The 123,783-nt window shown below is 38.5% G+C and overlaps 5 protein-coding genes, 1 long non-coding RNA gene and 1 pseudogene across 7 annotated transcripts in view; 3 read left to right on the forward strand and 4 right to left on the reverse strand.

The window, feature by feature from the left end:
• The first annotated feature begins 22,790 nt into the window (after window positions 1-22,790).
• On the forward strand, window positions 22,791-81,518 carry LOC125245529 (annotated as a pseudogene).
• LOC125245998 lies at window positions 67,932-69,746 on the reverse strand. Its single transcript, XR_007179670.1, has 3 exons — window positions 69,042-69,746; window positions 68,642-68,809; window positions 67,932-68,424 (listed from the first exon to the last, which is right to left on the reverse strand). It is a non-coding gene; the product is annotated as an uncharacterized LOC125245998 (long non-coding RNA).
• A 7,005-nt stretch (window positions 81,519-88,523) lies between the features above and the next one.
• Window positions 88,524-90,687, reverse strand: LOC125245779 (gastrula zinc finger protein XlCGF7.1-like). The gene has a single exon (XM_048156526.1). It carries the CDS (start codon window positions 90,002-90,004, stop codon window positions 89,177-89,179), a length of 828 nt encoding a protein of 275 aa, XP_048012483.1. The 5' UTR covers window positions 90,005-90,687; the 3' UTR covers window positions 88,524-89,176.
• A 3,488-nt stretch (window positions 90,688-94,175) lies between these two features.
• LOC125245667 (gastrula zinc finger protein xLCGF3.1-like) lies at window positions 94,176-98,035 on the forward strand. 2 transcript variants are annotated; one of them, XM_048156369.1, is made up of 3 exons: window positions 94,176-95,031; window positions 96,370-96,999; window positions 97,048-98,035. In XM_048156369.1, exons 1-3 carry the CDS (start codon window positions 94,974-94,976, stop codon window positions 97,533-97,535), a joined length of 1,176 nt encoding a protein of 391 aa, XP_048012326.1. In that variant the 5' UTR covers window positions 94,176-94,973; the 3' UTR covers window positions 97,536-98,035. The 2 variants fall into 2 exon arrangements, with proteins under 2 accessions (XP_048012326.1, XP_048012333.1); XM_048156376.1 differs by lacking the exon at window positions 94,176-95,031 and having other exon boundaries at window positions 95,514-96,754; window positions 96,839-98,035.
• Window positions 98,036-102,694: 4,659 nt separating this feature from the next.
• LOC125245755 (gastrula zinc finger protein XlCGF7.1-like) lies at window positions 102,695-105,540 on the forward strand (the record flags this gene model as incomplete). The annotated part of the gene is made up of 2 exons (XM_048156482.1): window positions 102,695-103,169; window positions 104,723-105,540. Coding segments are annotated over exons 1-2 (876 nt in total), but the record flags the coding sequence as incomplete, so codon positions are not given.
• Window positions 105,541-110,629: 5,089 nt separating this feature from the next.
• LOC125245854 (E3 SUMO-protein ligase ZBED1-like) lies at window positions 110,630-112,987 on the reverse strand. Its single transcript, XM_048156657.1, has 3 exons — window positions 112,334-112,987; window positions 111,984-112,166; window positions 110,630-111,766 (listed from the first exon to the last, which is right to left on the reverse strand). The coding sequence occupies exons 1-2, from the start codon at window positions 112,932-112,934 to the stop codon at window positions 112,120-112,122; spliced, it is 648 nt and encodes a 215-aa protein (XP_048012614.1). The 5' UTR covers window positions 112,935-112,987; the 3' UTR covers window positions 110,630-111,766; window positions 111,984-112,119.
• A 5,455-nt stretch (window positions 112,988-118,442) lies between these two features.
• The window catches only part of LOC125266423 (GTPase IMAP family member 9-like), a 6,385-nt gene continuing 1,044 nt past the window's right edge, over window positions 118,443-123,783 (reverse strand). Inside the window, exon 2 of the mRNA XM_048187081.1 lies at window positions 118,443-119,125. Coding sequence (XP_048043038.1) covers window positions 118,443-119,125 — 683 coding nt within the window. The remainder of the gene's footprint in view (window positions 119,126-123,783) is intronic.

A 123,783-nucleotide genomic window follows, 5' to 3' on the forward strand; every position in this document is an offset into this window, starting at 1 on the left:
TCATCCTCCTCTGACAGTCCAATTACCTCAACCACCTTCTGTGCTCTCTCAGAGACCTGCAAAGTGAAATGAGGAATTCTTTACATTTATGGAAGTAAACATGATCTCTTCAAAAGACTTAAATTATGTGTTTGTTTTTGCAAAAACACAAAAATAACTTTATTCAACAAATTTTTTTTCCACTTGCCTGTCAGTCTTTTACACAGTTACCGCAGTGCTGTTTCAGTGTTTACATCCAAACGCCGGCTCGTTATTGGCTGGCTCCAGCCTCAGAATCACACATATCCTCATGCTAATCACGTGACCAGGAGTCGGCCAATACTGAGCCACCGTTTGCGATGAAAATAGCATAGCAGAATGACAGGGGAGACGTATTTGTTGAATAAAGTTGTTTTTTTGTTTGTGCACAAAAGTTTTCTTGTCACTACATATCATTAAGGTTGAATCACAGCAGTCATACTGAGTATTTTAAAGATTTTAAAGTTTTTACTACTTTTCTTTACATTGAATGTGCTCATTTCGTTTCTTTCAATACAGGAATACAGGATAAAAAAAATCTCTCCGATTTCATCCAAATTATCTTAATTTGTGATACATTGCGGAGCAAAGAGCACACTGACAATGCAGCGACAGACAAGACAGAACAGGTTACTTTTGATATGAAACAAAGTCTCTAATTTAAAATTTTGTCATTTTAAAAGCTATTTAAAAATAAATTCCATTTTGTGACTCTTTAATCTGTCTTGACAGATTGCTGTAGCACCTTTATTTAAAGGCAGAGTAGGTAAAAAAAATGTATAAAAAACTTTTTTTCAAAATTTGTTTAAACTTTATTTATATATCAATACATAATTAAAATGTAAGTACTCTGAAAAAGAAAGTATAAAAATCGAGTGTCTGTAGACCTCTCACGACTGTTTTAAAGACAGCTCATTATTTCCATTCACTCCACCCCCTCCCTTCTGGGCTCCTTCCAAAGCCACGCCCCCAAAACGCATGAACGCGCGACTCCGACCACTGAGCTGGAAGACGCATTATTTACCTGAGACGAGCGGAGAGGAAGGAGCACAGTGCATGTAGTGACATCATGTCAGAATCACATGTAATAAAAATAACTTTATAATTATGAAGATAAACAAACAAGATGTATTTTAGTACTCACTATCAAGCTAGCATATTGATATTGGTAAAGTTTAAAATATATATTTTTTGATTCGCTAACGAGCTAGTTATCTATAAGGCAAAGCTAAAAACAGGTTGCATGATACACGTTTTTCCATTACCATCATTTACACTGTGATGAAGATGAATTTCGTGTAAGATTCATAACATATACGTTGTTCTACAGATCAACAGAGTAACATACACTCAAATATCAACTCACAACTGCATTGCAGACACAAAATAATAACACACACATACAACAAAGTGTGTACGACACACACAGATACAAGATAAAGACATCAGTAAACATAGGTAGAGAATATAAAAACAAAACAAAGGCAGGTAAACAAAACGTGCAGGTAAACTTACAGGTGAACATGGTAAAATAGTTAGAGGGTAAAATTATGCACAATTCAACACTATAGCTATCATTATTTATCGTCTCTACTACGGCTCGCTAAGTAATGTTATGTTAGCTATATTACGCAGCTACGTGTGCTAATGACACATGCTTCATGAAAAAATAAACAAAAAAATATGTATGATCAAAATACAAAAAGAAAGATTTACCTGTCCAGCAGAAATAAAGCCATCAAGGAGTCACTTTTCAGCCCCTTGAGTTCCCTCAGTTCTCGCCATCGCTGGAAAGCCACGCCGATATTAACTCGCGTTTTATTTCTTTGTTTATCCAAAGACTTTTTGTTCATTGCCTTTTCTTGTACTGTTACTGTCTTCCTTTTTTGCCTGGTTTGCCTTCACTAACTGCATAGGCCGGTACTGTGAATTTAGCTTGCTGTTTCTCTGCCATTGTTTTGGTATTCCTAGGATCCATGCCTCTTGGATTCCCCAAATCAAACGTGCGCGCGCAAGTGGGCAGGTCATGTGTGGCAAAAGGGTGGTTGCCATGGTTGCGAGAGAGTGACAGCCACCTAAGCCAATCCTATGTTTCGTCCCGGATGGAAATAATGAGCTGTGTTTAATACAGATTAAACGGTCTAGAGTCACTCGATTTTTATACTCTTTTTATCAGAGTTCTTACATTTTAATTATGCATGTATATATATAGAAAGTTTAAACAAATTTGGAACAAAATTTCTTACCTACCCTGCCTTTAAGCAGCTTGTGAACTGATCATCTCTTCTGTTATTTTATTAAAGGATTAGTTCACCCAAAAATAAAAATTGTTACTGTTATTAAGTGCGTGCTGAACTGTATGTGGAGAACGGTACAGTTGAATTTTTTTATCCCAGAACCATTACACCCCTAGTAACTAATAGACTCTCTGATATCTCTCTCATAATACAATGAGCTTCAATGGAGAAATTCAATCCTTTGTTACTAGCTCTAAAGTGATGTTTTAGAATTAGTGACGGAGGCTTGTTCATAACTATAGAACACCATTTCGAGATTTGTATCCTTGGCGGAAGTAAGTAGTTCTGCACAAACTCCGTTGTTTCTTGTTTATTTGCACACTTGTGTCACCGAACTGTTGTATAAACTCAATATCACACTCGTAGCCATGCGATATGGCTGCAATTCAGCCGTAGACACAAGGCTGCAAGATATCTCACAGCTACGAGTGTGATATTGTGAGAGAATCAAAAAGGTTTATGATCAATGTTTATGTGAATAAATGATGAAAGAATTTTAATTTTTGGATGAACTATCCCTTTCAGGTATCTTAAAGGGTTAGTTCACCCAAAAATGAAAATTCTGTTCTTTTATTACTCACCCTCATGTCATTCTCCTCTATCTTTAATAACAATACAAGCTAATTTATAGTACATTATAAATATATACCTTAACTCTGGTGTGAGATTTAGAGTTCATTTTACTCCTCCCGTTTGGCCAGACATTAGATTTGAGGTGTGTAATTTTGACCTCGTCACCCATCTTCAAGTCTGCAAGGGCTTCATCCCGCCACAATGTCACATCAATTCATTTTGGGCCACATCACAGCTGAAAATCAAGGATGGGGACTTGTCCTTCCTTAACAGACATCATTCGCACCACTTGTAACTGCAAAGAGTGTGAGAGGGAGACAGAGAGAGATTTTGATTTTATTTATTTATTTATTTATTTATTTTATTTATTTATTTATTTATTAGGCCAGGCATAATCATCATGTTGCAGTACACCTTACATAAAAAAATGAATATGCTTTACTGCATTTATATTAGATAGATAGATAGATAGATAGAGTCAGATTAGATAGATACAGACAGACAGATAGTCAGATTTGATAGACAAATAGGTAGACAGTCAGATTAGACAGACACAGACAGACAGAGTCAGATTAGATAGACAGATAGATAGACAGACAGATCAGACAGACAGATAGAGGCAGAATAGATAGATAGATAGATAGATAGACAGACAGGCAGGTAGATAGAGTCAGATTAGATAGATAGATAGATAGATAGATAGATAGATAGATAGATAGATAGATAGATAGATAAACACAGCACAATCACATCCTATTCACATATGATTGGTAATTTACCAATAAGGTTAAAAAAATAAATTAATAAAAAAAAATCATTCTAAAGTATGACATTTTTACTCACTCGCTCAACATATCCACTGAGGGATATGTATCCACCCTTGGTGAACAAGTCACTGTCCTCGCCACTCATCAAATGTGACGATGGGCCAAGAGCCTCCAGTGCCCTTGCACGCACCTCCTCAGTCAGAGAGAGAGGAGCGCTTTTAAATTTCCCAGATGTGGGGACCAATAAAAATACACTCTTGCCCATACTTAAAGGACAGCGTGAAATTTTTTAGCACATATGTCACACCTTCCTCAAAGTCAGGTTCTGTGCCATTTTTGGGAGCTAGGTAAACTGTTGTTATCAGTGCACTAGTGGTTGTTGTCTTGGATGTGTCTATCTTAAACCTATATCAGTAAGATTTCAGTACAATAAACATTCAGATTTTAGTTTTTCTAAGAAAATGTTTGTTTGTTTATTTATCCATGTCTTTTTAGATAACTGGTATCAATCTCAGACAAAATAATTTGCCAGATCTATGGAAACCCTACTTAGAGATTGTTCCACATTATTAAGCAAGTCACAGTTCTCATGCAATATGGAGAGGAAGAAAGATCTTTCTGAAGATGAAACTCATGAAATGGTCCAATGTTGTGCAAAAGGCATGAAAACAACTAATATTGTGTGAAACTGAATGGAGATTATTGAATTATAAGATTTGTGAGTGATTAAGAGCACAGCAGATCTCGGTCAGATAAAGGCTTATTAATGAAAGTTTCTGTCAAAAAAATTAATTGTATTAAAAGGGCAGCTATAAAAAAGCCAGTGTTGAGCAGCAAACAGGTATTTGAAGCTGCTGGTATCTCTGGAGTCTCAAGAAGCTCTGCATGCAGGCTGGCAGTTGTGTGTAAAGATGCATTTTAGACACCGCTAACCAAACCTCACAAAGCATTTAGATCTGCGCATGCGCATTAGCTTGATCCAGCATAAAAATACAGGTTTCTTTGTCATGATTCGAGCGTTTGGAAAAAAAAAAATTATGAGACAGTTGTTGTCAGATTTCATTGGTGATTTCAAATATGAAATTTAATCGAAAGCTTGGCAAACAGCTTTGGAGCTGCATGATGCCCAGGATGCCCAAGAGGCGTTTCAAAGATGGCTGCCGAGTGAAATGACTTGTCTTAAAGGGTCTTTGCTACTGTTCACATAAAACATCCGAGCCAGTGGAAGACCCCGCGTGCAGCGGCAGCTCACAATTATCTTCACCCACTGACACCGTCGCCGATCTGCGTGCTTTACACATTGAAGAAGGTGAGATAGCAGCTGCAGCAAGTTATTATTCTTATAACGGGTTAAGCCCTATTCGGATGGTAATTGTTTCTCATGAAAATGTAAGGTGTTTTCAACATTCACAGGGACGAGCAGATTGATTTTATTAGACTTCAGATGCAAAAGCCTCTAAGTTTTTTATCAAGCTTGTATGTTTAGGTTCAGTAATTTCACTTTAATGGCAATTAATAGGTAATTTCATTGCCCTTAAAGTGAAATAACTGAACATAGGCAGCCAGCGCAGTTTCTCAAGAGGAGCTGCACGAGCTCTGATGACGACACAGCTGTTTCACGATTGGCCGGATTCACCGCATGACAACGATCACGTGTGTTTCGTGTTTATTGTCACGCCTTCAGCTCCACTAATGCTCAAAAATCTGTGTTTTTATAACAGTTAAAGCTCTTTTCATGTAGTCGCAATGTTACATTGTGTCATGTTTATCAAAATAAAACTGATTAAAAAAAGTAGACTCTCTCCCTTTTTGTATTTCTTTATACCTTTATCCTTTCATTATTTCTCCTTTAAAAAATGTCATCCAGAAAATTTAAGGAACGGCTGGAAGCAGCAAAAACCCTGGCAGATGAGTTGGAAAGCCCAAAAGTAAGGTTTTTTATACATTATTTCTCTAAGAAAATGGCTCTGCACATGTCTCCCTCAAATATATCATTTAGTTTTTACTTTTAGACAAAAAAGAAAACAAAACAAAAAGGACCTAAAGTCTCCAATGTTTCCTGGAGGAAGAGAGACCAGCATGGTAACATCCTACCACATCGTGTTAGGATTATGAAGAATCGATCTGGTCAGTAAAATATACAGTCATGCTGTTGTTCACAGCAAAGTGTTCAAAGTGTTTATGCTTCTGGTCAGAAGTAATGTTTTCTGTATAATTACATTTTGTGTTTGCAGTGAAACCCTCTGGCACTAAAGTTTCTGAAGTTGAGGAGGTGAATGAAATTCAACAAGAGGACCAAAAAATCAACAACAATTTAGTCAAGTGTCAAAAGTACGCAATGACCATTTCCGTAATGCCCATGAAGTGATAAAGCCATATAAAAAATTGCAGTAACACTTTATAATAAGGTTCATTAGTTAAACATTATTTAATGTATTAACTAACATGAACTAACCATGAGCAATACATTTATTACCGTATTTACTAATCTTTTGTTAATGTTAGTTAATGAAAATACGGTTGTTCATTGTTTGTTCATGTTAGTTCACAGTGCATTAAGTAATGTTAACAAGATTTTAATAATGTATTAGTAAATATTAAAATTAACATTGACAAAGATTAATAAATGCTGCAGTTCCTTATTAGTTCATGATAATGTAGTTAACTAACGGACCTTACTGCAAAGTGTTACCAAAATTGCAAATTTGCTTTATTAAATGCATCATTGCTTTTTTCCTCACTATTATTATTATCATCTTCATTATTATTAGTATTTTTTTTATTATTAATTTAGATCAACATCTTCAGAGACTAAAAGACCTGGTAAATTCGGTCACTGTCTCGGCATCAGTGGAAGAAGACATGTCTGCGTGGACAAAAAGACAGGCCATCGCTGGAAAAAAATTCAAGGCTGTGATGCCAGAAATTTTAAATTGCATGTTGACTGCAGACAGTAAAGCTAGATCCCAGTGCTAGATGCCATGACCCTCTAAAGGAAAACCAAGCATAGCTATTGGTTGGATATAAATTCACCTGGAAATACATCACAATACTGGAGAAAAGTCGTTTGCAACTTCCACTTCACGCGGACTTTAAATATCTTTGTAGTTAAATCTATACATGCAGAGTTTTCTACTACCTTCAAAGAAAATAGTCATTTTAATGGCCAATGGTTAATGATAAAACAAATTAAAAAACAAAACTAAATACTTACTCTACCAAAGAGAAGTGTTTTCTAATCAAGCATTTTAACAAATGCTTTAAAAGTCATCCCTGGTGATGCCATTTTCATCTCTTGAAATGAGACAAGCACATCTGCTGTGAACAGTGTACTTGCCAGTAACCACTCCTCTGAAGTTCTGACAAAGACGCAGGCCTCTCATGAATGTCTACATGAAGTTTGCTACAGCTTATAAATCAAGAACAAAGCATTTATAGCTGTATTTATAAACCGCTTACTAAATTCTATTAATGCTTTATAAATGATTAAGTATTTACTAATGCTTAACTAATGATTCATAGCGTGTTACCAACACGCTTAAATTAAAGGTCAACCATTATATTGGTTTTACTGAATACTTGGAATGAAAAGGTACGGTCAAGTACTGTTGCCTACTAGGGGTGTAATGGACCTCAGTTAAAAAAATCAAACTGTACCGTTCTCCATGGTTCAGCACGCACTTGTACCAAGGTTCATCTCAAATCTGATGATGCATATCTATAAAATGGTTTGTTGAAAATCACAACATGTAAACCAGGCAGACAGAGTTAGACTAATGTATGTTTCTTCAATTTCAAGTGATCACAGGAACCACAAGACAAACATTTCCTGGTGGAAACACTCATGTGTTTTGTCTGACTACTTTCAAATCCCCATAAATGCATCACAATACTAGGTGGAAACAGGGCAATGGAACACATACTATGATACCAACAGCACAAGTCTCTAAATCTTTAACAAGCTACATATCAATAGATAAATAAATTACATCAAGATCTAACATTGTGTTTTGTTAAGGTAAAAGGCATACTGATTTTATATATATGAGAGTGATAGGAATATTTAGAGTTTGTTGTTTTACAATCTAGAAAATACCTTGTCATCCCTGTGTCTTACAGCAGTTATCTCCTCTGCTGGTTCTTCTGGACCATGAACTGGATGCTGTGGGAGTGGAGTGTGTCCTGCACAAGAGGTCTGTGGTTCCTTTTGTGTTATATCAGATAAAGTAATACTTTTATTTTTGTTGCCAAAAGTTACTTTTGAAAGTGTCCAATTCTTTCCAAAAACGTTAAAAACATGCATATAAAATTAATAGCCAAACAGTTTGGAAATGCTCACTTTTGGGTATTATGATGGTTTGCTCCTCTGCTGGTTTTTGTGGACCATGAGTGTCCAATTCTTTCTAAGAACCATCTGTTAAATTAACAATGGCTAAACAGTCTGAAAACACTCACTTCTTTTGTTTTGGAAGAGCTCTTCTTGGAGATGTAGGTTTAACCGCCTTAGTTGCTGCAGTTCAGCCTTCATATCCCTTTTCTCTTTTAAACAACATTTCTATTTTGTAATTGTCGGGTTTTGAGAATTAAAACTCCATTAATTTTCCTAGGTGTAACACGTTGGCTGTGTGTGTCTGTGACACCGACCAAAGAGCTGTACAACAATTAGAGGAGCAGTGTACATAAAATATGCAAGAAACAGATAAAAGACAAAGAACAAAAAGCAGAGAAATATACACACTATACACACACACACATACATACTGTTATGATCACCGTCTGTTCCTGTCAGTTCCCGGACTACATTACCCATAATCCTCCCTGCCTATCACCTGCACTCACTCCACCAATCACTATCACCAATCACCACACCCAGCTGCAGTACATTAACAGGACTATAAAGGACTCATACACACACCACCTCACCGCGAAGTCTTGATTCCTAGTGACAATTCCGAGCGTACCTTGTATCCTGTCTGCCTGTGTTTGATCTTGCCTGTTCCTGTGTATTGACCCGTTGCTGCCTGTCCTGACCCTTGCTGTTATACTGTTCTGTGAATGATATCCGCCTGCCTCGATCTACTGCCTGTGCCCTGACTACGATTCTGCCTAACCCTCTGCTGAACCTGTTTGCTCCTGATTGACCCTGCCTGTATGACCACGCTTACTTTAATAAAATGCTGCATTTGGATCTCTGCCTCAGTCCCCCTTCGTTACAGAAGACTTCGCCACAACAACGATCCAGCAGCTTTCCCGGAAAACGTTTACACGGTATGGACATCACTCAGTTGTTATTATGGAGTTCGCAGGGCACGCGATCGTTAGAGGAATATGTGCAGGAATATTTGGATATTGCTCACCTCTCTGATCTACCGGACTGTGCTTTGATTGACTTCTTCTGTGATGGCGTCAACCAACCTCTCCAGGATAAACTAAGACGAGAGGGACCGCGTTCATCACTCAGCAGCTTTTTGGACTTTGCTTTGTTGTCGGTTGGTTCTCTGCTTACTGTGGGGGTCGTTGAGGAATGTGACACCATGGTAGATCACGTAATGGCCGCCGCGCCAGGTAACACGCACAAGATGGCGGCTATCATCACAACAGCAACAGTTCATGTCGCCGCTGATCGCCCAGAGCAACGTCACGCCTTCGTTGATCGCCCAGAGCAATGTCACGTCGCCGCTGATCGCCCAGAGCAACGTCATGCCTTCGCAGATCGCCCAGAGCAACGACACGCCTTCGCTGATCACCCAGAGCAATGTCACGTCGCCACTGATCGCCCAGAGCAACGTCACGCCTTCGTTGATCGCCCAGAGCAAAGTCACGTCGACGCTGAATCACGTCACATCTCTGGATCTGTCTGGGAGTGGAGAGGGTTGCGTTCCAGTGTGGCTGATTCACCGCTGATGTCGGCGCGAGCGGCTGGAATTCCCAAGCATCAGCCGGCCACTTCGCACTCAAGCCCGCCGGCCGCCTCGCTCTCAAGCCCGCCGGCTGCCTCGCTCTCAAGCCCGCCGGCCGCCTCGCTCTCAAGCCCGCCGGCCGCCTCGCTCTCAAGCCCGCCGGCCGCTTCGCACTCAAGTCCGCCGGCCGCTTCGCACTCAAGTTCGTCGGACGCTTTGCACGCAAGTGCATCTGTTTCAACGCTCTCAAGTGCGCCTGTTTCAACGCTCTCAAGTGCGTCTGTTTCAACGCTCTCAAGTGCGTCTGTTTCAACGCTCTCAAGTGCGCCTGTTTCAACGCTCTCAAGTGCGCCTGTTTCAACGCTCTCAAGTGCGTCTGTTTCAACGCTCTCAAGTGCGCCTGTTTCAACGCTCTCAAATTTGTCGGTTGATATGGACTCAAGTGCCCTGGACGCGATGGACAAGATGGCCGCCCCTGTAGTGTCAGTGAACAAAGGGGCCGTTCCTGCCGTTGAGTCCGCTCCAGCCAGTGAGTCCGTTCCGGAAACCGCTCCAGTTAGTGAGTCTGCCCCAGAGTCCGCTCCAGCCAGTGAGCCAACTCCAGAGCCCGCTCCAGCCAGTGAGTCCACTCCAGAACCCGCTCCAGCCAGTGAGTCCACTCCAGTTCTGCATGCTCTCCCTATCAGTCCGGTGATGGCCAAAAGGGCTGTACTCATGTTTTATGTTTTGTCGTTCTTGCGAGCCTGGAGGATGCACTCAGAGCAGCCCGAGCCCGCTGCCGTCCCAGAGCAGCCCGAGCCCGCTGCCGTCCCGGAGCAGCCCGAGCCCGCTGCCGTCCCGGAGCAGCCCGAGCCCGCTGCCGTCCCGGAGCAGCCCGAGCCCGCTGCCGTCCCGGAGCAGCCCGAGCCCGCTGCCGTCCCGGAGCAGCCCGCTCTGCCTGATACGGCCATAGAGCAGCCTTGGTCGGCCTTGCCACCACCGCCTGGACCATTTGCTCTACCGCTGCCACTCAGGCCATCTGCCCTGCTGGCGCCACCCGAGCTCCTTGCCCATGAACCCGCCAATGCCTCCCTTGATTTCCCCAAGAACTTTTTGGGGGGGGCAGTATACCTAGGGGTGGGGAGCTTGGGGGTGGGGAGCTTGGGGGTGGGGACCCTGCCCAGCCACTGCTGCCACTGCTGTCACTGATGTCATTCATGGACTGTAGGCCACTAGGGCCATGCATGGACCCTGACCCGCCGTGGCTGCCCGAGCCGCCTGACCCGCCGTGGCTGCCCGAGCCGCCTGACCCGCCGTGGCTGCCCGAGCCGCCTGACCCGCCGTGGCTGCCCGAGCCGCCTGACCCGCCGTGGCTGCCCGAGCCGCCTGACCCGCCGTGGCTGCCCGAGCCGCCTGACCCGCCGTGGCTGCCCGAGCCGCCTGACCCGCCGTGGCTGCCCGTGGCTCCTGACCCTCCGTGGCTGCCCGTGGCACCTGACCCTCCGTGGCTGCCCGCGTTCCTGGACCTGCATTGGGGGCCCTGTTCCTGTCTGCATGCAGGTCCCCAATGCACCCACCCCCCCTCCCTAGCTGTTCCTTTTACGCCGCGAGGACGCGCCTTCCGGGAGGGGGGCGTTATGTTATGATCACCGTCTGTTCCTGTCAGTTCCCGGACTACATTACCCATAATCCTCCCTGCCTATCACCTGCACTCACTCCACCAATCACTATCACCAATCACCACACCCAGCTGCAGTACATTAACAGGACTATAAAGGACTCATACACACACCACCTCACCGCGAAGTCTTGATTCCTAGTGACAATTCCGAGCGTACCTTGTATCCTGTCTGCCTGTGTTTGATCTTGCCTGTTCCTGTGTATTGACCCGTTGCTGCCTGTCCTGACCCTTGCTGTTATACTGTTCTGTGAATGATATCCGCCTGCCTCGATCTACTGCCTGTGCCCTGACTACGATTCTGCCTAACCCTCTGCTGTACCTGTTTGCTCCTGATTGACCCTGCCTGTATGACCACGCTTACTTTAATAAAATGCTGCATTTGGATCTCTGCCTCAGTCCCCCTTCGTTACACATACATACATACATATATATATATATATACACATACAAATATACATGCATATACTCAGATACCTACATATTACATGCGAAATGCAAGAGAGAAAAGATGAGTTTTAAAGCATGATTTAAACTCAGATAAACTGGAAGCCATTCTAATAGAGTTTGGAAGATTGTTCCAGAGTGTGGGGCAGCCACTTCAAAAGCTCGATTACCCCTTGTCTTTAGATGGGTTCAAAGGATCTTTAGGAGTAATTTTCCCTCCAATCTTAGTCCTCTCACTGGAGTGTAAGGGTGAAGTAGGTTAGTCAGATAGGAGGGAGCTAGATTATTCAAAGATTTAAAAACAAGTAGTAGGATTTTATACTCAATTCTGTAATGGGTAGGTAACCGATGTAGAGATCTCAGGAGGGGCGTAATGTGATCGAATCTTTTATGCCTCTTCAGAAATTCTCTTTACTAGATAATTCAACAGGCAAACACACAGGAAGGCAGGAACAGAACACATGTGGACACTGTTACTGGGAGATTGAGAGGAGTGGTGAATATGGCCCAGTTTCACAGACAAAGCTTAAGCCAGGATCAGGCCTTAGTTCACAGTTAAGGCATTTAAGTAGCTTTTATAAACTTTCACTAGAAAAACACATTGCTGGTGTGCATCTTGAGACAAAACAATAACACTGGCATATTTTAAGATATGTCAATCCAAGTTGCTTTCAGTTAAAACAGCTCAAACATGCATTTTAGTCTAAGACTATCTTAAGTCTTGTCTGTGAAACCGGGGGTATGTGTTTATATCAGTATCATATAAGAGCATTAGCAGGAAGGGATGGGGTGAAGAGTGTGTGTTTGGATATAATGATCAGTCCTGGAGTTTGAGATGCTCTCCTGACAGATACTCATTCAGACACAGTAACATATACACTCATCTCCCTGTAAAGTCCATCATCAGTAGAACAGTGAATGAGGATGATCACTATAGAGTAGGAGTGTATGTGGATCACAGTGCAGGAACTCTGTCCTTCTACAGCGTCTCTGGAGACACAATGATCCTCATCCACACAGTCCAGACCACATTCACTCAACCACTCTATCCTGGGTTTAGTGTTATAATTACTGGATCATCAGCGAAACTGTGTTGATGTTAAATAAGATCAGACTGATTCTACCAATAATGCTTTGAGCTGATGATGGTCAGTGACAGTGATAGAGTCTCTTTATTACATTAATACTGTCTCTGAAATATTATGTCCGAATAAATGTGTGTAATAAGTGTGTGTGTGATAAATCATCACATAGACAGATCTGTGTGTGTGAGTCATGATAAGTGAAGGTGTGTATCTGTTCTTTTCTCACCCTCTACTTGTGCTGATGGAAATCAGTTTGTATTGCAGTTTCACATCAATCTCTATTACTGTCAAAATCACCTTTCAGCTGAAAAGTGCCTTTCACAAACGTGAGTCATGAAGAACATGTCATTGTCATAATTCATGTGATTTTTCTCTGTTGTTTGTGCTCAAATAATTAAACACACTGAGATCAGATTGTAACTGATGATGAATATGTGAAATGTCTGAATGCTGTATGAATCATCAGCTGCATGTGAATATAATCCATTCCTTCAGGAGAGTTTCTGACATTTAATAACAATTCTGTAACGGAAAGAGTCCACTAGAGGCGAGCGTAGTTTAGAACCCAAGTCAGGGTTGCCAACTCTCACGCATCTGGCGTGACACTCACGCTTTCAGCATCAATCTCACGCTCTCACGCACACGCAAGAAATGTCACGCCAAAATCCATTTTTCTCCCCTTTCAATCAGTTAATTTTCTGTTGATGACTAGACCACAGGGTATTAATGACAGGAGAGGAGTTTAAGGCCCACAGCTGTTACATCTCCCTACAACGTTCTCACTGCAGTATTCTCTGATCGTTGATTGGCTGAAAACCTTGCACCTGATATGTCAGTTGCGTGTGAGAAGTTCAGAAAGATTTCGGAGCATAGGTTCGGAGTCGGAGTCGGCACGTGTGAAAGTTTGGAAGACAATCAAGGTAAGCAAATAATAAAATGGTGAGCCTTGTCACTACAGACGTATTGCCTAATCAGTCTGTGTGCCGAGACTAAGTTACAGACTTCAACTATAGTTGCAAATGTTGTCTGACGTGCGTTATGATGTGGGCTAGCTAAATTGCTCAAGAAAATCTCATGTAGGGTCCGAAATTAACACCCGCCAAGCGCCAAATGCGGGTAGATTTTCCGTTTGGCGAGTAAATCTCATAAGGCTATCCGCCACACTGGCGGGTTAATGTTCATACCAAAATATGAACTTTTCAGCGCGCACGAGCAGAGAGAGAGAGAGCGAGCCCCGGCCGCGCGCGCGCACTCAATACAGAGCGGCCAAAGCGTCAAGCTTCCCCGTACTTTTTGACAAGCGTCTTTGACAAAGCGGCCAGAGCTTCTTTGCAGCTCAAGTCGGCGGCGGTGTGTACGTACAGTTAACGCTCTATTTGTTGAGGGCGCTGAGGAAAAAGGATATGTGAAGCTCCTGCCACTGGAAGAAGCGGTCGCCGCCCATTTGTGGCCGCGCACCCATCAAGGCCGCGCAGAACGTCTTCAGCACTCCCGGATCGTGCACACTCCGCCGCTGGCCAGGCTGCTTCTGCTTTACACACCATGGCCATTATTTTCTCGAGAAAAGGAGTTTTCTCATAGCGTTTGCAACGCAGTACTCGTTCCCTTATCTCTCAGGGAACCGAGGTTACGTAAATAACCGAGTACGTTATATACGTTTTGTTATATAACAACCGATATGACAACTTTAGCACATTTATCAGCTATACATTCATTCAGTGTTTTCCATTAATGACCCTCTGCTGCCGCCACCGTTTCATAATGAACTGAAAATTTAAAACATACTTCGTTTGCCAACTAACTAAAATCGAAACTGTGATATGGCTTTGTGTCTTTATAAAACAGCAAAAGACAGTGATTAAGTATATATACACTGCGTTCCAAATTATTATGCAATTGACAAATCAGTAAGATTTCGGTACAATAAACATTCAGATTTGAGTTTTTCTAAGAAAATGTTTGTTCGTTTATTTTTCCATGTCTTTTTAGATAACTGGTATCAATCTCAGACAAAATAATTTGCCAGATCTATGGAAACCCTACTTAGAGGTTGTTCCACATTATTAAGCAAGTCACAGTTCTCATGCAATATGGGGAGGAAGAAAGATCTTTCTGAAGATGAAAAGCATGAAATGGTGCAGTGTTGTGCAAAAGGCATGAAAACAACTAATATTGTGTGAAACTGAATGGAGATTATCGAATTATCATAAGATTTGTGAGTGATTAAGAGCACAGTAGAACTCGGTCAGATAAAGGCTTATTGAGGAAAGTTCCTGTCAAAAAAATTTATTGTATTAAAAGGGCAGCTATAAAAAAAGCCAGTGTTGAGCAGCAAACAGGTATTTGAAGCTGCTGGTGTCTCTGGAGTCTCAAGAAGCTCTCCATGCAGGCTGGCAGTTGTGCGTAAAGATGCATTTTAGACACCGCTAACCAAACCTCACAAAGAGAAACATTTACAGTGGGTGTAGAAATACATTTTCAAACAGTTTTATTGCTGTGGTGTTTTTTTGCAGCATGGGATAGTGCATAGTGCATTGTATTTCAGAAGGCACTATCTTCCTTTTATACCATAGCTGAAAATGGCCAGTTATGAACTCCACATATCTTGCAAAAGTCATTTAAATACCCTCCATCTCACTTCCCAATATTCCAGCCCAAATCATCACCCACCAGCTCCTTGCTGACGTCGCAGTCTTGTGGCCATTCACCAGCCATCCAGAAATCCATCCATTTAGACCATCTATTGTAGTACAGCATTAGTCAGTGAATAAAACTATTTAAAAATGAGTCTTCATGTATTTCTAAACCCACTGTAAATCTTTCTCTTTGTGAGGTTTGGTTAGCGGTGTCTAAAATGCATCTTTACGCACAACTGCCAGCCTGCATGGAGAGCTTCTTGAGACTCCAGAGACACCAGCAGCTTCAAATACCTGTTTGCTGCTCAACACTGGCTTTTTTATAGCTGCCCTTTTAATACAATTAGTTTTTTTGACAGGAACTTTCCTCAATAAGCCTTTATCTGACCGAGTTCTGCTGTGCTCTAAATCACGCACAAATCTTATGATAATTCGATAATCTCCATTTAGTTTCACACAATATTAGTTGTTTTCATGCCTTTTGCACAACATTGCACCATTTCATGCTTTTCATGTTCAGAAAGATCTTTCTTCCTCCCCATATTGCATGAGAACTGTGACTTGCTTAATAATGTGGAACAATCTCTAAGTAGGGTTTCCATAGATCTGGCAAATTATTTTGTCTGAGATTGATACCAGTTATCTAAAAAGACATGGATAAATAAACAAACAAACATTTTCTTAGAAAAACTCAAATCTGAATGTTTATTGTACAGAAATCTTACGGATTTGTCTCTTGCATAATAATTTGGAACGCAGTGTACAGTCTCTCTGTGCTGCATGTTTTAAAGAGAAGTGAGCGCATTTGCGCACGCGATCAGCTGGTGATCTGGTGATCAAAATAAAAGCTCAAGGATATATCTTTTAAAAAGAAATGAGTACAAAAGTATTGTAAAAAAAAAAATGTTTGAACCCTTTTTAATGTCCAGGTACAAGTCAATGCTGTTTCTTTGTTCAATTTGCACACTGTACATGGGTTGAAGCTCTTAATTTTGAGTGCACCAGATTGATGCATTTAACCTTAAAATGTACAAAATTTTCTACCGGGGGGGGCATGCCCCCGGACCCCCCTAGCGGAGGTACATCCAACAAAGTTTTACAAATTACAGTGTCCAATAATGTACATTTTCTGAACAAGAATACGACAACAAAAGCTCCTTTCATGTCAGTAAAGCTATTAATAGAAAATTGAAATGTCTTTGGACAAATATAGATTTGGGCTAAGCCCCGAATGTTTACAATGTCTGGCTCCACCCCTGTCAGGTAACAAAACTGACAAAAAATAAAATAAATTATTTCACCCCAGTGATACTAAGTAAACATGGACTGACATTGATTTTTAAAATTAGGGTTACCAAACATTTTCTCCGCGCACACGCGCAAACTGAATTTTTACAAAGTCTCACTCCAGCCAAAGTCCCAAAGTTGGCAACCCTGCCAAGTGCAGCTTTAATAATGAAAATATTCCATAACAAAAACATAGCATGAACATGAATGTAAACAAAGACTTGACTTGACTTGACTTGACTTGACTTGAACTATAAACACTAACACTCACCAAACAGCAGGTTACATAAAACAAAGCTAGACAAGATAACAATGGAACATGAGGGCTATAAATACAAGAACTGAATGAACACATGACTAGGACAACCAATGGGGAAGTGACACAAGGAACAAGAAAACCAATGAAAGTACAGGACTGAAAACCACATGACCATAAACACCCAATTGGAACATGACACATGGACTAAGGTAGAACAAGAGGATCAAGGGAAGCATGACACAACAAGCAATACAAATCAAACTACAAAATAAAAGACATGAAATCATAAATGTGAAAACAAAACCAAAACACCCGTGACAAATACCTTAATTACTAAAAATACATGATCTGATTGTCACAGTTATGTTTTGTTATTCAGAGACTTTTTCATGAGTTTCCTTTGTTCGGTTTTTCCTCTTCACCATTTCTCCAGATTCCTCCTAATTCTTGTTTTCCTGAACCTCACAGACATTATTGCTCCTGAGTAAATGATTCAGTCATTCACAAGGTTAAAATCAATGCTTCTAATCTCCTTATACTCTAAGCCATCAGCTTAATTAATGCAACATTTCCTGAATGAATTTCTAAAAAAGCTCTTTATTTTAAGATGCTAATGAATATTGCCTCTAAGTCACTACCAGTGTTAATGAGTAAAATATAAATGAAATACTGAAACTCTGGCAGACAGTTTTAGCTTTGCTGTTGTTTTGAACCTCCAAATATGCATTTATCACCTCGTCAAACAATGAAGAAAGTTAGTTTTGAAGATTTTCCCTGATCATTGAAGAAATTAATGCACGGCTCAGAATAACTGTACATCATGTGTGTAAGATTCATAATACTGTAAAGCAATTATTCCATCATGAATAAATCTTTCGATGAGTAAAACTATCTGTGTCTATAGTATCATAGACTACACTATATTATAATATTATTTTCAAATTAATTTGTAAATTATCATCATTTTAAATTATTGTCCCTGGATAAGTAGAGTACTCTTAAAATAAAATAGCCGGGACAGATTTTAAGTACCAATTCCGCTTAAAAAGACGTCAAGCAATCTAATCCTGTTTACATGAAATAAGATGCTCACGAGCAGGTTTGAGTTTACAGACCTGTTGCTATGACAGCAAGTGCAGGATGAGCATCGAAAACGAACAATCCAAGATCAGGCCAAATCTACATCAATCAAATCCAAGTCATTTGATCATTATTAAAATGTCCAGCTCTACAGAAATAGAGAATATACAGAAGTATAATCTTACAGATAATATTACAGAATCCATTCATTCCAGCATAATATCATTCAGGGATATATTCCTTTGTAATTGATCGTTAAATAATTTAATTAAGGTTTGCACATGCTAGTTTCCATGGCAGAGCTCAACATAAATATTCATGACTACTATAGATTGCTAAGTTTCAAATAATTATTAAACAGCAGCACAAACTATGTGAAATCAGCAGCCCTTCTCGCCGCACTCAGTGTCTGAATTCAAGTGGACTTACTGTAGAGCAAGAGTTAGGGTTATGACAGTTCCCTTCAATTCACTTTAATTCATTTTTCGTTTGAATTCAATTTCCTTCAGCACTCGCTTGTAAAACCTCACTTCTTTCCGTCATTTTTTCAAACGAAACGAAACCAACTGTGTTTGTGTGAAAGACTGTTGCTTACTTTCCTAATTTCATTGATGATAAAAATATTAAACTGTGATATACTAACCATGAGATACTGCATCATGGGTTATATGATGTTTTATATTATTGAAGCACCTGTAAACTTACCAGAGTTTTCTACTTCAAGTCAAACATTTTTTTTTCATAGCTTTTGTTATGAAAAATAGCAACCTACACATAAAGAAACAATAGCTACAACATGCCACAGATGTACTATAAATCTATAGTGAAAATGTAATATAAATCTATAGTGAACTATTCTGATCAAATTGTATTAAAAGATTTTGGCAGTTTAATTCTGCAGTGAGCAGTCAGAGATGAATTTGTCAAGGAGCTAAAAACTCCTTGACAAATGTTTATTTAGTCCATGACTTTTTTTTTTCTCTTCCAGCCAGACAGCCAGAGGAAGTAGTCAAACGGTACAAAGAAGTGCTGAAGACTTTCAAAAAGGTTAGGCCATTGCAGATCCTGGTTTTTACCAGGAGATTAAAAAAAACATCTAACAAGGAACTGCTCTTTGAATCTGCAAAAGTGTGCAATTCACTGACGTCTATTTCAACAAAGCAAAAATTGAAGAAATGAAAGAAAACGAATGAGCTTCTACCCTTGCAGCATAGCTTTAATTAAGGCTTGGCTGAAGCTGCATCTCTGAAGTAAGTTTGCTTGTTTAAAGATAAACCATTGCTTGTTTGTTTAAAGGTCTCCAATTCCACTCTTCTGTTTGAAATACTCATTCTGAACAAAAACATCTAATGTGAGTGTTGTCTTATTACTATTGTTGTGTTCTTATCACTGTTTGTGAATAAAAGTATAGTGTCTTTTTTATTTTTTGTACGAAAAATAATTTGCATTTGCTTGTTAGTTTAATAAATCTTTGTAATTATAAATGAAATTGCAAATAATACTATGTTATTTGTTTAACCAGCATAAAAAAAATTTCTTCAAAAAAAGGCTTTTCTGTATTTGTGTTCTTATTTTGTGATTCATACACGCCTAAACAAATTTCCTTTATTACTTACTGGCAGTTTAGCCCTAATTATTGTCTTATTCTGGTCAATAAACTTGAATATCACTTAATAAGTCCCATTATTAATGAGGATTTAACTTTCACTGTAGGAGGTCCAATTGCCTTTATTAGTACTCTATTGGTGGCAGTTGTCCTTTAAGGGGTTGTTCATTGCGATTTCACTTTTTTAACTTTATAGAGTTAATTAAACTGATTTGTGCAGTTAAAATGCTAAATCACACATGAGTTTACAACTGTAACCTGTTGATCATCAGTCATCATTTAATCATTCAATGACTCTGATTTGGGCTTTCTGCATGACATACTGATATATATGTTGTAGCGTCAGTGAAGTGTTATCATTCAGCAGAAGATTTTGAGGGAGTTTTACGTAAACAGCGTATGAGAACGACACCGAAGAGAAGATATTGTTGAATAAAGTCATTATTTTTGTTTTGTTTTTGCACATAAAAATAGGGTGACCACCTGGCTATTGATCTGTTGCAGGACAATAGATGTGATTTTGCGGGACACGTTTGAGACAGATATATTTACTACTATTATGCTATGTGAATATTAATGTACATCCATTGGCAAACTGGTTATAATTCATTGGCCGATTAACTTTTTCTGCCGGTGGGTGCCCAGTGCCCACAATATAATGTTGTGCTTCTGGAAACATTAAATCCTGGAGAGAAGACAATTCTAGATTGACGAGTGCACATGCAGGAGGACAAACTTTGAGCACGCACATGTGACATCGGAGCGAGAGAGCGTGCGTTCAGTTTTGTGCACCTGTGAGAGGAGAGATTCTTGCTTGCTAATTTGATGCGCTCCTCTCTCGTTACAATAATGCGCTAGATAATGTGATAAAGTTATGTCTGAAAGTTGCAATACATTTTTTTATTGGCTAAAATGAATGGAGAATATCTCGTGTTTTTTCATAGGTGCTCGACCACTTCCGTGGATGGCACTCAAGCATCCACGGGATCGGCACATATTCGTTGGAAATATTTGCCATCAGGATGAATGATTACATGCTTTAATTTGGGCATCTTTGAGCAGCTGTTGTGGTTTTTTTTTCTAGAATGTGAGATGAAATTCTTGATGGTGCAGCTGTGCTTACCGACTTTGCTGAGGCCCGCACTTAGCTTATTCCTTTGCGCTGTCCACTCAGTTGTCATCAGTGGGAAAACCTCTCTCTGCGATAGCGTTGGTTATTTTAATAGCTAGAATACGATGATTTTTAAATGCCAGTCACAGTTTTTATGTTTCTTACTGTGGTATTGTAACTTCTGGGATGAAAATAATAATAATACAGACATAACTGAAATGCAAGACACTACTTACATCTTGCAGGATACAGGACAAAGCTCCCAATTTCGGGATTGTCCCGCATTGTTCACCCTACAAAAAAAGTATTCTTGTCTCTTCATAACATTAAAGGGGACCTATTATGCCCCATTTTACAAGATGTAAAATAAGTCTCTGATGTCCCCAGAGTGTGTATGTGAAAGTTTTAGTTAAAAATACCCCACATATCATTTATTATACCATGATAAAATTGCCACTTTTGGTGATTGAACAAAAATGAGCCGTTTCAGTGTGGTCCCTTTAAATGCAAATGAGCTGCTGCTCTTGGCCTAGGAGGGCGGAGCTTCAAGAGTTCGTTCTCCGGTGTCAGGAGTCACTCAGGATGCACTATAATGTCAGAAACTGAGAATATATGCTGCATGGAGATAGATCAGGTATAGATTAATGGCTGCGTCCGAAAACCTAGGTAGCTGACTTGCTGCCTCGCTGCCTTATCAAGCAATGACTTGAAAGGCAGCGTTTGTGCATGAAGGCACCTCATTTAACGGATTTCGGACAGACTTCTGAGGCAGCTTAACAGTTTAATATAGCAATATAGCACAAGCTTTGGTGAGAACTATACAAATATCTAGTTACTACAGTAGTAATTTCTCGCTAGAAATGACATCAAAAGTGGAAAATGTTGGTCAGAAATGTACATTAACTCACAAACTGGTCAGCAAACGCAACTTTCAGACGCCATCTCTATTTTTCTAGCTCAACTGTCACAGAATGGAAATCACAGGATTGTGGGATATCAAAGGCAGCGAAAGGAATACATCTATGCTTCCTTAAAAAATCGATCAGATGAAGGTATCTCATGAGACAGGAAGTGAAGGTAAATTTGAATTTGGACGTGCCTTGATGCCTTCCTACCTTGAAATGTGTCCTTAGAAGGCAGCATTTCCAGTTTTCGGACGCAGCTTATGTATATTTTTGAATTTTGTATAATTGATCTCCTTTAAAGACATGAAAGTTAACTTTTTACGCATTTTATACCCATTTTTAGACTCAAATTAATTTGTTCACGTTTATATATATATATATATATATATATATATATATATATATATATATATATATATATATATATATATATACACTGACTTTAATTTTTTATTAAAAAGAAATTATATTACACTGACTTTGACTATTAATGCGTTTCAATTCAGTGACATGAATGAACTCATACAACGTTTTTAACATGTTTGTTTGTAACATGTGTCACTGTTTTAATTTTAATACAAATATTATCTGGTAAAACAGTCTATGCACTTCTGTGATTGTAGACAAAGCAGCGTCTTAAAGGGACTTTTATTTTGGAGTGATAACATGACGTCATAAGACTGCACCGCGCTCCTGCATCTGTTGTGATTCTGCTGAATAAAGGTTTGTTTTAAGAATTTAAGCTGTTTTAATCGACAGAAACAGTTTAGTAGTTGTAATAGTTTTACCAGCAATGTTAAAATAGTTTATTTACTATTTAATGTAATTCTATTGTAATTCTTTATCTAACTGTAATGAAGGATATTTATGAGTAAAACTCATCCACTGATGAGAAACAGTAAATCTGCGTCTCATTTCTCTCTCTATATAAATCATAAATCAGTTTATCATGAACACGAGTTCAGTCTCTGGAGAGTAATGATGAAAACTGAACTTTTCAACTCCGAGTCAATTGAATCAAACACTTTGAGAAATGATTCAGTGAATCACGACACGTGCTGCTCAAACAGTGAACATGAACGAGAACGAAACAAACACTAACAAACTAATTATGTTTTCATCAAAGTGTAATTATTTAAATATCTATATTTCACTAAATACTAAAATGTAGGTCATAGATGCCTGAAATATGAAGTTTATTAATTTGCAGCGTTAGTTTTGAGTGTTTTTTTTTTTGTTCAACAGGTCATTTAAGACTTTTAACTCTGTTTACTTATTCTCTTCTTAAAGATGGCGTTTATTAAAGAGGAGGAGAGTGAAGATATGAAGATAATTATTAAAGATGAGTCTGAAGACATGAAGATTGAAGAAACATTCAGTGTGAAACATGAAGAAACTGAGGAACAAACAGGTTGGTTTTATTCTCACAGCTGAACTCAGTCATTTGATCATTATTAAAATGTCCAGCTCTACAGAAATAGAGAATATACAGAAGAATAATCTTACAGATAATATTACAGAATCCATTCATTCCAGCATAATATCATTCAGGTATAAATCCTTTTTAATTGATCATGAAATCGTTTAATTAAGGTTTGCACATGCTGAATGAATTTCACCATGCAACGCAGCTCAAATTTCCCCTTTGGAAATGGATTTGTATACATCACATTTCATGTTGGGGTTGTATGTTTGGTCATGGGAGCTGATCAATTGTTGTTCATGGTTATTGTGTCACCAGCTGGCAGCAGTAAGTGTGGCACATATTCAAGCCTTTTAAGGCTACGTTTACACGTGGGCGGCTATTTTCATAAACGGACATTTCAACCTCTCCGGTTTCAAAAATAACATTGTGCACACATGTCAGTTTTCAGAAAAGTGTTCATTTACACGTACCCGTGTATATATGCCGTCAAGAGCATGCCAAACCTGTAGGTGGTGGTGTAACGAGAAGCTCAAGCCCACGTAAGCCAATCAGAATCCCGAAAATAGCAACGAATAATACACGAGTTTGCACCAACATAAATGCGACTGCTACTCTGAACGCTTCCATTATCACATGTAAACATAGGTCGCACTTTTGACATAGGTGCGAGCTCTGGCGCATACTGTGACGTTGGCTGCCTAAACACCCGTTTGTCTCAGTTTACATGCAAACGTGCAAACGAAGATTTTCAAAATCTCCACTCTGGCAGGAGTTTTTAGAAAGACTCGTTTTCAGAGGCGAATTCTCCGTTTGCGTGTAAACGAAGGGCACAAACGAAGGGAAATGTCTCCGTTTTTCAAAATAACCATGTACGTGTAAATGGGGCCTAAAATAATCCTCATATATATATATATATATATATATATATATATATAGAGTATTTTCTGGAACATAAGAAAACATTGGAACATTGGGGCCATTACTCTTTAATTTGTACATGCTTCCGCTTGGCAACATAATTAGAAAACACAAAATTTCTTTTCATTTCTATTAGGGCTGCACGATTAATCGCACGCGATTGTCATGCGTGTCTCGTCAGTAAAGCCGGTTCTGTGATTAGCGGTAAATGTCCATCACCTGCTTTCAAATGGAGCGGCACTTAATATACAGAGCCGTACTTCGCGGACAAGCTACGCAATATCGCGTTCGTAATCGAAAGCGATTCATCTGCGATTATGAACACGATATTGCGTAGCTTGTCCGCGAACTACGGCTCTGTATATTAAGTGCCGCTCCATTTGAAAGCAGGTGATGGACATTTACCGCTAATCACAGAACCGGCTTTACTGATGAGACACGCATGACAGTCTCGTGCGATTAATCGTGCAGCCCTAATTTCTATGTTGATGATTCTCAGTTGTACCTTCCATTGAAAACTACAGATTCTCTGCAGCCTCTCATGGACTGTCTTGAGGATATTAAATGCTGGATGGCAAATAATTTCCTCCAGCTTAACGAATGAAAAAACCTGACGTGATTATTTTTGGACCCTCCAAAAACAGAAATTCTATAGCCAATTACTTAGACAATTTTACTCCATATATTACGTCACATGCAAAAAATTTAGGTGTTATCTTTGACTCTGAGCTTTGTCTTGAAAAACAAATTAGCTTAGTTGTTAAAAACAGCTTCTATCAACTGAGAATCATTTCCAGACTTAAATCAACACTTTCCTTTCAAGATTTGGAGAAAGTTATTCATGCATTTATCACATCACAGCTGGACTGTTGTAATTCGCTGTAACTTGGCCTTCCTCAATCTTCATTGCCACATTTGCAGATGGTCCAGAATGCAGCAGCTAGACTGTTAACATGATCATATCACTCCAGTTTTAGCTTCTCTTCACTGGCTTCCTGTCTTTTTCAGAATTCAATTTAAAATGTTGCTGATTCTTTTTAAAGCTCTTAATATATCTCTGATCTTATTTATTTGAACTCAGCTCCTATAGGTCCCTCAGATCTGCCAATAAAGCTTGCATGTCCCACGGTCACGTCTAAAATTGAAAGGTGTTTTTAAATCTAGACTTAAGACCTATTTTTATTCCTTAGCCTTTCCTGATTATTAAATTATGGATTAGTAATTGTTTTCTTTGTTTTCTTTTATTTAATTTATATTTTATTGTATTATGATTGTTTTTGTACAGCACTTTGGTCAGTGTAAGCTGAATTTAAATGTGCTCTATAAATAAAATTTACTTACTATAAGTGCATCTACAAATCAGCTCCATTGCATATTCCAAGCAATAAAGAGCCTAGAGAGGTACATTTAAAGTAGCGAGACAGATTCTGCCAGTATTGGTTCAGTGTAAACGATGTACATTTGAGTCCTTAATATGGAGGGAAGTTAGCAAGGGAAGGGCATAAAAATCGGAACTTAAGCGCAGCCCAGGAGTACCTCAACAGGACACTCTGTAGATTTATTTGAAATATCCATTTCCGATCATGAGTCTCTAATAATGAGCTGATGAACCTAGAGCAGGAATGCCCAATCCTGTTCCTGGAGATCTACATACATGCAGAGTTCAGATCCAACCCTGATCGAACACACCTGCCTGTAATTATCAAGTGCCCCTGAAGATCTTATTTCACTGCTTCAGGTGTGTTTGATCAGGGTTGGATCTGAACTTTGCATGTATGTAGATCTCAAGAAACAGGTTGTCTTGTGTTTCATTCCTATTCAACTGCACTCCATCTGTTTGATGCACATGTTCGTACTGATATATGTTCACTGAAGTTTAATGGAGCCTGTTGTCAGAAAATGCACACTTGCATGAATTTGTAACATTTACAGGTAAGAGTATAACCATAGTTACAGTATAACCAGTTTTGTGCTGAGGAAAACACATCTCCTAAGCATTTAATCTGACGCTCGCTTACAGATCTACCACAGGCTCTGCACCCTCCTACTTGGAAAAAAAAAATTGAAGTGACATGTGGCCAAGTATGGTGACCCATACTCGGAATTTGTACTCTGCATTTAACCCATCCAAGTGCACATACAGAGCAGTGAACACACACACCGTGAACACACACCCGGAGCAGTGGGCAGCCATTGCTGCGGCGCCCGGGGAGCAGTTGGGGTTACGGTGCCTTGCTCAAGGGTCTCACCTCAGTCGTGGTATTGAGAGAGCGCTGGATATTCACTCCCCTCACTGACAATCCCTGCCGGACCTGAGACTCGAACCCATGACCTTTGGGTTACAAGTCCGACTCTCTATCCATTAGGCCTACTTCCACTCACTCTTACGAGTCTACACTCCTACCAGAAGCCTACGCTCATTAAAGGAGCGAAGGCTTGTGGTACCATCACAGAGAGGCTCAAAATCACTCTCCAGGACATTCTCGTTCACTGTTCCCTGCTGGTGGAACGATCTTCCTGCCTTCATCCGGAATGCAGAATCCCTGGAAATATTCAAAAGACAGCTGAAAACTCATCTCTTTCGTGAGCACTTAACCTCATCTTAAAAAAAAAACTTTTATACCTATCCTTTCACTTCCTCTAATCCTTCTCTATTGTAGTTTGATACTCTGAGCACTGCCTAAAACTTGTATTGTGAGCACTTCTTATCTATTTGCCTCATCATGACGACTCGCTTGTTGTATTCCTCACTTGTAAGTCGCTTTGGGTAAAAGCGTCTGCCAAATGAATAAATGTAAATGTAAATCTTCACCAGATGTGAAAAATACAGGAGACGTACAAAATGTGCAGTGATGGGTCCCTTTGGACCAGGTTTGAAAACTACTGGTGTATAAGATCTGTAGATGGGTAACTCTGGTCCTGGAGGCACACTATTCTGTAGAGCAGGAACATTGGATACACATTGCATCCCGGAGAGATGAGAGACATGTTTTTAGCCAAGTATGTTAAATCATTCCGTGAGTAATATCTTGTGATCAACGCAATATATTATATTGATTTTGGATTTGTTTTAATCTTGAGAATCTGCTTTAAATATTGATGTGCCATTTTTATGATCTGTGCATTTTTCATGAAGTTATGAACACGTGAAATATACATACCTGTATTCAGTTAGCGGCTGTGCTATTTTTGTTGTAAACGCATATTACTCAGACTCATTAGAGGGTAAAAACAACACAACAGAAGCATGTTGGAGGCTTGATATGAAAGTTTAAAGTCTTTGGTTTTGTATGCAAAAAGAATTTTTATGCTACCTATATGGATTCAATTTTTATTGGCTTTTAAAGAGAGACACGCAAATGGGAGTTTTATTTTATAAGGCGCGCTAGTCTGACAGGAGGATGGCTGGACCGATCGCGTGCCTGTCAGTCGAAACGGGGCTTCCCATTGTTAAAAATCAGCGTTTAGGTCAGTGTGTTTACATTTCTAAGCTGTTTGATTGGCTCTATACAAACGTGTAACACCATATTTGTAGAGCAGAGATAATGACGTTTCAGGGGATACCGGGAAATGCTCATAAGTGATGAGAGGACTTGAGAAGTTCATTTCCAGCGAATTTAGTAAAACCATGTCAAATTTAATAGCCATTTAAATACCTTTACTCAATTATCTGGACTACGAAACTTTGGGAGATTATTTTTGAAAGTCTGTTCTTTGAAATTAGCTTTAAAAAAATCGATTTTAATGTTTTTCCACATTATTGGCCCATATCTTAAAATAGAACGTTGCGACTTCCGACTCATTTCGCCAGAGCGGGTCACATATGATGATGTGTAAATCTAAATGTTTCATAGTATTGCTCAACTTCAACAACTCTTCAAGGCTTATGTTTTATGTACCTACATGTTTTGGGCTGGGTCAGCTGATGCATGTTGGAGTCATGCTCATTAATTTTCCGTTCATCCGAATGAGTTTACTTTTAGGAGTATACAGGGTTACAATGACATTTATCAAATGATGTTACATCATTATACTGTTTTATAATGATGATAGCATTATACCTGCTAAGGTGGTTGTGGAGGGTTTCTTATCTCCATTAGCTTGAAACGTTTTACCATTTGTTAAAGCCACAGATAATGCGCATTCTAATTGGTATGTTTGAGCCTTTTTGGCTCAGACACACATAGACATAGGCCACTAGAGCTAAGCCATTCGGCGTGGTAGCCCAGGCACACATAGTCTAATAAGCCAATAGAGCCAAGCCTTACAGCCCAGAATACTTGTTGTGGCAAAAATGGGCCAGGCACAGACAGATAGCATACACACGGTTCCTATGGCTCTTCGGAGCAGCAGAAGTACATATGTTTTTTGGCGGTAGATCTGCTGGGTGGTGAGGGTGAATCATCATCTTGCCTTCTGCATTGATGGGGGATCTCTGACATCTCTGGGCTTGTACTGTCCAATATCATGTCACCTGCTCTGTTGGAGGGTTATTCATGTATGCTATATTGTACAGCAGCAGCATGTCTTACTTGCTCACAGCAAGTAATTACATATCCATTACCATACCAAACTGTAGCGTCTGGATAGATCTGGCATAGTCAATCAACTTTAGAAGTTTCAGAACTCTTTTAGCATGCTGCTGTGTTGTAAATCTCACCGGCTCCGGCCAGTCCAGAAGAACAGACACTTTGACACGTTTGTTACTCTGTCAGAAATTGAACAGAGGGCCCCATTTCCTAGCTCTTGGGACATCAAAGGGCCCCTCATGTGGACTAAGTGCCAGATCACATTCCAACACACACCACACACACACAGACACACACAAAAAAGCCCACAAACATGCATTGAAGACTGTATGTGCAAAATATGACTGTGCCAAAATGTACCCGTCATGTATGTCAAGTGTATGTATGTTTCCTAGTGTATAGACTTAGTTTAAATGATTGTAGGCGTGTTAGTGTCATTTCTAATGATAAATTTGTCTGTAAACCATAACTTCTTTTACATGCTTTTCTTATCTGTCAAGTTTGGATTCGTTTTAAAGCTATTTCCACGTCTCGTTCACCTATGTGTGTCACATGGCTGTCAAATGCATTGTTCTATTTGTTTAAAGGTACTGTGAAGAAAGTACTACCCAAACTGATACTCATAAATTATGCAAATTCAGCCAGGAGACAAGACAAAGAAACTTTGCCCGCCAAATAGTGCTACGCATCTATTGGCCGTTCCAACTCAGGAGGTGTGTTAGCTTGGTTTTCCATAAAAGCAATGACATGCAACTTTTCCTTTGTCTCCCGATTGTCTCTCGATTGCCCGTGAACTGCCACAGGCGACAGCGCTGTCATCACGCGCTCAGCTTCTCCCGGGACGACCATTTCCTTGGACTCTCTCTCTCTCTTCTCGGTTATTTTTACTCATCAGTTAAACCTTGTTTTAAAACCCCGCCGGAGAAACCCTCTCGGAAAAGACCAACCAAGCTAAGCGCACTGAAACTCTACTGCACACCGACTTGAACCAATATGCATGTATTAATTTCTCTGAAATTCGTTTAAACTGATTTCTGTGCTGGCTTTCAAAGGGTTAACTGTTGTAACTTGCCATCCTTTGATCATCTCTCTTTTCCTGTCTTTACCTCTGCTCTTGTATATATGTATCTACCTTGTGTATAGCCGTATAATCTTTGTATTATTAATTTTACATATTAAATACATTATATCCATGCTTTTTGTTCTTTTGCTCATTCAACAAAAACCAGGTCACTTTAATGTTTTTAACCTCTTTACAAACAGAAAATACAAAGTGCTGCTGTTAGAAATTTAGCTTAGCACAGCGTTATGTATTATCGTTATCTTTGTGTTTCTGCAACGTCTGTCAGTGCAGCTCGTTTTCTCACCTGAGCATGTGGATATTATAGTTTTTTCTCAACATGAACATGTTAAACAATTTAAACACGATAATCATATACTGACTCAAGTGTATTATGTACATTACGTTTTATACGATAACTGGCGCTGTTTGCTTTATTTGTGTTTTTCCCCTTTGCGCTGCTTGAGCTTAAATGCTTTTGTTCTTTATATGTGTAACATATGGGATGGGCAACAGAGTTGGAGATCCACATTCAGGCTTTATTAATAGGATGAGCATAGTCGTACAGGCAGAGGGTCAAACGCCAGCAAACAGCTACAAGAAGAATAATCCAATCACAGGCAAAGGTCTAGGCAGGCAGGAAACGATCATAAACAAGGAAACAGTCCAGGGTCAAAAACACAGGCAAGGATCAAGGAACACGGAAACAAGGTCGGATACAAGGCTAAACAATAGCTGTGTCTCATTTTGAAGGCTGCGTCCTCCAGAGGTTGCAGAGATGAACGTTGTAGTCGATCACAGACATGTTGTTGAGCGCATGAAAGCTGTGATCTCATCATTGCAACTAAATTTCTGTACACTAACAAATGCTTTCATCTTCATTAACAGTGCAAACACGATATAACTAAGAGATTCGCTGAATAAAATGGGAGTTTGCACGTCAGTCACTGATAAACTCACGCTGTTTGATTGACAGCTTCAGCATGCTGCTCCAACAATTGCAAAGGGGGCTTTCTTTGAGCTTTCTTTATATAATTCAATCACCATTAAATAACAGATTATTTTCATCCTACTAAGAGAAACAATGCAAAGTGAAGTTTATTCACTGGTTTGATTTACTGACACACAGACTAAGATCATCTGACTGTACATGAATCATTAATATCAGTTCAAGCATTAGATTTAACACAGTTACTCACATGTTGTTGCATTACTGTCGAGTCCAGGCTCTGCACAATATTTTGTAATCCTCAACAACATGTTTATTGCTTGGTAGCTCAATCTGGTTTAGCACTAGGGGTGGGACAAAATATCGATATGGCGATATATCGTCATCCTTCTCTGTGCGATACGAGAATCGAATCGCTGCGCCAAATATCGATATTTTAATTAAAAAAAATAAAGCGCTATATATAGATTTTTTTGCTCAAAGCGTCCTACTTCAAGGCGGCGCTCGACACATGAATGAGGGAAACGTGAACTTAAGTTAACTAGCCTAAGAAAAAGAGGTTATTAACAGGATGGCGGACAGCAGTGTGAGTAAAATAGATGCCCCAGCCACGTTTAAGTTCAAAGTCTTGACGCACTTTTATACCATTGATGTGACAGTCGTAGACATCTTTGACGTTCTTCACCGAGCGCTTAGATATACACGGGAGCGTTTGAAAGCATATATTAGGGATCCTCTGATAGACGCCTGCTTTCGAACGCTCCCGTGTATATCTAAGCGCTTGAAGAACGTCAAAGATGTCTACGACTGTCACATCAATGGTATAAAAGTGCGTCAAGATCAGTTCTGTTTGCACCTGGTGACTTCATGCATTTTCTCTGATCGGATAGCTATCCGATCGTGAAAAGACCAGGTCTAAATGCCTAAATGCCTAAATACGCATTTGAGACGGATTTAAATCCGATCGCTCAAACCACTTCAGGAGATGGTCTGGGACGCATTCCAGTCAAAACTGTCTATGCTCAGTCTAAATGCATCTGGTTGTTGAAACTACATATGTAAATTTTACTTCTCCCCAAAATACTAAAACTGAAACATGTGAGAGTCAGATATGACAACGCTACTGCATCACACATCGCCGCAGATCTCTTCAGCAAGCTGACGCGCAAACTGCCGCATATGAAAGTGAAAGTAAGTCGCAGACGCATAACACACAATTATCTTCATTAAAAGTAATGAGACCTTATACCAGTGCTGTTGCCGCTCTCTCCTATTGCAGTCTTTGATTTTGAAATTAACTGATGGTCAATAAAATGCACCTCATATTTCTTGCTTTCGGTGACGTGAATTCTATTAAATGTACATATAAGATCGGATTTATCCGTTAACCTGCACTTAACCTTTTCACGTGCATTTTGTTTTCATATTAAGACCAATATCGCGATGTATCATTATAGGATTGTCTAGCGATATATCGATTATCGCAGAATCGCTGACTCGCGATATTATCGTTATCGTGAGCCATTTATCGTGATCGTATCGTATCGTGAGGTACCCTCCGATTCCCACCCCTATTTAGCACCACATAGGCCTATGTTACTTAGGCTACCTATTCTATTGCATGTCAAATCGGTGGGCGGGGCTAAACAGGCAGTGATGAAGTAGGCATTGATCTTCTTCTGCAGAGGCGGTGCTTGCTGCCCTTTGACGTCATAGATCCCCACTTTGTAAATCCTGTTGTTTTTTGGGTCTTGTGTCAATTAAAGCTTTTATTGGACTAACAAGGAAGTTTTCAGCTCTAAAACTTACAGGATACTCTTATAGTATTATGACCTCGTATGTGTCAAAAGCTCAAGGAAAATTTGATTTCTCAGTTCATCACCCCTTTAAATGTAAGTAGTTTAAAGCTTGTTTTTGTTTTAAACTTTGTGCTGCCTAATATCCTCCTCCTTTGTCTCTGTAACAGATATCTGTTGTAAATTGCCAGCTCCTTAAGTATAACCCAAAATAAAACGAGTAAATACATTTTCTTTTCAAATTACATACAAATTTATTAATAATTTTCATTCATTGGCTGAGAGCGCAACAAGGCTGCCGTGAACGTGTTTGCATAGCAACGATATACTTCCTGTTTCCTTTCCTGCCTGTGTGTCCTACAAAAGATGTTTCATTTAATTCTGGCTAAGGATACTCCATATACCGCATCCTTCATAGGATTCGTCCTCTTCACCCGAGACTCTGCGCAGTAGTCTATGCTAGGGGTGTGCACAAATAATCCAATATTTGAATATTCGATCTGTAAATAATATTCAAAAAAATAAAAAGACTATTTGAATTTTACTCTGTTGCTTTGCAGGCCGTAATGCAGTGAATCCATGGTAAATCCTATGAACGAAAACTTGCAGTTATAACTAAATGCACCAGGTGGTGCTGTGGAGCATGTTTAAAAGGTTTATTTTATTTGATCGTCACAAAATGTTGTCGCCTGCCTCACAAAGTTTTGAATTACTTAGATGAAAATGATCTTACAAAATGGAATTACTTTTGATCCAATGAATTAATGAAACTGAGTTATTATAATATCACCACCATAAAGAGAAAGCACATGAAATCAAAACCCGTCGAATGAGGAAAGACAGCTGTCCATCATTGCGTTTACGACAGGTAAGTGCAGAGAAGATAACTTGTTTAATAGCAAAATGATTTAGAGACATATGCTTCCTTTATGTTTCATCGAGGGAGATATATTTACGAACAGAAAATACAAAGTGCTGCTTTTAGAAACTTAGCTTAGCACAGCGTTATGTATTATTGTTATCTTAACTCTCAGAACTCGTCCTCTTGAGGATGCAGCCTTCGAAATCAAATTAAATGAGACCCGGATAATTTAGCAATGGGTGTGTGTGTGAGTGCAACTTATAAAGTGTCACTGATGGGGAAACAGGTGTGAGTGAATGATTGGTTCCTAGGTTGGGGATTGTGGGAAATTAAGTCCATATGATGATAACAGAACATGGACCCAGGGCACATGTAACAGTATGTTTTGTTTGCACATATTGTTTAATGCTTTGAACTCATCTCCTGCCTCTCTCTCCCGCTGTAGACCTCGCTGAACCACGCACCCCTTGCCACACACTTGCTCTTCTCCGATTGCTCCGCACCAATTTTTTGATCCAAAGGAGGCGTTCTAACAGACCAATCACAGCGCTTGCGGTCTGGGTAGAATTGATGTGGTGTTACAGTTTTTTTTAAGAGGTGCGCATCAGGCTATATCATAGGCTACATGTGGTATTCACGGCCAACACCGTACCTACAGGGTACACATGATGCAGAAGTAAAAAACAGCCTTAAGTCTTCAGGAATGCTTGAAAATTACAGGCATGTGTATTTGATTAGGGATGAAACCTAACTCTGCAAAAGATTGGCCCTCCAGTACCAAAGCTGCCCATCCCTGATCCATAGGATACAAACATGTTGTTGGTTTTGTTGCTTTAAATGTCTAAATTGTTTTATGTCTATTTTTGCCCTAGACCTGATGGCACTGAAAGAGATGAGTCATGAATTTAATGAAAGACGAGAAGAGGAAGAACATTATTATAAAAATATTGATTTCATGACTGGGGAAAGAGCGACACAGGCTTCCTCACAAAAAAGAGCTCAAAAGACTGGAACTAAAAGTTTTTTCACCTGCCAACAATGTGGAAAGAGTTTCAGACATAAAGAAACCTTTAAATACCACATGAGAATTCACACTGGAGAAAAACCTTTCCCCTGCCAACAATGTGGACAGAGTTTCACACATAAAGGAAGCCTTAAAGTCCACATGAGAATTCACACAGGAGAGAAGCCTTACACCTGCCAACAATGTGGAAAGAGTTTCACACGGGAAGAAAGCCTTAAAGTCCACATGAGAATTCACACTGGAGAGAAACCTTTCCCCTGCCAACAATGTGGACAGAGTTTCACACATAAAGGAAGCCTTAAAGTCCACATGAGAATTCACACTGGAGAAAAGCCATATATCTGCCAACAATGTGGAAAGAGTTTCAGTGACAAAGGAAACCTTACAGTCCACATGACTATTCACACTGGAGAAAAGCCTTACACCTGCCAACAGTGTGGAAAGAGTTTCAATAGAAAAGGAAGATTTGAAATCCACATGAGAATTCACACTGGAGAGAAACCTTTAACCTGCCAACAATGTGGAAAGAGTTTCACACGTGAAGAAAGCCTTAAAGCCCACATGAGAAATCACACTGGAGAAAAGCCATATATCTGCCGACAATGTGGAAAGAGTTTCAGTCATAAAAGAAGCCTTAAAGTCCACATGAGAATTCACACTCGAGAGAAACCTTTCACCTGACAACAGTGTGGAAAAAGATCACATGAGAATTCACACTGGAGAAAAGCCATATATCTGCCGACAATGTGGAAAGAGTTTCAGTGACAAAGGAAACCCTACAGTCCGCACGACTATTCACACTGGAGAAAAGCCTTACACCTGTCAAGACTGTGGAAAGAGTTTCAACAGAAAAGGAAGACTTGAAATCCACATGAGAATTCACACTGGAGAGAAACATTATGCCTGTCAACAGTGTGGAAAGAGTTTCATTTGAAAAGAAAGCCTTAAAGATGACATAAGAACTCACACTGGAGAAAAGCCTTAAGGAAGGAACACGCCAAGCAGTCAGTTGTCGGGTAGTTTTTGTTAGTCGGCTGACTAAGGCTATGTCCACACGAAGCCGGAGCTTACAATCTTTTTTTTTTTTTTTCTCTCGTATCAAGAAATATCTGCATCCACACGAAACCTTTGAAATTAATCAAAATGATGTATATACATGCCAGACCAGTATGTGGCACTGTAATTCTGCCACAGAGATGCACTTAAAGCAGCAAATAAGACTTGGAGCAGGAGCATAAACCTTGCACGCTGTATACAAACTACAGGTGCTGGTCATGTAATTAGAATATCATCAAAAAGTTGATTTATTTCACTAATTCCATTCAAAAAGTGAAACTTGTATATTATATTCATTCATTACACACAGTGTAGCATCTGGATAGATCAGACTAGTCAATAAACTTTGGAATTTTCAGAATGCTTTTAGCCTGCTGAACTGTTTGTAAATCACGGATCGGCTCTGTCCGGTCCAATGAGAGACAGGCACTTTGGCACTTTTGTGGACCCGCTAAAGTTAAACAGAGAATCCCACTTCCTAGCTCTGGAGACTTCAAAAGGATCACCCCCCTTTGTGGGCCCAGACAGACCAGCCAAATTCCAACACACACCACAAATACACATACACGCACCCACAAACACACAAGCAAACATGCTTAGAGATTGTATGTACAGTTATTCTCAAAATATGACTGTGCCAAAATGTACCCGTCGTGTATGTCAAGTGCATGTATGTTGTCCTAGGTTTAGACTTAGTTTAAATGACTGTAGTTGTGCTACATTTCTAATGATAAAAATTTGACTGTGAATTATAACTTTCCTTGTATGCCTTTCCCACCTGACAAGCTTGGTCTCTATGTAAAGCTCTCCTTACGCCTCATTCAACAATGTATGTCACATAACTCTAAAATGCATTGTTCTATTTTTAATGGTACTTCAAAGAAAAATGTACCCTGATCTAACACACTCACAAATTATGCAAATCAAGCCACAAGACAAGACAAAGAAAGTTTGCCCACCAAACATTGCACCCTGATCATTGGTTGTTCCAACCAAGGAGGCGTGTTGGCTTGTTTGTCCATAAATGACAAGCACAAACAGTTGTGCTTTGTGTTCTCTCGATTGTCTCTGAATCATCCGTCACCTTCTCTTGTGCACGTCTCTCCCGGACGTCTCAGGCGACCGCGCTCCCATCACGCGCACATCTCCTTTCGGGAACACCATCTCCAGCAAAACGAACTTTCAAGTTCTCAGTTAAAATCTTCCCGCGGAAACGGAAGAAGCCAACGAAACTGCAGCAGCACTGAACATCACCTGTATCTTTTGAAACTCAGCACAAACTAATGCAAGTACCGTTTCTCTATCATTAGATGCGATACCTCTAATACGATCTAATGAAACTGATTTCTCTGCTGGCTCTCAAGGACTGTTAGTAAGTTTTGCTACTTGTTTTCTCTCTTTCCTTTTCTTTACTTTCACTTCTGTATATATGTACATACCCTGTGTATATTTAGCCGTATAACCTTTGTATTATCTATTTCATATATTAAATACATTATAGTCATGCCCAGTTGTTCTGCTGCTCATTCATAAAACCCAGGTCACTTTAACGTTTTTCAATCCAGCACCATTGCTTTGGATACTTGGATAGTTTCTCTAAACAACTATGAAGCTAGAACTGATCATATACGTAATTGATTATAATTTGTTGTAATTAATTCACATATATATGTATAATTCCCTCTTGGGTCGATATATGTATCATAAGGCTTTATGATTTATTATATTCATATATTTCGCCCATAAATTGATTAAATAACTGTAAAATTTGTACACATACTTTACACAGACTGATATATTTCAAATGTTTAATTCTTTTAATTTTGATGATTATAACTGACAACTAAGGAAAATCCCAAATTCAGTATCTCAGAAAATTAGAATATTACTTAAGACCAATACAAAGAAAGGATTTTTAGAAATCTTGGACAACTGAAAAGTATGAACATGAAAAGTATGAGCATGTACAGCACTCAATACTTAGTTGGGGCTCCTTTTGCCTGAATTACTGCAGCAATGTGGCGTGGCATGGAGTCGATCAGTCTGTGGCACTGCTCAGGTGTTATGAGAGCCCAGGTTGCTCTGATAGTGGCCTTCAGCTCTTCTGCATTGTTGGGTCTGGCATATCGCATCTTCCTCTTTACAATGCCCCATAGATTTTCTGTGGGGTTAATGTCAGGCGAGTTTGCTGGCCAATTAAGTACAGGGATACCATGGTCCTTAAACCAGGTACTGGTAGCTTTGACACTGTGTGAAGGTACCAAGTCCTGTTGTAAAATGAAATATGCATCTCCATAAAGTTGGTCAGCAGCAGGAAGCATGAAGTGCTCTAAAACTTCATAGTATACGGCTGCGTTGACCTTGGACCTCAGAAAACACAGTGGACCAACACCAGCAGATGACATGGCACCCCAAACCATCACTGACTGTGGAAACTTTACACTGGACCTCAAGCAATGTGGATTGTGTGCCTCTCCTCTCCTCCCCAGACTCTGGGACCCTGATATCCAAAGGAAATGCAAAATTTACTTTCATCAGAGAACATAACGTTGGACCACTCAGCAGCAGTCCAGTCCTTTTTGTCTTTAGCCCAGGCGAGACGATTCTGACGCTGTCTGTTGTTCAAGAGTGGCTCCACACAAGGAATGCGACAGCTGAAACCCATGTCTTGCATACGTCTGTGCGTAGTGGTTCTTGAAGCACTGACTCCAGCTGCAGTCCACTCTTTGTGAATCTCCCCCACAGTTTTGAATGGGTTTTGTTTCACAATCCTCTCCAGGGTGGGGTTATCCCTATTGCTTGTACACTTTTTTTCTACCACATCTTTTCCTTCCCTTCGCCTCTCTATTAATGTGCTTGGACACAGAGCTCTGTGAACAGCCAGCCTCTTTTGCAATGACCTTTTGTGTCTTGCCCTCCTTGTGCAAGGTGTCAATGGTTGTCTTTTGGACAACTGTCAAGTCAGAAGTCTTCCCCATGATTGTGTAGCCTACAGAACTAGACTGAGAGACCATTTAAAGGCCTTTGCAGGTGTTTTGAGTTAATTAGCTGATTAGAGTGTGGCACCAGGTGTCTTCAATATTGAACCTTTTCACAATATTCTAATTTTCTGAGATACTGAATTTGGGATTTTCCTTGTCAGTTATAATCATCAAAATTAAAAGAAATAAACATTTGAAATATATCAGTATGTGTGTAATGAATGAATATAATATACAAGTTTCACTTTTTGAATGGAATTAGTGAAATTAATCAACTTTTTGATGATATTCTAATTATATGACCAGCACCTTTAAGATGTTGTATAGAGGTAAGGAAGATGGCTCATTATCCACTAAAAACGGGCAATTCAATGCAGTGTTTACCAGATGCTACAATCTTTCACAGACGTCTCCTCGAGGTACGTGTGCTCTCTGGGATTTGTGCTCAGGGATGCAGTTACAGTACTGTGGATTTGTTCTGAACTATATTCGTTGTTGTGCAAATTGTGTAAAAAACAGGCAATGGTGTCTAAAATGTAAACATGTATACAATTAATATAACATTTGTTATCATGCTGATGTCTGGAGAAAACGGCACTCTTCATGTGATATTTATTAACTATATTAAATAATATGTCACAGTGAAAGTGTGCACTCTGAATGACAACATAGTGGCACCGCACAAGCCAATTAAACAGATTTTAGGAAACTTTGCTGTGGCACCTGTGCTGGCGCTAATAAACCGGCCGGCATGAAATGAGCTCGCAAAATGCTATCATTTAGATGCAGTCCGTAGCCATTTTAATAGGTAACTTAGGCACATTAAAATAAAAAATAAAAACCTAAACTGTTCTTTCAGATTGTTTTAGTTGCAGCCAGAAAATAAACAATGCAGTTTTGGCTGGTAGCAGCTGCAAATTTAACTCGCCAATATATTACTTCGATGGTGGAAAAATGCCAATCTAAAAACAAATGTGAATTTTATTATCATCATTTTATTATCACTATTATCATCACCTAACTAACTGCTGTAAATTAATAAGAGAAAGTAAAAAGTCTTACCTTGTCTTGAGCGCTCAGCAGCGTGGTTTTACAGTTTTTTGAACTTGGCAGAGGCGTTACTGTTTTTTTTTTTTTTGTTTTTTTTTACTTTGGCGGACTCTGCAGGGCGCACACGGTGATGACGTCATAAACGTTGATTGGATGAGGCTGTTGTTGTCTCAGGGTCATCATTAAAAATATTGGTCTCAGGACAACAACCACTTGGCAAAATCATGACGTGCATTTGTCACATCCATGGTACCGATTGTGACCCTGAGAATTTCTGATGAAGGCCCTTGCAGGTACATCACACACAATGGCAGAGACCTGGACCTTAATATTTCTGTCTTCAAAAAAGAAGCATTCTTTTTCAAGATGCTGCATTTCCTCAACAAAGTCTTGTAGGATATCAAGACTTGATGGGTTTTTTTCTCCCCAAAAAACACCCCAATGACAAATGGCAACTTGTTTGTCTGGACCCCATCATTGTAGTTTTCTACAAGGCCTAAAATAGGCCAGTATTGAGAGTTTGAGCTCTTGTATAGAGGAAGGCCATCTATATTGACTTGCAGAGAGATCTTGAGTAGTTTAGTCAATAATGAATGTGGAATTTGTTTCCTGACAGCCCAATCAGAAAGTAATGCTCTGATATCCTCCTCCTCATCTGTGCTTTCATCATGGTTGTCCTCCGTGTTCCCAGCAAAGCTCTCACTACTCCTCCCTCACTGCTGTTAGTGTCCAATCATCCACTGACTCCACTCTTGTTGGACTCTGGTGTTGTAAGAGCCACTTGCTCAAAATTGCTCATGTTATGACAGTCAAGTCTCTCCTCCGTTATTTCGTCATCTGTTTCTACAGATGCTGACTGCAATTTTTGCAAATCTTGCTCAAATTTTTCTGTTTACTCCAGTAACTGGACATGTTACCTAGAGATAAACATTTCTTAATATATCAAATGATAGCATCAATACTGGGATGTCGATGATTATGTTATCTCTAATAATTGATTTAGAATGTTCACATTATTGCTCTAAAAAAATTAAATTGTAAATATTTGCAAATGTGTCCACTGATGTGGTCACAGGCACAGCCATTTCAAATGTATACACCCATAGTTGTCAGGGGTTTCAATATAAACAAAGGAGTTTCAATATAAATGTCTTTTATGACAAAACTCAGGAGAAAAAATAAACACAACATAATATAAATGAGAACCGACAAAGACTGAGGGAGAACACAGAATATATACAGGGCAAACAAAGGACTTAACGATTATCTTTGTAACATTTATTCAAACGATTCATTCAGAACGCTGATTCATTCAGTAAGTAAACTCTGCTGTGTGTTGCTCAGAGATGCAAACAGTGCTGTGATCTTTGGAACCATTTCTTTGGTGAAACAGAGCATAAATAGAACAAAAACAGGCATATGCGTAACTCAATATTAACTTCTTGTTTATTGAACTTGTATAAAATTAATATCATATGCTGATATCTGGAGAAAACGGTACTCTTCATGTGATCTTGATTAACTTTATTAAATTACATTATAATACAAGATATACAGGGGCATTTTTTTCCACTTTGTGTGCACTCTAAATGTGCATCACGTAGTGTATACGTGCTCTCTCTGGCTGTGTTTTTGCAATAGGCAATACTGTATAATGTTATATCGCACATCATTAAAACAACAATTACGATATATACATATATATCGCACACCCAATTTATCACCTGTCTGTAGACTTCGATTTAACCATAATTTGTATTTTTTGTTATCAATTCTATATACATTGAAGAGGCAACATCCCGGCATTTTGTCATCTTATCTCAAACTGTTACATCAGGAGGTGCAATTCACAAATGACTGGTATATATACATGTAGCCACATGTGCATGAGTCATTTTCAAAAACAAAACTAAAATAATACGAAGTGAACTCAGTGCAGGTCTCCTTGTTTACGTCCAACATAACAAATCATAATATAATATCATTGACAGTTGTAGTGAGTAGTCATGTATGGTTTTACCTGTGGTTACCAAGTCTCACTGTCAGAATATTTCCATTTAAGCCTAATAATAATAAAATCATTTTTACCAGTAAACACCTCCACTCTCTGGATCTCCCAGCGCTGTCTAGTAGGCTGTGTCAGTGTGTCGAGAGACCATATATGAATGTTATAATGAAGCAGAGCGGGAAAAGGGCTTTGTTGGGACAGCATTCTTACATGAAGAAGTGCAATAGAACAACATTTGAGATGAAGAGGCGCTTTTTGGTTTTCAGCTATGGCAACTCACATAAAACAAGGCAAAATTGCACGGTCACTGACCCTTGGACCCAGTCAGTTTTTTACAGCAAGCCTTACATCAACACCCACGGAAGAGTTATTGGCTGGTAATGTGAGCAGCTGCCTCTACAAAAATGTGCTCAAGGTAATGGGTTCAGAGGTAAGGTAAGAAGAAGCAGAAGTTCACAGACATGCTGATTGAAGGGCACCTCACACAGACAACTTTAAAAGAGAATCATATTTCAAAACGCCAGGATAGGAGAAAGCATGGAGAATGTAAACTCGTATCTTGACAGAGCATATGATATTTGTCAGGGGAAAAGAGGATTCAAAACCATTCACTCTTCTGCATATGTGCTCTGCCCATGTTTTAAAAGCAGTTCGTCAGGCAATGCTCAGGCACACAGAAGACTAGGGCCTGGTAGAGTTTGCAACATTTTGCTTTGCCAGACTGCAAAATTCAAGCACCATGCCTGAAGCCACACAGATCTTCAGGGCATTATGTACCATCCTTACAACTCCAAAATACACAAAGTGTTGAAGAGTTTTTTATTCCATGGTGGAAACAAGCTTCTGAGGAATAAGTGTCTTGTCTTGCCAAATGATCAGTCATTTTCTAAAAAACCTAAAACTCTGTATATGTATATGTAACAGAGTTAGGATTTTATTTAGTTTTATTGTGAATTCTTATAAATTCAGCAGCAGTTAATTTCATGTTTTACTGGCACCCTCATGTGGGTTGTTTGAGAACTGCAGGCAAAAATGTTCGATAAGACGGGAGATGATGCAACACAGCAGTTGCAATATGTACTGCACGCTGTGGGTGGGTCACTTTTCAGCCTGCAGCAATACATCCACTAAAGGGTGATTTATTTCATTTTTCAGCCTGCAGTAAAGAGGAGAAATACACCAAACCAGCATTTGTGTTTGTGCATTTCACACGTGACCTTTCCAAAGTGATTACGCAATGCGTGGCGGATCACAGAGCAGTGCAAGATGAGCATTTGTGGTTAAAAAGTGTGTATATATATATATATATATATATATATATATATATATATATATATAATTAGAAAATGGCGGATGGTTTCTCTAGATAAGACCCTTATTCTTCGTCTGGGATCATTTAAAGCTCTTTGAAGCTGCACTGAAACTGACATTTGGACCTTCAACCCTGGTGCCTTGATTCCTGGTGCATTAAGCAATTACTGAAAAACAAAGTGGAAAGTTGAAAGTTGAAAAACAAAGTTGAAAGTAGATCGGACCAAGCACCACAACACTCTTGGGGTGCGTTCACACAGTTCGGTTCGTTTGGTTCATTTGGTCCGGACCAAAAAAAAGTCCTGGTCCAATTAGCGTTCAAATTGGCAATTTTATCACTGAACCAAAAGATACTGAATCTAAAGGCAAAGGGATACATTCACAACCTGATTGGTCGGATTTCATGACATATTGCCATCCAAAACAATGCTGTGTGCTGAGGTAAATGCGCTCGTTGTGTGTGCGTAGCCTGCATGTGATGGTATTTTGGCCAGCTGGGAACTCGTGAAGAGCTTATAAAATGTGTAAAGTAGTCAAAACAGCGGCGGGAATCCCTCCATCACACACACAAATGATCTGCTGTGTGGAGACGCGCGTCTGATGCCTGTGATGGGCAAACTCACGAATATGACAAGAAAAAACGTCATGCGTGAGGATTCTGTCCTTTTTAGGGTCTCATCTTCCTGTTTTTGGTTCGTTTACATGTCTTTTGCCTGTGTTGCGTTCATATATCATTCGAACCGCACCAGAGTACGTTAGGAAGCGGACCGAGACCCATCTTTTCTGCGGTCTCGGTCCGCTTGTTTGGTGCACACCAGGGTTCGGATGGCAGCATGAACCGCACTAACCGAGCAATCGCACCAGGGTTCATTTTAATCAAACCAAACATGCCAAGTGTGAACACACCCTTGAAGCCAATCAGCAGTAGGGGGCGGGTACACTCTGATGGGGGAGAAGAGAAAGAGAGAAAGAGGGAGATTTGAAGAAAGACTGCTGAAAGAGAGAGGGCTGAGAGACATTACAAAAGAAGGAAATATCACTGGAAAAAGAGCAATGAAGGGAGGGCTGTGTGTGTTTGGGTTGTTTTTAAATATCCACAGTGGATATAAATATCCACAATCACAGTTTCTCAGAAATCACTTACTGCACTTTTGAATGCTGGACTTTTTAATTTTGACTTTGTATTTTGTAGCACCTTCCCCTCTCCAAAAAATGGTCAGGTTGTTGAGAGGGTCTCCTCCTTCTGCTTCTTGGGCACTACCATACACCAGTCCCTCTCATGGGACCTGAACATTAGTCTCATTGTAGGCAAAGCTCATCAGAGACTCTTTTTCCTCTGTTAGTTGAGAAAATTTGGAGTTAGCCGGGAAGACATGACTCATTTTTATCGAGCCATCATAGAAAGCGTGCTGACCTTCTCTATCCTGTCCTGGTACGGGAACGTGACCAGTCAGGATAAGATTTACCATGGAAATTAAACAGATCCTGTACTTGGTTATAAGCAAGATTATGCACATTACTGATGTCCATAACTAGAGGAGGAGCAAGAAGAGGAAATTTTGACACTGAGTTTTACAATGATTTGATTTTTTATATTTTGATACTTTATATTGCTTTTTTTTTGCACCATAATCTACACAGGCTGTACCTTAAGTTCAGTAAATACCTTACTGAATAATGCACTGAATAGTGTAATTGTACAAACAATAAACAACTGTCACAATGTGTATTGGTTGTTTAAACTAATGTCTTAGTATACTGTCAACATTGTATTCTTATTCTTGTTTCACAGGCCAAAGTCCTTGGTTATGAAATAAATGGAGAAGCTCATTCCAAATGGGTTTTGCTGTTGTTTTTGAGGGGTCCTTCTGCTATAATTATGAATTGGATAATAATTTATTGCCTTGTCTGTAGCCTAGTCATATTATTGTTTCTTTACAACATTTCTGTCAAACCTTTCTGTATTTCATCAGATAGTCTCATAATACCCATAAAAAAACTAATACAAGCATGATGTAAGTAGCTTATAGAAAAGGGTGGAAAGAGAAAATAAAATATTCAGATATAAATGTTCAATTCAATTCACATTTATTTGTATAGCGCTTTTCACAATACATATCTTTTCAAAGCAGCTTTACAGAGAATGCATGTCAACATTACAATTTAAAGAAGAATGCAGTTAGCAAATAATGTAATAATTTATGCAATTCATTTACAAACTGTAAGCAATTTACTTGAAGGTAGAAGCAATGAGCTCCTGGAAAAATGAATTACATATTAACAATAATTAAGATATATAGAATTTTGGGAATGTGCATGTTGATCCAGATGATTGCGTCTTCTGAAGTCCTCGCAGGAGTTAGCGCCATCTCTTCACAGGTGTTGGTCATCTGAGGTCTTCTTAAGAGGCTGGATCCAAACTGAAGCTGATGTACTCTCTAGTCACCGTCCTGAGGTAAAACAGAAAAGCAAATGGAGAATAATTAGCGTAGCTGCTGTTCATAACATTAAGCAAAGATAGTCACATGCAATTAATCTGGAATGAGATGCATTATGTGAATGCTTGGCTAAAGAGATGCGTCTTTAATCTAGATTTAAACTGGGTGAGCGAGTCTGAGCTCCTAACATTATCAGGAAGGCTATTCCAGAGTTTCGGAGCCAAATGTGCAAACGCTCTCCCTCCTTTAGTGGACTTAGATATCCTAGGTACAACCAGAAGTCCAGAGTTTTGTGATCTTAAGGAGCGTGAAGGATTGTAGGGCGATAGAAGATCAGTTAAGTACACAGGAGATAAACCATTTAGAGCCTTATAGGTCATTAGCAATACTTTATAATTGTAGTGATTTTTACTTTGTCCATCCAAGGATGCGAAATAAAATAGGGATTGGTACTCAAGTCACCGCTGACGTTGTGACTTTTGGACACACGTCTCTTAAGGTGTGGTTATGAGTACATCAGATGACCACTTCCCCCTTTCCCTAGTTCAGGGCACCAGTCAAGGTCTGTTACCTTGGCAGTATGAGAACACTCCTAACAGGGGCTTTCATTCATTTAGAATTAACGTAAAGTGGTCAGCTGATTTATCTGAAAGATTGGTGAAATTGCTAACTTGTAGAACCTTTTCTGTATTATCAGCACAAGGAAGACACAAGTGTAATAAAATACATTTTATTAGCAAAAAGATAAACAAGAATAACTAACACAACTACTGAATGAATACCATGAATGATAAAGGAATAAAGTGCATAAGATACATAGAATACAAGTGATTAAGTTGGGTGTGGCTATGGAAGAGTTACGCTATCTTATGGAAAGATAAACTGTTTCTCTGAAAATAATAAGGTGGAGAACCTTATTATGCACCAAACAAATAAATGAAAGATTATTTGTTATTAACTAACATCAGCTATATTACATCTAATGGAAATTAGGAAATTATATACTGATAATATACAACAATGCCAAGGTCTCTGGAAAGAGGTTTGGTTAAGTGATATTTACGTTCCACTTGGTCGAGTCCGATGACGGTGACGTCTTCCACTGGTTGTGCTGGGTGACAATGCAGTGGGGAGAGGAGCCAGAATCTGTTTCAACAGTCTTGAACACGAAGCTCTGTGGGATACTGATCTCCTGGAGCACCAAAGGGTCCTAAAATCTGGAACACGCGGATGAGGCCCTGGTGTAGGTGCAGAAGGTCCTTAACAATCTGGAACACACAGATGAAGGTACCTTTGAGTGAAGGTTTGCTCTCCTGAGCTTAACCTTGTTGCAGATGTCGTTACTGTCTTGCTGGACGGAAACTCTGAACGTAGTGTTTGTTAATGTCTCTTTCCTCGCAGACTAGAGACTCAGAACGTTTGAACTAATTGTTAAATACTACTGAACTATCATATTGCATATAAAAATTAGTTCAAACTTTGACCTGCGGAGGGCAGTAATGCACTTAGCAGTGTCTACACTGCTGGAATTCTAATAGAGGAGAAGAAGAAGAGAGCTAGTTCAAGATGAGCATTTAAGGTTAAAACTTATATAATTTTCAATTTTTATCAGAAAATGAGCGATGGTTTCACTAGATAAGACCTTTATTTCTCATCTGGGATCGTTTTGAACAATTTGAAGCTGCAGTGAAACTAATTTTGACCTTCAATCGCCAAAGTGCCCATTCAAGTCCACTATATGGAGAAAAATCCTGGAATGTTTTCATCAAAAACTTTAATTTCTTTTCGACTGAAGAAAGAAAGACATGGACATCTTGGATGACATGGGGTAAATTATGAGTAAATTATCAGGAAAAGTTAATTTAAAAGTGAACTAATCCTTTAACTTTAATGTGCATGGTATAGGCCTACTTATTAATGTCATTGTAAGTCACTTTGGACAAAAGTGTCACTAAATACCATAAACATAAGTCAAGTTATTATACTGCTGACTCTAGCATCCATTTCATTATCAAGTGTAACTTAAACAATCATGTCTATTTAACTTCACCTGCTGGCCCAACAATCACTGATTCTGTCTGTTTCTCGCTGTAACAGACTCTGCCTGCTCACGGGCTTGCTGCTCTGCCTCATTTTGGACATTATCTTCAAGTGTATTCTCACCTTCCTCAGACCTACACTCCCCTGTGCTACATTTCTTCTTAAAAAAATTAGAGATGCTTGTTGATTTTCTCTTCATCCTCTGCAAATTGACATAGTACAGTGTGACTAGCCATAGCTAGTAAAATAACTTTGCAGCTTATTAGCACCAGCGTTAATTTTAGCTAATGTTAATTCAACACTGTAAAAACTTTACTGAGGAACATTTAGTTGGCAAAAAAGTTAACTTTAGAAGCAGTGGTGTAGTGTAGTTTTTTGTACTGAGTATTCGGTGAAGTCCTGTTTGGACTTTGTTTTGCACCATTTCCTGCTAATCTGTCATCATAGTTATGCATTTGAATTCACTAACTTGAAATTCGATTCAATATCAGTTATTTTGGATATACTGTATATCAGGTACAGTAGATGGCAAATTTTCTCAAGAAAAAAAAAATTTCTCAATTAATGAGTCATTCTACAAAACGGGTGCCATTTCCACTTTGCATTTTTCAAAATTTTCATTATGAACAAAATTTTTTTTAAACAAACCTACAAATTGAAAGATATGTTAATCGTCCAAAAACATATTTTCCCACCTCAGGCACAAAATCTTTATTAATATTATCCTTTTTATTCAGGCAAGGAAGCCATTCTTGTACCACCTCGTCACGAACAATATGTACACCATTGGAGCAGTAAAACAAGAAACAGTTTTTTAAAATCTAATGTTTTCCTAATAGAAAAATGTCCCTTTTTTGGAAACCATCAGTAGACAGTCTGTAATTTCATATACAGCTATGGAAAAAATTAAGAGACCACTTAACATTGATTTCTGAACTTGGAGTGGTCTCTTAATTTTTTCCATAGCTGTATATTTTTTATTTTTAGATTTTTAATCTTGAAATTGACCTTTTGACCTTTCAATTGCCTCATTGTTTGTACTGAAAAAATGAATTTACTTAAAAAATACAAATAAAGTTACATTCATCTGATCAGTCCACACAACAAGAACAACATTAATTTATGTAATATTTCATTTTCTTTCCATAAACCTTTAACAAAATGACCCTGTGACGGGGTGGTAAATGTGACGGGGTGGTAACTGGTGTGACGGGGTGGTATGGACAAAGTGTTTCTCTATATGATCTGCTGGTTTTAAACTTTAAAAACTGGGGGAGGGGAGACCTTCAAATTGAGTAAAAAGTGTGTGAGTGATATAGTGAGTGAGTGAATGAGTGAATTAATGAACCAAACAGTGTTGCCAAGTCTGCGTTTTTCCCACAAAATTGGGCTAGGCTACTTTTACACTGTTGCTGCAGGTTGTTTTTCATGTCCACGGGTTGAAGCGAGCCCAAATAACATGATATTTAGCCCTTGGAATGCACATTTTACCAAGGGAACCCTTAAAAAAAGTTTTACCCCCAGAATGTGATTTTTATCAGGGGACATTTTGGGATGAAATTTACCACCCCGTCATGTTTTTGTGACAGGGTGATAAATTTCATCCCAAAATGTCCGCAAATCTCCCATGTGGTCAAGTTTCTCACCTAGCATACATGCATTCAATCTGAATTATAATTATCTTTGTATTAATAATGTAAAAAAATGAATAAAAAACAGTTTTCCCTATCTATTGTGCGTGACGGGCCCTGCCTAACATGAAAAAGCAACAAATAAACAATGTAAAAAAAATGTTCATAGTTGCCTTCTTTTTTTCCTGGTGGCTATAAGGCTCAAATGATGTCACTTAGGCTTTGTGATGTCATTTAAAGGAACAGAGCATTATTTATAGATAAAACAAGTTAGTGTGACGGGGTGGTAAGTCAAACTGAGGGACGTGTACACAAATCATAAAATATTTACAAAAAAAATAAGGTTTATTGTGAATAAATATATTTTGTTTAAACAGGGACACATATAATCCTGAAAATAGTATATGTTTGAAAAAAATATATAACTTATTTGGTGATATTTTAGATGCAAATGTCATGTTGGTTAACACGGACATGTGAAATTGGCTATGTAATAATGAAAAATTATTAAAAATAGTATGCTAATCTTCAAAAAAACCATTTGATCATATATTATGTCAAAACGAACATCTGACCAAATGTTGCGGACCCAAATGGCACCCGTTTCGTAGAATGACCCTAATGCTGTAAACTACACATTCATACTGAAGGTTAACTGATTTGTATACAAACTTAAACTACACTTAATGTGTTTCATGTTTCACTTAATGTGAACTCATACCTTTTTTACCATGATTGTTTGTATCATGTTTCTCACTGTTTTAATTTTAATACAAAGATTAACTGGTAAAACCGTCAATGCACTTCTGTGATCGTAAACAATGCAGCGTGTGAACAGGACTTTTATTTTGGAGTGACGACATGACGTCATAAGACTGCGCCGAACTCCTGCATCTGCTGGAAAGGTTTGTTTTAAGAATTTAATCTGTTTAAATCTATAGAAACAGTTAAAGGTTTTAATATTTTTTTACAAACGATGTGAAATTAGTTTATTTACTCTTTAATGTAACATTGTGATTCTTTATCTAACTGCAATGAAGGATAATTGTGTCAGTAAAACTCATATCCACTGATGAGAAACATTAAACCTGCGTCTCATTTCTCTCTCTATATATATTATAAATCAGTTTATCATGAACACAAGTTCAATCTCTTGCGAGTAATGATGGAGAAACTGAACTTTTCAACTCCGAGTCAATTGAATCAAATACTTTTTATAAAATGATTCAGTGAATCACGACTCGTGCTGCTCAAACAGTGAACATGAACGACAACAACAAACATTAACAAACTAACTAATCATGTTTCATCAGTTATAAATGCCTAAATATGAAGTTTATTCATTTGCAGTGTTAGTTTTTTAGAGAATATTTGTCTAACCGGGTCATTAGACCAATAACTCTGTTAAATTATTCTCTTCTTAAAGATGGCATTTAAAAAAGAGGAGACTGAAGACATGAAGATGGAGTTTATTAAAGAGGAAGAGAATAAAGATATAAAGATGGTGTTTATTAAAGAGGAGACTGAAGACATGAAGATTGAGTTTAATAAAGAGAAGTTTGAAGACATGAAGATTAAAGAATTTTCAGTGTGAAAAATGAAGAAACTGAGGAACAAACAGGTTGGTTTTATTCTCACAGCTGAACTCAGTCATTTGATCATTATTAAAATGTCCAGATCTACAGAAATAGAGAATATGCAGAAATATAATCTTACAGAAAAGTGTCCTAATTCACTCAGTCGGTTCATTCACTCCTTCAAGTGCACTTACTATAGAGCTAGAGTTAGGGTTTGGTTATTATTAAGCACTATTAACTCATTACTATAGTGAGTAAATGTGGTAATGTGTAACTACATCACTTTAAATTCAGTGTTTCCATTAAATCTAATCCTGGACCACAAAACCAGTCATAAGTCGCACAGGTATATTTGGATTTCACGGGGCACCACTACTATTTTAGTTATGAAAAAAATAATATATAACTGTTAAGCCAAAACTAATTCATTTAAAGCTAAACTGAAACAGAAACTGGCGTTATAACCTATAATTTGGCACAAATCCAAATGTTTACATAGTCACGATTTGGAGGCTAAACTATATTATTTAAACACTTTTATTGTACACATACTACTATAACTTTTTACATATTTGGTTGAATGTATGTTATTTTTACAATTAACAGGCTGCAATGTCAAGTTGCTAAAACTGATATATGTTGTGCGTACGTGAGGCGCCGGTGCGATCACTTGAATTTACTTATAAAAGTGGAAACTTTGTCTGAGTAGACAAAGTTTCCACTTTGTCTTTGGCTACGCCTACTCAGACATTTATGGCCACATAGATGTAACACCATTCGAATCTGTGAAGGGTTAAAGGTTAAAGGGTTAAAAGAATTTTGAAGTTAAATATCCAAAAACCACTAGGCCAGTGTTATATATTTTGTTCACTTGAGTACTTACAATATCCCAAATGTTTCCAACTATTTGGAAATCGTGAGAAAATTGCAATTTTAACCAAGGCTCCGGGACGTGTGAGGAGTCGCCTGTCTATGATGTCATACCCGCGTTCCCCTCGGTTTAATCGATTGTATGGTTTGTCATGCTTAATATGTGTTTATAATCATTAAATACTATAAAAAACTGCAAACAAAAATAAACATACAATATTTCATATATTTATTAGTTTATTTTTACTAAGTTGTTTTTAGTTTGTTAGAATCTCATGCTCACAGATGACGTGGTCGTTGAGTGCCTCAGGCAACTGTTATGATTGCATTTGAATGAATAAGCTACCTAGAGATGATTAACAAATATTTTTAAGTCAAGTTGCTGTTTTCATACTTCTGTAATATTTTTCAGTCAATATTAAATTACATAAAGAACTATGAGTTTCAGTTTGTGGTGTATTTTTGTAGGTTTCAAAGTAACTTGAATGCAAAGTAATTAGTAATTACGTAATCTGATTACTTTTTACATTCAGTAATCATGAATGTAATCAAATTACAATTTTAATGTAGTAATTTGTAGTGGATTACTTTTTTTGAGTAACTTACCCAACACTGCCTATAACAATGTCTGACGTTTATGTTTGACGAGGCGTGAGCAAGTCAAATAAACCACGCAAAATGATCAGAGCGCTCAGTCTGAAGCCTAGTTTTACATGAGGAGGTGGGGTAAAGTAATTATTACCAGAGCTTTTCAGTGATTTTAGTCCCGTCCGAATGTGCCATCTCAGTAATCATTACGGGCAATGTCAATTTACTTCATATTTGTGCAGTTTTTATTTTTATACAAAAACAGCATTTTATGTAAAATTAACTTTATAAAAGACCCGCATTTCTAACTTTCATTCATGAGGATAACATGGATAATTTGACATGGTTTAAGCCACGCACACACTTAACAATTGTAAGGCCGATTATGAATGTAAATCGACACTTATGACTGATCGCGCTCAAACGCGTCCAGTCAGAGCCAGTTGCGTTCAGTCTGCGATTACAGTCAGCATTTAAATTCCATGTATAAGTATTTAAATCGGCTTCAGCCGCAGGAAACAATCACTGTATGTTGAGCACAGTCTTAGAATGTTTTAGATAGTCGTTAAAGCCGAGGACACACCTAACGATTAGCTGAAACATTCTAAGATTTAACTGAACACACATACCGATTGTTTCCTGCGACTGAAGCAGATTTATATACTTACACATGGAATTTGAACACCGACTGTAATCGCAGACTGAACGCGACTGGACATGTTAGAGCGCGATCATTCATAAGTATCAATTTACATTCATAATCGGCCTCACAATCGTTAAGTGTGTGCGCAGCTTAAAAGTGTGCCCGGCTTTAGTGTAAGATTTTTGCCCATCTTTTGAAAAATGCAGTTTTAAAAGTAAACTATCACTTTTACCAGTAGATGGCTGCAGAGCTCCACTATCCTCCAAAAACTATCCTCCAAATGTTGAGTAAAAAAAAAAAAAAATAGAGTAAAATTACATTTATTATTTATTTATTTTTTAAAAACAAAACAATTATTTTGTTACAAAATTTAATTTTGTTGCCTGGGGTCTGTGGAGAACCCAAAGACCCTGAAGGGGCTCGCACACTGGACGTGAAGCTCAGCGCAGCACGACTTTAAAATTCGAACGCATTGTTTTCTATGAGTGTACACACACCGGCGGTGACATTCTGCACCTGTCTGCAGTGCCCAGCTATGACTCAGAAAACAATGCGTTCAAATTTTAAAGACGTGTCCGGTGTGCAAGCCCCTTGAGTGTACTGCACAAGGGTTAAAGTAGCTAGACAGATTCTGCCAGTGTTGGTTCAGAGTAAACAATGATGTACTTCTGAGTCCTTAAGATGGAGGGAAGTTAGCAAGGCAAGGGCATAAAAATCTGAACTTGATTGCAGCCCTGGAGTACCTCAACAGGACACTTTGTAGATTTATTTGAAATATACATCAGTCTCAGATCAGAGTATCAGAGCTTGATGAGTTGAACCTAGAGCAGGAATGACCAAACCTGTTCCTGGAGACGCCCCCCCCCCCCCCCATTTTTGAAGAGGTGCACGTCAGGCTACATCCTAGGTTACGTGTGGCACTCACAGCCTACGGCGTGCCTACGGCGTGCCTACGGCGTGCCTACGGCGTGCCTACGACGCAGAAGTATAAATCAGCCTTAAATCTTCAGGAATGCTTGAAAATTACAGGCAGGTGTATTTGATTAGGGATGAAACTTAACTCTGCAAAAGAGTGGCCCTCCAGTACCAAAGCTGCCCATCCCTGATCCATATGATAGGATAGTGTATAGATCATAAATGTTGTTAATTTTAATGCTTTAAATCTCTAAATTGTTTTTTTGTCTATTTTTGCCCTAGATCTGATGGCACCGAGAGAGGCGAGTCATGAACTTAATGAAAGGGATGAAGAGAAAAAACATCATTCAATGAGTGAAAAAAAATCAACAAAATTTTCCTTACAAAAAGGAGCTCAAAAGACTGGAACTAAAAGTTATTTCACCTGCCAACAGTGTGGAAAGACTTTTGATCAACATAGAAACCTTCAAGTCCACTTGAGAGTTCACACTAGAGAGAGATCCTTCACTTGCCAACAGTGTGGAAAGAGTTTCACACGTAAAGACATGCTTAAAGTCCACATGAAAATTCACACTGGAGAGAAACCTTTCACTTGCCAACAATGTGGACAGAGTTTCAGACATAAAGGAAGCCTTAAAGACCACATGAGAACTCATACTGGAGAAAAGCCTTACACCTGCCAACAATGTGGAAAGAGTTTCAGTCATAAAAGTAGCCTTAAAGACCACATGAGAACTCACACTGGAGAAAAGCCTTACACCTGCCAACAGTGTGGAAAGAGTTTTGTTAGAAATGAAAACCTTAAAGTCCACATGAGAATTCACACTGGAGAAAAGCCTTACACCTGTCAACAGTGTGGAAAGAGTTTCATTCATAAAGGACACCTTATAGACCACATGAGAATTCACACTGGAGAAAAGCCTTACACCTGCCAACAGTGTGGAAAGAGTTTCAGTCGAAAAGGACACCTTATAGACCACATGAGAACTCACACTGGAGAAAAGCCTTAAGCTTTGATTGTTTATTTTCTAAAATCAAAATAAAACAGCTCTATATTGCAATAAATCAAGGTTGACACAACAGCCTCTTAAATGTTAAAAGTGTGAAACTCACAGTTCACAAAGCTTACGCTACATCCTATGCCTTCTCTATAGGTTGTTTGCACATGATGTCAGTGCTGCACGCGAAATGTGGCAGGAGGGGAAGGAGTGATTGATAAGAATATACAGGTCCTTCTCAAAAAATTAGCATATTGTGATAAAAGTTCATTATTTTCCATAATTTAATGATAAAAATTAAACTTTCATATATTTTAGATTCATTGCACACCAACTGAAATATTTCAGGTCTTTTATTGTTTTAATACTGATGATTTTGGCATACAGCTCATGAAAACCCAAAATCTCAAAAAATTAGCATATTTCAAACCGACCAATAAAAGAAAAGTGTTTTTAATACAAAAAAAGTCAACCTTCAAATAATTATGTTCAGTTATGCACTCAATACTTGGTCGGGAATCCTTTTGCAGAAATGACTGCTTCAATGCGGCGTGGCATGGAGGCAATCAGCCTGTGGCACTGCTGAGGTGTTATGGAGGCCCAGGATGCTTCGATAGCGGCCTTAAGCTCATCCAGAGTGTTGGGTCTTGCGTCTCTCAACTTTCTCTTCACAATATCCCACAGATTCTCTATGGGGTTCAGGTCAGGAGAGTTGGCAGGCCAATTGAGCACAGTAAATACCATGGTCAGTAAACCATTTACCAGTGGTTTTGGCACTGTGAGCAGGTGCCAGGTCGTGCTGAAAAACGAAATCTTCACCTCCATAAAGCTTTTCAGCAGATGGAAGCATGAAGTGCTCCAAAATCTCCTGATAGCTAGCTGCATTGACCCTGCCCTTGATAAAACACAGTGGACCAACACCAGCAGCTGACATGGCACCCCAGACCATCACTGACTGTGGGTACTTGACACTGGACTTCAGGCATTTTGGCATTTCCTTCTCCCCAGTCTTCCTCCAGACTCTGGCACCTTGATTTCCGAATGACATGCAAAACTGAGCAACAGTCCAGTGCTGCTTCTCTGTAGCCCAGGTCAGGCGCTTCTGCCGCTGTTTCTGGTTCAAAAGTGGCTTGACCTGGGGAATGCGGCACCTGTAGCCCATTTCCTGCACACGCCTGTGCACGGTGGCTCTGGATGTTTCTACTCCAGACTCAGTCCACTGCTTCCGCAGGTCCCCCAAGGTCTGGAATCGGTCCTTCTCCACAATCTTCCTCAGGGTCCGGTCACCTCTTCTCGTTGTGCAGCGTTTTTTGCCACACTTTTTCCTTCCCACAGACTTCCCACTGAGGTGCCTTGATACAGCACTCTGGGAACAGCCTATTCGTTCAGAAATTTCTTTCTGTGTCTTACCCTCTCGCTTGAGGGTGTCAATGATGGCCTTCTGGACAGCAGTCAGGTCGGCAGTCTTACCCATGATTGCGGTTTTGAGTAATGAACCAGGCTGGGAGTTTTTAAAAGCCTCAGGAATCTTTTGCAGGTGTTTAGAGTTAATTAGTTGATTCAGATGATTAGGTTAATAGCTCGTTTAGAGAACCTTTTCATGATATGCTAATTTTTTGAGACAGGAATTTTGGGTTTTCATGAGCTGTATGCCAAAATCATCAGTATTAAAACAATAAAAGACCTGAAATATTTCAGTTGGTGTGCAATGAATCTAAAATATATGAAAGTTTAATTTTTATCATTACATTATGGAAAATAATGAACTTTTATCACAATATGCTAATTTTTTGAGAAGGACCTGTATATCCCTTATGGTGCTGTTTTCTGTTCCCATATCTGCTCTCAAGATTCGAGGACAGCCACCAAGACTTCTTACTGTCTCGAGGAAATAACCCCCTATGACTTTAGGATCACTGCTTGTGCAGTATGCATTCAACCATAGTATTCTCCTTGAGAATCCATTTATTGCCCCATTGATACAAATGACAAATGGCTTCAATTTATCATAAGTCAATTTATCATGAGTCAACATGCCATATAAAGTTGGGGCCTTTTGAAAAGTAAGCTCTTCTGTGCAGTCTTCTTTTTCTTCGCATTTCAGTGCCCAGTGGGTCAAGAGTGGACAGAATGAGGTGGACGTCTTCTTTGTGCACATGAAGTCCTCTTTCCTTGCATTTACTGTACATCCATCTATATCCATGCAATGCTCCTGAGCCTTGGAGCTCTTCCCTAACAAACTGAATAACATCAATTAAGTTGTCAAATAGTTTTCTGCGAATTAGTCCATTTCTACATAAGATTTCTTTTAAGTGTCTTAATGCTGATAATAATCCCATGTTTAACACTTAAAATATGAAGAATTTCTTCATACTTTAGACCTAGGTCAAAGTAATGTTGAATTAGTCCAAATCTGTCCATCCTACAGGGTAAGGAATAAATGTGACCTCGAGGTGGATGGAAGTCTAAGGGCAGACACAGAGAGAGAGAGTTATTATTTTTATCTTTTAAAGTCCATTTTGGGCAAAAAGCATAGTATAATAAAATCACCAAAACAGGTCTTCATGTTAAGAATGAATAGTACACAAACATTTCTAAAACTGTAAACACTTTTTTTTAAATAAAGCATTCATTATTTTATGATAAACATACTGTCTTAAGTGCACTCATTTATAGCCATATATTAAAAATAATTGATAAATAAATAAATTAAAAAAAATACAATAAATAATAATAATTGTTGTTATTATTATTATTATAATTATTATTTGCCTATTATTGCATTTAGGCTACTTGCATTTAGAAGAAGAAAAGAGGAACAAAGAAATTAAAAGTCAGTCATAATACACAATGCCAGGTTTATTTGGGCAATAATAATAAAGTGCTAAGATTATTACAATTAAACAAGATTTTGACGCACATAATTCTTATTAAATCGTTGTATCCCGCTACCCGTTGATAGGGAATCACTGCAGTTAATATAATTTGATGAATAATACAAAACAATAAGATTCGTTAACACATACCTGGGAGTTTGCTGTTCTTCTTCTAAAATAAATCCGTGAGTACGGTTTTTACAAACCGATTATGAATTTGTGGGAACGGATTTAAAAACCGAGGATACGGTTTGCAAAATCTGAGCGCACGGATTGGGAATTCGTGGGTACGGTTTATTAATCCATGGGCATGATTTGTTAAACCGAGGGAACAGTTTAAGAATTCGTAAGTACGGTTTATAAACTGAGGGAACGGATTGCAAAAGCGTCAGCACGGATTGTTTTTTTTTCTCCTATGGGTGACGTGCCGGGCTCCGTAGTTTTTTAAACAAAAACGAAAAAACAAATTATACGAAGGTACACGGGCCGTAGATAAATACCCTAGCAATGACCCTGCTTTCATATTATCTCACTCTTACTTTAGAAGTTGTGTTGACTATACTGAAGAACTGTTTTTTTGTTTGTTTGTTTGTTTGTTTTTTTGGTCACGTTCGACGTACGTCAGTAATGACAGACGAATTGGGATATCGCCAGAGAGCCCCTATCAGCTTCGAGAGAACTAAAACAAGCCAATGAACATTGGCGTGCGATATTTGCATAATGCGCACTGCCCACATCTGGGGGACATAAATTTGGCAGCAGATGCAATCGCACTCTGTCTTTCGCTTCGGAGCCAACACTTTGGTGTCCTACAGCCTGACTGAACTTCAAACAAGTCTGAAGAACGAAAGAAACAGCCTTACCGTGTTGGAGTTACGACTCTGCAGCGAGTCCGCGAGCTTCAGGAGCCAGGCAGAAACTACTGCTGTGAAACAGCGTTCCGCTGTAAATCCATAAAGTTGGTGTGCGATTTGGGCTGGTCTCCTGTGTGTGTGTGTGTGTGTGTGTGTGTGTGTGTGTGTGTACACACACTCTCGTGAACACTCCCTGTGTGTCTCGACACAGAAAGAGCTGTATTTCCCCTTCTAAAATCAGATTTCACAGACAGACACTGCGTCTTTTTCAAGACGTCATTCAGTGTTGAATGCGTTTCTGGAGGCGGTCGTTTCCTATCCTCGCTGACGGCCACAATCACTTTCTCTCATGTCTGCTTAGCGTGCTGAGACTGTGTTTGTGAGTGGTTCATGTTCTCGTGAAAAATGAGAGCATGCCCACATCGGCGCATTGTTTGTCTCACCTTTCTCGTAAGGGCTTGAGCGCTCAGCACGCCTTGTGCTGTCAAGCTGCCGGTTGACAGCGCGCATTGCTATGGCAACCCTGCACGTTGTCTGGCGCTCTAGATGCAAAAACGGTCGAGACTCGAGTGCCTTTTAATGAGGTGGAGTCCCCTCACTTATTCCCTTGATCTAGTTCAGTGGTTCTCAAACTTTTTTCCCAGTGGGCCGCACAATGGTCCAAGTGCAAGTCTCACGGTCCGCATATAATTTACATATGATGTCACCAATGCAAACTAATCAGATTTAATGTTATGGTATTAGCAGATAATACATTTATATTTTTTTAAATAGGCTAATTCACTTTAATTTAAATTTTAAAACAAAAATAAATTGTATGCTAATTATTATTATTATTATTGTGGTCGGCATATCGCGGGCTGCATTTACATTTGTGCCGGCCGCAGGTTGAGAACCACTGCTCCACACCCATTCAAACACTTACTGCGCGTGAAGTGTCGCGTCTCCCATGACTCGTTGTCATTGCAACTGAATCACGGAGGAAAACTTTAAATATCTCGCCTTCCCTTTAATTTCGGACCATCTCCAAAAAGACATAAAACACTAAACAAATGATTTTGACATGCGTTTATCAAAGTAGGAAATCCAGATTTTTAATCCCTTACACACAATTACTGCTGTTGAAATACGAAATGGAGGCGGGTCCGGATTGAATTCCCTCCGGGTCCGGATCCGGACCGGAGTCCGGACTTTGAGAAGTGCTGATCTAGTTATTTTTTTGAATCAGAAAAATACTACTTTGGTTAATAAGCTTGGGTGACCAGAGGATCACAGTGGGGCAATACCCGCCGAGCCGTTCTCCGTGGGCCCCCCACTCCTCTACTGCATCGCAAACATGTTGTGACTGTGTTCGTGGGTGGTTCATGTTTAGCACAACATGTGCGCCGTGTGTCATCCAGTTGGGCGGCCACGTTCACTGTTCAACATGGCTGGTAGCTTCTGCTTGGATTGCTGGTCCTTCTCATGGGGGACCTAGTGTCTTAGTCAGAGTTTCAGCAGAGGATCAGATGTCGACTGCTACATTTGAGAGAGTGTTGTTGGGCTCTGAAAATGAAGATGAAGCTGAGCGTCCCACGGTTGTGGTGTGCTCGTGCTGAATCAGATTCAGACTTGACAACAATGCTTTCCCGGGCCTCTGGGGGCGTTGTGCGACGCGTACCTGCCTTGCCCCGCACCCTGTCTTAGCCCAGAAGTGCATGGAAAAACTTGTCCGTTTGTGGCCTTTTTTGGCGTCAAATATGGAACGCCAAGGGGGCCATAATCTGCATTGCAAGTTTTTTCTCTCTCACTACCCTCTAGGGTGGGGTGGCAGTGCTACGGGCACAACATCTCTGCCCTGCATGAGTCTTGGCCCCGGCAAGTCCGTGTTAGGCCAAAGTACTCATTGCATTGGGTAGTTCTGAGTCGGGGTTGAGCTACGCATGATGCAAGTCATAGCGCAGGCCCCTGGCCAGACGATGTCCACCTTGGTGGTCCAGAAACACCCCTGGCTAGCCTTGTTGGGATGTGTCGCCGTTTAAGTACGCTTTCTCGATGCACTCATCTCACAAGCTGGCCTAAAACCCAGCCCGCAGTCAACCCAGTTGGCTAGCGGGTAGCGGTCCTGGAGGTAAGGCGACCTGGAGCTGAGGTAAACAGTTCTTCGGGAGACGATGCTCGCATCGCTCCCTCCCCGGAGGAGGGCCGGGTGGAGAATTTGGTCTGTTCCGCCGCTGGCTCTCCGGAGTCCAGCGGTACCCACTAAGAGCTGTTTTCTGATCTTCCAGGTCCCAAGTGGGTGTGGCTGGCAGTGTGCAGGGCTCCGCCTTGCCACTCCCAGTCCCCTCTCACTTCGCCAGCAGGTGTCAGTGTATTGGTGCAGGCCGTGCCCTGTGTGCCGTCTCCCATACGTACTGCTACCTCGCAGAGTCTGATCACACTCTGGACCGCTACCATGCCGTCCGAGTCGGGTCCCCGTACTCTGGTTCGCTGCCCCACCCCCGGTACGTCTGTGGTGCGTTTGGCTCTGCTGGTGTCTGGAAGCCTGGGTAGTGCTCTCCAGCCCGTTCCGCTGGTTCATTCGCACTATCAGACTCGGCTATGCGATTCAGTTCGTCCGGTGTCCTCCGGGTTTCAGGGGTGTCCACTACACTCAGGTGTCGTTGTTCCCCTCAGGGAACAGGGCGTTCGCAACTACCTTGACGACTGGTTGATCCTGGCCAGCTCGCAAGAGCAGTTGTGCGAACACAGGGACGTGGTTTAGCTCACCTCAGCCGGTTGGGTCTTCGGGTCAACTGGGATAAGAGCAAACTCACCCCCGGGCTGAGGATCTCTTATCTCGGTCTCGAGCTAGACTCGGTCGCCCGGACTACGCCCCTCGCCGAGGAGCACGTCCAGTCGGTGTTAAACGGCCTGAGTACGCTTCTGCAGCCGCGGTCACGCTGCTCGGATTGCTCCATATGTTGCCGCTTCAACACTGGCTCCGCAGCCGGGTCTCGAGATGGGCGTGGCAGTGCGGTACACTCCGTGTCCTCGTGACACCGAGCTGCAGTCGCACCCTCATCCGGTGGTCAGACCCCTTGTTTCTGGGGGCGGGATTGCCCTAGTGAAAAAAAAATATACTAAGTATACTTGCAGCAAGACTAATTATTAGTATATTTCAAGTGTGTTAATGATTAGTTCATTTAAAGTGTGCTATTTTGAAACAACTAATTTTGTACTAAGTATATTTAAGTTGAAATTAAGTAGTATTAAAATACAACTTTAAGTTTATTTAGTATACTTATGTGTGCTAAATTGGAACAACTTCAAGTATACTTAGTACACTTTAAGTATATGTCTGTGTAGGGACTAATTACATGCTTGATTAGTGATATTAAAGTGTACTTAATTTGTGTTATAAGTATACTTTATTTGTGTAAAAAGTATATTTTTTGTTATAATATATGTTGTATTATAAGTATACTTTATTTCTGTTATAAGTATACTTTTATTTGTGTTAAGTATACTTTATTTCTGTTATGAGTACACTTTGTGTTATAAGTACACTTTATTTGTGATTTAAGTACATTACAAAATAATTACGAGTGTCTTTAGAAAACACAAGCAATATACACTGAATATATTATAGTATATACTGTATGCTCAGTACCTTTGGCTTATTCCAAATATTAAACATTACACACTTTGCAGTCAATAACAATACACTTTGTTATTACTTATACTTTGTATAATATAATCAACATTTGAAGCGGATCAAAACCTTTAATCAAAGTTGTCCTAACTTTTTTGATCCACTTTAAATGTTGACTACTGTACTTTGAATTACATAATCTCACACAATACAGTTGTGCTACTATTTAAATAGTTTAACACATTTTCCCAAAGTTGAATGCATTTGTTTTCAAGGCCATTAAAATAAATAAAATGTAACAACATCACTAATGAAGAGAAATATTTCATTGACAAATCCAATAGTTTTTATTTAAACTTAGATTCAGCAAAACACACCATGTTTTTCATTAAAGAAAAAAAAAATATTGGACCATGGTGACCCTCTATACACAAAAATTACACATTATATTCCATGTTCTGATGAGCCTCTCATGATTGTGTCTGATGGCACAATGATGACCGCAGAAACTCGTGAAGAACAGCATCTGTTAACAGAATGTACCAAAGATATAAGACAGCATGTTCACGTTTACAATAGTCTGTCTGAATCCTACATTGAACCAATACTATTTTTGAACAGTAAATGAGGATTAGCAGCAGGGAACTGTATCAGAATGGCATGTCGATATTGTTTTCGGTACATAGTCAAGCATACAACACTTTATGAATTAATATCGTACAGAATACGGGCCGATTTGACAATCATATGAATGTTTTGGTGCTGCATACAAACATGTGCCATAATCTACCACACAAAAACTCAAAAGGGAGATATCAAGCCGAAATCTCACTCTCCGTTTGTTAAAGAAAATAAAATAAAGTTTGTTAACTGGTAGACTACAACTCACCTCCCAGTAGCAGCACTTTTCTTCCGGTTCTTTCAGGATCGCGTAGGCCATTAGATTAGCCGGTTGTCGTCGCCATCACGGTCAGGCTGCAATGTCACTTGATTAAACTGGTCAGAATCCCCAAGATTGAGCGATGTATTGTGCTTTCAGTGTTTTATTAAATAAATTATACATTGCGACATTATACTTCACCTGAGTGTCTGAGCGAGGGGATTCAGACGGGACCGTGACGTCAGCAGCTCTGATTGGCTGAAGGCAGTGAGCAACAAAATCTGATTGGTCACAGACCAAGTTGAAGAGACATTTGAATTCCGATAAGTTTAACCACTCGACATATTTTTTCGCATTACTTGTGCTGCTGGTGTGTTGTTTAATATAGATTTGTGTGTACGATTGTAAAAATGATTCTGCCAGTGTAAACTTAATAAACATTTACACATATTTGGAACACTGCATATACTAAATGGGCTTGTAATGCATTCATACTGAAATAAATAGCACAAGTAATATAATGAATTCCAAGGATGAAGAAGTAAACTTAAAAAATATACTCAAATTTAACATTAGATACACTACAACTTCAGGATATTAAATAATGTATTTTTTAAATATACTTTCAGTGCATTGTTACAATGATCATTTTCAGCACACTGTTAAAATATACCTCAAATATATTTTTATAAAGTGCAAATAAATACACTTTTAAAAAATAAACTGAACTTACACTTCAAGTATGTTTTTCTAAAATATATTTTTTAGAAAATATACTAAAGTACAACTATTTTAAAGTGTGTTAAAAGTTGCATTGTGAAAATATGATACTAATATACTTTTTATATATTTAATGATAGTACATTTTTTGTTAGTATATTTGCAGTGTACTATAGAAAAAGGGAATATATTTAAAATACAATAAAGTATACTTTTTTTTCACTAGGGGGGAGGAGGGGAAAATCCAACAATAGCTGCCAAAGAGCAACGTGACCATCTTAAAGAATACTTTGTCTCCCCAGCTGGCTGTGTACCATGCCAAGATCAGTATGTGTAAATAAAAAAAAAATAATAATAAAAAAAACTTAATTGTCTATGTTTTCTGTATTGTTATTTTTTGTTATTAGCAGTATGTTCTATAAAACAAACATTTTACAAAACATTAACACGTCAAACATTTTGAACAAGTGAAACACAGGGTTTCTGCAGGCTTTCATCAAATCTATTTCAATGCTTTTTAATGCCAATTTTTTTTTTTTTTTTTATGCCATATGTGAGGTACCAGTCCAATAGGCAAAAACAAATTAGAGAGGGCAGGAATAAGAGAGTAGAGGATCGCCTATCCAGGTAATAGTCAAGAAATGGAAAAAATATATACTACACTGTGACACTTAAAAAAATTCAACATATACATTCAAAATGTAAACATTAGTGCTATCAAATTGATTTATGGTGATTAAATCATGTGCTAATGAACAAATGGTTCAAATAATCTTCACAGTGCCACATCACACTGTGCACACTTCCAAATAGTGCGCTTCTTTCAGAGCACACAGGCCGGGCGCCCCTTCGTTGCTGTGTCTGCTGACCTCAGTCTCTCAAATGAGGAACTTCCCTCCTCCTCACCATCATCATCATCATCCTCATCCACACAGGCCAGTGACTCAGGTAAGCACTGTGGCGCTCTAGGAGGCACATCACTGCAGACAACTCCTCCATGAACTGGCACAGTGTCTGATGTCTGACACATCTCTTTGTGCAAAATGTAGCTGTTGGTTGCAGCAATGTCAATGAAGTGGTACAGAAGTCTCCTGTACCATCTGTTGACCTTTTGTGCACAGAGTAGTACTGGAGAAGCTGGTTAGAAAGATCAACCCGCCCATGTATTTGTTGTAGTCAACCACACAGCGAAGTGCTGTGATGTTTTTTCACCTCTCCTTTTCCTTGCTGTGCATGTTTCTGGTGACAGTGTCTCCATCAAAAGCTTGGTGTATGGTGGAGCACATTGACACTTCTCTCGTGTCCATCCATTTCAGGAACAACAGTTCTTGATGTCTGATCATTGTTCTTTGTTTTTGGTTCATTCTTGCGTGAATCACGGAATGTACCACATGCCACAAATCCACTGGCATACAAGTACATTGTACATTGAATTTACCTCGGCATAGTTAAATAACAAGAGTTCAGTACATGGAAATTACATACAGTGAGTCTCAAACTCCATTGTTTCCTCCTTCTTATATAAATCTAATTTGTTTAAAAGACCTCCAAAGAACAGGCGAATCTCAACATAACACTGACTGTTACGTAACAGTCGGGGTGTACGCCCCCAATATTTGCATATGCCAGCCCATGTTCCCAACATTATGAAAGGCATTAGACAAGGGCAGAACGTCTGGATGTGCACAGCTGAATCATCAGACTAGGTAAGCAAGCAAGAACAACAGCGAAAAATGGCAGATGGAGCAATAATAACTGACATGATCCATGATAACATTATATTTTTAGTGATATTTGTAAATTGTCTTTCTAAATGTTTCGTTAGCATGTTGCTAATGTACTGTTAAATGTGGTTAAAGTTACCATCGTTTCTTACTGTATTCACGGAGACGAGAGCCGTCGCTATTTTCATTTTTAAACACTTGCAGTCTGTATAATTCATAAACACAACTTCATTCTTTATAAATCTCTCCAACAGCGTGTAATGTTAGCTTTAGCCACGTAGCCACAAACTCATTCAGAATCAAAGTAAACAATATAACAGTATACAATACTCACATAATCCGACGCATGCATGCCGAACACTTTGTAAAGATCCATTTTGAGGGTTATATTAGCTGTGTAAACTTTGTTAAGGCACTGTTTAAGGCAAGCGCAAGCTCTGTGGGCGGAGAGCACGGGATTTAAAGGGGCCGCAGCATAAATCGGCGCATTTATAATGATGCCCCAAAATAGGCAGTTAAAAAAAATTAATTTAAAAAAATCTATGGGGTATTTTGAGCTGAAACTTCACAGACACATTCAGGGGACACCTTAGACGTATATTACATCTTTTAAAAACATGTTCTAGGGGACCTTCAAAAAGCTTTGGACTTGTATAGAAATTATCAACGTATAAGTGATAACCTCTGCTCAGGAATGATGGATACATGAGGCTGCTGACGACATCATGTGACAGACCCTCTGTCTTAGAAATATCACTGTCTTACTACATTAGATCGGTATGTTGTGTGTTTTTGTACATGAGGATTACACAACATCATCATCATTCACATTAAGGGGCCTTGGTAATCAGCCATTAAACAGCAGTTAACCCAGATCTGGTTCATTCTCCCTGTGAGGGTGAGAGGAATGGTAGTCCCAGATGTGATTTTCTTTAATTCATCGAATGGCTCTTTCCTCCACAATGCGGAGGCAGGCTATTGCTTGTGTGCGTTTCATCTCCTCTTTTGTGAATTGGGCTGCTATTTAAATGGAGAAATGACAAGTCTGGCTCCTACAGTCTTTCTATGGTAAAGCCTTTATCTGCCATGCATCAGGCTCCAGCAGGTCCAAAAGTCCCGACTGCTTTATAATCTCTCTGTCAGAGATGGATCCAGTGACCAGCTGAGAAACAAAGGTTACGACTCCACATCAATCCTTTAAAGGTGGGGTAATTTTTGTAATGTGAAAACATCTCTGACTGTAGTGTCAGTGTGTGGGGTTTTCACACCGGACCTCAGTACAGTCTAAAATTACACGGACATCAGGGCAGTACTTGTGGAGTTTTGCTGGCATGGTTGCCCTGATGTGCTATTTTGTTGTCCACACAGGCAAGGATCCCAAAATAAGGTAAAGAAAATTTGCCCATGTTATGATGACTCTGTTTACAGTAGATGTACTTACATTGAAGATGTCTGCCAGGATCTTCTCTCGTAGGCCTGCAGACACTCGACATCAGTAAAGGAAAAAACTCATCAATAAGCTGAAGCTTCCCGTTATAGCCGGCTCCTAGAACTGCCTCCACAGTCCACACCCTGTCTCTCTGCCTTTGACCAGTAAACAAGGTTTGATGTGGATGGTTCAACAGATTCCCAGAAGATCCGGAAAACCCTCTCGGAAGAAAAGCGTGTAAAATCTGATATCGTCATCCGAGAGACAAAATCGATTTATGTGTATGTGCGTGACAGAGAGAGCTTGGACCTTAGCCTCTAACTCTTAAAGGTGCCCTAGAATTAAAAATTGAATTTATATTGGCATAGTTAAATAACAAGAGTTCAGTACATGGAAAAGACATACAGTGAGTCTCAAACTCCATTGTTTCCTCCTTCTTATATAAATCTCATTTGTTTAAAAGACCTCCGAAGAACAGGCGAATCTCAACATAACACCGACTGTTACGCAACAGTCGGGATCATTAATATGTACGCCCCCAATATTTGCATATGCCAGCTCATGTTCAATGCATTACACAAGGGCAGGATGTCTGGATGTGCACAGCTGAATCATCAGACTAGGTAAGCAAGCAAGAACAAGAGCGAAAAATGGCAGATGGAGCAATAATAACTGACATGATCCATGATAACATGATATTTTTAGTGATATTTGTAAACTGTCTTTCTAAATGTTTCGTTAGCATGTTGCTAATGTACTGTTAAATGTGGTTAAAGTTACCATCGTTTCTTACTGTATTCACGGAGACAAGAGCCGTTGCTATTTTCATTTTTAAACACTTGCAGTCTGTATAATGCATAATCACAACTTCATTCTTTATAAATCTCTCCAACAGTGTAGCATTAGCCGTTAGCCACGGAGCACAGCCTCAACTCCCAGATAGCAGACCAACATTGATTCAACGTTGAATCAATGTTAATGCCTTAACCAAAATAACGTTGAATCAATGTTGATCAACGTTGAATTTTAAGTTGATTTTTCATCAGGTTTGCACCCTGAAATAATGTTATTTCAATGATGAAAAATAGATCAACATGGTTGTAATATCAATGTTTTTTCAACCTTAATTAAATCACCTATTTAACATTGAATTAACGTGGAAACAATATCAAATCAATCTTGCTTTATGTACAGCAAGATTCTAATTTCAATCAGAGACAATGTAAGGGCAGCAGATAATATGGTTTTAATGAAAAATTCACAACAAATGTATTCATTTATAACCACACACTGTCTGAACAGGAATTAACATCACATTCAGGAAAAATAAGTGGCTGTAAAAATGGCATTTCATGCTGACTAAAACAAATAGACCTGGTTTCACAGACAAAGCTTAGGCTAAGCAAAGACCAGACCTTAGTTCAATTATTTAAGTAGATTTTAGAGACATGCGTTAGAAAATTGTTTATCTTGAGACAAAACAATGGCAGTGACATATTTTAAGATATGTTTTCAGTTAAAACTGCTCAGACATACATTTTAGTCTGGGATCAGATTTAAGCCTTGTCTGTGAAAGGGGTTAAGTAGTATAAAAAAAAACATTATTGGCATTCATCTTGAGACAAAACAATAGCACAGACAAATTGTAAGATGTCAGTGCAACTTACTTTCAGTTAAAATAGCTCAAACATGCATTTTAGTCATTGGAAAGAAACTGTGGAAAACTGTGACAACAAATGCAATCTGCATCTGTAAATTTTAAGTATACAAATGGAAACTCACCAACAAAGACAAACACAGTACTACAGACTGAAACACTACCACAGTTCACTGTTCAGGACTTGAAGCTTTAAGGATTGAAGATCTTCTGATGCAAAAAGTATGTCCTTATTCATTAAATTGATACTCAGACGAACATCACGAGCAATGCCCGAAAGCTGATCAGGAGCATAAACAGAGCCAGTTTTGCAGAAACAGCAAATACAAACTTCTAGGCCTCCTTTTTTCAGCCCTCACTTGATGTAAGGCATCTAAAGAAAACAAAAACCAACAGGAAATTAGAACTACACAATGTAGTGTATGACTGACAGAAGGTGGGTCATATATATTTGGAAATGTGACTGTTACAATCTGCTACAAAATTAAGTGAAACTTGAAATATGATAAAAAAAAGGTTTAAGTTAAAACACGCTGAATTCAAATTTATGACTATTTAATAAAGACCATTATAGGTTGGTCATATCATACCCAGAAGCAGGGCACAAGCTCATGTGAGTTGATTCAAAACTTTATCTCCCTCGATCACAATGTCAATGTCAGCAGGTGGTTCATGAAGTTCTCCAGCTCCTTCTGAAGAATGAACACCACCATGAAGAGCTGCTCAAGGTCACCCTCACAATCATCTGTCTGGTTGTCCTAAAGTTGTGCACATAAAACAAATCAGTTTAATCGCCATTTGCTAGAATGACTACAAAATAAACAAATGTATACTTTTTCTGAAAAAAACACATGGGAACACAGGCAAAACAAAACACAAAATTCACATGCATTTGGGATGGCATAAAGGTGAGTTAATGAACATCTGGTTTGGACATTAGTAATTCATTATCTATTAACAACTATATCACTTTTTATAGAAATTACTTACCATGTATTGTAAAGTGTCCTCAGTCATCAAACATCATTGAAAAGCTTCAGGTCCTAAGAGGAGAAACATTTTTACAGCATTATTAGTGGTCAATAGTTGTTTGCCAGGTCAATTAATTAGTTGTGCAAATACTGTAATTATAATAGACTATTTCTACTAATACTAAAAAAAAAAAAAAAAAAAAAAAACATGATACTAAAAAATTAAATTCTTTTTTTGTTTTGTTTGTGGGACTAGAGGGAAGGGTCATGGGGAGCATGAATGCTAATGTGAATAAAGTGTTGAATGAGGGGACAGATGGATTGACATAAAAGTTCCATCTAAGACATCTAAGTTCCACCAGTGATGAAGCTGACCAAAAATCAACGTTGATTCAATGTTGTCTTTTTCAACACTGAAAAGCATTGAAAGCTCAACATTGATTCAATGTTATTTAGCATTGAATTTTCAATCTCAACCAAAATGATGATTCTGATAGAATTTCAACATTGAATCAATGGGCTTCATTCAGAATCAAATGTAAACATCCAAATAAATACAATACTCACATAATCCGATGCATGCATGCAGTATGCATGACGAACACTTTATAAAGATCCATTTTGAGGGTTATATTAGCTGTGTAAACTTTGTTTATGCACTGTTTAAGGCAAGCGCGAGCGCCGTGGGCGGGAGCGTGAGTATTTAAAGGGGCCGCAACCCTGAATCGGTGCATTTCTAATTATGCCCCAAAATAGGCAGTTAAAAAATTAATTAAAAAAAATCTATGGGGTATTTTGAGCTGAAACTTCACAGACACATTCAGGGGACACCTTAGATTTATATTACATCTTGTAAAAAAAAAACGTTCGATGGCACCTTTAAGATTTAAGTAAGTTTGCTGAATATTCTGAGGAGAACGTTGGGTCACTATTTCTGTGATAAACTACATGCGCAACAAAAGGTTATCTTAAATGTTTTAGTTCATTTAGGATTTTCCTCAAATATCGAAAAATGGTTAAAGAAAAGATGGATAGTAAAACTGTGAACTCATTCTCAACACATAACTGTATTTGATGCCAAAATTTTATTACTCAGTATATATTTTTAACAATGCTTAAATTGTTTCATATGCACTGTTAATTATTTCCCTGTTAAATAACAGGAATTTACTGGCAGCAGGGTTACCATTATTTTCCTGTTATTTTAACAGTTAATTCCTGTAAAATTTTTTTTTTTTACAGTGCACTGCCACTCCCCGTAATGTTTTTCAACAGGAATTTACTGTGAATCACTGAAAAAACAGGAAACAACTGGCAGCAGTGTTACCATTATTTTCCTGTTAAATCACCATTTATTTTGTTTCCATTTAATATTGCTAATTATTTTTAGCATAGTAACGTGTACCACTGATTGTTATAGACATATTCTAGCTTGAGTTAATACAAGAATAGGCATAATCCATCAGATAACACTTAAGTGAAAGAAAACTAACAGTTCCGTGTTGAAATTAACTTTTTTTTTATTGTAATACAAACACTGAAAAGCTAAATACTTACAAATGTAGGCACACATGGATCAGACCAATCACAGAAATATATTGTATATCATGTTCATTGCTGACATCTGTGGTTGCTGGATGGAAAATAACAACTGTGTCTGTCTTAAACTAGCAAAGACACTTGCGTTTGGCTTTGCGCTGCGTCGGTGCAAGATAGGGCCCTAAACCTTGTCGTGGAAATTCTCAATACATATCTGACTTCACCACTGACAATTTAAACAACTCCTAGTTGTTAATACAATACTACAGTATTTCGAGGTAATTCCCTGAATTCCTGAATACTTACAATAAAATCCAATACTTCCCTGAAGTATGGTGACGGCGTCCCGTCAAGAAGCTACTATCACTACCTCAGTCACACTTGGCTGTTACTTTTGTTGTCTTTTGAGTGTAGAATCTTTAGTACTTCTATTCCTCACTACCTCAATCACACTTTAGCTGTTACTTTTGTTGTCTTTTGAGCGTAGGATCTTCTATATATCTTAGCTGCGCAGCATATACCTGACACGACTTCCAAGTTGCTCTTTGTAGAAATGAAGTTTTATTTACGGCCGGGAGATCACTGGTCACAACAACCAAGTGAGTCTCAATGAATAGAAAGATACATGCACATTTAAGTCTTACAGTTGAGTAAAAATCAATGTCTTCTTCACTGTGATTTGTTCTGGTGATTGGTTTGTAAAGATCTAAGCTAATCATATGACTGGTCTTTGACCTCAGCATCCTTTGTCTGCATTTTCTGTACATTTCATGTTGACATAAAATATTTCCATCACACTGTCAAGGGAGGGACAGAAATCTCTCACATTTCATTAAAAAATATTTATTTGTGTTCTGAAGATGAACGAAAGTCTCACGGGTTTGGAACGACATGAGGTAGAGTAATTAATGACAGAATTTTAATTTTTGGGTGAACCATCTCATTAAAGTGATAGTTCACCCAAAATGCAACTTCTGTCATCATTTACTCACCCTCAAGTTGTCTCAAACCTGTATGAATTTCTTTGTTCTGCTGGACACAAAGGAAGATATTTTGAAGAATGTTGGTAACCAAACAGTTAATGGACCCCATTGACTTCCATAGTATTTTTTTTCCCTACTATGGAAGTCAGTGGGGTCCATAAACTGTTTGGTTACCAACAAGCAGAACAAAGAAACTCATACAGGTTTGGAACAACTTGAGGGTGAGTAAATGATGACAGAAGTTGCATTTTGGGTGAACTATCACTTTAAGTTCAGTGAAGAGAACTTTTTTGCAAGAACTTTATTTTCTCTAACAATATTGTTATGTTCTTGAATGTTAACAATGCAAATGCATAAAACACAGTTTAGAAATACACAATTAAAAGAAAACACTTCCAATGGTAATAGTGGATTTGGTACCATTTCAACAGTTGGTAATGTTGCATAATTAATTAAAAGACTACAATAAAGGTTTGTTTTTCTCTGAAAATAAAAATTCCAAAAATAAGAGGAAATATTGCATCTTCTGTTTTATTGCATTACACTATTGCAGAATCCAAATAAACATTTTATTTTCAGTCATGTAATTTTTGACAAATATATTATAGACTAGTTACATTTTATAAATGAGTACAGTGTTGTTTCTCAAAATCATTGTGAAATGCAAAGATCTATATATAATGTTGTAAATACAAACAATTAACTTCAGAAATCTATGTTTATATGAGAAGAGCATCCAAAATGAATACTTGGGTCAATACTTGCTCAATCTTAAAAAGAGTGACTGGTATAGGAAGAACTTATGATATGATCTGCATTGGTAGCCAAAAGTCTGAAAAGTTTAGGATTTTTAATGTTTATAAATAGGTCTCTAATGCTCATAAAGGCTGCATTTATTTAATAAATATTAATAATCAGCAAGAACAGTAATATTGTGAAATATTACAATTTAAAATACTGTAGCTGTTTTCTATGTAAATATATTGTCAAATGTATATTTTCCCTGTGAATATACTCAAAGATGAATTTTCAGCATCATTACTCCAGTCTTGTCACATGATCCTTTAGAAATCATTCTCATATGCTGATTTGATGCTCAGAAACATTTGTGATTATTATCATGGAACTAAATTCTTAACTATATTTAAATAGTAACAGTTATACATAACAGTTATTTTAAATTGTAATATTTCACAGTATTACTGTTTTAACATTTTATCAAATAAATGCAGCTTAAGTGACCATAAGAGGCTTATTTAATAACATTAAAAATCTTAAATATTCCAAACATTTGTTCCAGTCTATGTGTGATCTATATACGTTGAGGAATATTTCCAAGGAAGTTAATAATAGCTCCAAAAGATCAGTTCCTAAATCATCAGGTCTTCCACCAAGAGGGTTGACCTGCTGCACAAGTTGTTCCTTGAATGTTGAAGTGGTTGGCAGGAATCTCAGCAGATTCTGGCCAGTTGAAAATTGTTTGAAAATTTTGGGGGGTAACTTCTTCTGAAGCTGGAGGAATGTTTACATCTGCAACTGGCTCTGCAACTGGCTCTTCATCTGCTCCAAGGATTCCACGTATCCCTGTCAGGTTTCGAGTTAGCTGTGAGAGACATCCTCGAATGAAGAGCTGATGGGGAGACATGTACCGTTCAGTTCTCAGCTTGTGGTGGTTCCATTGATGAATGAACAGTTGGAGATCCCTGTTAATTTGGGGTATATACACATAATGTAATGCCCACAGGTGCATTTCATTGGTACTGTCAATTGTACCTTCACTTTCCAAAAGCATGAATAAGGCATAGTAAGTATTGGAGATGCCCCGCCAAACGTCCCGCCACAATCTCTCGATTCTTTGGTTGTGTGTGCTCCTTCCTCTCAGAGCACTTCCTCTTGTGAATCCCCGGAAGACATTCATAAATAGGCAGACTGCATTATTCTCCCCTCCATTATCGCAGCGGACTCTTGAAGGTAAACCATATTGGCCAATAGCTTCTACAAAAAAAAAGTAGTAAAAAGAAAAAAGAAGTACATCTATTTCAGTAATTCAACTTAAAAGGTGAAATTAATATTAACTAACTGAGATTTTGAATTTGGGGTTTTCATAATAATAATCATCATCATCAAAATTATAACAAATAAAGACTTGAAATCTCACTTTGCATGTAATGAGTCTATATATTAGTTTCACCTTTTAAATTGAATAACTGAAATAAATGAACTTTTGTCCGATATTCAAATGTTTCGAATTTCACCTGTATTTGTATTACCAGATAACATCTTGAGAGTGCCATCAATAATATTGTGCCTGTTACATTTCAATGAAACCTGAGTGAAAGAATGCTAATTAACAAAAAACATTTTTTTTAAATTTGTTTTAGCAGTATGCCACAGTTTTTTACATAAAAGAAATATAATAGAAGGACCATATACCTGATTAACTTATGATTACCATCCAAATGCCATAAGGAATTTGGCCTGGCAACCTGATAGACTCTTCTGTGCAGTCGACGTGTAGTGACTCTCTGGGCTGCTCCCACTGGATTAGTCCTAATTAAACTTTGACAGACTCTGTGCTGCTGCACTACAATATGATGGAATGCACTAAAATGATGATGGAACATTAAAACATAAACATTTGGTTTTCACAAAAGTAATTTGAAACATTAAAAGACACTTGCATTTAATGTGTTTTCGATTTAAAATCGCTTTTGTAAATTTAATTTGATGCAGATACTAACATTTGATATCTGGTCTTTAGCCCTATAAAAACAAACACAGTAACTGTTATTTTTGATTTGGGCAGATCATCTCCTCCAACCAATCTGCAGTTCAGTCAGTGAAGCTCCGCCCACAGCAGTCACATCATCAGTGAAGCTCCTCCCACAGCAGTCACATCATCAGTGAAGCTCCTCCCACAGCAGTTGATCAATAAATGCTGGGATATTCCCATCAGAGGAGCACTGAAGCATCAGGAAGAGCTGAAAACTGCAAAGACTGAGTTTATTAAAGAGGACAGTGAGAACATGAGTGATCCAGAACCCTGCAGAATGAAACACACTGAAGATACTGAAGAATGTGGTATTTTCACCCTTTCAACAAATCATACTCCATTTGGTGTACTGCTAAACTTCAACTCTTTTTTATTCTTCTTACTCACATTACTCAACACAATTTCTCACTAGAGCCCCCTAGTGGTGCAGTTCCAAATTACATGTATTATAGTAAGCAATTACTACGAATTGAATGTCAAGTATTATATACTTCTCAACACAACAAAGAACAAAGAGGTTGGTGTTTATTCTTCATTCATTCATGATGCTGAACAACATTCATGTTCTTGTACATTTAGATAAACTATCAAATACATACTGAACTTTTAACGACAACATTCATGTTAGAAAGATTCAAACACTTCTGCATATTTAGATATGCAATTAAACTATGAAATTATACATAATGTTCTTTTCTAGATCAGTAAAGGGAAGTTTGAGAAAGTTTCATACTGATTGTCAACATCAGATCGAACTAAATATTTATGTATTTTACATTTGTTTTATATCTGGTTCACAATTTCCAGGAGTGTTACCAGAATTTAGGCATTTTCAATATAGTTTATAACATTGTTATTTTTTAGGAATAAACTGTAACACCAAAATGTATTAAGTAAATGATCTTTCCAGAATGGCTGACAGGGTTGTGAGTGTAACTTGAGCAAAATCTCTTCTTACAGTAACTTTGGTAACAGGGTTGATAAATGCAGTCGTTCATTTGTGTAAAAACTGAGACGATGGATTGAGATTATTTTCTTGTCCTCCCATCATGCTGTAGAGAGAGCCCAGATGATGTCACTTCCTGGGTGTTTTTGAAAGAAGGAAAATCATGTCAGAAGTAACAGGGTTGAGTGAATCATGTAGGACACTGATAATAACACATTTAAAGATCAGTCAGTCTAGACTTTGAGCATGTGAACTTTCTACAGACATGGAAACGGTCATGATATAATGTCACACTCTGTGAATCTTTTTTTTTTTTAAAATATAAATAACAAATAATCACTTATTTTAAAATATACAGTCTACTCCACTTTACTGCAAAATTCACTTGATCTTGTGTTTCCGGAGTCCCACATTCACATGTGTATGAGTGTATGATGTGTATGTGTATTGTGAAAAAGCGCTATACAAATAAGTGTGATTTGACTTTAAGTGAAAATTTATAATTTTGTCATTGATCAAATATGTTTAATAGTTCTCACTACAGAAACATACTCTGTTTTAAAAATAAAATTTGTGTAAGACTAGATTTTCCTGCTTAAACAAAAGCTGAGATCAAACACCCTGCAATTAAACAATAAAACAGCCCCTGGAAATATCAGAGAAAGAGCACAGGACACACCTTGACCAAACTTTTCTTCTTGTTTATCTGGCAGACAAACAGTGGGGTCACAGGCAAAGATCAGGGCAGGCGGCAATACAACAGAGTCCAGTAAACAGGCAGGGATCAGGGCAGGCGGCAGATGTTCACAAGGAATAAACAATCCAATCGGCAACAGATAAACAGTCCACAAGAAAATGCTCAGAAACGATCACAGAGGCAAATCAAGACTTTGTGATGTGTGTGTGTGTCTTAAATAGTTTGTGATGCAGTGCAGGTGTGTGTGCAATCACTCCCAGGAATGAGGGCCTATGGGTAACGTAGTCCGAATGAAAGATGGTCAATATTCCGGTGATGGCTCCCTCTGGCGATCTGGAGGAGGAGCCGCAGGAGCCATATTCGTGACACTAACTGTCTAGTTGGCATAATACATTTTTACCTGACAAATAAAATGTTATACTTGATTAATTCTGGACTGTGCATCAAAATGAACTGAATATTTTAAAGCAGTTGTCTATCGCAGCAAGTCTCAATTTTATGACCTTTCACTTCATATTTCTCTCTTTAAATTATTTTGATGTACTGAAAATTAAATGACACATTTTTTCTTTCATTTCAGACCTGATGGAAGAAAGTGAGGAGAGAGAAGAACTGAGAGAAGTGGAGGAGGAACATCATGTCAAATCTGGAGAAAAACCTTTAAAGTAGGGCTGGGCGATATATCGCATGCGATTCTCACGCGCATTTCGTCAGTAAAGCCGGTTCCCTGATTACCGCTAAATCGCCATCACCTGCTTTCAAATGGAGCGCCATTTAATAGCCAGAGCCGTAGTTCACTGATAAGCCACGTTCATATCGCAGATGAATCGCCTTCGATAATGAACGCGATATTTGCGTGGCTTATCAGTGAACTACGGCTCTGTCTGTTAAATGGCGCACCATTTGAAAGCAGGTGATGGCGATTTAGCGGTAATCAGGGAACCGGCTTTACTGACGAAATGCGCGTGAGAATCGCATGCGATATATCGCCCAGCCCTACTTTAAAGGTGCCCAAGAATGCTTTTTCACAAAATGTAATATAAGTCTAAGGTGTCTCCTGAATGTGTCTGTGAAGTTTCAGCTCAAAATACCCCATAGATTTTTTTAAATTAATTTTTTTAACTGTCTGTTTTGGGGCATCATTAACTATGCACCGATTCAGTGCTGCTAGCCCTTTAAATCGTGTGCTCCCTGCCTCATGAGCTCTCGACTATAATACAGCGCATTTACAAAGTTCACAGAGCTAATATAACCCTCAAATGGATCTTTACAAGATGTTCGTCATGCATGCTGTGTGCATACATCGAATCATGTGAGTAAAGTATTTATTTGGGTGTTTACGTTTGATTCTCTATGAGTTTGAGGCTATACTCTGTGGCTAAAGCTAACATTTACACACTGTTGGAGAGATTTATAAAGAATGAAGTTGTGTTTATGCATTATACAGACTGCAAGTGTTTAAAAATAAAAATAGTGACGGCTCTTGTCTCCGTGAATACAGTAAGAAACGATGGTAACTTTAACCACATTTAACAGTACATTAGCAACATGCTAACGAAACATTTAGAAAGACAATTCACAAATATCACTAAAAATATCATGCTATCATGGATCATGTCAGTTATTATTGCTCCATCTGCCATTTTTCGCTGTTGTTCTTGCTTGCTTACCTTGTCTGTGCACAGATCCAGACGTTAATACTGCCTTTCCTTGTCTAATGCTCGAACATGGGCTGGCATATATGCAAATATTGGGGGCGTACATATTAATGATCCCGACTGTTACGTAACAGTCGGTGTTATGTTGAGATCCGCGTGTTTTCCGGAAGTCTTTTAAACAAATGAGATTTATATAAGAAAGATGAAGCAATGGGGTTTGAAACTCAATGTATGTCTTTTCCATGTACTGAACTCTTGTTATTCGACTATGCCAAGATAAATTCAATTTTTAATTCGAGGGCACCTTTAAGTCGCTGAAAGACTAAAAAGACATTTCTAAAGAAAAAAGCAAAGAAATATACTACCTGCACTCAGTGTGGAAAGAATTTCTCAACCAAACAATATCTTGAGATTCACATGAGAGTTCATACTGGAGAGTAGCCGTTCACATGTGATCAGTGTGGGAAGAGTTTCAGTCAATCATCAAGTCTTAAAGCACACATGACGATCCACACAGGAGCGAGACCGTTCACATGTCACCAATGTGGCAAAGTATTTCTTTGGGAATCAACCTTAAAGAAACACCTGAGAGTTCATACAAAGGAGAAGCCACATTCATGTTCTGTGTGTGGAAAGAGTTTTTCACAGCTGCAATATTTAAATGAACATGAGAAAACACACACTGGTGTGGGAGAGTACATGTGCTTTGAGTGTGAGAAGACTTTTACTGCAGCAAACTGTTTAAAACGGCACCAGAGAATTCATACTGGAGAAAAACCTTACAAGTGTTCACACTGTGACAAGAGATTCAATCAGTCATCATCTCTGAAAACACATGAGATGATCCACACTGGAGAAAAACCTTGCAACATGAGAGGATTCACAGCAGAGAAAAGCTGCACACGTGTGATCAGTGTGGAAATAGTTTCACTATTAAAAATCACCTGAAGATACACATGAAGATCCATGCAGTGAATGGCCACATCACTAAGGCCTGAAATCACATCAAGTATATCATCTTTGTGCTGAATAACAATGCCTTTTCTGTGAAAGGTAGACAAATCTCTCCTCTCTACCTATAGGTGGCGCTGTTGCTCTGTGGCTGCTGTTGAATTATCCAGGTTGTGGATGAGGAGAGACCCCGAAATGCCTTATTCATTCATTCATAGCTAGCCATTTCTCAATATGTGTTCTTGTCTGTACTTGTGTGAAACGTCATCAGTCTCTGCCCAAGTACTGTTCCGATTCAAAGTTCACATCTAGCCAAGTACAGTTCAAATCCCCGGATGTGTTCTTGATCCGCCCCTTTTATCGAGGATGCATCAAGAGGTGACTTGTGTGGACTTGAGATAGCCAGGTATCCCAGAATGCATCTCACACTAACCAGCAAGCGTCAACAGCAGAAAATCTGTGTAATAGGTTGTTTGCAATCACGTGGTTCTGGTGACGCACGAAATTCCGGTGGAGGGCAAGCAGTGAAAATTAGAATGGAAGAGATAGGGAAAAGTCCATACTGTGCTGGTTTAGAAAGGTATAACAGAAAATAACAACATATGTTGGACGCGATCCTTATGTTATGAAGAGAAGCGACTTTTCCACTGAATTGAAAGACTTGATTGCCATCGAGAAGGTAGATTTAGAGGATGTGAAGCTGCCGTCTCGCCGTGTTCAGTTCTAGCCTGGGTTTGTTTATATAGCGCTGCCTTTCTGCTAGTGATGTTATAATGCCAGTCTTTTAATTTTCTGTCATGATTGTGAAAAATGTCGCCATTGTTGGTCATTTATGCTGAATCGAGAATTGTAATAGGAACTCACAATATCATTCAGGGAAAAAGACTGGACGGTGTAATACAATTTTCGCCTTGGTTGAGAAGGTGAGGGAAGACGACTAGCAAATGTAATAATGTCACTAAATAAACCCACTGCTTTTCACTCAAAATAATCACATACTTAGCTGAATTTTGTATTAACGTTAATATATAATTGTATTAATATTAATATATAATTAACATTGTTTGCGAGTATGACTCACTTGCTGTGAATGATTTGCACACAGCCACTTTTCACGAGCTTCTATGGGTTTGATTTTGGTTGTCGTTTGTTGAAATAAAATAAAAAATACAGCATGTCGGTGTCTGTCCCCTGAATGTCGACCCTCCGATTCTCCTTCGTGGTCATATGGGAAAGTGAATATTTACAAAGACAACATTAAAGCTACAGTTACATTTACATGCTTCCAACAAAGAAATGCATCGACTTCTGTCAGCTTGTTGAGCACATTTATTTTATTTGGACATTTTCTACCATACGACGGCTAAAGCAGCAGCGCGTGACTGTTTTCATGGTAATCACATCAACATTGTGAACATAACTGTGGTTTATCACACCTGAGTTCAGTTTCTCTAGCCTGATTACTGCCACACTTGTTCGCAATCAAGAAATCACTTAAATAGGACCTGCCTGACAAAGTGAAGTTGACCAAAAGATCCTCAAAAGCTACACATCATGTTGAGTGTAACATATGGGACATGATGACGGAGTGGGAGATCCAAATGCAGGCTTTATTAACAGGAGAGCGTAGTCAACAGGCAGTAGGTCGATCACCAGCAAACAGATACAAGAAGGCAAGGCAAAGAGGTAATCCAAAAACACAGGCAAGGGTCAGGGCGGGCAGCAAAAGATCATAAAACAAGGAAACAGTCCAGGGTCAAAACACAGGCAAGGCAAGGAACAAGGAAAACGAATACTAGGAAAAACAAGGCAACGGCTAAACAATACTCAGCCAGGCATGATTGAAACACAGGCACTATTTATACACTGGCACAAACAAGATAACGAGTTAACAAGGGGGCGTGGTCCAATGAGTGTCCATGGTAACAAACAAGGGGAGGAGCAGGGGAACATGAGGTGCACACACAGAGGAGATACAGGGAACACAGACAGGGAACATGACATTGAGATTCAAAGAAATTCAGGAACAAACGAGAAAAAGTCATTGAGATCTATCAGTCAAAGGTTATAAAGCCATTTCTAAAACTTTGGGACTCCAACGAACCACAGTGAAAGCCATTATCTACAAATGGTGAAAACATGAAACAGTGGTGAATCTTCCCAGGAGTGGCCGGCCGACCAAAATTACCCCAAGAGCGCAGTGAGGACTCATCCAAGAGGTCACAAAAGACCCCACAACAACATCCAAAGAACTGCAGGCCTCACTTGACTCAGTTAAGGTCAGTGTTCATGACTCCAACATAAGAAAGAGGCTGGGCAAAAATGGCCTGCATGGCAGAGTTACAAGACGAAAACCGCTGCTGAGCAAAAAGAACAAAGGCTCGTCTCAGTTTTTTTTTTATTTATTTTTTTTTTTATTAAGTTTTAACATTTACAGTACATTCATCACCCCACCCCTCGACGGCATATATTTATATATAAATAATAACAATAAAAAAATAAAAATATATAATAAAAGTTCTGTCAGTTCAGAACTGACATTAAAGGAATTAGGTGTCCATGTTTGTTTAGTCCGTAAATTATAATTTAACAAGAAAGGCTGAAAGTGAACGTGTAGCTAATAAACATGATAAATGTGGCACTAAGCCCATAAAAAGGGTAAACCCTCATCAAAAAATAAATAAGAACTAAATAAATAAGTACATGCTGTAAGAATACCAAACCAAAAAATAAAAAAATAAAAAAAATAAAAATACAATATACATACATGTATATACACACACATGCATACATACAATAGAGGAGCTAAACCCATTAGTTTGAGCAGAAATAGAAAATACATATGCATAAATTTGTACATTACATATATAATACTACTACTACTACTACTAATAATAATAATAATAACATTATTAACAGTTATAAAAAAAATAAAATAAAAAAATAATAATAAATTAAAAAAATAGAAAAAAAAAATAGAAAAAAGGGGGAGGGCACGAAAATAAGAAGAGGTTCAGGCATGTCACTCCATCTTAGAGGGAGGAGAGTTGTTCAAAATATCTTATGAAGGGAGACCAAATAACCTGAAACTTACACTTCGAACCTCGAATCGTATATTTAATCTTTTCCAACTGAATGTGAAACATTACTTCTTTCATCCAGCTGCTATGGGTTGGAGGGTCTGCCCTTTTCCACTGAAATAATATTAAACGCCTCGCCAGTAGTGTAGTAAAAGAAATAACGGAAGATACATCATTCCTGAGTTTTATACCCTCAGGCACCACACCAAAAATACCAATCACAGGATCAGGATCAATCAAGATATCATATATATGTTTAAATGACTCAAAAATCTTTCTCCAAAATTCCTCCAACTTTGGACTCACCCAAAACATATGAGCGGTTGTTGCGGGCGATTGTGAACACCTATTGCAGGCAGGGCTGACATTTGGATAAATCTTGGCTAATTTGGAGTTCGTGAAATGGAGTCTATAAAGAACTTTAAATTGAATTAATCCATGCCTTGCACAAGGAGAGCAGGAGTGGTCCCTATTTTGAGCATTTTGCCAGTCTTCATCTGTGAATTCTATACCCAAATCACTTTGCCAGGCTTTACGAATATCATCCAGGCTCTGTGGATTTATAGAAATTATCAAAGAGTATATGTTCGAAATGAGTCCTCTGTTATGTGGGTTCAAGTCAAGCACAGATTCAATAGGTGAAGTAGGGGGGATTTCAGGAAAGGAGACAAAGACCTTCTTGATGAAACTCCTAATCTGCAAGAATCTGAAAAAGTGAGAACTAGGTAAAGAAAAATGATGTCTAAGATCTTCAAAAGAGCAAAAAGTATTATTAAAATATAAATCTTTTAGGCATCTAATCCCCTTCTCCTCCCAAACACAAAAGGCAGAGTCTGCATAGGATGGTGGAAATAAACAATTGGATGCAACAGGTCCTAAAATGGAAGCTGACTGTAAACCAAAATGTTTCCTGAATTGGGCCCAAATTTTTAGAGTGTGAATTAGTGCAGGATTAGGAGAATAGACGTAATTTCTCCCCACCAGGGGGAGTGAGGAGCAAATTAAGGAGCCAAGTTTGAATTTGGTACATGATTGTTCCCCCTGCACCCACAAAGGGGTGTTTTGAGGATCTACACCAGATAGCCAATAGAGTATCTTCTGAATGTTACTCGCCCAATAGTAAAATAAAAAGTTGGGCAATGCCATCCCTCCTTGACATTTTAATCTCTGTGTGACGAGCAGGGCGGGCGAGAGCCGTGAGGGAACGGCGCGAGGCCGGTGGCGCGAGTGATAATGAGCATCACCTGCGAGGCGCGCCGGCCTCGAGTCTCTCACGGAGGAGCTCCGGAGGCATAAAAGGAGGAGCGACGTCCGTGAAGGACGAGAGAGGACCAGGCCTGGACTTTATGTTATGTTTTATTATGTTTGTGTGGCCGGCAGACGTCCGCGAGGGTCTGCCGGCATTACTTTCGTTTTTTTTCTTTGTTTATTTTGGAATTAAAGTTTTGTTGAACGTTCGCCGGTTCCCGCCTCCTTCTTCCCGCATCTACTAACGACGTTACATTGGTGCCGAAACCCGGGAGGAAGGAGGGACATGCTGTCGAAGAGCCCTCGCTGCTGAGGGGGATCGCGGTGCTGCGGAGTTCGGGCAGCGCGGGAGTGTGTGTAGACCGCGAGAGGCTGCCCGAGGCGGTGGTGCTGGAGCCTTGTGAAAGGTGGGACGGAGACCCGGATGCCGTGCTCCTGGGACGAGGTGGGGTGGCTGCCGTCCTGGACCTGGAGGGAGCGGAGGAGTTGCCGTCGTCTGCCGTGGGCCGGAGCCTGCTGCTGTCCGCCATGAAGGGGAGGAGCAGGGGACGGGGGACTCGCTGCCGGCTGCCCTCAGTCGGAGGAGCCATCGCCGGCCGCCAGGAGGCGGTCGAGGATCGGGCCGTCCACCGAGCGTCCAGTGCCACCGCATGGCACCGCGAGGAAGAGCCTCCCGGCTGGCTGAGGACCGGGCGGCAGTGTGTCTGGGAACCGGACCAAGAATTTTTTTTTCTCTTTTTCCTCTCTCCCCTCTCTCGTCCTGTCGCTCCCCTTGCTTCCGTCTCCTTTCTCTCGTCTCGTCTGTCCTTACCCCCAGGTGCTGCGGCTGCCGAGACAGGCCCCGGGGGGGAGTAGAGCGCAGTCTCGGGAGTACCCCCCGGCCTGCGAGGGACGATGGGGGTATGTGACGAGCAGGGCGGGCGAGAGCCGTGAGGGAACGGCGCGAGGCCGGTGGCGCGAGTGATAATGAGCATCACCTGCGAGGCGCGCCGGCCTCGAGTCTCTCACGGAGGAGCTCCGGAGGCATAAAAGGAGGAGCGACGTCCGTGAAGGACGAGAGAGGACCAGGCCTGGACTTTATGTTATGTTTTATTATGTTTGTGTGGCCGGCAGACGTCCGCGAGGGTCTGCCGGCATTACTTTCGTTTTTGTTCTTTGTTTATTTTGAATTAAAAGTTACGTTGAACGTTCGCCGGTTCCCGCCTCCTTCTTCCCACATCTACTGACCACGTTACACTCTGTAAAAAAGATTTCCTAATGCGAGGGGTCTTGTTCGCCCACAAAAAGGAAGTAATTAAACTGTCCAGTTTAGTAAAAAAATTCTTTCTAATAAAAATAGGTATATTTGAAAATAAATACAGAAACCGCGGCAGAACAAGCATTTTAATTAGGTTTGTGCGGCCTGCTAAAGATAGGGGCAGAGAGGACCATTTCACAAAGTCTTTTTTACATCGATCCAGAAGTGGACAAAAATTGGCCTTGAACAATTTGTTAAATGATCTGGTAACTTGTATTCCCAAGTATTTGAAACCCTCATGTACTACTTTAAAGGGAATAAAGGAATAGTCTGTACAGGTCAAAGTGATCGGAAAATACTCGCTTTTACTCATATTAAGCTTATAGCCAGAGAAACTGCCAAATTCCTGTAATAATGAGATAATTTGTGGTACTTGAGGAGGCTGGGCTCGACACATAGAGCAAAACATCGTCCGCGTATAATGAGATTTTATGCTCCGTACCATGACGCATAATACCTTTAAAGTTAGAAGACTGACGAAGCGCAGCAGCCAAAGGTTCAATTGATATAGCGAATAACAAGGGGGAGAGAGGACACCCCTGCCTGGTGCCTGGGTGTAAAGAGAAATACTCAGAGTAAACATTGTTTGTGCACACTGATGCTACCGGAGAAACATATAACAATCTAATCCATGAGATTAAATCTGCAGGAAAGCCAAACTGTCTAAGAGAGTGAAAAAGGTATTCCCACTCAATTCTATCGAACGCCTTTTCGGCGTCAAGAGAGATTACCGCTTCATTTTCGCTTAGGGAAGACTTTGTATATATTACATTATATAGGCGTCGTAAATTGTTGAAAGGGTTGCGGCCTCTAATAAATCCTGTTTGATCATTGGAAATTATAGTAGGAAGAATGGGTTCTAGGCGCAATGCAAGAATTTTGGATACAAATTTTGAACTCTACATTCAAGAGCGAAATAGGCCTGTAAGACTCACAACGAGTTGGATCTTTGCCTTCCTTTTGGAGAAGAGATATTGAGGCCTGCGTAAGTGTTACTGGAAGAATTCCTGTATTAAAGGACTCATTATAAACTGCCATAAGAAGTGGACCGATCAAGGTTACAAACTTCTTGTAAAACTCTATTGGGAAACCGTCAGGCCCTGGAGCTTTACTACTTTGCATTGCTGCAATTGCCTCTGCAACCTCTGCCTTAGCAACAGGTCTGCCCAGATCAGAGTTCAGGTCAGGATTTATAGTTGGTAAATCTATTTTCTCAAAAAAGGAATCTAAAATTGCAGCATCATTAGGATACTCTGAAGTGTATAAAATAGAATAAAAATGTACAAAATTGTCATTTATATCCTGTGGAGTATATGCCATAGATCCAGATGGGGACTTAATCTGGGTTATTATTTTTTAATTATTTAATTGACGAGATTGGAAAGCTAATAATTTACTGGCTTTGTCTCCAAATTCATAAAATGTGTGCCGGGTTTTCAATAGTCTCTTTTCTTCACGTGAAGTTGACAGCAAATTATATTCAGATTGGAGACGTATTCTTTCTTTGTATAGGCGGGGGCAAGGAGAGATAGCATACTGTTCATCCAGCTTATTGATAGCTTCTGAAATATCCCTAAGTTTAGAGAGTTCTTGCTTTTTAGCATAAGAGGAGAAAGAAATTATTTGGCCCCGAAGGTATGCTTTTAATGCCTCCCATAATATAGATCTTGAAAATATCATGGGTATCATTCAGCTCCAGATAAAACTTTATCTCTTTGTTTAAGTAAGCTATGAATTCTTCGTCTGCCAAAAGCAAAGGATTTAGTCTCCAGGGTTTAAAAGAAGAATACTGAGTTGGTAAGCTAAGCACAAATGAGGAAGGGGCATGATCAGATATAACAATGCTATGATATATACTGGATGAGACCGAAGGCAGAAGATTCTTATCGATTAAGAAAAAATCAATGCGGCTGTAAGAGTGATGAACAGGAGAGAAAAAGGAAAAAGTTTTGGATGAGGGAAAAAGAAATCTCCAGGGATCTAGTAGTCCATATTGATCACAGAAATTCTTAATATATATAGCAGCCTTAGATGGCTGTATAACTTTAGAAGAGGATCTATCCATGGATGTGTTCAGAACACAGTTAAAGTCCCCGCCTATAATTAACGCATAATCATCGACTGGAGGAATAAATGAGAAGACTTTACGGAAAAAGTTAACGTCATCAAAATTTGGGGCATAAATGTTAACAAAAATAACTTGTTTGTCGAACAGGCGGCCTGCAACAATAACATAGCGACCAGATGCGTCGTTAATGACCTTTTCGCTAGTGAAAGCCGTACAATCTCCACCACCCCCCACCCACCCTTGTCGCGATGACAACCTCAAACAAACAACTGCTGGTATAACGTTACCAAGAACCATAACTTACCAGCTCATGTTTCTGCTCCAGTAGAATTAAACTATTGTTCATTAACAGAAAAAGAACGAAATTTTTAACGTGAACAAGAGAGCACTCAGTTCTAATACAAATTAGTCTCTTCAGTTCTCAGTCCACTCGAAGCAACGTTTGTGTTATATAGAACTAGAGACACATCTGACGTGCTGTTCATTCAAACTAATTTGCTGAAGGGGGGACAATTCCCCTCACAAATTCCAAAGCCTTTTGCGGACAGTCAAAAAAATGTCTCGCTCCGTCATGATTGATCCTTAGACGTGCAGGGAAAAGCAATCCGAATTCAATACCCGCTCCTCTGAGTTGAGCTTTGACCTGGTTAAAAGCCGCTCTCCTCTTTGCAACCTCGGCGCTGACATCGGGGAAAAAGTGTATACGCGATCCCTTGTATAACACCTGTCCCTTTTCCCGTGCCAAGCGGAGAATCAATTCCCTCATCTGGCAGTGATGCATTCGCACGATGAACGGTCTGGGGGCTTGATTTGGCTTCGGCGGGGGTGCTAGGGAACGGTGAGCCCTGTCCACCTGCGGCTTTCTGGTAAAACTTTGCTCGCCGAATACCTCGAGTAACAGTGCTTCAATAAATGCAGAAGGATGATTCCCTTCGGGTACCTTCGGGGATACCAATCACACGAACATTATTCCCTCCTGGATCGATTTTCCAAATCCTCGAGTTTGAACCTCATTCTTTCGTTATCTTTTAACAGCGCTGAGCATGTAGACTCCAAGGAAGTAACACGACCATCTACGTCGGTAAGGGATTCCTCCACATCTTTCAGCTTCTGTTCTTGCTCTAATAATGAAGTTTTCACCGCAGAGATAGATGATTTAAGCTCTGCAAGTATCTCAACTCTGAGCGCCGATACCTCAGCTCTAATGCCACCGAGGAGTTCTCTGATATCCTCCTGGCCTGCGACGGCCCCATCTGTACACTGCGTATCGCCAATATCCTCGGCAGTATCGGCCGGTTTTTTCGGATTATTTCTCGGCATGTTGTTCTGCTAAAGCTCGGTAACACTATTCTCAAACTGCGTCATCCAATAAATGATAAACAGATCGTTAATAATAAGAAATGTGCGGAGCAGAAAACTTCTGGACTTCTTACGCCGCCATCTTACCGGAAGTGGCTCGTCTCAGTTTTGCCAGACCCCCAAGACTTTTGGGAAAGTACTCTGTGGACTGACAAGACAAAAGTTGAACTTTTTGGAAGGTGTGTGTCCCATTACATCTGGCGTAAAAGTAACAGAGCATTTCAGAAAAGAGCATCATACCAACAGTAAAATGTGGTGGTATTGTGATGGTCTGGGGCTGTTTTGCTGCTTCAGGACCTGGAAGACTTGCTGTGACAAATAGAACCATGAATTCTGCTGTCTACCAAAAAATCCTGAAGGACAATGTCCGGCCATCTGTTCGTGACCTCAAGCTGAAGTGAACTTGGGTTCTGCAGCAGAACAATGATCCAAAACACACCAGCAAGTCCACCTCTGAATGGCTGAAGAAAAACAAAATGAAGACTTTGGAGTGGCCTAGTCAAAGTCCTGACTTCAATCCTATTGAGATGCTGTGGCATGACCTTAAAAAGGTGGTTCATGCTTTCAAACCCTCCAATGTGGCTGAATTACAACAATTCTGCAAAGATGAGTGGGCCAAAAATCCTCCACAGCGCTGTAACAGACTCATTGCAAGTTATCATAAACGCTTGATTGCAGTTGTTGCTGCTAAAGGTGGCCCAACCAGTTATTAGGTTTAGGGGTCAAGCACTTTTTCACACAGGGCCATGGGGGTTTGGATTTTGTTTTCCCTTCAAAATAAAAACCTTCATTTAAATACTGCAAGTTGTGTTTATTTGTGTTATCTTTGATTAATACTTAAATTTGTTTGATGATCTGAAACATTAAAGTGTGACAAACATGGAAAAAATAAAAACAAAAAAACAGGAAGGGGGCAAGCGCTTTTTCACACCACTGTATGTGTGTGTGCAAGATTGTCCTTTTAAGTAGTTTTGAGTTTGGAAGCATGTTGAGGAACAGCACTGTCCTGTGACAAAGTCCGAGGCAAAATAATCCCACCAGGTTGGATATTTCCACAAGGATAAAAAAAAAAGTCACAGACAAAAACAGAGGAGTGATGAACATCTAAAACTGAAACATCGTGCTGTTGACTGAATGTGGAGGACGATTTTACTGTTTCAATATCAAGAGTAATTTAGACATTCAGGTACAAGAACTACTACAGAAGATCGAAGGAATGATAATGGGAAATGGTGGGAGATTTATCATGGAACGAATGAAGAGGAGCAACAGCAAGTTAATATTGTCTGTTGCAGGTTGTTTTATTGTTATGTTGTAAATGACAATAATAGAAACATGGCAGTTTGTTCACTAAGTGTAAGTCACTAGTTTGTCACATTGATCTTAAGGAAAAAATCCATACAGTCTGTTTTAACAGTGATTTGATCATTCTGTTGTAGTTTCAGGAGAAGATTCAGATTTTCCAAGCAGACACTAAGCAACCACCAAACTGTCCTGCCGCTTATTGTGGCTTTAAGGAAACTACTTTGTTTCTCAGCACATAAAGATGAACTACTTATTGTGATTTCAGACTGTGGTGATGTGGTTTCTCCACTGCATGGATCTTCATGTGTATCTTCAGCTGATCTTTAATAGAGAAACTCTTTCCACACCGATCACATGTGTGCAGCTTCTCTCTGCTGTGGATCTTCTCATGTGATTTCAGATTTGATGAACAACTGAATCTCTTGTCACACTGTGAACACTTGAAAGGTGTTTCTCCAGAGTGGATCCTCTCGTGTGTTTTCAGATGTTCTGACTGATTGAATCTCTTGTCGCAGTATGAACACTTATAAGGTTTTTCTCCAGTGTGAATTCTCTGGTGCACTTTTAATTGGTTTGCTGAAATAAAAGTCTTCTCACACTCAAAGCACATGTACTCTCTCACACCAGTGTGTATTTTCTCATGTTCTTGTAAACTATACAGCTGTGAAAAACTCTTTCCACACACAGAACATGAATGTGGCTTCTCCTTTGTATGAACTGTCAGGTGTCTCTTCAGGGCTGATGACTTAAGAAATGTTTTGTCACATTGATCACATGTGTGTGGTTTCTCTCCAGTGTGAACCTTCATATGACTCTTAAGATTTCCTTTTTGTTTGAAACTCTTCCCACATTGATCACATGTGAACGGCTTCTCTCCTGTATGAATTCTCATGTGACGATCAAGACTCTGTTTGGTTGAGAAACTCTTTCCACACTGAGTACAGATTGTAGATTTCTTGGCTCTTTTCTTTAAAAATGTCTTTTTAGTCTTTGAGCGACTCAAAGGTTTTTCTCCAGGTTTGTCATGATGTTCCTCCTCCACTTCACTCAGTTCTTCACTCTCCTCCTTCACTTCCATCAGCTCTGAAATCACAACAAAAGTTAATTTTCAGTATATTAAAGTGATTCAAAATGAGGATTATGAAGTGAAAGAACATAAAAGTGAACCTTCATGTACTGAAGTAGACAACTGCTAATATACCGATCACTTTGATGCCTTTTTATATATTTATTATATGTCCCTGAAACAATTATTATATTTAAAACATTATAGACAAATCACCATGTTTCTGTAGTGAGAACTATTAAAGATGTTGATGAATGACACAATTATTGTCATATTTTAACACCAACTTTTAGATTTAAGATATTTAATTAAGATATTTATTTATTTAAGATTTTAGATATTTATTTAAGATATTTATTGTACTAAAACTGTTTAATTATTAAGAGTTAGTCACTTTTTCTTTCACACATGTGAATGTGGGACACTGAAAACAAACTCAAGTGAATTTCGACCCTCAACCCTGTTATGAATTTTCCTCATCTTAAAACTGTGACGCCCAGGAAGTGACATCATCTGGGCTCTTTCTACAGCATGATGGGAGGACAAGAAAATAATCTCAATCTATCGTCTCATTTTTACACAAACTGTACAGTGTTGATCACATTCATCAACCCTGTTACCAATGTTACTGCAAGAAGAATATTCTATATAACTATGAATAACTTCTACATTTTATGAAAAGTACAACTTTATCAATAACTATAAATCAGTTTTTTGCTTAAGTCAAGTTTACAATCCTGTCAGCCATTCTGGAAAGTGAATTTACTTGATTCAGTTTGGTGTTTACTGATATTACTACTTTTTTTTATTTATTTTTTTTAAACATGTCTAAAATTCTAAATGTGTTGCTGAATCTTTCTAACATGAATGTTGTTCAGCATCATGAACGAATGAAGAATAAACACCAACCTCTTTGTTCTTCAGTATCTTCAGTGTGTTTCATTCTGCAGGGTTCTGGATCACTCATGTTCTCTCTGTCCTCTTTAATAAACTCAGTCTTTACTGGTTTCAGCTCTTCCTGATGCTCCTTTAATGGGAACATTCCAGCATTTATTGGAGAATTGATGTGGGAGGGGCTTCACTGATGATGTGACTGATGTGGGAGGAGCTTCACTGATGATTAATCCCAGTGTGGGAGGAGCTGATCTGCCAAAATAAAAAAAATATATCAGTTACAGGGTTTGTTTTTATATTAAATGATAACAATATAATGTAACGAAATTATTCCAAATATTATAAATGGTAAGGAAAACAAAGACAGAAATAAATGTAGATATTTGTAGTCATCAAATCCCCTCAGTCTGTTGACAGCAATGAAAGGAGCTTTAAGTGTCAATTTACAGCAGATCTGAAGACATCAGCATAATAAATGAGGTGAAAACAGGAACTATTGACATGAAATAAAGAGTGTTTTCAGCAGTTTCTCTGTTAATATTGATGATCCTCAGACTATCAACACTCATTCAACAAGACATTCACATCATCTCACTTTATTCTGAGTGTTTGCTGTTAGAAACTGATTATTGGAGTCACAATGTATGAGGAAATCCTATAAACTGCTCTACTGAAAGACAATACTGTTATTTCTCACAACATGACGTGGATAAAACACCAATAACACAAAAACAAACACTAATGACACTCATCTTCATCAACCACTGCTGCTAAATAACTATGAATTAACTATAACTATGAAACACGGTTTGATTTTATGATAACATTCATTGTAATAAAGTATTTAGATCTTTAACATGTAACAGTTTTATGTGCAGAAACTGAAAACTCTCCCCGTCTCAGACTCACAAATCCTGCTGGAAAGATCTCACTTAGGGAAAAACTCTGAGATCTTAGATTTCTACTTTAACTATTTGCAATTTTTGTAAAGCTTTCATTCACTGTATGGACATCATTGCATAAGGAACTACTTTGTCACTTTCTGGAACATGTTTTTTATTAATATGGTCATTCATCTAAAACTATTATAAATGTTTTGCTTTTAATTTAGTATGATGTTGTTATTAAACAGTGTTTTGTTTTGTTTCTGAATGAAATCGGGTGAATCAATGATTTAGTGTTGCACTCATAAAGAGAGCCATTTACTTCATTCCTGAATGAATGAGTATAACTTCAATAAATAAATCATATTTCCATATTAATAATTAATAATTATCATTTACTCACCCTCATGTTGAATCAAATAAATATTTAAAGCTACTTTTTGTCTCTTAGATTATATTTTGGGGGTAATTTCTCAGCCAAATTTGACATGCGATTAAATTGTGATTAATTAGATTAATTAATCGCCACATTGTGTAATTAATCAGATTAATTAATCTAAAACTAAATGTTTTGTTTTTATTTGATAAAATGTTTATCTTTACACTGAGTGTATTCTGATGCATTATGGTTTGGTCTGTTCAAATAAAAATATTTAACATTAGTTTCTTCTTTTCTCACAGTGATGGAGTGTGTGATCGGAGGAGGCCTGATATGAAACGTCAAAAACACTCCTGGAGAGTTTACATTTATGATATCAAAGTTCATGAACAAAGCTTATATTATTCCCCAGATAACAGGTACAAACTAAATATCACAAAAATATGCAAACATCATAGGTCCTATATATTGTCAGTCGCTGTGTCTTTTATCATTCAGCTTTAACCCTGTGATTATTCAGGTAGGGTCAGGATAGTCAGATCTGCCTCAATCATAAAGTTCTCACCTGCCGCAGATGAAGATCTTCAGGAGTGATGAAGAGTCTCTTCTGCTTCTTCTGTCTTGAGACTCAGTTTAAGTAAAGCTCTCTGTCATTGGTTGTTGATACATCACATGATCATCCAGACGGGATGCTGACAGTGGCGGGAAGTTTAACTTTACAGAGAGCAGCTCATGATGGCAGCTGTTATTAGTCCAGCTTGTGAAAGAAAAATTAAGTTTTCAGAAATATAAACCAGAATGGGAGTCTGTGGAGTAAAAGGCTTCCTCAGATGCTGAACTGCATTAAGTGTAGAAGGATAAATGATCGAAGGACACATAACAGCATCTCCAGTATTGCTGGATAAGGTTAGATTATAGATCTTAAAATGGCAGGTTTTAACTGCTTTGTATCGTAACCATTAAAATAATATTTTTATTGTTAAAACCGCCTCCTGTGTGAGAGTGCGCACACACACACACACACTCATTTACATTTAGTTCACACTTTAATTCATCCTCTCTAATCTACATGTAGCCTATACTGGTGATTATACTGGATTTAATACAGATCAATGCTTTGATATCTTAAATATGAGATTATTCTGTATCATGACGACAACCCTACTTTTGTTACAGCTGGTTGCAGGAAGGTAACACAGATGAGGAGAATAATATCAGTTTAATACAATCATCCACAGGCAGAGAGGTGCAACACAACATAGTCAAATGGTGAACAGACAAAGACTGAGTGAACAGGAGGAACTAAATAGCAAACATAACAGGGTTAATTAATGGGACACAGGTGATGCAAATTAACTAATGATGATGGCGGGAAACAGAACATGTGATCAATGAAAACAAACTGAGAGTCCATGAACTGAAACAGAAACTAGACAGACTGTAACAACTTTGTGCTGCTCTTTATTTTGAAAGGTTTTGTGATCATTGTCTCTTCTGATCTAATTTCACTACTGCAATCAATGTACTTAATTATTAGAAAATCAAACTTTCAGTTCATATATACTATATTACTGTAGTTGTTTAGCAGCAGTGGTTGATGAAGATGAGTGTCATTAGTGTTTGTTTCTGTATTATTGGTGTTTTATCCATTTCATGTTGTGAGAAATAACAGTATTGTCTTTCAGTAGAGCAGTTTATAGGACAGTAATGTGTTTCTATCAGATGATCTGCTAATGATCTGAATGTCTTGTTGAATGAGTGTTGATAATCTGAGGATCATCAATATTAACAGAGAAACTGCTGAAAACACTCTTTATTTCATGTCAATAGTTCCTGTTTTCACCTCATTTATTATGCTGATCTCTTCAGATCTGCTGTAAATTGACACTTAAAGCTCATTTCATTGCTGTCAACAGACTGAGGGGATTTGTGGACCTCGAATATGAACAATTATTTTTGTCTTTATGCTTTTAACTGATTTTCTTACTGTTCTTTACTACTTTTCTAGATATCTTTCAATATTTTAATAGAGAAACAGAATAAAGTTCTGAATTAACATCAGTTACTTTACGATAGACCGATATAAATTCTGAATGCATTTAGTTTAGGTGTGAAATACACAAGTTAATATAGTTAATATAGCACAAAAGAAAAAAAACATATTTCAGGCATATTCAGAACGAGAATCATTTGCTGACAATCAAACACTGTATTGAAGGATCACAGTGAAGCCCAAAATACTCTTGAATTGTCATTTTAAATTTTTATACTTTGCCACTTTCCTTCAAACCACTAGCTTTCACCCATTTGTCACCAAGAAGTTTTTAATCATTTAAAATATAATGAAATTTAGTATGATCTCTTATTCTTTTATATACTTTATTAAATACAGGTCAAAATAACTGATTCCTTTTTGCATTAAATATATCCATTACACTAAATGATAATGGGACATTAAAACATTTTGTTTTCACAAAAGTAATTTAAAACATTAAACAGACACATTTAATTTAGTGAATTTTCTATGTAAAATCACTTTTGTACATTTCATTTGATGCAGACACTACAGTTTGATCTCTGGACTTTAACCCTATAAAACAAACACAGTAACTGATTTATTTTTTATTTGGGCAGATCAGCTCCTCCAATCAATCTGCAGTTCAGTCAACAAAGCCCCGCCCACTGCAATTCACTTAATGAAGCTCCTCCCACAGCAGTCACATCATCAGTATAGCTCCTCCCACGGCAGTTCATCAATAAATGCTGGAATATTCCCATCAGACGAGCACTGAAGCATCAGGAAGAGCTGAAAACTGCAAAGAACATGAGTGATCCAGAACCCTGCAGAATGAAACACACTGAAGATACTGAAGAACAAAGAGGTTGGTGTTTATTCTTCATTCGTTCATGATGCTGAACAACATTCATGTTAGAAAGATTCAAGCACTTCTGCACATTTAGAGAAACAGTAGAACTATGAAATTAAACAATGTTCTTTTCTAACAGGTAAAGGAAGTTTGAGAAACTTTCATATTGATTGTCAACATCAGATCAAACTAAATATTTACATATTTTACATTTATTTCATTTGTTTCACAATTTGCAGGAGTGTTACCAGAATTTAGCCATTTTCAATATAGTTTACAACATTGTTCAACTTTCCAGAATGGCTGACAGGGTTGTGAGTGTAACTTGAGCAAAATCTCTTCTTACAGTAACTTTGGTAACAGGGTTGATGAATGCAGTCATTCATTTGAGTAAAAACTGAGACAATGGATTGAGATTATTTTCTTGTCCTCCCATCATGCTGTAGAAAAGAGCCCAGATGATGTCACTTCCTGGGTGTTTTTGAAAGAAGGAAAATCATGTCAGAAGTAACAGGGTTGAGTGAATCATGTAGGACACTGATAATAACACATTTAAAGATCAGTCAGTCTAGACTTTGAGCATGTAAACTTTCTACAGACACAGCAACAGTCAAGATATGATGTGATATATTTTTTTAAAAACATAAATAACAAATAATAATCACTCCAAAATTTGAAAATATACAATCTACTCTACTTTACTGCAAACTTCACTTGATCTTGTGTTTCTGGAGTCCCACATTCACATGTGTATGAAAGGAAGGAGAAGTCTAGTGTGAACGGCCCTTAATAATTACACAGTTTTTAGGAAAATTAATTAAATATCAACCTAAAAGTTGATGTCAAAATATGGTTGTTAATATCACATTAGATCATTTTGTCATTGATTGAAAATATTTCAGAGCAATGTTTTCTTTATTTTCTTTCTGTAGCCAGGCCGATTCTGTAGCCAGAAGACGTCCATTCAGTGCTGATTGTCTTAATTCAGTAAATCTTGATGTAAAAACATTTGAAATTGGAGTCAGATTAAACGAGCAGCTAAAGTAAAATTGAGACTAAATTCTAAAATTAAGTGAATTTCACAGGAGCGCTGAAAAGACGTACACACATTATACCTTCACCAGACCACTGGATTCTGTCGCTGGAACAACAGCTGGTCCTTTACGATTGGAAGATTAATGTTAAAGTTTCAGGGACATATGCAACTAATTTATGCAAATGCATCAAAATGATCGTAATGTTTTGTAGCAGTTGTCTATCACAACAAGTCTCAATTTTATCACCTTTAACTTCATATTTCTCTCTTTATTTTGATTAAGTGAAAATGAAATGACCTTTTCTCTTTCATTTCAGAGCTGATGGAAGTGAAGGAGGAGAGTGAAGAACTGAGTGAAGTGGAGGAGGAACATCATGACAAACCTGGAGAAAAACCTTTGAGTCGCTCAAAGACTAAAAAGACATTTTTAAAGAAAAGAAGAGCCAAGAAATCTACAACCTGCACTCAGTGTGGAAAGAGTTTATCAACCAAACAACATCTTGAGATTCACATGAGAGTTCATACAGGAGAGAAGCCGTTCACATGTGATCAATGTGGAGAGAGATTCACAACCAAACAATATCTTGAGGTTCACAAGAGAGTTCACAGTGGAGAGAAGCCGTTCACATGTGATCAGTGTGGAAAGAGCTACAGTCAATCATCACACCTTAAAGAACACATGAGGATCCACACTGGAGAGAAGCCTTTCACATGTGATCAATGTGGGAAGAGTTTCACACGAAAAGGACATCTAAAGGAACACATGAAAGTTCACACTGGAGAGAGACCGTTCACATGTGATCAATGTGACAAAACATTTCTAGGGTCATCGGACCTGAAGAGACACCTGACAGTTCATACAAAGGAGAAGCCACATTCATGTTCTGTGTGTGGAAAGAGTTTTTCACTGCTGTGTAGTTTAAAAGAACATGAGAAAATTCATACTGGTGTGAGAGAGTACATGTGCTTTGAGTGTGAGAAGACTTTTACTACAGAAAAAACTTTAAAACAGCACCAGAGAATTCATACTGGAGAAAAACCTTACAAGTGTTCATACTGTGACAAGAGATTCAGTCAGTTAGCACATCTGAAAACACATGAGATGATCCACACTGGAGAAAAACCTTACAAGTGTTCACACTGTGACAAGAGATTCAGTCAGTTAGCACATCTGAAAACACATGAGATGATCCACACTGGAGAAAAACCTTACAAGTGTTCACACTGTGACAAAAGATTCAATAAGTCATCATCTCTGAAAACACACCAGATGATCCACACTGGAGAAAAACCTCACAAGTGTTCACAGTGTGACAAGAGATTCAGTGTGTCATCAAATCTGAAAACACATGAGAAGATCCACAGCAGAGAGAAGCTGCACACCTGTGATCAGTGTGGAAAGAGTTTCACTATTAAAAGTCACCTGAAGATACACATGAAGATCCATGCAGTGGAGAAACCACATCTCCACAGTGTGAAATGAAGTGCTGAACAAAAAAATGCACACGAGACACGTCCAGGTGCAGAAAGTGAAGTATACCCGAGGCTTGATGGGGGCTGTCTTTCTGCGCTCATGGGCAAAGAATTATCTTTGAAAGGTTTGCACACTCAACTGTGCGCAAGATGGAGCAGAACATGGGAAATGACATATAACCGGGCCTTAACCACTACAAATTGTAGTGGACTGGAGCTGACAGCTCACTTTGGGAAAAATACCCCCAATGTCCCCCATGTTATTATGTCTAGACATGTAGTTTAACTGTTGCTGGTTGATGCGAGAGGCATTCTGGGATACCTGGCTATCACAAGTACTCTCTCGATGCATCCTCGATAAAAGGCGGATCAAGAACACATTCTGGGATTTGAACTGTACTTGGCTAGATGTGAACTTTGAATTGGATCAGTACTCGAGCAGCAGCTGAAGACGTTTCAAAAACAGACAAGAACGCATATTAAAAAATGGATAACTAATGAATGAATGAGGCATTTATATAGCACTTTAACTATGTACTACTGTACACTGTAAGTGCTTCACAATCACATCAGGGGTCGCTCCTCATCAACAACCTGGATAATTCAACAGCAGACACAGAGCAACAGCACCAAGATCAAATCTGTGGTTTATTGATAAAGGAAGCGCCGGTTTGAAAATTTGATCTGATATTGTCGGAGTTGTGAGATCCAGATGATCACTGGGCGTTCAGAGCTCATGTACCCCGCCGAGAGCAGCCTTACCTCGGCTAGTCCTTCCGATGTTTGCCGCTGACTCTGATGACTCTGTAGTGGTTAAACATGAAATATAATTCATCTTTTGTAACAGGCAATCTTTGGTCTCATTAATCTATAATTTGTTCCCTGGAAAATCGTTTTAGCTGAGGGTAAAATAAAGTTTCATAACTTTATATATTTAGGCTATTTAACTTTACCGTTGTAGTCTATTAGAGCGCTGACTTTGAACGTTTGACTGAACTGTTTGCTTTAATTTTTATTGTAGCTTCTTACAAACTGTAAATGTAAATGTACCTTTTGCTTAGATTTTTATAATGGCTGTTATTGATCATTAAAACTGACATTTAACAAATGAGACAGAGTTGAGTTTTATGATTGCAAACTATATGCACATATTGCCTGAACCACATATGTTTATTATTTTTAAAATGTAAATTAAAAGAGGAAGTTTTATAGTTCTGGTTTATACCATTCTGGTGTTTTATAGTTTGTTTGGTTGTAAATATACATGCAGTGAAGATAATCATTGACTGCGTTCCCTAAAATATACATACAGAGATAACTGGAGTGGCCAGAATATGAAATGTCAAGTGTCCCCAACTAAGCAAGCCAAAGGCGACAGCGGCAAGGAACCCAAAGTCCATCAGGTGACAAACAGGTGTGGTAAAATTGAGAAAAAAACCTTGGGAGAAACCAGGCTTAGTCGGGGGGGCCAGTTCTCCTCTGGCGAACAGTGCTTTGTTACGATTCAGGTAACTATCATAAGTCCGATAGGATCGCAACATTTAAAGTATTTAATCCAGTTCCATCTAGTTGAGGATCGTATTCATCACGCCGGTATGGACGGTCTGTTGAGGAACTGTGGCACTGGCTGTTGTGTTGATGAGGCCTTCACAATGGATGATCTAGTTGACTCAATCTCTGCTGATACTTCAGGGCTGCGTTGTGGTTGTGTCAGGGCGCTGGCCCTCGGTCTCACTTGAAAACGGCTGTTGGGGAAAAATTTAATCACACAAAAAGATTTATGTTTGAGTTCACACTGAAGTCAATATCTGTTTCAGCTATGCAAAACACCTCTCTGAGCTCAACAGACACAGTGTCTGTTGAAACCCAGGGAGTAACGATGGGACACCCAAACTGAGAGCTTTCCCAAACCAAGGGTGTCAGATAATTTAAATAAGTTCTAAGACAAAAGGGGAGGCCATTTGTGTGTGTGTTTGTTACCTTCATCCTGTATGGAAAAGTACTGGGGAGAGTTGCTCAAACCTCTGGGGTATAAATGTTTGTGGGTTATTTTGTGTCCTTAGTTCACACTCGGGGCAGACATTGTATGGTTGTGTCGACTGTGGACTCTTTCTTGCAAGAAATTAAAATCTTTATAAAGTGAATTTTCATAAGGTTTGTCTCTTATTAGTGATTTCAACTAATTAATTTTTGCCACAACAATTTTGGTGTCAGAAGTGGGATTCCTTGGACGGACCTTCTGGACCTGGAGAGCACCGGTTACCTGCAATCCTGACCCAAGTCAGCCCTAACCCCATTTAGATTCAGGGACAAGGGACCGGTGCTGTGTAGGTCCAGGAGGACGACCACTGGAATCAAAAGAAAACGAACCCGAGACGGCAACGGGTGCTTCTGGTAAGAGACAAACTTGCAAAATTCAGGGGGAACATTTTTTAAAAAAAAAATAGAATTTGGTTAAATTGAAAATTAAATTGATAGGGATAAACCATAAGGGGAGTCTGAATCTGTGGCAAATGCAGCATGAATTGATGTTTTTTAGGAGGTAAAAAAAAAAAAAAAAACTGAAATCACGTGGGCAAATAAGGGGGACTGAGTTGAGTGCGGTCCGGGGACTGAGTTGTGTGCGGTCCCGAATAGGGCGCTATTGAGAGCGTCCGCCCGGCTGATCTTGGGTGAAGAGATCAGATCTGTACGGAGACGTCCAACAGATTAATAGCACGCACGAAAAGCCACAGAATCAGACTGCCAATATGGGGAAATCCCAAAGCAAGCTAGTGGAATATGAGACACCGGTATTTTGTAAAATTGTTCATATTTAGGCCAATTATTTTTTTTTTTTTGTTGCCAATTTCTATAAAAATGCCCTTTGTTGCAGTCGCACACATGTTTGTGTGTGTGTGTGTATGAGATAGAAAGTTCGTTCCACTTTGTGTTTATGGTCATGTAGAACATTTCAGATTTATACTGGATTTATTTATTTATTTTGACAAATGAAATGGTAAAAAAAGTAATTTTCAATGTGGGGTCAATCTGACCATGAAGGACTTTATGCACCTATAGAACAACCAAATCAAGCCCAGATTTTTTGTGCGTGCTTAGATAGATTATTTAGGAAAAGTCACAGAGTTTCATGCCCCTGAGATGAAAGGAAAACTTTTAAAAAACGAAGGAAACTGTCAGCGGGGTCAGCTGGACCCCAAGAGCCGATTAAGGGTTAATATTCGTTGTCATCACTGTGAGCGCTGGTGTTTTCAATTCATACTTGCAGCCGGAAGGCGCTCTGTGCACATTTAGTCCACAAATTCATCTAAAGAAGAACAGGACATTCCAGGAACTGAAGGCATGTCTTCCAGAGGTCTCTAACCATAGCTTTAACAAACAGATAAACACTTATGATAAACACAATGCCTGCATGTATTGACTGAATAGCGCTGGCTCCGTGGGCGTGGCCGCATTAGCGGATAATGAGCTGAATCACGGACTTCTGACATGGCTCTCTTTTCATACAGATTACATAAACACAGAATGTTTCTTTTCGATTTGACTTACACGATTTAAAACCTGACATTTCAACGTTTCTTTAGACATAAGTGTCATTTATTTTGTCATTAGTATTCACTAAGTTACAGTTCATTTTCTGAGAACTATCAGATTAAACTTTGTTCAGAGGGAGACGAGAGATCACGCTTCAGGTTAGTTTTCTTTATTTTGCAAAAAGCACAACATTTTGTTTTTACTCTGAGTGTATACAAATAAAAGAAGACATTCTATAGTTTCAATTGATATATTACTTATGTCTCTATGACAAGAAATGACGGAGTATTTTAAGTATGTTTTGCTGCAATGTGAAAAAAATCCTGCAAAACGCGTCTGCATGTTACCCGACTCCAGAGAGTTAAGAGCAGGACAGACTTTAATTTTTTCAAAGTGACTTGGCTCTATGGCTGCAGCTGATAGATGGGGGGGGGGCTATTTTTAATGCCATCTCTTCTTGAAAGGACAATACGTCCTTAATAGGTACCACTGAAACCTCATTGGAAGGTAGGTTCTCTTTGTTAACAACATCCTCTGGAATTTTGAACACCTGTCCACAGACAAGAGCACTTTTCAGATTTTTTACCAGATGTGGGATATCAGGCATGAAATAGAGACTCCTGTCTGGTGTTGCTGGATGTGGCACAGATGTTTTGGTATGGTCGACCCCAAAGGATTTCCACATGGCCTGGTTTGGACTACCCATATTGGTGGTGACATTAATACAGATCACTGCTTTGATATCTTAAATACGAGATGATTCTGTATTATGACGACAACCCTACTTTGTGCTGCTCTTTATTTTGAAAGGGTTTGTGATCATTGTCTCTTCTGATCTAATTTCACTACTGCAATCAATATACTTATAATTAGAAAATCAAACTTTCAGTTCATATATATTATATTGTAGTTATTTAGCAGCAGTGGTTGATATATATATATATATATATATATATATAAGTGTCATTTGTGTGTTTTTGTATTATTGGTGTTTTATCCACATCATGTTGTGAGAAATAACAGTATTGTCTTTCAGTAGAGCAGTTTATAGGACTCGAATAATGTGTAAAGTGAGATGATCTGCTAATGATGTGAATGTCTTGTTGAATGAGTGTTGATAGTCTGAGGATCATCAATATTAACAGAGAAACTGCAGAAAACACTCTTTATTTCATGTCAATAGTTCCTGTTTTCACCTCATTTATTATGCTGATGTCTTCAGATCTGCTGTAAATTGACACTTAAAGCTCATTTCATTGCTGTCAACAGACTGAGGGGATTTGTGGACCTCAAATATGAACAATTATTTTTGTCTTTATGCTTTTAACTGTTTTTCTTACAGTTCTTTACTACTTTTCTAGATATCTGTCAATATTTTAATAGAGAAACAGAATAAAGTTCTGAATTAGCATCAGTTACTTTACGATAGACCGATATAAATTCTGAATGCATTTAGTTTATGTGTGAAATACAAAAGTTAATATAGTTAATATAGCACAAAAGAGAAAAAAAAGCATATTTCAGGCATATTTAGAATGAGAATCATTTGCTGACAATCAAACACTGTATTGAAGGATCACAGTGAAGCCCAAAATACTCTTTGTCATTTTAAATCTTTATACTTTGCCACTTTCCTTCAAACCACTAGCTTTCACCTATTTGTCACCAAGAAGTTTTTAATCATTTAAAATATAATGAAATTTAGTATGATCTCTTATTCTTTTATATACTTTATTAAATACAGGTCAAAATAACTGATTCCTTTTTGCATTAAATATATCCGTTATACTAAATGATGATGGGACATTAAAACATTCTGTTTTCACAAAAGTAATTTGAAACATTAAACAGACACATTTCATTTAGTGAATTTTCTCTGGACTTTAACCCTATAAAAACAAACACAGTAACTGATTTATTTTTAATGAAGCTCCTCCCACAGCAGTCACATCATCAGTGAAGCTCCTCCCACAGCCATTCTCCAATAAATGCAGGAATATTCCCATCAGAAGAGCACTGAAGCATCAAGAAGAGCTGAAAACTGCAAAAAACATGAGTGATCCAGAACCCTGCAGAATGAAACACACTGAAGATACTGAAGAACAAAGAGGTTGGTGTTTATTCTTTATTCATTCATGATGCTGAACAACATTCATGTTCTTGCACATTTAGATAAACTATCAAATACATACTGAACTTTTAATGACAACATTCATGTTAGAAAGATTCAAACACTTCTGCATATTTAGATATGCAATTAAACTATGAAATTATACATAATTCGTTTTTTTTTAACAAATGCTCAGTAAAGGGAAGTTTGAGAAACTTCATACTTATTTTCAACATCAGATCAAACTAAATATTTATGTATTTTACATTTATTTCATATCTGCTTCACAATTTCCAGGAGTGTTACCCAAATAGAGGCATTTTCAATATAGTTTTCAACATTGTTATTTTTTAGGAATAAACTGTAAACACCAAAATGTATGAAGTGAATGAACTTTCCAGAATGGCTGACAGGGTTGTGAGTGTAACTTGAGCAAAATCTCTTCTTACAGTAACTTTGGTAACAGGGTTGATGAATGCAGTCATTCATTTGTGTAAAAACTGAGACAATGGATTGAGATTATTTTCTTGTCCTCCCATCATGCTGTAGAGAGAGCCCAGATGATGTCACTTCCTGGTGTCACAGTTTTAAGAAATCCTCTGGTTTTGAAAGGAGGAAAATCATGTCAGAAGTAACAGGGTTGAGTGAATCATGTAGGACACTGATAATAACACATTTAAAGATGCAGTCAGTCTAGACTTTGAGCATGTGAACTTTCTACAGACACAGCAACAGTCAAGATATGATGTGATATATTTTTTTTAAAACATAAATAACAAATAATAATCACTTCAAAATTTTAAAATGTACAATCTACTCCACGTTACTGCAAAATTCACTTGATCTTGTGTTTCTTGAGTCCCACATTCACATGTGTATGAAAGAAAGTCAGTGGAAGGAGAAGTCTGCTGTGAACGGCCCTTAATAATTACACAGTTTTAGGAAAATTAATTAAATATCAACCTAAAAGTTGATGTCAAAATATAGCTGTTAATATCACATTAGATAATTTTGTCATTGATCAAATATATTACTCAAAATATTTCAGAGCAATGTTTTCTTTATTTTCTTAATATTATTTATAAATTATTAATAATTATTTAAGGGAAGGTGGCAGAGCAGCGATTTGGGAAATTCTGTAGCCAGAAGACGTCCATTCAGTGCTGATTGTCTTAATTCAGTAAATCTTGATGTAAAAACATTTGAAATTGGAGTCAGATTAAACGAGCAGCTAAAGTAAAATTGAGACTAAATGCTAAAATTAAGTGAACTTCACAGGAGCGCTGAACATACGTACACACATTATACCTTCACCAGACCACTGGATTCTGTCGTTGGAACGACAGCTGGTCCTTTACGATCGGAAGATTAATGTTAAAGTTTCAGGGACAAATGCAACTAATTTATGCAAATGCATCAAAATGATTGTAATGTTTTGTAGCAGTTGTCTATCACAACAAGTCTCAATTTTATGACCTTTAACTCAATATTTCTCTCTTTAAATTATTTTGATTTACTGAAAATTAAATGACTTTTTTTCTCTTTCATTTCAGAGCTGATGGAAGTGAAGGAGGAGAGTGAAGAACTGAATGAAGTGGAGGAGGAACATCATGACAAACCTGGAGAAAAACCTTTGAGTCGCTCAAAGACTAAAAAGACTTTTTTAAAGAAAAGAGTCAAGAAATCTACAACCTGCACTCAGTGTGGAAAGAGTTTCTCAACCAAACAAAGTCTTGATGTTCACATGAGAGTTCATACAGGAGAGAAGCCGTTCACATGTGATCAATGTGGAAAGAGCTACAGTCAATCATCAAGTCTTAAAGCACACATGAGGATCCACACTGGAGAGAGACTGTTCACATGTGATCAATGTGGGAAGAGCTTCACACAAAAAGGACATCTTAAGAATCACATGAGAGTTCACACAGGAGAGAAGCCGTTCACATGTGATCAGTGTGGGAAGAGTTTCACACGAAAAGGACATCTTAAGGAACATATGAAAGTTCACACTGGAGAGAAGCCACACACATGTGATCAATGTGACAAAACATTTCTAGGGTCATCAGACCTGAAGAGACACCTGAGAGTTCATACAAAGGAGAAGCCACATTCATGTTCTGTGTGTGGAAAGAGTTTTTCACTGCTGTGTAGTTTACAAGAACATGAGAAAATTCATACTGGTGTGAGAGAGTACATGTGCTTTGAGTGTGAGAAGACTTTTACTAAAGCAAACAATTTAAAAGTGCACCAGAGAATTCACACTGGAGAAAAACCTTACAAGTGTTCACACTGTGACAAGAGATTCAATCAGTCATCATCTCTGAAAACACATGAGAGGATCCACACTGGAGAAAAACCTTACAAGTGTTCACAGTGTGACAAGAGATTCAGTCAGTCAGTAAATCTGAAAACACATGAGATGATCCACAGCAGAGAGAAGCCGCACACGTGTCATCAGTGTGGAAAGAGTTTCATTATTAAAAGTAACCTGAAGATACACATGAAGATCCATGCAGTGGAGAAACCACATCACCACAGTCTGAAATGAAGTAGTTCATTTTTATGTGCTGAACAAAAAAATCTCTTCTGTGTAAGTTAGCCACAGCCAAATCTCTCCTCTCCAGCTATAGTTGGCGCCATGGGCGACAAGTTTTATTTATTTATATATTTTTTTGCAGTTACAAAATGTATTTTTGTACCTGCATCAGCAAATTATTCACAAAAATTTTAAGCAAACAAGTTTAACCCTTTAACCACCCAGTGGTCCGTTAGCGGGACTGATAAGAGTGTTATAAGGTTAAACAAGTTGTTTTTTTAAATGAGGAGTTTGCCATCTAACTAATCTTTTATTATGCTCGCAGTGCGTCGGTTAAATGAATTGCAATATTAATTTAATAATAAAAGTAGCATAATAATAACAATAATCCGCTATACGTGTCACGATCACGTCTGTTCCTGTCACATCCCGGACTACATTTCCCATGATCCTCCATTGCTTATCACCTGCACTCACTTCACAATCACTCCACACTAATCACCACACCCAGCTGCCACACATTACCTGGACTATAAAAGACTCATACACACACCACCTCACCGCGAAGTCTTGTTGCCTCTGTGTACAATTCCAAGCGTTTATCTTGTCTGCCTGTCTGTTTCCCGTCTACGATCCTGTGCCGCCTGTCCTGACCTTTGCCTTGTCTGCTGTTCTGTGAGTGATATCTGCCTGCCTCGACCTACTGCCTGTACCCTGACTACGATTTCGCCTGTTCCTTGCTGTACCTGTTTGCTGTAATCTGACCCCTGCCTGTACGACCACGCTCACATTTAATAAAGCTTGCATATGGATCTTACCATGAGTCCCGAATCGTTACAATACGCCACTGTGAAGCAATAAACGGTGTTCAGGCAGCAAATGTCCCATTGATGACATGATGCCTGGTAATAGTATAAAACATTTTTTATACACGTGCATCTGTGGTTTAGTATACTTTGAAAGATGCGCGGACACGACTGCATGCAAGACGTGTCCAGGTGCGGAAAGTGAAGTATACCCAGGGCTTGATGGCGCGCTGTCTTTCCGCGCCCTCGGGCAAAGAATTATCTTTGAAAGGCTTGGACACTCAACTGTGCGCAAGATGAAGCACAACGTGGGAAATGACATATACCCGGGCCTTAACCACTACAAATTGTAGTGGACTGGAGCTGACGGCTCACTTTGGGAAAAATACCCCCCCCAGTGTCCTCCATGTTATTATGTCTAGACATGTAGTTTAACTGTTGCTGGTTGATGTGAGAGGCATTCTGGGATACCTGGCTGTCACAAGTACTCTCTCGATGCATCTTCGATTAAAGCCGGATCAAGAACACATCCGGGGATTTGAACTGTACTTGGCTAGATGTGAACTTTGAATTGGATCAGTACTCGGGCAGAAGCTGATGACGTTTCACAAGAACAGACAAGAACGCATAATAAATAATGGATAACTAATGAATGAATGAGGCATTTATATAGTGCTTTACTATGTACTATTGTACACTGTAAGTGCTTCACAATCACATCAGGGGTCGCTCCTCATCCACAACCTGGATAATTCAACAGCAGACACAGAGCAACAGCACCAAGATCAAATCTGTGGTTTATTCATAAAGAAAGCACCTTTTTGAAAATTTGATCTGACGCTGTCAGAGTTGTGAGATCCAGATGATCACTGGGCGTTCAGCGCTCATGTACCCCGCCGAGAGAAGCCTTACCTCGGCTAGTCCTTCTGATGTTTGCCGCTGACTCTGATGACTCTGTAGTGGTTAAACATGAAATATAATTCATCTTTTGTAACAGGCAATCTTTGGTCTCATTAATCTATAATTTGTTCCCTGGAAAATCGTTTTGGCTGAGGGTAAAGTAAAGTTTCATAAGTTTATATATTTAGGCTATTTAACTTTACCGTTGTAGTCTATTGGAGCTCTGACTTTGAACATTTGACTGAACTGTTTGCTTTAATTTTTATTGTAGCTTCTTATACCTGTAAATGTAAATGTACCTTTTGCTTATATTTTTATAATGGCTGTTATTGATCATTAAAACTGACATTTAACAAAATGAGACAGAGTTGTGTTTTATGATTGCAAACTATATGCACATATTGCCTGAACCACATATGTTTAATATTTTTAAAAATGTAAATGAAAAGAGGAAGATTTATAGTTCTGGTTTATACCATTCTGGTGTTTTATAATTTGTTTGGTTGTAAATATACATGTAGTGAAGATAATCATTGACTGCGTTGCCTGAACCACATGCATGGTATTAATATGTTAAATTTATTGTTGCCTAAAATATACATACAGAGATAACTGGAGTGGCCAGAATATCAAATGTCAAGTGTCCCCAACTAAGCAAGCCAAAGGCGACAGCGGCAAGGAACCCAAACTCCAACAGGTGACATCAGGTGACAAACAGGTGTTAAAATTGAGAAAAAAACCTTGGGAGAAACCAGGCTTAGTTGGGGGGCCATTTCTCCTCTGGCGAACAGTGCTTTGTTACGATTCAGGTAACTATCATAAGTCCGATAGGATTGCAACATTTAAAGTATTTAATCCAGTTCCATCCAGTTGAGGATCGTATTCATCACGCCGGTATGGACGGTTTGTTGAGGAACTGTGCCACTGGCTGTCGTGTTGATGAGGTCTTCACAATGGATGATCCAGTTGACTCGATCTCTGCTGATACTTCAGGGCTGCGTTGTGGTCATGTCAAGGCGCAGGTCCTCTGTCTCAGCTGGATACGGCCTGGATCCGGTTGACTACAGTAAACCTCCGGATAAACAGAGAGACTAATATTAGCGTAGATGCCATTCTTTTTCTGATGTAACGAGTACATCTGGTGTTATAGGAAGTGTTCCCGGTTCCGGCTGAACTAATTTATGCAGCCTAATAATCCTTTAACGGATTTGAAAATATAAATATATAATATGTTATGTGTATGCCAGGTTAAAGAAATGCGTTTTTAGTCTAGATTTAAACTGACAGAGTGTGTCTGCTTCCCGAACAATGCTAGGAAGATTGTTCCAGAGTTTAGGTGCCAAATAGGCGAAGAATCTACCGCCTGCGGTTGATTTTGATATTCTAGGTATTATCAGCTTGCCTGAATTAATGCATTAATTCTCTCTAATGCATTAAGAGCTCGCTCAGGTACTGGGGAGCTAAACCATTTAGTGCTTTGTAAGTAATTAGCAAGATTTTAAAATCTATATTATGTTTAACAGGAAGCCAATGCAGTGACGACAGAACTGGGCTAATATGGTCATGCTTCCTAGTTCTAGTAAGAACTCTAGCTGCTGCATTTTGTACGAGCTGTAGTTTATTTATCAAGCGGGAGGAACAACCACTCAGTAGAGCGTTACAGTAGTCTAGCCTTGAGGTCATAAACGCATGAACTAGCTGTTCTGCATTTTTCATTGAGAGCATATGTCGTAGTTTAGATATATTTATAAGATGGAAGAATGCGGTTTTACAGATGCTAGAAACATGGCCTTCAAATGAAAAATTGGTATCAAAGAGCACACCCAGGTTCCTAACTGACGACGAAGACTTAACAGAACATCCATCAAGTGTTAGACAATATTCTAGATTATTATGTGATGAAGTTTTTGGTCCAACAATTAGAATCTTTTTTTTTTTTCCGAATTTAGTAGGAGGAAATTACTGGTCATCCAGTTTTTTATATCAGCTATGCATTCCGTTAATTTTGTGAATTGGTGATTTTCGTCAGGGCGCAAAGAAATATAGAGCTGAGTATCATCAGCGTAACAATAAAACTAGCGCCATGTTTCCTAATGATATCTCCCAAGGGTAGCATGTACAGAGTAAAAAGCAACGGTCCTAGTACTGAGCCTTGCGGTACTCCATATTTAACTTGTGATCGAGTAACTCTAATGAGAGCAGTCTCAGTACTATGGTATGGTCTAAATCCTGACTGGAAATCCTCACAGATACTATTTCTTTCTAAAAAGGAACATAGTTGTGATGAAACTGCTTTTTCTAGTATTTTGACAGAAAAGTAAGATTTGAGATCGGCCTGTAATTGACTAATTCTCTAGGATCAAGTTGTGGTTTTTTAATAAGAGGTTTAATAATAGCCAGCTTAAAAGTTTTTGGTACATATCCTAGTGATAAAGATGAATTAACAATATTAAGAAGAGGATCTATGACCTCTTGAAACATCTCTTTCAATAGCTTAGATGGTATAGGGTCTAACATACATATTGTTGATTTTGATGATTTAGTTGAGACAATTCTTCCTCTCTTGAAGCAGTAAATGAATTGAATTTTTCCTCAGGGACACTACAATGCACTGTCTGATGTGATACTGTAGTAGACGGTTGAGATACATATTTCTTGCCTAAAATCGATATGATTTCAGGTTGGCTGTCAGTTGTCCATCTTCCTCCGATGGGGCCAACGTGTCCTCTTTAATGCGATGCAGCACAGGGAGAAGAGATGATGCAGTGACATAATTCTCATTGGACATAATGTCGGTGAACTCGCTCACTGGCTTTAACGCTTTGTTCACTGAGTGCAATACATCCTTGTCTTGCCATGTGATGGTCAGATTGGCTTTACGTCCATCAGCAAGAACTCGATTGATGGCCGTCCTCTGCTCTAGTATCCTCTCAATCATTTTTTGCTTGGAGCCCCAATGAGTTGCACAGTCCTCATGGAAGAAAAAAAAACAATGTTATAATTATTATAAATAATTATTTAAAAATGCATAGGACTATTCATACATCTAAGAAAAATGGTATGAAACATTTAATTTGTTTAGGATTAATTATAAATGATCATAAATCTTTTAAAATGTGTTTTAAGAATGAAAAAAATATGTAACTTTCTATTTAAGATGTTTGGTGAAAACATGAATATGTTTGGTCTAACAAACATATTCAACTCCAAAAAAAGAAAGAAAAAGTGTTTAACACTTTTTCACTGAATCTCCATTTTAATTTTTTTACAACTATTTCAAACATTAAACATCAAATAACTTGTTTATTTATAAAGTTGAAAATATTACAAGTAGAGGTGGGCATAGATTAATTTTTTTAATCTAGATTAATCTAGATTAAAATGGCTCATTTGAATTCTGCCGAAGGCATTCGGAATATGATGAAAATAAATTATGTTCAATAAGATGTACTTGTGTTTACCAACTGTTTATTCAGTTAAACATGAATTTTGAACTGTAGGCCTACATAAGAGGTTGTGATGAACCGTTTACAGTCAGTAACTTTGTGTCAATCAGTCCAAGCTCTATTTCTCCTTCTTCCACCAGTCACTCAGGCAAACCAGCTTGTTCACATTTTCTGGTGACAAACTAGATCTCCTCTTCTGCACAATATGGCCTGCTAAAGAAAAAAGTCTCTCGCATGGGACAGTTGTGGCAGGAGTCCCCAAGTATTTACGGGCAATGTGGGCCATCTTACCATAGACAGCAGTGTGCTCCGACCACCACTTCAGTGGACACTGATCTAGACTGGCACTGGGCTCTACCTTGTACCTCTCCACAGTATTGTCTTCTGGTGTCTCATCATCTGATTCTGAGTCTGATCCTATCAGTAGCAGGGCTGTTTTCTTCTTGGGTGGCTCAGGATTCTCCTCCCCGAGTGGCTGCAGAGCAGGTTCTTCTCCCTTCACCAACTCACTTAGCTTTGCCCACACTGGCTCCCTCTCTGCTCTGGGCAAGCACTTGAGGTCCTTAAATCGTGGATCTAGAGCAGTCGCCACCTTTGATGAATAAAAAATAATAATTATTGATTGATGAAAATTTCACTTCATCTATTCATTGACCGATCTACTGGCTTAACAGTCTATAATGGTCAAACAATGCAGTTATCTTCTGGTCAGTCTGACATACCTTAAGCCATTCCAGGTTTATATTCTCCCTCCGCTGATTGAGGTCCTTGGTGAAGGCAGCCTTGAATCGCACAATATAAGCAGGATCATCATCTGAGATCTTCATCGCGTGCTGGAGGTGGCACAGGGCAGGTAGAACCACAGAGCAGGATATATACTTATCCCCACCAAGGAGCTCAGTGATGTACCTACACAGACAGACAGACACACACACACACACACACACACACACACACAGAGAAACAGAGCAATAAATAATTAATGACTGATTCATTTAACTCAGATTACACATTTTTAAAGTTCTTAATCACATTACATTTAAGGGCACATGTTTCTTAAATACAAAGTGACATTTAAAAGAACTTGTATGCAAATTCATGAACACGCTATCTTTGTAGACCATACCTGCATGGCTCCAGCAGTTTCTCTAGCTTTGCCAACTTCTCATATTCTGCATTTGTTGGGAGGGCCAGATTGTGCTTCTGCTGAGACAGCATTGTGTGCAGTGCATCTCTGTTGCGTCTCACGCGCGAGAAACTGCCTAGGCACACGCTTCTGCAAAGTGACGCTCCTCTGTTTTCATCACACCTAACGGACAGACAAAGTAGATCAGAATAAGTTCATTACTAGTAGTAAACAACTAGCAATCATCAAGAAGCAAACATAATGTGGTGGTAATTCGTGGTGTCGTGATAATTAATACGCTAAGTAATTAAATTAAATTATGTAATTTAAAATTACATAACGTAGCCTACCTAAAGCGAAGGAGTGAAGTTCCCAGCTGGCATCGATGAGGTGTACAGTAACGCAGAGGTAGTTATCGTTGTTGACAGATGTCCAATGGTCCCCAGTCAGTGCTACACACCTTGCCTCTACCATCTTCTCATCTTTTGCGGATTTCTCTGCGGCGTACTGGTCATGTATTCTCCTTATGATAGTTCGCCTCGCAGGTAGTTTGTAAGATGGGTCACCTGTGGCCGCCTGGAGAACAAGCTCGAGTCCATCATCTTCAATCACGCTGATTGGCCGGCAGCTGGTGGCAATCCACTGAGCGAGGAGATTAGTTAGCTTGTCTGATAGAGCTGTGCTGACGGGCTTGCCTCGGTTGTACTCAAACATAGTAGTTTGGCGACGACTCTTCTGCGCTACATCAGTGCTTGGCCCGGCATCTTCCACGTTAGCTAAGGGATGCTTTGCGTTTAGGTGGTACTTGAGACTGGAAGAACTTCTACAGTAAACTAATTCTGCATTGCACAAGGTGCAAACAACCTTAGTTTTGTCGAGGTTTCCATTGGGAAGCTTCTTAAAAATAAATTTTCCCTGAAGCAAACCCGGCGGCTTCATAGCTGCATCCATGTTAGCACGTCACGTTTTTGATGTGGTAATTTCACAGTAGGCATACACACAGGTTCGAAGACTCGTTCTCGCCCCCTACAGTGCAATTCAGCTAGGTATACATTTTAGGTATATTTGAACTGTGTGCTAAAATGATCATTGTAGCACTGCATTGAAAGTATACTTTCAAAATACATTATTTAATATCCTAAAGTTGTAGTGTATTTTAAGCTAAATTTTAGATTAATTTTTAAGTTTACTTATTGCATGTTTGGAATTCACTTCATTACTCGTGCATGTTTCATTTAAAAAGAGTTAAAATGTATGACTAATGCGTTAAAAGCCCATTTTTAAATTTATGCAGTGTAGCCTGCAATTTTCAAATATGTATAAATATGTTTAATAAGTTTACACTAATCATGTTACAATCGTACACACAAATCTGTATTAACAACACACTAGCAGCACAAGTACATGTAAGGAAATATGAGTTGATTGGTTTATCGGAATTCAAATGTCTCTTCAACTTGGTCTGTGACCAATCAGATTTTGTTGCTCACTGCCTTCAGCCAATCAGAGCTGCTGACGTCATGGTGCTTGTCTGAATCCCCCTTGCACACTCACAGGAGGCTTGCAGGTGAAGTACAATGTTGCAATGCATTAAAACACTGAAACACTGAAAACACTCTTTATGAATCATTATACAGAATACGGGGCGATTTTGACCAATCATATGAATGGGTTTTGGTTCTGCACAGATGTGCCATAAACCACCACACACAAACTCAAAAAGGAGATTATCAAGCCAAAACCTTGTTCTCCATTTTTTAAAGCAAAACTAACCATCAATAGTTTTTGTTTTTGAGATTGAGAAGAATCATTTAGTGATCGGAAATAACTGATAGACTACAACTTACCTCCAAATAGCTTTTTCTTTGGTTAATTTCCGGAATCACGTAGTCCATTTTCTTCCTAGCCGGTTGTTGTCACCATCACGGTTAGTCTGCGATGTCACGATTCAACTGGTCCGAATTCCAAAGATTGAGCGACGTATTGCGCTTTCAGTGTTTTAATGCATTGCAACATTGTACTTAACCTGCAAGCCTCCTGTGAGTGTGCAAGGGGGATTCAGACAAGCACCATGACGTCAGCAGCTCTGATTGGCTGAAGGCAGTGAGCAACAAAATCTGATTGGTCACAGACCAAGTTGAAGAGACATTTGAATTCCGATAAACCAATCAACTCATATTTCCTTACATGTACTTGTGCTGCTAGTGTGTTGTTAATACAGATTTGTGTGTACGATTGTAACATGATTAGTGTAAACTTATTAAACATATTTATACATATTTGAAAATTGCAGGCTACACTGCATAAATTTAAAAATGGGCTTTTAACGCATTAGTCATACATTTTAACTCTTTTTAAATGAAACATGCACGAGTAATGAAGTGAATTCCAAACATGCAATAAGTAAACTTAAAAATTAATCTAAAATTTAGCTTAAAATACACTACAACTTTAGGATATTAAATAATGTATTTTGAAAGTATACTTTCAATGCAGTGCTACAATGATCATTTTAGCACACAGTTCAAATATACCTAAAATATATTTTTAAATAAAGTACAAATAAATACACTTTTAAAAACTAAACAGAACTTCACTTCAAGCATATTTTTCTAAAATACATTTGTAGAAAATATACTAAAGTACATTTATTTTAAAGTGTGTTAAAAGTTGTACTGTGAAAATAGATAAAAGCATGATTCTAATATGCTTTTTATATATTTAAAGATAGTACATTGTTAGTATTTTGCAATGTACTATAGAAAAGGAGAAATATATTTCAAATACAATAAAGTATACTTTTTTCACTAGGGTTTTCTAATGAAGCTTTAAATGAACTACTAAATGAGGACTTTTACTACATTTTCACTGACAAATTTACTACATTATCACTGATATAATTTATCTGAAAACCTGCTTTGAAACAATTTGTATTGTGAAAAGTGCTACAAATTAATTTGAATTTGACCTATTTTCATTGTACTAGTAGGATACTCATATATTTTTAATTAATGATTTTTAAATCAATATCATAGAAAGAATGCATTTTTACACAAAAATGTCCATGTAACCAGAAAAGGTATAGATTATGTAAAGTAGCTGTTAGCTGCGCCATCACTGGACCCATGCCATCCAGATTACATTCCATCATTGTCTGCTCCCCTTTTTATTACTCTTCTGATCAATTTGTCCTTTTTGGATACGCTTACTTGAGGAGGGTCCTGAAGTTTTCTTGTTTTTTTTTTTTCATTACACTTGTTTGGTAAGGTTTCAAATATATTTTTATAGAATTCATATTTTCGTGGTGCCATTTTTACATATGGGTGTTATGGGGTAGGCAAGGTAATTCATTGGGTAGTAGGTGCGGATGCCTTGAGAAAAAGTTTATGGGCCAATCCTTTGTAAAGTTGACATTTAGTTGACATGTAAGCCTAGCAAGGACACTGTACAAAATATTTTTTGTAATTTTAAGGTATCAATGTCATTTTGTGGAAAAACGAATTATTTAAAGCTCTGTTTTTATATACAAATTGGAAGGAGTCTTTGTAAAGGAATGATTGTGGCCCATTCCTGGCAGTGTCAGCTCTGTTTCAGTACCCAGTCCCGGACCAGTACTGGATAAGTGTATGATTTTTGTTGCCGTAATTGTGGCCCAATGTCTGCAGTGTTGGCTCAGTATTAGTACCCAGACTCAGGCTAGTACCGAGCAAGTTGGAGTTGGAGGGATACTTTCTAAGGCTAAAAATGTGAATAATGGAGTCCCACAGGGCAGTGTACTTGGCCCTCTTATATTTTTGTTATATATAAATGATATACAAGAGGTGTGTGAGTGTAATATGTTTTTATATGCAGATGATGCTGCTTTGTTAGTCTCCGATAAGGAGACTAATAGAATTCAGAAGTTAGGTGAGGAGCTTGTTAAGGTGAAGGACTGGCTGTCCGAAAATAAGCTTTTATTACATCTGGGTAAAACAGAAACTATTGTCTTTGGGTTTAAATATAAGTTAAGAAAGACAAATGGTTTAGTAGTCAAAGTTGACAGTTGTGAACTAGTAGAACTTTGGTAAATTATCTTGGTTGTGTTCTGGATAATAACTTAAGTATGGCCTGGGAAGTTTTAGGGAAAGTTAATGCTCGAATTAAATTTATGGCTAGATATGTTAGTTTTTTTTTAAATAATGAAAGTTTAAAGGTACTTGCTACAGGCCAAGTACTAAGTCAACTTGAGTATGCGTGTTGCTCATGGATGACTGATTTATCCAGCATGTGGATGGCGAAGTTACAAAAGTCACAGAATAAATTGTTGAGAATAGTTTTAGGTTTTCATTGTTTTACTCATGTGGATAATGCACACTTTCAGCAGCTTGGATGGTTACCAATTGAAAGACGGTTAGCATTCCTGAAACTAAAAATGGTACATAAAATAATTAATAATAGGGTCCCAGGGTATTTTAATTCTTATTTCTCACGGGTTAATGTAAGACATGTTCATTACACTAGACAAAGTATAATGGATCTTAATCTATGTCGGTGGAAGACTTTGTATGGTCATAGGACATTCGAATATACAGGTGTACAGGAGTGGAATAAGTTCCAATAGACATTAAGGTTTTAATAGATAATATTGGTTTTAGTATTAAAGATAATGTTTTTAGATGGGTTGGTTTGAATAAATGTGGATTTGTTTGTATAATTTAGATGTAAGTTCATTAGTGAGGATATATGCCAACAAAACTGTCATCATGGAAAAAATTTCTTGTTAACAAAACCAAGGACCACAATGGACATAAGTTAATGCAAATTTATTGTGTTATCCTTGACAAAGAATTTGTAATAATGATGTTTTGCTACTTTTTTAAATGTCAAATTAACTCAAACTCAAGTGTTCAATTCTTGTCAGTGTGACTGTGCCCAATGCCAGCAGTTTTGGCAGCCAGACTTGGGCCAGTGTATTTGGGTTGATACTGGGACATCATTCATCCCACTTCTATCCCGAGTCTGGCAACTGAAAAAAATTCTTACAGCCTGCCAGATCTGGGCCATTATTATCGTTAGCCCACAAACAGCATTAATAACTTCACTTACAACAGACCAGTCTGACAGCACAATTGTCATGTTCATATGCCTAAATGAACCAAACTATGGGAGAAAATGTGCTAGGTTCCAAAACAAACCCTTTAACTGAGCCAGGTGTATAAACGCCCTTAGCGTTTAAAATTAGCAATTAAAAATGCTTAAAGTTAAAATGCATAATGCATTTTACATATTTGCAGTTTATAAAGATTTTTTTATGACAGCCATTTAAATTATTTCTTAACAATTATTAGATGCATAATAATAACAAAATTCGTAAAACAGAAACTTTTTTGTAATTTAATGCATACAAATGTGTTTCTAGGTCAAAGCGACTTGATGCCTGTCATAATCACAAAATTAGTAATTAGGTAAATAAGCCTACATTTCTTTTAACTTAATAATAATAGTAATTTAACATACAGTATATATATAGTGAGCCTACATTATAAGTTGCTACAGTGTGTTCATAATGTAATACATTTCTCATACAATAACCTATTACATCAAACATTACATTACGAGGTATTCTGTGAAAATTACATTATGAATATTTTATTACATTAATAGTGTAATATTACATTCATTATTACAATTATTATATATTTTATTATTATTACAATTGTTACATTATGCTTTATTACGTTATGAGTTTCTACAATCTCTCAACCTTCTTTTTCGTTTTTCTTTGTTGAACGTCTTTCTCTAATCTTACTTATTTCACTCTCAAGCTCATGTTGTCTTATTTTTTTCCTTTCTCCACCACCTATGAATCCTCAAAAGCAGCTTCAAGAGCTTCAGCAATAGCTCCAAAAACAAATCCACCAATTGCTCCAGAAACAACAGTTACAAAAGCAAAACCTTTTAAACAAACAAATAGAGCAGTTCCAGTAGAAGCTCCATTTTGAATAGCATCATATACAGAATCAAATGTTGTGAGAGGTCCAATCGTAAAAAAAACAGAAAAAGCAGAAACACCAAACCACATTAATTTTAAAAGCGCACCAAACCACATCATTGGTAAAAAACTTTTAAAAGCGGAAACACCAAACCAAAAAAACCTTTTAAATACTCTATCTCTTCTGATTTTCTTTTCTCACTCTCTCAATTCTTAGTCTTGTTGTTTTCTAGTTCTCTGCTTTAAACCTTCTCTGCTCTTAGCTTCCTCTCTGTATTTCTCTTTCAATCTCCTCTTGTTTTTGTTTAATTCTCTGCTTTTTTCTCTATTCTCTTAAGTCTTGCTAGTTCAAACCTTCTCTGAGCTTCCATTTCTGCTCTGACTCTTTCTCACTCTCTCAATCTCCTCTTCTCTTTGTCTCCTGTTTTCTCGTTGTTTTCTCTCCTCTTCCTCTATCAGTCTCTGCTCTTCTTCCTCTCGTCTGAATCTCAAAGCATCTTCGAAGATCTGATTACTATAGTGCCTCCTCCATTCTGTTCTATCATTGTGTCAATCTTCTGCAGTATATCATTCACCTGCTCTCTGTTATTGTAATCTCTATTGTTGAAGACATGATATCTGCCTCCACACTGATCAACTAGATGACTTAATGCAGGATACATCATAATGATTCTCTCTATTGATCTTCCTAACTGTTCTCCATGAGTGAAGAGAATGATGGAGTATTTTAACACCTCCGGACCAAACAACATCTCAATCTTCTGAGAAATCTGCATCTCATGCTCAGTGAATCTGTCATCTGCTCTGAGAACAATGAGAAAAGCATGAGGTCCAGGACTGGATAAATACACACATCTTGCTATCTCTGTCATTATCTCCTCTGGCTTCATATGTGTGTCAAAGAATGGAGGAGTATCAACTACTGACACAGATCTGCCTGAAACAGTGGCATGTTTCTCTAAACATTCACAGGTTACTGCATTCGTTGTCATCTCAGATCTGAACTCTTTCTCTCTCAGTATTGTGTTTCCAGTTGCACTTTTCCCAACACCAGTTACACCCAGAAGAACGATCCTTCTGGATGAGAGATTGTCATCAGGAGTTTCTGGTTCATCATGAGCACTGTTTCTGATGACTGGAATCAGTCTGGTCAGCCTTACTCCTTTTGATGCTGTATAAAAGCAAAAACACATGTAAGCTAGTAATTTAGATGCTTATACACTGTTAAAAAGTGTTAATTTAAAAAATAAAACAAGCAGTTACAAAGCATTTTTTAAAGTTCTCAACATTTTGAAAATCTGAAGGTTGATTTATCTCTGTTTTGAGATAAATCAACCTTCCTCAGTAAGTACATCTGTTTCTTGAAAGTTAAATAAAATTGTTAAATGAAATACCAGTCTAACTTTTAAAACTGAGTTTCCACAACCCTTGTTTGCAGAGCATAAGTACACTGCTTTTTCCTCTCCTTTCAGCCTCCACGAGTATAATCGTCTACCTCAGGGTTTGACCAACAGTCCAGCAACCTTTATGAGGATGATGTCCATCTTTTGTGATGAAAATTTCACTAGCCTTCTCTGCTACTTGGACGATCTGATGGTTTTTGCTCCAAGTGAGCAGGTAGCTCTTGACAGACTAGAGCTGGTTTTCTCACGCCTGTTTAAACACAACTTAAAGCTAGCGCCTAAGAAGTGCATGTTTCTCTGGAGATCTGTTAAGTTAGTACATGTTGTCACTGAGCATGATGTACGAACTGACCTAGAAAAAAGTTAAGGTGATAAGTGATATCCAGACTGTCAATCTCCTAGAAGCAGATGGAATAACCCCTTCAGAAAAGAAGATCAGATCTTTCCAGGAAGCCACTCAGTGTTTTGAAGCTTTCACCTGGTGAGTGCCAAACCGCTTTCAAAATTTTAAAGCAAGAACTTCTAGACAGTGTGACCCTGGCTCACCCAGACTTCAGTCATCCCTTTATTCTCTCTGTTGACGCTTCATTTGATGGCATAGGAGCTGTGTTATTTCAGGTGCCCCCTGATGAGAAAATTGCATGCCCTGTTGCTTTTGCAAACAAAACGCTCTGAAAGTCTCAGATGAACTACCCAGCACACAGACTCGAATTTATGGCTTTAAAGAGGGCCATTTGTGACAAGTTTAGCCACGGGGTAAAGGGAGTCATTTCATAGTATGGTCTGATAATAACCCCTTGACCTATATTCTGACCAAACCCAGACTGGATGCGCATGAACAGCAATGGGTGGTGAAGCTCGCTAGCCTGACATGGTCATACTCAATTCTAGTCAGAATATGAGTCTGATACTGCTCCATTGGGCTTTGATTATGGGGGCGTATTTCAACCGATCCAGGAAAGACCTCAATTGGATAGACCTACAACCAATCAGAGCTACAGAGTAAGTGACGTATGTTGAGTGACGCATAGTTGTCAACAGAACTCTTCTTAGCGACCATCGGGGCCAGCTGATAAATCAAACTTTTGCCGAATCCCGTAGGAAGGACGGCAAAGACATCTTTCCCATCGACAAATGCCTTGATCACGGTCCTCTGTTCCTCTTTTAAAATTAATGCGCTGTCGATATCTTCTATAACGGACGCGATGGCGGAATCTACACATCTCAGTTCTTCAACAGCCATCATTGTTGTAAACTAATTGACCTTTCGCAAAGACTCGCCCCCCTTAGTTACTGTTGCTTTGTCCGACAAGCCGTGGCGCTGTCACGCCACACAGAGTGGAAAATACATCGCGGAGCAAAGAGGAAACTGACAACACATCAACAGACGAGACAGAGCAGGTTACTTATGATATTAAACAAAGTCCCATCTTTCAAACTGTGTAGTTATTAAAAAAATTCAAACAATAAAAACCGTTTTGTGGCTCTTTAATGTGTCGTGACCATGATCGTGACAGATTGCTGTAGTGCCTCAGCTCAAGAGGCTCATAAACCGATCATCTCTTCCTACTAGTCCATTTATAGCATCAAATAAACATGAATGAACATGAGAATGAATGTTGTTTCAAACGCGGAAAGATGTCAATATGCACAATTTTTCAAGTTTAACTCCACCGATGTTAATCTTCTAACTCCTGACTGCTTTGTCGGACAAAATAGCGGCTGCGGCGTTCTGATTGGTTAGATCGCTTGTCAATCAAACTCCGCAAGTGCTCTTTGATTACGTGGCTGATTACGTTTCTGGTGATAATCTGTCAATCATCGCCCTGACAATGTGATTGGTCTGAACATTTTCTGTTCGGGCATAATTACTACTCTACGGATCGAGTCCAGACCGAACTCCCCGACCTCAAAATGTTGTGGGCGGGGCTAAGTTCGGCTGGCATCCAGGCTAGAAGCTCGCTGCATATGACTCTGATCTGAAGTATATGCCAGGCACGAAGAATGTTATTGTAGATGCCTTGAGCAGAGAGGGGTGGTTCATTGCAATTTCACTTTTTTAACTTTAGTTAGCGTGTAATGTTTCTGCTTGAGCATAAACAGTATCTGCAAAGTTACAGCGCTGATAGTTCAGTGCAAACGGAGATATTGTTATGGCAGTTTAATGCCTACAAAAACGGTTTGTAATATAACAAGCTTCTTCCTAGGTTGGTGACATCATAAACCCTGCAATTAACATAAACACTGCCCCCGGGAACACGCAACAAAGTGGGTGAGGCCATGTCGCATGCATACAAGTCTTCTGTGTTTGGCCTTCCTAGGGACACTGGACTTTGGGAACAATGTTTAAAATTTATGTTTAATTCTGTTCCTGACAATTATAATGCTAATTTAGCTGTCTGTGCTACACATTTTATGGATGACAGCTTCCAGAATCTCTGTTAATCAGTTCAATGCTGGCTTTGCATAAAGGCTATTACTGAAAGTTGAAGCAGTTCCCACTTTAAAAGCAGAAGCTGCTGTTTATGGGCCCCAAACTGTAAGAATGTGATGGATCCGAAATGGTCAATATTCATATTCATGCATTTTTATTAATATTTATTTTAATCATTTATGGCTTATGATTTATCAGTTTTACTTTTGCTTTCATGTATTCATGTACTCCTACTTTATATATTAATTCTTATCATATTTTCAAAGGATTTACTTGTTATTATACCCTTATGGTTATTTTATATTTAAGAGTATGTTATGTTCAATTGTTCTTCAAAGTGTTCCACTGTGACAGGTCACGCTGACACATTTGTGGTTAGACATTGGACGCCTGCCAAGTACTGCAGAAGTGATGTTTTTCAGAATTATTGCTCATTTGAATCTGATCAAAATATGTCTGCTGACCTTTGCAAAATTCCCTATAGGGGATAAAACAACTATTTTTGACACTGGACCAGTAGATGACGTAATGGGTGAAATTAACCTTTTCTTTTAGAACAAAAACATCAATTTGAGTGGGATGTAAATTTCCTTATATGCTCATGGTATAAAGCTGACCGGGTCATTGATAATTCAGCTTTTTCCCTCCTTTGCTCTCCTTGTCTTCTGCTTCTCTCTCTTATCTGCAAATGTCTTAATTATTGCTCTTTTTGATCTTCATCTATTAGATACAATACTCTAAATTTTATAATACTCTAAATTTTATTATTAACTATTGACTGCTTCTTTATAGTTGTTATTTTACCTTTTGGTTTTATTAAGTATTTTCATTATCGATTAAAGTTTGCGTGTGAGGCTAAATTTAATTGTAATGAATAAATAATTTTCCATCAACTTTATCTACTGCCTGGATCTCATTTTCACAAGTTTCTGCATCAGTTTTGGTGCCGTGACCCGGATCTGTTCGGCCCAGTTCGGGTTCTTTGGAAGATGCAGTGCAAGGTTTAAATAGAGGTGAGCAAAATTCCTCTGTTTATTTCTGGTCTTCTGTTTTCAGTGTCTGACTGTTTAATAAGGATGTGGTGTTTCTTTCGGCTGCAGACAAAAGAAACTAATAACCACGAGTCCGTAATCTGCCGACTGTTTGAATATTAAATAACTGGTGTTCATATTGAATTATCAATTTAATAATTCTGTTTAAATCGGTCAGAGAATTTTAAGAAAGGGCGCTCTGTCACGAGTATGGCGTGTTTGATATCAATAAACTATTTTTGTTTCCCCTTGTTTGGGTGGACTGTGTGTAGTTATTGAAAGTCTGTTTTGTCAACTCGTAATTTTTGGCAGGGACACTTCTAAAAAGGGCTTTGCAATTTTGAGGGCAGTAGACTGGCCTTGCTGAATTATTAAGTTGAGATCCAATGGCAAATAATATAGTAAAATCTAAAACCAAGAGAAATTTGAAATAAATTTTGCAAATTTGTAGAATTTATTGTATTAAGAGGAAAAGGGAAAAAATTGTCAACCACAAGTATTTTGAGTGTTTTATCTGATAGATGAAGTTATATTCGGTCATGACTTATTCTTTTGTGTATTGACGTCCTTGCAAGGCACTAAAACCTAAAATACTAAATAACTTTTAAAATGTCCTACATAACTCGATCTTGTCAGAGTGGGTGTCAAAGCAGAGCAGCACATCAGTAATTATTCTTGTATGTGGATGTCCGTCTTATAAAGGAGATTGGATTGGATTGTAAATAGGCTTTAAAAAAAAAAATTCAACTAATGGCTATTTGCCACTCACTATTTCCTCCAAGTCACTTTGATGAGGTGAAGTTAGTTTTGAACAAGTTCCTGTTCTGCTCTGTTCTGTCCCAGCTGTGTTAGATCGAGTGTGTGTGCTGCTATCTTCAAAGTATTGTGTTCAAAATTTTAGTGATACGATATGTACAATTGTACCTCGATAATTCTGCTGATTAGTTTTGTTTTATTATTT

The sequence above is a fragment of the Megalobrama amblycephala genome, linkage group LG1 (genome assembly GCF_018812025.1).
Source record: "Megalobrama amblycephala isolate DHTTF-2021 linkage group LG1, ASM1881202v1, whole genome shotgun sequence".
Taxonomy (NCBI): Eukaryota; Metazoa; Chordata; class Actinopteri; order Cypriniformes; family Xenocyprididae; genus Megalobrama; species Megalobrama amblycephala.

What these genes read in the sequence shown, in the direction of transcription:
- LOC125245779 (XM_048156526.1), bottom strand. Translation starts at nt 90,004, where the DNA reads ATGGAAGTGAAGGAGGAGAGTGAAGAACTGAGTGAAGTGGAGGAGGAA.
- LOC125245667 (XM_048156369.1), top strand. Translation starts at nt 94,974, where the DNA reads ATGAGTGATCCAGAACCCTGCAGAATGAAACACACTGAAGATACTGAA. An exon ending in AGATACTGAAGAACAAAGAG is followed by an intron (nt 95,032 to 96,369) that starts GTTGGTGTTTAT and finishes CTTTCATTTCAG; the next exon opens with AGCTGATGGAAGTGAAGGAG. An exon ending in ACATGAGAAAATTCATACTG is followed by an intron (nt 97,000 to 97,047) that starts GTGTGAGAGAGT and finishes CTTTTACTACAG; the next exon opens with AAAAAACTTTAAAACAGCAC.
- LOC125245854 (XM_048156657.1), bottom strand. Translation starts at nt 112,934, where the DNA reads ATGGATGCAGCTATGAAGCCGCCGGGTTTGCTTCAGGGAAAATTTATT. An exon ending in ACTTCACTCCTTCGCTTTAG is followed by an intron (nt 112,167 to 112,333) that starts GTAGGCTACGTT and finishes TCTGTCCGTTAG; the next exon opens with GTGTGATGAAAACAGAGGAG.